Genomic DNA, 116852 nt, shown 5'->3' with positions numbered 1-116852 from the left:
GTATGACAGCAGAAAGTTGCTACAGCAGCACATAATAACTTCCATTACTAATGTATTGAACTGAAACATTTTTTCCCAAAAAGAACAATCACATCAGAATTTAAAGTCAAAGTATAAAAAAGAAAAGATCAACACTTAGATCTGGACATGGACAAATCAAATATATATTTAATCTCTTCATGACAGATTTCTTGTGTGACTTGTGGTCCAAAAAATACGGTACTTCTTCATCTTGTCTGCTGGTCACTGCTGAATCTACCTCGCAGAGAAGTGACCCATCGAAGGTTCCATGTGGTTTATTTACAGAGCACATCAAACAGTCCATACACAAATAAAGGCTTCACATGTAGCACGTCGTACAAACAGGAATGAGGATGTGAGAGATAAACATGAGGTACAGGTCATATCAAAAAGTGAGAATTAAAAACAAAACAAAAAAAAAACAGCTTTATGTCAGTCGTAGGTCCCTCCATAGATATAATTCAGACATAGAAATAAAAGTGTTCAAATGAATGATTTCCTTTTGTCATCATCTCGTATACAACAAACCGTGTGAAGGTCAAGTGTATGTCATTGACAGATGACTAGTCGAACAAATTGATTTGTGCAATTCCAACGATGAAGTCCTCTTTATTTCTACCCAGCATTTGTTCTTTATATAGCAGCCTTATTTAAAATGTTTTTTTTTCTTTTCTTAACTCCATAAAAGATTTGTAAAAAAAATGCCTTTGATAAAGTGGAAACCCAACCACTTGTCCGATGCGTCTTTAACCTGCTTGTGTCAGTATATATTAGGGTTTTCCTTAAAATATTTTCTATGATTTCACTCTTTTCAACACACGCACACACACACACACACACACACACACACACACACACACACACACACACACACACACACACACACACACACACACACACACACACACACCTTTTATCAAAAGTGGTCATACTGGATTACACCTTACAACAGAGATGATTGAAACGCGGTAAAACGGAGCCGCATGTACAGTTCAAACAACAATTACATTGCATAGATAAAATAATATAACAACGTGCAGTGTAGCCAGTCCCAAAGTTCAAATTATATATATATATATATATATATATATATATATATATATATACACCTTTGCTGCACTGTTTTTGCATGGATTTAACTCCACTCCAAAGCAGTGCATGCTGGGTAGCCACAGAACTTTACAAAGCATAAAAAAACAATTGTTTTGGTTAAATATTAGAGAAGAAAATAAAATCACATATAACATTGAAAAAAACAAAAACAAAAAAAACAACAACTTGATTTGTCCTTAAAATGCTATGCACTAGTAAGAAAAGCAGCCTTTGTATTACATACTCAAAATATATATTGGTAATTATTATATCTACCTGTATGAAAAGTTACAGTTTTAAACAACTAGAAAAAACACATTTATTATATATATATTTATTTTTTCATCTGCAGTTCATAATGTAAATAGAAATACAATAAAGAGGTTTATAGTAAATGTATGTGTGTGTGTGTGTGTGTGTGTGTGTAGCATCCAGTTTTGAGTCCAGATCTTCAGGCTCCGCCCTCTTTTCCGCCCCGATCTCCAGCCGCTCGTCACTTACTCTTCTGCGAGCCGATCATCACCCTGGACACGAAGTTGACGATGGCGCTGGCGGGCTGCTCGGGGTCATGCTCGGCGAACAGGTGACATATGTTGTCCGTGGAGGTGCCGGTTTTCCTGGCCACGAAGCCGAAGATCCTGCGGAGGAGTTAAGAGGCATTCGGTCAGGGTTACAAAAAAACAAAAAAAAACAAATAACCACTTTGGCGGCACCCAAATTGCAGCTGTTGGTGCAAGTAAATAATGCACCTACTTTGCTGATGGGCAGCCATCTTTTTTCCACCTGTGAGCAGAGAAGAGGAGACAATAATGTTTAGCGACACTTGTACTTAACACGCCGGACCCTTATTACCTAAAATTAGCAGTGACATTGTGAAGCGCTTTAAGGAGAGCGGTGAGATCTTAACCCGTGTTTATTCATTCTCAACGGCCATGCAAGACGACGTTCATACTCACTTTCTATCTTGAGGGTCCAGAGCACAAAATATGACTGTGTTGACGTTGTAATGCCGTCTGAAAAAGAGCCTTCATGGAGAAACAGAAAGTGGCATCAAAAGTGCTGCATCTTTCCAGTGACGATTAACTTGTTGACAAAATATTAAGGATAAACAATTGAGAGAATTATATGTTATACACTCATTTTTCAGTGCGTCTGGGCCAAACAATGTCAAGATAAAAATCAATCGTTTAGCCACACTTTTAAACAGTTGGCGGATTTCAAGTTTGGTAAAGCGCTGTAGTAACAACATGCCAATTCAGCAAAGTGAACTATACAGAAGATGATGTGCGAATTTCAGTTCGGCTGTGCCAACTGTCCGGGATGAAGTACGTCTGTGCCGCACTGCCGAAACTTTGGAGCTACCATGTGCTGCGCATGCGTGTTCCAGCTTGCTAATGACTATGGGTCATATTTTAGTCATATTTAACTTGTAACCTTGCGTATGTGCCCTGCAGCTCAATAAAATGTCGGCGGGCGGGCGTACATGATGCACCTGAACGCATCACTCAGCTCCTGCAGTTAAAACCGGACCAACATGGCGGCTCAGACACAAACTTTCCCATTTACCACTAACAGTTCAGAGAAATGTATTTCTGAAAACATTGGAAGTGAGAAATAAGCTGAAAGGTTATTTATTGAAAAGTTAAAACGCCGCCTCACAGACGTGTACCTGCCATGTGGGGGCGTGGCCTACGGGTTCGACTTTATATATACTATATCTACCCAAGTTATATCTATTAGTGCATCTGGATTTCCAAAAGCAATAGAAACCCATACATGTTCCAGGTGTTTCCTGACTGTGCGAACCCTGCAGTATAGCGTTCAATATAGGATTCAGTATAGCGTTCAGCATAGGGGTCATGATGAGGTACTGGGTATTGCAAGGAGAGTATAGTATGTTATAGGGTATGGCCTGATTTAATATAGTATGTTATCACATGCTAGGACTGTGTGAGGTACTTACTTCCTCTGGTTGTCAGTGAGGGTGATTCCTTGAGAAGACACTTTGAAATGGACCACGGTGGAGGTGGGTGGAGGGCTGGAGCTCAGAGTCACGCTGGTCGCTTTCTGCACAGCCTGGACGCCCGTCAGCGACTCCATCTCCACCGAGCCCAGGTACCACACGTTACAGGCTGCGACGGCAAAAAAAAAAAAACCCACACACACATTAACATGACACGCACTTGTGTGAGCGACTCAATAAGTGCAAGTGACACAATACATAATGAGAGGGGCGCGGAACAGAGCTCATTTCCAAAAGTGTCCCAGAATTACACGCCGTCAGTGTTTTTCCGCTGCGATCCCATCATGTGTTTGTCCGCGCGTCTATTCGCAGGCTGATTACCTGCGCCCTGCTTCAGCAGCTCGGCGGCGGAGTTTGTGACCGACTGTGAGGTATTCTCCACAACGTCTTCCAGAGGATCTGCGAGGAAGAAAACAGCAGTGAGATTATACAGTGAAAAAAAAAGGACAACTGCACAAAAGGAGCAGCCACAAAGCTGAGGTCACGATTATTTCAGCTCCATCAATTAGTGCGTGCATAAGTGTGTTTACCTCGGTCAGGTATAATGAGTTTGCAGGGCAGAGCCAACGGAGTGATCGAATGCTGGCAGACCAGTGCGGTTAAGCTTCCTGTAAAACACAGTGTGAAAATGAAATCATAGCTTTTATTTTTAAGCATAAATGACAGTAACGCTGCACTACAACACCTATTTAATTACAGCATGTAAACGTTTTGTTAACCATCACTTGTTAAATGCCCCAAAATACAACAATGACAACATTGCGTATCTTGCATTGTGCCTATTTTAGATTACTTTTCTAATATATTTTATATTTTACGTCTGTTTTATTCCATTTTATTCTTTACTCTTCATGCATTTGCCGTTGGCCAGGCCTTGGGGAAACGGATTTCATAAAAAGGTGTACTTGTATGACAATAAATATCCTCAAATACTGGATGTTCTCTAATACCACAAAAGTCAGACAAAAAATAAGAAACGGGTGCTGGACGCTAAATTACAATTGATATATCATGTACAAATCACCCTATATTGCCAATATATTATCAGATATTAAGTACTCTCTTTGGAATTCGATTTGGAAAAGGCACCTCTTACTTGCTATTGGTGTACAAAGTCTTTTGAAAATCTTGACAAAATAACAAAAAAATATGACGCCACATTCTATCAGAGTGACAAATTGGGGGCACGTATGGAATATCCATTCAGACATTGGGTGAATGCAGAGAGAGGTTGGTGGTGGTCAGAGGGGCATTATTATTACTATTTAAGCTGTGAATCACTAAATACAAATTAACTTGATTGATTTAACAGTTTTCTGGAAAAGAAATCTACTTTTTAACTTTTGTGACTTCTCTTTTGAAGTAATATCAATGCATACGCAATTAAATAGGCAGGAAAGGGGTTTTGCACTCTGCTTGTACAAGTCAGGACCGGCCACTAGAGAGCAGCGTTGTTCACAAAGTTGCCATTTGCTGCAGTGTCGCCAAATGGCCACAAGGTGTCACTGCTGGCAATGGGGGAAAAAAAAGGAGGCACTCACCGAAATAGGGCTCATTGGGGCAACCCTTGAGCCTCACACCCTTCTGTGTGCACTCAATCAGGAAGTGGCGAACCAGTTCATTGGAGAGGTCCCCTCCTGTGAGGAAAAACAGTGCAAGCACAAAGGAAAGGACACATTTCTGTCATTAATCACAGTTTCTCCCAAGACCCACTGTCACTCTGCGTTATTTTTCGCTGCCGTGAAGAGTTACATAAAACATATTAAATCTCTGCTTTCAGTCTGAGAGAAATGTGTTCACACAAAGGCTCAGCGGAAAAAAAAAAAAAAAACCCACTCCTTACGATGGGTTGGGTTTCACACTTGGAAGGAGTTGGACTGCCTGGAGCTCGCAGCGTGGATGGAGGTTGGACTGTGTCATGATGACACCACAGGACAGACAAAAGGGCAGGTGTGAGGGGTGGAGGGGGGAGCAAATCAAAGGGTGTAAGGAGCAACCCATGCCAATCTGTTGCACCTCTTTTATCTCATTTCAGTCTTCAAATACACCTTTTGAGGAATTAAACTCGCTTGAAATTGAGTGAGCTTCAAAACTGCTTGGTCCATTTCTCAATCTCAAATATCAAGCACCAGATTTTTGGTTTTCTCAATGAAATAATGGCTTTTATTAACATTATAAAATTATATTAAAATATTAATATATTAATATTTTATAGCAGTTTTTAATATTAATATTATTATATTATATTAAAAACTGCAGTCAGCTTCCTGCTCAAGTCCCGCCCATTTTATTTCCACAACCAATCACTGCAAAATTCAGCTGGAAGCATTTTCAGGAGTACCAGTGATGGACAGAGAGCAAATTGATTGACCGTGACAATTGACAGTATCACCTGTGGCGTTACTTGTTACCCACTTCTGCAATCCATCCATACAATTCAACAACCACGGGTTCATGATGGCAGTATGAAGAACCAAATCATCTTTTCGCAATGTGTCTTGACAACAAGTCACTTTCCAAAAAGAGATCTAATATCCCTGAGCGACTTCAAGACCCGTCGAGCAAGACAACGATCGCAGAACTGGTCACAATAAAGGTCACTAGACTAGAGGCTCGTTTATAACACCGATTGTTATCAACGTCTAATCTCAACACAATTTCAAATGCAGAGACTGAAAGTTTTCACAGTTGGTTCAGTAAAAACACAGATTAAAAACTATCTAAAGAAGAGCTTATCCTCTATATTAGCGCCACCACAGGGGGAAAAAACGTTTAAGCTCACGACAAAAATTAGTTGACCACGAACGATGAAATTAAAGTCAACAATCATCAGCCTTTACATCCGGAGCATGTTTGGCCTGGTTATTCTCTCTGCTTCACAAATATGTTCACAATGACACAGAAGAAGTTAAATAACTGAGAAAACAAGCAGCTTCACTGGGAAAGAACTTTTCTCTGTGAGGTTTGTGGGGCAGCTCTTCTGATAAATGCCCCGGGATCAGCTCAGGCTTATGGACCCCGGCACACCTTTTGTTCCCGGATGAAACATTAGCTGCACATCTAAGACTATCGGGCAATGCAGGGCTGCTCGGCTCGGCCGTGGCGACGATGCCCAGGAGAGAAACAGAAACACAAATGGCGAAACAGGACTCTCAGGTTCGTCCGTGACGCAGGGTCCGCGGCGGTAACCGAAGACGCCTTTGTGTTGTGGGACTGCGTTCTGCGTGATTTCCCAGGATGTCTGCACAAGCCCGCCAACCCTTTAACTCCCACCACGTCACCACTAACAGGATCATACTTTTTCTCACAATAACGTCTAGATCAGCAGTCCGCCACCCGCAGCTCAGGAGCCACGCGTGTCTCTTATTTTTATTTCAATTGCAGACTAATTTTGAAAAATACTCCTAAGTCTAAAACGATACAACATCCACAATGGCGAGATCAACAAAACAAGAACATTTCTTAAAATGGCGAATAAACTGTTTAAACTGAAGCAAAAATGCTAGAAAGTGAAAAAAAATTAAAACAACTAAAAAACAACAACAACAAAACACCTATTTTGCTTATAATGGCTAAAACGTCAGAGTTCAAATGGCTAAAGCAACTAAAACATCCCAAATTTATTTAAAAAAAAAAGAAAGAAAGAAAATCAGCTAACATCACTAAAACTGCTAAAAAGCTAAAAGAAGTAAAAGATCCAAAATTGATTACAAAAGAAAATCAGGTAGTATCACTAAAACTGCGAAGAAAGGTAAAATATCCATACAAAAACTGAAAATGGTTAAAATGCAAAACAGTTAGGATAGATTAAAAAAAACAACAAAAACAGTTGAAATAGCTTAAATGACTTTATGGACTGAAAATAGCTTCAAAAAAGCCAACAGACAAGCAGAAACGATTAAAAACGTTAAAAAAAACTTCTGCCATTCTGAATTATAGTTTTAAAACATCATAAATTCCCTTTCCAAGACTGTCAGCTATGTAATGGTAAACATACTAACACCAAAGAGGACGTTTTGTCACTAATACCTGGAGTGTGGTCATTTCTGACTAAACTTAAGCATTTTGTTATCGAATGACTACACAAAGACAATCCCGTTAATGATTGTCTGTTAACTCCATGATGGAATGTAACCGCCTGAAGGTGGTTGGGAGGTTTCCCGTCTCGTCTCGTCTGTATTTTCCGTACCTTTCTTGCTCTGTTGGAGGACCGACGGCGGCGGCGTCGCCACCTTCATAGCCAGACCGTACGCCCCCTTGAAGGAGTGGCTGTCCCGCACGATGAAGCAACCCGGCTCCTTGTCCTTCAAGACTGAAATAGCTGCAGAGGAGGAACATAACAACAATGGAGCAGCTGCAAGAAATGTTTCTTTTCTTTTATTAGTTTGACAAAAAAAAAAAAAAGTGGGGTGCTGCGAACCGACCTTGATCTCTGGAGATATCTGGCTTGTACCAGAATTTCGATGTGTCCTGCACAAATTTGACTGTGAGCTGCTTGCTGGCCAATACATCTGGAAGACATTCCGGAGAAGAGATTTCAATACAGCTGGGATTATAGAGCATTTTCCTCCCACGAGCTGATGTTAGGCTACCGTCGTCGGCGTCGTACGTCGGCGTACCTGGCAGAGGGGAGGCCGTGCCCGGTATCTGAGACGACAGGTCCGGCAGCACGTTGGGGAAGGGGATGCTCAGAGAGCTCCCGCTGTGCGGACTGGAGAAGCCGCTGAGCGCCGGAGAAGCCGTCCCCAGCGAATGCTCCCCGTCCGACGCCCTCTTCTTCTCGGGCAGGAGCGGCGGCTGAAGCAGCGGGGTCTGTGTCCGGTGCTGCCCCCCGTCCACGCCGGCTAACGGGTCCCTGTCCGCGGGGCAGTCCGTGCCGTAGCCCGGGCCGGAATCGTCCTGCTCGTGGAAGCTCTGGCCGGGGCTGCGGCTCAGAGCGTAGCGGGTCATGCGGCTCCGCTGGCTGCTCCGCGGGGAGCTGTGGGCGTTGGGGGCGGGGTGGATGTGGGGGTGGTGCAGGGGAGGGGAGTGGTGGCTGTAGTCCAGTGACACGTTGTGCGGCGGCGGCGGTCTCACAGAGGGGTAGTTGCTCAGGGACGAGTGGCGGGTCAGGACGGGGTGGTCTGCTGGCCACGGCTGGGTCATGGATGAGCTGGATGAGACACAACGCCAAAGAAAACGAGGGATTGTTTCAAAATTAACAGTCGGCAGGTAAAAAATATCCCTTGTGCCGGAAGCAGATTTCTACCTGTCTGTCTGTTGAAGCGTCCGGACGACGGAGGCGGACTGTGTGAGTGTGACGGGCCGGTGACTGCTGATGGGGTCCGTCGAACCCCCAACCTCAACATGACCCACATTCGGATACTCCTGAGTATCTGTGCGAGAAATGAAATACACACACATTGAGAGTAGATTCAATGAAAACATAAAAACAGACATGTATTTGTGTTTCATGAGGGCTTCTCCTCAGAATTACATTAAACAGCTCTTTAAGTTACATCAGTCAGTCAGTGGAAGACGCTCTATAATCTGGATGCTAGCCCTTTAAGGCATGTAGAGTTACAGTGACAGTTTATTTTTTAGTGCCACAATTAATTTAGCTTATATCTGCGATTCAACTTTTTTTTTTTTATCTACTTTTCACCAGCATCTTGTCTTTGTCATCTTAATATTTGGTTTATTCTCATTTTGACTTGTTAAAGATCTATGAATGGTTCAAATTCTTTTAGTTTTAATATCCATACTTTTTTTTCCTCATTCTTGTTTTATCATCTTATTGTCTGTCGATCATCTGTAAGGCATTTTCAAACATACCAATATGTACCCAAAGCCTTATACTGTTAATTTATTCTTTAAAAAATCCCAAATATTGTACAATCTGCATGACGGAGAACACAAGAACTGTAAATACACAATTTTCCCTTTTTTGTCAAATATTTCGAAACTGCACTCCATTTCACCTCCACAACTACCTTGACGAAACATTTTTATCTTTTAAAAAAAAGCACACTTTTAGTAAAAAAATAAACCCTCCTGTGCAGGCCATGACCACCGATGCATTCTTCTAAAACCCACCATGAAGGGCAGACAGGGGTTAGGAATCTCCCTGCTTGTGCACAGACTTCTTTGTTTTCTGCCTCTGTCTCAAGAAAAACCTCAAAAATTCCACCAATAACAAAGTCAATGTCATAAGGTAAAGTAAGAGGGACACAAAAGCTGCTGCCATGAAAGGCACAAAGAGTCCATACATGTAGGTTTTTTGTTTTTTTTAAGTGAAAAAAGACCTGAAATCAATTTTGTATTGGAAAACCACTGGAAAAAGTGAGAGACTGTCATGTTTATTTAGTTTTTTTTCAAACAGTGAATGGCATATATGTGTGTGAAGCATACACTGTAAAATTGATTTTCTGCATTAAATTCAGTTAAGATTTGAAAAAAAAAAAACGATTTTGGAATAACTTTGAAACCCACCGTGGTCGATTCTGAAGTGTCCGTACGACTGCACGCTGCTGGGAGCGGACCGCAGCGCAGTGAATTCCGACATGGTTTTCACTAAAAAATAACACATAAAGCACGTGAAAATTAGATCTTTATTAAAGCCAAATGTGATCACACGTGATTTACACATGATGAAATGCTCAAGAAGAATGGACAAAATAAGGTACGTCCTCTACGTAGAATTCAAAACAATAATATATAACATTTTAAGGCACTTCAGATCACCTTATGCCAAAGAATAATCTCAACATAAAATATACTTAAAGAATACAAAGTAGAAATTATGCAAAGTGGAAGTTTTGGGGGTTTTTGTGGCCTCCTGAGGTTCTCAAGGACATTGCTATATATAGCAAGTTTTAATCTGCACAATCAACAAAACATCCTGCAGATCTTCTTTAGTTTAGCTTGTTTTGAGGGCAATGTTGTCATAAGTTGAGTCTGTTGTGTCTACAGGGACACTATCGGCTTTTCATGGCCACCGTCGCTTCTCAGATTGGAAGATTTGTCATTTCCTCGGGTTGTGATCAGCGAATTCATCACAAAAACGCATCTCCTGCTTACCGTAAGGTGTCGGTGGAGAGATGGGGAAGGCGGGAGTGGGCGGAGTCATGTCACTGCCCGCCTCCACGCCGCTGTCCACGTCCGGACCCTGAGCTCTGTAGTCTGCACTGTCGCTCCTGAACAGGATGGAGTGCTGCGACGAGTAACACGCATGAGACACCAACACGCGCACAAACACATAAATGGCTGTACAGGTGCTTTACTCACCTGGGACTGGGGCAGAGATGGGGAATAGGTCCGCTGGCCCCGGTACTCTTCGGATTCCCCCCAACCTGAGTTACAGAAGCCCGGGTGATCCATGATGTCCCTCCCTTGGCAGCTTATACTTCGTGGGATCCCCACTCGGCCCTCAGTGGACTGGACAGCTGCAGAATACAATAGAATAGAATAGAAACACTTCATGAATCCCAGAGTTCACTCCTTTGAAGAGGAATAAAGTTGAAAAACAATGGGGGAAAAAAAACAGTTGTACAGACACTCAATACATTTTCAGTATGCAGATTTGTAGTAACGGAAAATCACCAAATACCCTAAAATAGACTGTCGAGGGACTGTAAAGAAATCAGTCTTGTAACAGTACTTTAAAACACTAGTCGATGGAACGGTGAATATCATAATGGAAGAACCAACTCGCAACAACACAGAAGCAGCAAATCACCAAGTATTTCACTAATTTTTTAGCTGTATACAGAGTTATTGGAAGGACATTTTTGACTATCTGACTCTAGATAGAGTTCCAGTTTGTTGTTCTTGCCCAACAAGCTTTTACTGAAAACAAAGTCACTTCACAGAGTATGTCCTCACTGTGTTTTCACAAACACATCGTGGTTCTCACTTTGCACCATGGACAAGAACACAAACGCACACCCTGACGTTTATTTCTTGAAATCAAATAGAAAACAGGTTCAGAGAGAACAGCAGGTTGAAACCTTCTTGGTGTGAAGCAGCAGCTCTAACCACTGATCCACTGTGCCTGACAGATTTACAACCTGACAGGAGGACTTATGAGTTTTAAATTTGGTGAAAAGACCACACTGCAAGTGAACAGGTCTATTTCTTTTTTTTTTTTTTTAAACTCTGGTAATGTTTTCAGAGGACAGCTGAGGAATGCTAAAGTTGTGTGTGTGTGTGTGTACGTGGGTGTGTGTGTGTGTGTGTGTGTGTGTGTGTGTGTGTGTGTGTGTGTGTGTGTGTGTGTGTGTGTGTGTGTGTCAGCCACTTGGCACCGGGGTGTTAATTTGAGCCCCCCCCCCCCCCCCCCCCCCACTGAGCAGTGGCCTCTCAGCCATGAAGAATTCTAATGGTACAGAAGTGCTAATGCTCAAGAGCATTATTCAAAAGAAGAGATGGAGACATAATAGCGCCACCTTTGGCCAGATTGAAGAGCCTCATCTATATAATTTCCACCATCTTTCCATGTAATATTTCTTGTTTTCTGAAATTCAAACATGTTTGAGAAACACCACAGTTATTTCATGGAGATAAACATGTCCTGCATGAGGTAATTATGACTTCCAATTGCTTTTTCTTACGCAGCAACTAGTAAAGTAACTCATTATTGTAATTTTTATTGAATAAGTTAAAAGAAAAAAGATTTTGATTTGCAGTAACTAGTAAAGTAGCCACGAAAATGGTTAACTAAATACCACTTTTTATTAAAATCTATTTACAATGTCCCTCTAATTTTTAAAGACCAAATTTTCTTTTGGATTCAGAAAACGATCTGGATACTCCGGCTGCCACAAATGATTATTTTGATAGTCGACTAATCACCGATTATTTTTTCGATTAGTAGACTGATCGGATCGTACGATACCAGCAAATATTAAATCACTTCATCCTTATCCAATTATCCGTCAATCTGCCTTTTCTCATGTTAATCGACCAACTGACCAACTAACCGATCAACAGGAATGAAAACATATGCCTCCTGGCAGTTATAAAGGAAATCTGGAGTATTGTAAGAAATTGAGATAGAATAAAATAGAATCGACGCAACTCTTCACATTTCTTCCTCCAATAGACTAAAGTGTAAAACAAATGTTGGATAACATTGATCTTTGTGATTTGAGAGCAGCTCCTTTAGCAAACGTCCCCTTTGCCCCATTTCTTCCACCTTCAAAACAGCGTTTCAGACGTGCAAACCAGCAGCTGTCCCAAAGTGCAAATACAAAACGACCCAATGCCAGAACAAGTCGAGTCGCACAGGCACAGTGAAAAAACAAATTCATGAAAAAATTATTCATAGAATCGTTTCCATATCCTACTTTAAATGTTAACTTCCTGCAGTTTATTTTGAATGGGCAGAATCATAGCCTTCGGTGTTTGTTTCTTGCAACCGGGCTGCAGGGTAGTGGATTTGTGCAGACAGGTATGCTTCTCGATGGAAGCAGAGGGAAAAAAAAAAAAAAAAAAAAAAAAAAAAATCATTGCCTGCGGGCTCACTTGTTCCCCTACTGGAAATTCCGCAGGCCTCTCCATCGTGTGCCCCCATGCAAACACATGCACACGCCGTGAGTCATGCGCCCGGGCTGCTTTTGACGGGGTTTAAGCACCTTTTAATCAAGTCATTTAAGCAGATGGCTTCAGCTCGCGTCGGAAACAAGGTAATGATCAACATTACTGCAATGAAAACTAAATTTATGACCTAAATGAAGCTGTGCAAGTTTCAGAATATGTTTTGTAGCCCTTGTGGAGCTGCAAGAGAGACAAAAAAAAAACTTTTTCAGATGCATTTTTTCAGATTATAGTTGCTGTATTTTAGGCCCACGAACTTTGTGACCGAATATCTTCATGGAATGCGTTTCAACATGAACCAGGAGGAAATAACCAGTGGAAATCTACTGTAGATACACGAGCCAATATTTCATACAACCTGTGTTTGCCAAGCAAAAGCTAACAACAACAAAGGAGGCATTCCACTCATGACACCGAAAACTTCATGTTGCACAACAACACGACAAAACTAAAGAAGCTCTATGAAAGGTGACTACTTCGACATTAAATAAGTGGTTAGAGAGAGATTAATGCTTAAATACACTGCGCTAAGAGGTTTGCCTGATTGTGGAAATAAATGTGCAGCTTCCACAATACAGACGTCTTAAAAGGACGGCGGCGTTCAGAGACTCCGATGACAGCTGCTCGCCCACTCTTCATGTACCCTACTGATGTTCTACTCAGATACCTCTGAAGACAAGTCTGGACGGCGCCCCTTTCCCCAGAAACATCTGAAAAGCTGGCAACAACCCTGCTATTTCTGCCACTAAAACACGCCAGGTGGGGGAGAGGGCGGGGGGGAGGAGAGACGTGGGCTTTCGGTAACACTGGAGAGAGAAGAGCAGGCAAAGCCAAAGCTGCTGGAGAAGAATTTCCAAGGATGAAATACCCTTAGCAAGTAATTTCAAGTTAATTTAGAAGAAATGGAGACTGCCTGATATTAGGAGAACATGCAATATGCAGTGCTAGTGACCGGTTTCGCAAAATAGAATATGATTTGTGATAAATACAAATGCTTTTGAAGGATGATGTTGATGTCTTCTATACTTTATCATAATCAAACTTGAATAAACATAAATCGCCACAGTCATTCTTCTCTGATAGGTTTACACTGCAACAGTACATTTGTGATATCTACTGCAACCTGACTGCATAGGAGTATGTGATTAGTCGCTTCTCTACACAGTTGTGGGATCAGCAACTGAAGATAAAAAGCAAGTACTTATATTCCCTTTGATGTTCTCACTCTGTGCGTTCCGTCTTAACAATGTGCTCATTGTAGCGTTAGCTTTAGCTGGGCTGTCAGCACGCTGTGATTCAGTCCAATGACTGAGTTAGTCATTGAGCTCGGCTGAGGTTACATCAGTTACTCAGTGCAGATTCCCAGCCGGCCTACAGATCATGTCTATACAGATGAACTCATCTGTTTACATGAGAACAGTCACTCCTTTTCATTCACACCTTCACACCACTTCACACCACTGCCTCCAACCATCCGGCTCGCTTACCTGTCTGCTGCTGTGTGCCTTTCGGGGGCGCTCTGTTAATATCGTCGAATCTACGGCCGATGCCGTTGGAGCACTTGACGACCGAGCCGTTGACGTGCGTCCCGCCGTTCCTCTTGATGGAGCTGCTGTGGTTCGACACAGACATGAAGGTGGGGTCCAGGTCCATGATCAGCTGATTGAGCTGGTCGATGGAGTTGTCGATGTCTTTCGTGAGCGACTTGAACTCCTCGTCTCGCTTGTTGTTGTTGTTATTGTTGATCATCGCCTGCTTTTCCAGAGGCGCAGCGTTTCTCACGCCGTCCGCTGCCGGGTCCTTGCTCGGGGCCTTTGGATCAGTGGACAGCCCCGCTTTGGTGGAACTGCTCCGCTGCTTGCTTCCAGGGTATCGTTCCGTATCGTTCCCATTTTCAGGCATGTAGATGAATTGCTGGGCAGCAACCATCTGCTGCTGGCGGACCCAGGACTGCGTGGAGTAGCTTCCCTGCCTGTAGACGTGCTGCTTGGGTGGTGGAGCACCGCCCGGGTTAGAGGTAGCCACAGTGTTACTCCTGGAGCTCAGAAAGCCCCTCCTGGCCTCAGCGTAGGATCGATCGTATTCCTCAGTCGGTGGAGGTGCGTTGTGGTGATGAAGGGGGTGCTGGTTCGTGCTCTGATGCTGAGGCTGCTCCTCTCCACCGGGACTCCCGAAGCCGTCGGACAGCAGAGAGTTCTGGCTGCTCTTGTGGCACGACGACGACAAGGTCCCTAAACTGTCCACGCTGTGCAGATCGTGACCGGTGATGACCTCGTCGTCGAGGATGTCCGTCTCCCTCTCCCGAGGCCGCGGATCACCGTTGATGTGCACCTGCGCCGGGACGATCTGCTGGACGCCCACACGAGCCGCTTGATGATCCATCTCCTCCAGGGAGGGATCCTCCAGACCAAACCCACTGAGGAGGCGCTTCAACTGGACCTTCTCCTGCTGGCTGGGCCCCTGGTTGGCCCTGACGGTGGCGGTGGCGGTGTTGTTGGTCGCGGTGGTGAGGGGTGTGGGTCTGTCCGCCCACAGAGAGGTGCTCGACAGGCCCGAGTCGCTGCTGACCGACAGGGCGTGGTCACTGTGGTCTGGGCTGGAGGTAGCGGAGGTGGTGCGGGCTCCTCGGCCCAACGTGGCCTCTCCTCCGCCTCCTCCTCCTCTTCCTCCGCTGTTGGGGCTCCTCTTGTTAGCCGCTTGATCCTGCGCTAGGCCTTGAGAGCGAGGTGCTGCAAAATAGAAGAAATGCAGCGCTTCATACAGTCAGCTGGTTTGGGAAAAGACACACAAACACAGCAAAGACTCACATAAAAAAGCACCAAAAAAAAAAAAATGCCACAGACAACACAAGACTCGGTGGGGACATGTACAGTCACGCCACAAACTCCCAACACTCACACTGTTTGATTGACAGAGTTCACGTGTAATCACAACCTCACCCAATAAAGACAACATTCCAGACGGTACAAACTACAAATAACAAACACGGACAGAGAAAAAAAAAAAAAAAAAACACATGAATCATGTTACTGAGATGTGTCAGAGAAAAATGTGCAGTCCAATTGACTCTAATAAGAGCTTACTTCAAGTAAATACACTCATCCTTCTCATATCTCCCCTCTGGGCAGCAGGTGAACTGTCAAAGAGCTTGTTTAGTAGTAGTAGTAATAGTAGTAGTAGTAGAGTTACAGATAATTCATGCACAGGTTATAGGAGAGATGTTACGTCTTGCTACAAGAGTCTGACCCTTGCATTCCTCACCCTGCTGTGATTAAGCCACCCTACTCCCTCCTGCTTGCCCCTTGACCTCGAGCATATGTCCAAACAGCCTCCTTAATCCTTCAAAAGTGGGAAAAAAAGAGTCATTTTGCAACGCAGAAAAAAAAAGAGTTTTTTTTTTTTTTTATCTGCCCTGAATTGAAAGAAGTACTCCGAGTGCAGCCGCGTTGCCAGGTCGGTGCAACTGCTGTTTGACTGTCAGCCTCAACAAAAGAAAGTTGGAACATGACTCCTTCGCTTGGCCCTCAACCTCCCGCCTCAAGTCCTTGCCTTTCAGTCAAGCCATGACCAGAGGATCTGAATACCAGACACGCATTATAAAAGCTTGCCCTCCTCCTACCTCCTTCTCCAAGAGCTCCTGTATGTATGGCCTCCCCCCCCCCCCCTCCTCCTCCATTGCCCTCCCCTTCCCTCCTCCTCCTCCTCCCTCTCAAACATGCTGGAGAAATATGCATCCAGTCTCTGGAGCAGCTCCGGCTCGGGGCTCCATGCAGGTCAGCTCCAGTCACCCTCAACCCCCCCCCCCCCCCCCAAAAAAAAGAAATCCCCTCTTGTGACATTCCTTCCAGCAAGGTGCAAGCAGGTTTTTAACCTCTTCACCCCGATGCCGGTCACCTCTCCCTGTCATCTCTGTCAGAGAAACTTCCTACCTTTTCTGACCCTGCCAGGGAAGCCTGGGAGACAATCCCGGAGGTGCCGCCGCGATGCAGCAGCGGGATGGCAGACATGGCTTCCAAACGGCAGGTAGGGGGGGTAAAAAAAAAAAAAATCAAGACAGTTCGAATAAGTCGGCCCGGTTTTCTTTCTCTCCAAGAAGGTGAGAGTGTTTGCACTCTACACAAGGAGGAAAGAAGGGGGGGGGGGGGGCTTGAGATCTCCAAATAAGGGCAGAGGAATGTAAACAAGCGGGGCGGGGCTACGGAGTGGAGGCGGGCCTGAGGAAGCTCGTAACCTGACCTCTTGCCCTGCATCAGGGGGACTACCCCACCGGGGGTAAAAGGGAGGGGGTGGGGGGGGGGGTATCAGAGAAGGAAGGCGAGAGATCAGAGAATGAAAACAACATTCCTGCAAGCTGGAGACGTTTTCACCGTGTAAAAAAAAAGAAAAAAAAGACACTTTTTAATTAAAGCGAGCCTCTGCACGCAGCTCCAGGCAATCTTCAAGTGTTTTTCTTTCACCCCTCTGTGTGTGACACAAAATTACATGCCTGCACTCCTCGTGCACAACACCGGTTAAGAAAACAGATGTGCCACCAAACCCAATGATGGGGTTTTAAAAAAAAACAAACAAAAAAAAACCCCAACAGTTTCACGTATTGGGAACACTCAAAAGTATTTCTCCCAGCCCGCGGAGAGAAATCAAACCGTTTCTATGCAGCATTCATCATGTCGGCTGTTGTGGTGCAGTCAGTCCCTAAATAATCCAACAATTACAGTGCACAGAGAGGCGAAACCACAACTGTTCCTCAAGCTGCTGTGGAATCGCAGGAGGAGGTCTGCTCACGTCTGGCTATGCAATTATCCCCGGCCTTTCCATTCCTGCCCAGTTACTAGTGTCCCGCACCCCCGGAATACCAGGGAAGTGAGTCAAAAAGCAGAGGGATTGTTCACGTCCTTGTTTTCGTACACATCCGACGTGCAGATAGCAACACGGGGGTGTTAAACCTCTAAAAGTCCTCCGTGCAGTTTGTACAAAACAAACCGTTCACACTGAAAACAGTGAAGGTAAAACTACTGCGAAATATGTTCGTACTCAACACTTTGGCGCAAATCCAGACTGAGTAAAACCTCCAAACACTGTACCTGAACTAAAAAGAATGACATGACGTAAATAAAATAATAATAAAAAAACATCATGTCAGCTGTTATGGACACGTCACATGTCAGTAACACTTTAAGTTTATTTACATTTTTTACCTGATGTAAATGAATCATTGCATTTTTATGCATTATAGTTCAAGAAATTTTAAAATCTAATCTCAATATTATACATTTAATGTAACTATTTAAAAAGGTTTTATTGCATCTTAACAATCTAATAAATGTATAATTGGCTTGTAATTTTTGGAGTCAAATTTTATTGTATTTAAAATAGCTTTTAACACAAAGTAAGAAAAACAACATCAGAGGGAAGCTGTTTATTGACAAACCAATGGAACATTTTGGAATATCTATGTACATGTCTGTCACTTAAACAGCCTCTAATTAAACCCAAATATAATTTAACAGATTTCTTTCACCCCCCCCCCCCCCCCCCCCCCCCCCCCCCCCCCGTCATGTATTCATGTAATCTTGCTCAACGTGTAATCCGCTTCCCTAATTTTATATGTGCACGTTCACATTTTAATGAGTATTCAAGCCTTTTGGTCTTTCTTGCAAATGAGTTGATTCTAATCACACACAAAAAAATTCTGCCTTGCAGTTGCTTTGAAATGAAAATATGCTCACTAAACCAACCCTCTAGTTGCTTGCAATTTAATACAGTTTAAGCAGTATAACAGTAGAAGTAGATGTGTATAAACTTAAAATGCACATCGGTTAGTCAATATACTGTAACAGTTCACAATTAATTCCTTTCTTAGTTCAAAACAGTGTTTCGGAGGTGAAAATATTAATGTTTTATTGCCCCAAAAGCAACAAAAAATGTGAAACTGTTCCTTGTCATATGAACAAAAAGTGGAGAATTGGTTTTTAAAATAAAGATTTTACTTTTCTGTAAGATTCCTACTTCATTCTGAATATTTTGAGTTTGTGAGATTAAAAGACAAAAAACTCTCCATAGATAAATCTATGTGTGACCTCTCATGGCTAGAAATGACCAGAAAATAACTTTTTTTCATGCATTCTGAGTGATTCCATTTTTATATACTGCGTTAAATAGATGAAAAGTCACTTGCGAGACCAAACAGAGTGACTTTTCCCGAAAGTCAACAACTTTCTGTGACAATAAACTGAAGAAAAGAGCCTTTCCCAGAAAAACAATCATTTAAAGTGCAACACTTGACTCACAAACAAAACCACACACACACACACACACACACACACACACACACACACACACACACACACACGCTCTAAAAGCTCCGAAAGTAAATTAGCTTTTCTTTCTGCAGCTTTCGCTGACAATCGTTCCTTGGGAGACAAACGGAGCCTGCGGAGGACGGCTGGTACGGAGATGTAGAATTCCAACAGAGCTCGCAGCCTTTCCTCTCACATGTAGTGTTTACATGAGAAAACAAGGCCGTAAATATCCCACATGAATGCTTCGGGGTCATGGCAAGTCTTTTGTTGACGTCTCGGCTTCGCTTTGATGCTTTCTCAAATTTGAGTTTCATTGCTATCCCAACAGTGTGTGTGTGTGTGTGTGTGTGTGTGTGTGTGTGTGTGTGTGTGTGTGTGTGTGTGTGTGTGTGTGTGTGTGTGTGTGTGTGTGTGTAAAACGATTTTACATAAGAATTTTTTCTTTTCTTTTTCTTTTTAAAGGAGCTCATTCTCATCAAGCCAAGCTTATAAAAACACACTGGGAGAAAAAAAAAAAGAGGGTGGATCTGCGTTTTAATGCCTCCACCACGCAGCTCTATTCTGGGAGGTTGTTGTGAATTCTGTGGTGGACTGGAGAGCAACAACCACTGGTGTGTGTGTGTGTGTGTGTGTGTGGGAGATGGTAAGCGCGCCTATTCATTTCAGGAAACAAGGAAACAGAAATGGCCTGAGAACCAACTGCTCTCCCTCTGAACCCAGCATTCCCCCCACATACAACACTCCTCCATATCACACACACACACACACACACACACACACACACACACACACACACACACACACACACACACACACACACACACACACACACACACACACACACACACACACGCGCACACAAAACTCTTTGTGTAATTAATCGTTTGAAGCAGAACACATTAATACAGAGACTGTAACATCATCTAAGTGTTTGTATTTATTGTAAGTCATATCGCTATCGCGTTACTCAATAATGTGTTACTAAGTCGACATGTGAACTTATTTGGCCAATCAGATGGAGCCCCACTTCTCTACATCCTGTATGATAAGTACATATATATAACTGTAGACTGTATATAATGTAAGCTGTAGACAGTGAAACCAAAATACTTTATAGGATGCGGGGACATATTAAGTAGTGACTTGGGAGAAAGTTGCTCTATAATGTAGATATTAGACTAAGTTACATCAGTTAGTGAGAGGAAGATGCTCTATAATCTGGATGTTAGTTGAGCGACAGACAGACATTTTTGTCACAAATTTCATAAAAGTTTAAATCAGTCCCGATCGCATTTGTACTAAAGACAAAAAGCTGCTGAAGCATGTGGAAGTAAATGCAATGGCACTACAGAAGCTCAATGACAGGGTCCGCAGTCACGCTATGAGAAGAAAACGGTGAGTTTGTGTTCATGTGAAGGAATTTACACGCAGGAGGTGTATATTTTCTTTCTTTTTTTTCTTTTTAATTACACCTCCCGGTGTGAAAACAGAGAGCACACTGAAAGGCAGTGAAGTAATAAGAAGAGAGAGGCAGGGAAAAATACGTTTAAAGTAAGCCACCCTTCACGCGCTTGCTTTCATTCATAAGACTGCCGGCGTTATGAGGGGGAAGCGCTGCGAGTCGCGCGGCGACAGTACCTTCCCCGTCGCAGATGTTCTGGTACGAGTCCCAGCGGGTCAGAGGGTCCGCCGTGTTGTAGTCCACAATAACGTCGGCTCCGTTTTGCCACCTGTCGGCACCTGGAGCCAAAAACAACACCGTTTGTGAGAAAAACTCGGCTCAGTAGACACACTCAATAGAAACAAGGTGACGAAAGTACATTTTTTTTAATAAAAGACCACGAGACGGAACTTCTTATTGACTGGGGATCAAATCGCTGTGAATAATTATGTCTCGTAATGTGGACGCCTGACGTTCAACTAAAAATAACTACCTGGTGTAAAAGTCTATGGGGGGAACAATGTGGTTTATTCCCACACTTTAAAAGTCCCTCAACTAATAAAAACAACTGAGTTTACTACCTCTATGCCAATTTTAGCTCTCTTATAGCACTTTAAATATTCACTGTTATGTATTTATTCAGGCTTTAGGTCTCATTCAAGTGAAAGCTCATAATCACAGGTAGCTTTGTTTGTTTTTTTTGTTTTTTACACAATATTAACAGGGTTTCAAAAGCTTTTTCAACAAAGGGGTCAATAATTTTTGAAATTACAACTAAAAAGGTTTCTCTCGACCACTCGAAGAGTTTCTATGCAGCTGCTCGGGCCATGTCGTTTCCCTCCTGTTGTGTTCCGGGGGCAGAAGACGCTGTGCTGCTTTACCTCTCTGTCAGCACACACTTCACACTACATTTCCCCTCTGCAGTATCACACATCCCCTCACACCAGGTGGGCCGAGGGGGGAGGACAGATGGGATGGGGGGAGGAGGGACCACAGCAACAGGTCAGCCCAGAGGAGACATGTGAGAAAAAGCCCCACATCGGCTTTTACAACTTCTACCAACATGAATTACTACGCGACGTAAGTACCTGGGATTCTTTCAGGTCCCTCGGAGAACACCAGCTCCACTTTTCCATAGTCTGGAAATCTGGTGTCTGAAATGTCAGAGCGCGCACACACACACAAACACACATACACACAAAAAGCCACTTATTAGGCACACCTTTTCAACCACTCGTTGCCACAAATGGCTAATAAACCGGCCACGTGTCAGCAGCTCAGTGTGTTTCTGCATGAGAGAGAAAGGTGATTTAAGTCACTTTCAACCTCTTAGGGTAGTTCTGAGTATTTCACAAACTGCTGATCTGCTGGGATTTTCACCCACAACTATCTCCAGGGTTTCCAGAGACAGTTTGGGAACAGGTACAACCAAGTTTTAGCGAATAAAGTGGCCAATGAGTTCACAAAACAGGAAGTCTCGAAAATCAGCACATGAATTCAAGTTAACTTAGTTTGACTGTCAATGTGTGACAAATGGCCTTGGTTTAGTCCAGTGTGTATGGTAAGCAACATTTAATCACCATGAAAGATCATAACATTTTATTATTCATTTTTTGTTTTAAATATTTTTTATTTGTGTCTGTATGGAAAACAGCAATGGATTTGTCTTGAAAGAAATTACAAAATATCTTTTTTATTTTTACTTCTTTTAAAAAAAAAACTTTTTTTAATATTAAGCCATCTCTTGACATTCTGAATGTGAATTAACAGCTTTTTATTTTTTTACCTGACTCCTGAATATAAACGTGCCGATAGAAAATGAGGACTACAGCCCTAAATGTAGATTCCCAGCAGGCCAGAGGCCTGGTGTTGTCGGTCTGCAGCCTGGATTCTCTCCGTACACGTAACATGTTTGGGAAAACAAGATTGTTGGTGTAAAAGTCTAAATTAAGTCCAGATTGAGGCCTGCAGATGACGTGTGGCGCGGGAGGAGTTGTTGTTAACCAGTGCTGGGGCGCGTCAAGACTCGCTCTGGAAGGGTTTTCTTCTCTACCTTTGTTGGCAGCCTCCATGTCCTCCTTTTCAAACATCAGGTTGTAACCCTGCACCGCTCCCGTGTGGAACTGGAGCCGGAAGATCACCTCGCGCTCCGAAGTCACATCACTTTTGTGGTAGCATTTAATCTGCGCAAAACAGAACAAAAGTGTGACTGAAGCCACATTTTCTCCCCAAACGTGTATTTTTTTTATTTATTTTTTTATCGCTGGTCTTACCATGATGTCTCCTTTCAGGAGCTGTGCAGGCTCCAGGGTGATGCACACACGATCTCTGTGGCTCGGACCGATGTGGCTGAAACAGAAACATCGTGAACGTCGACAAGTTTGGAGAAGCAATTACACAGATTTACAGAGAGACTCGAAATTAACATTAAGCTAATTTAATCAGCTGTAAAGTGCTCCGGAGTGCTTTGAAGTCAACATTAATGATGAAAGGGCTGCAGCACATGTGTGAGAAGGAAACTTACTACACTCCAGACGAGTACACGGCTTGCATCCCCTGGTAGACTTTGATGTAGGGACGGCACGCTAAAAAAACAAACAAAGGCTGAATGAATGATTGTAATAGTGATGTATGATACCACTGCCGATACCAGTTCTAATTCTGATACGGATACTGATAGATATCCGATACAGATTCACTCTCGACACCAATCTGATACGATACCAGTCAGATACCAATCTGAAACAGATGCTGATCCATTATCGATTTAATACAGATACTGATCTGATTACTGATTCAATAACAATTCAATACAGATACCGATAGGATTCCGACGCTGATAACAATCCGATACCAATTCAATATATGCACCAATCTGATGCGATACCATTTAGATGCCAATCCAATAACGAAAGTTATCCAATGTCCATTCAATAAAGATACTGATCAGATTCGGACACCGAATAACAATCCGAGACCGATACCAATACAATACAACACTGTTCAGATACTGATCCAATAACAAAACTGATTCTTTGGACTGTGTGACCGTAACCAGAAGCTTAAAGTTCTACGTCGAGGTCGTATGTGCAGCAAAGAAGTTCATCGCCATTAAGCTCAGGAGCTGTTGTCATGACATTTTAATTCCATGACGTAAAGGAAAACCTTTGTTGTCTCAGTAAAAGTAATGAAAACAGTCATTTACATGCAAATTGAGAATTCCCAGGGTTTAAGGGGAAAGTGGGAAGGTTTTTTTTCCCCCCCTTTCAGGTCTGTTTACGTACACAACCTCCTTTCTGCTTGAGCATGCATGCAAGCGCTGGACAAGAAAAAAGTAAAAGACATAAACTGCAGATAAGGCTCTATATTGTTTATGGATCCAGGTCTCATGTGGTAACTTGTGGCAGATTGCTTTCGTTACAGGGATTGAGTTTTCACGGGGACCGGCAGCTGTGTGTGGTGGTAAAATGTTACGAGCTTAACCTCTGGTGGCGTCAAAGTTTGGGATCCCATGAAGGGTGACGCAGTGCAGGAACAAGGGGGAGGCGTTGATCTTCATAGAGCCGCTCAGTAAACTGTTGAGGATCCAAACGTACCTGATAGGAAAGCACAGAAGACGATAACGTTACAGCACTATACAAGCGCGTCCACTCTCATATGGAGAAAAAAAATATTTGGCCTTGAGCCAAAATCTTGTCTCGGACGAAAATATGAGAAAATATTTGAAATAGCAGCATTTTTGAAGCAGGGTCACACTGATCTAGTACTTTGGATTATCTACAAATCGACTCTTTCTATTCATCATTCATACGATACTGGATCGTTCATTAGTTAGCGTTCGTTAGATTACTCACTAAACACAAAATTTGTTTGACTCAAAAAGCCCCTCGCTACACAACTTTCACTTCATATTTGCACGACGGTTGCTTCACCAGTCAGTGGCAACTCTCACTCGACATTACAAAACACTCGCATGGCATTCATACAACACTCGCTTGAAATTTGTGCGACTTCCGTTCGAAATTTGCACAGGTTTCGCATGTATTTCGCTGGAAATTCGCACAACCCATGCTCGATATTCACAACAGACATTCGCTCAAAACTGGCGCTGGATTGGATCTGACTCTGAAGGTTGCAAGTTCGAATCCCCATCTCTCTCCCCATCCCCATTCTTCCTACTTCTGTGAAGTCTTCGCTCCTTAAATTTCAGCCTGAGATGACCTCTCTAATATGGGACCTCTTTGTGAAATCACTATCATAGCGTGACCGCGACGTTTCGGAAAATTGAGTGAAACGAGATCCATGCTCCTCGAGTGTCTCTTTTACTGTACACATGAAGGTATTCTGATTCGCATGAGGTCCAGATGAATACAAAAGACCTCCGTATGGCTCTCCGGGGGAAAATCCACTTTCCAGCCCCTCTGAAGATCAGTGACTGCTGTCATTGTTGGAGAATTACATGCGATAAACAAGGAGATTCCAGTTTCACCCTGTCGCTGTGAGTGACGATAAACCGAAGAGATACACGGGGTTAGGATTACACCAGGTCACCGAGGGATCCCGTTTTCTTTAAAATGATGGAACAATGACTGGCTTACTGCTTAAAAATAGAAAGAAAAGACTGCCGATGTTTTGACACTCATCAGGGCAGCGTGGGATATGAGTGTTTCTTACGTCAAAACAAAACTGCCTCTCAAACAGCTCATAGCGAGATGCAGAGATCATGATAAAGTTGTATTTTACTGTAAATTGGGAGTAAATGAATAACCATCATGAAATAAGTATCAGAACGTTGATGTACATGAAAACGGTTGTAAATGCTGCATGGAACAAAGAGCTAACTTTAGCAAAAGCTGTTCTCCTAATGCTATTACTATTACACTAAACTCTTTCTTTAATGGAGGAATGTCTCATAATCCATAAGTAACTCAGTCTGACAAAATTATTATATAGGCTAATGCCTATATAAAAACACTAGTAAAATTAGCAATAGCAGTCCTATTGCATGTTATATTTCTTTTTCACTTAACTGCTGTTTAAAAAACAAGGAATGCCTAAATATTCCTGAATGCACGCATCTCTCCCGTATAGTGAAATCAAAGAGGATTAACAGTCGGTAACATTAGCATGAGCATGAGCTATTGTCCAAACAGTTTCTATTTCACTAGACTCTGGTTCGCTGGAAGATGAGTGCCTCACTATCAAACTAACTCCGTCTTCCTAATGGCAAAAATAAAAGAGGTGCAACTGCAAATACAATTACAATTCCTATTAGCATTAGCTGCTACCATCACAGTTTCTATTTCACTAAACTTCTGTTTACCGAAAAATTTGCGTCAATATTTTCGACTATATTTTATAAACACATTAGAATTGGCAACTTTCCTTCCGAAGAGCTGTGTACATCAAGAAGTGCTAACTCCCGGATTTTAGAGCATCTTCCTCCCACTAACCATTGTAACCAGTAACGGCATCCGGGTGCTCCTATGTCTTCGCACAACACACTGCGAGATGTATGTTACCCAACAGAAGGGCGTGCTTGTGTTTTGGGTCTTACCGCTTCTGCGAGGGTGTCATCAGAGCTGAGACCTTATCATCGTAGTATTTCCTCATGGCGAAGCGGTCCAGTGCCTGATCAGCACTTTAAAAAGGGAGAAACACACAGACACGCACACGTTAAACACTTTTGGGTAATTATGACTCAAGAGGCACAGATTACACTCTGCTCTGTAATTGAATAGCATTAACCCCGACTTCAATTAAGCGGGACGCAGACGTACGCGCACGTACTGAACACGGGAGGGAGAAAGTACGCGGCGGGACCGAAGGATTCCAGCAGAGAGGAAGAGAATGTCAGACTTAAGTAAACACAGAGGGGGTCAGAGGAGGATGGGGAGGCCGGAGTGTGTGCACAGCTTGGCTATTCAGGCTAAAACCAACAGGCGCCGGAGCCTTTTCACCACGGCTCTGTTTCCCCCGCGGGAGCGACTCCACCGTGTTGTCAGCATCTCTTCCTCTATACCTGTTTTCCGTTTGTTACTTTTACCACACTGAGCTCATCATCACACCGCCGCGACTGATGAAATGAATGTATTTAATAAACTCCTGTTTACTGGAGGAGAAGCGTCTCAGTAATCCTGAACTAAGTCCTGATTTTTTTTTTTTTTTTTTTTTTTTTTTAAAGCAATGTCCTACACACAGTGTATCTACAAAAAAAAGGTGGCCCAAATACAAGATATAAAAAAACTTTGACAAGAAAGTTAGTTAAAACTAGTGAAGGTCTATAGATTTGACTTGATAGATTCCAGATTAGACTGTAAAATGAAATACTAACAATAAATAAATAACTTTTAAATCAAGCCAAGTAATCCATAATGTCCAAAACAAAAAAAAAGAATTTCAAATCTTGACAAGTGCCAAATAATTCACAGTGTTTAGTTGTTATTCTATCAGTTACTGTTTCCCTAAAACTTTGCTTTAAAAATATCCAGTCCAATACAGATTATAGAGCATCTTCCTTCCTCCCACTAACTGATGTAACTTCAGCTGAACTGAGCTTGTGTTTCACCGCAACTCAACAATAATAGGACTATGTTAAGAGTTATTTCACCAAGTACATAGTTACATGTCATTTACTGTAATTTATGAAGTAGATAAACTTCAGACGTAACTGTTAGTTTTACGGAAAATGCTCAAAGAGTGGTCTCCATGATGAATTGCACTTCCTGAAACTGACACTGTGGCCAGGAGGCACCACACTAACCGACATGCTTCTCAGTTGATTCATGCAATTCAATACACGGTGATTCACGGCTTCAATCGTGTGGTTTTCCTTTTGAATGTAAAAGACTTGTCTTCGACTCACTCCAAATCATCTTCACCCCAAGTTACAAAGGAAGCAGATCAATCGGCCGCGGTTAAAACGTCTGTTCTGGTGAGTATCCGTGAACTTGTTGTGGTCTGTTTGCGATGCCGTTTTCTGCCAGCGCCGACCAAATCGGCTCACGCGATGGTCGATTCGCACGGAAAAACAGGCTTTAGAGGCCACGGCATGGTGACCGGGTGACACGTGGGAGCGGTTACCTGGCTGATACGTCAGTGAAATGCACAAAGGATGAAATGACGACTCCAACCCGACCTTTGCCACCCTAAAAAAAAAAAAAAAAAGGATGACAGGAGATGAATCATTTAACATGCAGCAATTGTGGTTTCACCCCGATTTAGCCCGTGTTTGCACTTGTGGTCTGAACCAAAGTAAAAATGAAATAAAACTGTGTTTTATTCTGCTTTGCTTCGCTTGACAGTTTTCAGAATGGGACCAGAGGACGTAAACAGAAACACTGAAAGCTGTTATGAAGCATCTTAGTCAGCAGAATTCCTCGTATTTGTCACATGAACGCTTTCTGTTGGATTCTACCGTGAGAACATGTTGAAGGCTCTACATTATCTGCCAACGGAGTCGTTCCCGAAAGTGAGGTTTGCATGTTCTCCCTGTGCAGAGGGCTTTTCTCAGTGAAACGACACAATACTGACATTATAAAAGACCCCTCCGATAAACAAATGATTAAATACATAAAGCTACTGCTAACATTTTGAATATTTAATTATGCAATGGGATTAACACAGATTTAGTTTTCACTTTACTTGGTTATTCGGAGTAAGAGTTGATCTGACACTTTTTCTGGTAACAACTTGTGACAATTCCATTCCATGAAATGTTGAATATGTTTTGTCATGTCATTTGTTTTTGGAATGAAACCACAAACACGTGAGAAGAGAACAACACGCTATAAATAATAAGGTATAATGATGGACAGAAGACCAAGTTGGATTGTTATTACGGTGACTCTCAACTCTAAAAGTCCCAGGAGAATATTGACTTTGAGTCATGACACTCTGGAGGTAAACAAAAGTTGCATTTTCCTCCATTTTCACGGAGAGGGACCTTTCGAAAATCCAAAATGCAATGAAAGTTATTTAAATCGGGCCTAAGACCTAATCTCTTACTCTGTAATAAATTATTTTTAAAAATATATATCATTTGAGCATTTTATTTTATGAATTTTTTTTAAATTCTACCAAAATCTGGAGTGGGAGCTAAATCGTGCCGCTAACCCAACTGGATGTGTGGACGCTCACCCGGCAGTGGATCACCACCACATGTAGAGGGTCAGCGTTGAGCCAGCTCTCCATGGCCTTACAGATGGTGCAGATCTTATCCAGAGGTGGAGCGTGCTGGTCTGGCCAGCCGGTGTCCAGAGTCTAAAAGACGTCACAATAACATGATGTGAGCAGGGAAAGCGTCTGTTCCCAATACAGGCATCATGCATTTCTAACTCAAATTAAAAGAAACAACAACCTGTAAACAAAATAGCTGTGATTAGCATTAAATAGTATACCCAACCAGCTAATCAGGTTTTCTTCACAGCAACTAGGAAAGTACCTTTATTGCTTTTTCTAGAAGCAAATCGCAACTGTAACAATTTCATAAATTTCGATAACTTGTGCAATGGTTGGTGTTATCTGACCCGACACAGCCGATCGATGAGGACTCAGATAAGTAGCACCACAGTCACGAGTTGACTTGTTTTGTTTTTTTTAGCCACAGTAAACTTACCTTCGGGTTCGTTCTGGTGAGATCATGTCTTTTTTCTGACAGGTTGATGATCTGGAGAAAAATAACAAACCACAAACCGGGCGCGTGACTTTAACGCTGACTCAGCGATTGTCATCGTGAGTGACAGATATTGACCAGTGTGTTTTTTTTTTTTGCCACGCGTCTTTCCAAAGCAAGGCGGCGGGACACTGACCAGGTAATTATCCGCATGCTTGGACTTGAGCATTCGCGTCACATCCTTCAGGTTGTGCGAGTAGACCTCCTCCGAGCAGCCCCGCGGGAAACACACCGCTATGATGCGCTCCGTGATGTAGGTGAGATCCAGCTCGTATCCTTCCTCCATGATGGACCTGGAGCCTTTCTGTGAGGAAGGAGGGAGTGGAGGGGGGGGGAATCAAAGCAGAGGCAGATGAGGATCGAGCCCTTTTTCCGTTTGCTGACAGTTGGTAAATATTTGACGGTCAAAGTCCCTCAGCTCGAGCCGCCGTGTTTCCGCAGATATCTTTGGAGGATGACACAACGCATGAGAGGATTTCTTGTTGACACACCAACGGTCAGCGGCATGTGTCACAAAAACAGAACAAGAAGTACCACAGGCTTTTTTTTTCTTCTTTTTTTTTTCATTCCTCGAGCACATGGCAGATTATTGTGAGTTATCCGTTCAGCACGGAGAGGCTACGGCACAGTCGCATCAGAAGGTTGGACTCCAACAAAAGGAAAGAAAAACTTTCAGGGGATACCGGCTGAAACCAGTCGTTGTAAATCCCGGGGAGATAGCGTGTTGTTGCTGTGACCTCATGTCCATGAACTTCCTGTTGCGGTGGTCTAGAGAAAGCCCATCAACACCCCCCCTCCACCCCCTCCCACCACACCCAGCAAACACATCACATTCTGATATCTGCTCATCTCCGACCGACAAAATCAAGGGAATGAGGTCATTTGATGAGCTACTTTAATTTTTTCTTTTAGCAAATTCTGTTCGTTTCGATCAGAATCACGATCATCAACAATATATCGCAAATCTGTCAAGGAGAGAATAAGCCAGTGGCAGTGTTTGAGGTTACTACAAGCATTTAAATAGACGACGTCGATATCTTTACGCTTCGACAACTGTGCTCCTTCTCTCGTCGTCAGCTTCCACTAAACTTCAACTGTTTTTTTTCACGTCATTATTTCATACATGATGAGAACGATCCATAAGCGTGAAGCACAAAAATCAAGGAGGGATACGGTTAATAACTCTAAAACAATGCAGAAGTAAAACAAGCGCAAAGCACAAAGAATTAACATATACGTAAGAGTTTATTTGTTTAAACCATGTTATAATCATGATTTTCAACAATCAACAACACATCGAATGTCTAATATTGTGCTGCTCTAATTTACAAGACCAGTTATCTTTCAACTTGTTTCAAAATTGATCAAGTCTAAAAAAATAACCTACATATTTCAATTGCATTACACTAAAGCCATAACATTAAAACCACTTGCAGGTGACGTACCATTGATTCTCTGTATTATGGTTCATGATACACAGTACAGAATGTCCTTCACGATATAAGATTGGTGGTAATGTTATAATAAGCATTTTTTTTTTTTTAATAAAAGAGATCAGACTTTTTGTGCTTATTAAGGAAGATAACCATCACACAGAAGAGAAATGTCTTGTTGCAGAACATGCAGTTTTCCAGAATTAGGACCTCTTGTCAAACGTGACCCAACTGTGGACTTTTATGTTTTTTACTGTTTATTTATTATCTGTACTGCTTTATCCAACTCTGCAATTGTTTATCGTATGTTTAACTAAACTCATACAGCCCAAGTCATCACTTAGTTGTAGGCCACGATAGCACGACAACGTTTGTAATGAAAGTGCATTGTTTTTGCATTTTTCATTTCCATAAAGTTTCACGCTTATACAGTGACATTTAAAAAAAAATGTTATAACAAGGAAATGTTATAATAAGGAAATTATGTAAGTTTTCCTGAGGCCTGTACTACAATGCTGGATTTACTCTTATGGAGAGACTCCTAAATTCAAGGATTAACCCTTGGTTTTCCGTACTATGACGCTCGCTCACATCTCACCGGGATAAATCGCCGTGGTAACTTATGCTGATTGTCTAACCTGCTACGGAGGAGGTTACGCTCTTATTAAGATCAGAATGAGTGTAAAGCTACGTCTACTGGCCAATCAGATCTCGTGGAAAATGACCCGCCCAATCTTAAATGATGGAGACTGGTGTGCGGGTTCAGCCCTGAGCTGCAGCAGAAATGAGAAATTAATTTGGAGTGACCTTTTTGACATAATTAAACAAATCCTGGTCACTGAATCTTTGAAGGATGTTTTTGTTCTTGACTTGTTCCACGTCTGTTTTTCTCCATGAGGGTTGATCTGTAATGAGGTTTATGATCACACCTGTCAGAACTGCGGAAACATCAATTTGTGGAACGCACATCTTCTCATGACGTCACGGTGGTGAATTAATATTCCAACACAAAACACTCACACAGGGGAAACGCAGCCACAAAACAACTGGATGGTTATTTTAAACTAAAAGAAGAGCAGTGAGAAAGTTCAGCTTGACACCTTTCTGCTGTGATAAAGTGAAACATTGATCACAGTGTCTGTTTATATTGTCTGATCATCAAATCACACACACATGCATGCAGAGAACAATACGCCATAACCATTAACAATAGTGAGTTAAATTTTTCAGTGACTCAGAGTACCGTTATTGTATAAACGGACATCAAAATTCAACAGACGTTTCCCTTTCATCAAGTGAAAACGACGTGGAAATGCAGCTCGAGTTATAAATACTGACACGTTACGGGATTCTAAACCTTCCAAATGAACAATATACCTAATTTACCAAACTGCAACTGTAACTCACTTTGTATATTGTGAATTCTGACGCGACGGCGATGATAACTATGCTCCACGTCGTGCTCGAAGCCTCCCGCCAATATAACTGGATACAGTTTGTATTTCACACCAACCGATGACCGACACATTCCTGAAGCCAGCAGAGACACAGTCGCCCTCCTTCCACCGGCCCGATTGTTTGTTGTGATTAAATGATCCCCGAGTCAAGAATGTGTTCGTCAATTAACTCCGCAGAGGACTGCAGGCCATGGCCCACCACTTTGAAGGGGGGGGGGGCACAGGCGGGAAGCCATAAAGCTGGGACGGTGTAGCCGGGGCTTAAAGCGAGCCTCGGAGCGGAATGGCAGAGGCCATGTGAAGAGGTCATCACTCGGGGAGACTGTTTTTTTTTTTTTCTCCCCCAATGTGTGTGTGTGTGTGTGTTGGTGGCGGTGCTGGAAGCGCCGGGCGGGGGGGATCCTCAGGGATTGTCGGGACTAATGGCAGGGTTAGTCTATTTCCCCTGGGACTCCGAGGAAAAACTGTTGACTAATGGGAAATTAATGAACACATCGGCCGGTACTTGGCGCTCCGTCCAGCCACAACTGATCCTAAGTGGATCAGATCACGTCAACATGAAAGTAACTCCCAAATGTTTCCCTTTGGTTTTGGGTAAAGATACATTTAAATTTAAAACAAATCAAAACACTTCCCCCCCAAAAATATATGTAATTTCAAGTTAATTCTATCACTAATGATGCATCTTCATACAAAACACATTTAAATGTCCAAAAACTTGCTTTTTCTCCTTTTGAATGTGTTGTATTCTTGGATTTACTTGTTAAAATTTGCGTTGAGTTGAATTGAGGTTTTTTTTCAACAGGCTGTTAGCTAAAATCCTCAGGAAACACCAGCCCTCGACTGGCATGTTGTCACACACTCGATCGTCCAGCTTGAATCAGCGTAGTATCCATATCATTTACTTTTATAATAAGAAGCGAAATTCATGTTTTCTTCATCCCGTAGTTGAAACCCAAAGGTTGAACTGGTTCATCCCCCTCGGCCAAATGATTGACACCGGAGGTTTAAACTCTATCAATGAAAAAAACTGTGAAAAGCTAACACTGACTTAGGCCTCGTTTCCGTGATGATTTCACGTGAAAGCGGAAAACTTTTCTTTTGTTTTGGGTGTTTGTTTCCATGACAAAGTGCACAGAGCCACTGAAAACACAACTTTAAAAAAAAACAAAAAAAATGCTCTGAATTGGTCTCCGTGGAAACGAGGGGGGAAAACGCAACTTTTCTTAAATATCTGCTCCTGTACATGCAGTGGAAGTAAATAGTTCTTCTGCACATGCTCAGTAGATGGACAATTATGACAACGTTTGCTTCCAGAGTGTCATGGCTCCCAGTCCATGTTCTCCTGGGACTTGGTAGTTTTGTAGTTGACAGTCGCTGTAATGACGATCCATTGTTAATGTTTATGGCTCATTGTTTGTTCTCTGCTCGCATGTGTGTATGCGGTTTCATCACAAAAACAACCAACAGCACAAACTCTCTGGAATGACGACTGCATCGTTTTCAACGTTTCTGTCGTTTCCATGTGAACAGACATCGTCTTCAAACTGCAAAAACGATGCATTTTCCCAGTAAGGCCACTGAGAAAGAAAACCCCTCAAGTTTGTGTGTAAAAGTTCGGAGCCTAACATTAGAAATCCCTAAAAATGACATCTGTTACATAATTCATCACACAACTGCTGAGCAGGCAACCGCACAAAGTTTTAACCGATTGGAATAAAACCATAAACAAGTGGCGAGTAGCAACATCACACAAGGCGCAAAGCCGTTTAAATATGACTTTAATGTGAGTTGATCGTACATGAATCATTCATGAGCGGCGCTGCAGTTGATCGACATCGCCTTCCTCCTACAAACCTCTGGGGGCTCCCCCCCCCCCGCTCGCCGTTTTAAGACGAACACGAGCGACTTGCCCGAGCACGCACGCAGGATAATTGGTCTTTAATTTGCACCGACTGCTTTTGTTCCTGGTTTGAGGCGCAGCATTAGCTCACAAAGCCAGAATAAGCAGTGCCAAGGAACTCAAATCCAGAGGCCACCCATGGCACTGTGAGAGCCGGGCTGGCAGAGAGGGAGCGAGGAGCGAGGGTGGGCAGAGCCACGGGTGTGTGTATATGTGTGTGTGTGTGTGTGCGAGGGGGGGGGGGTGATGGGTTGCCAGGTCTGCGGCGAGCAAGCCGCGGCAGGTTTGCTAAGGTCAGGATGTTGGGGGATTAGGTGTGTCTGGTCCCCCCCCCCCCCCCTCACCCTCACCCCCCCCCCAAATAAAGCTCCAGCTCGCTGCAGGTAAGCGTGGCGCCGGCGGCCACGTTTGCACACACATGACCGCCGCTCAGGAACTGTCTCCCAATTACCCACCGAAGCAAAAATTAATTAATCAAGTATTCCATTCACGGAGTTATATAAAAAAAAAACCCAAAAAAACAAACAGGAGACGCCACGCTCCTCTTCCAGGTACCGGCACGCCCTTCACCTTGTGCGTAATCTTCCATCTTGTATGAGCAGGTGAACCGTCGGGGTGGCGGGGGGGTTGGGGGGGGGGGGGGGGGGGGGGGGTTGGGGAAGGGAAGCGAGGCGGCATCGCTGTGACCTCACGCTTGTTTTCATTTTTCAGTCTGCGGCGGTGTCAACAGTTGGCAGAGACTTTGCATGCTTTTCCGTCACGAATGATTCCGGCTCTTCGCGGCCGCGCCAACCAGATCCATTTTTCAATATGTGTGTGTGTGTGTGAGCGGGCCGGTCGCTACATGCCTCCACACCCAATCCCGACTCTGTTTTCCATCGGTGATTTCGTTGTGGTCATCAGATTGTTTCTGTGTGTCTGGAGTGGAGTGCAGAGAAGAAGAAAAACACAACCTCATGTGCATGGATAAACTCAGGGTTGTTATTGCGCTTGGAATTGAGAGTTTGACCTTTAGCACCTTGAGGACCTCCCACCTGACATTTCATCATGGTCCCACCTACGATTCCTCGTTCGTTAAGATTTGCTTTTCATGCTGTTTTCCATCCCATCTTCTTCAAAGTTCCCAAAACAACTTGGAATTCCATGTAGATCTGGAAAATGCTGTGACTACATGGATATGGTAGTGTCGTAGTCATCACGGCGTTTTTTTCGCAGGACTTTTCCAGAGGCGGCAAAAATGTTTTCTGACTTTAATCAATCAACTGGGACAAAAACACAGTTTTTCCAAGTTAATGACGTCAGAATTCCCAGTTCCGAGCTCAAAGGGCCAACGTAATGTAACTGCAGAGTTTAAGTGTTATTTTCATAATAGTTTTATTGAATCATGCAATATTCAACAGTACTGTAGTAAATCTTAAAAAACATCATTTAAGTATATGATGTTGAGGTCTTTGTGCTTTGTATGTTGAAATAACTCATTTTGAACTCTAAAGTAATTGAGATTTCAAGGGTGATTTGTTGGTATAAATTAAGAGTTTTTTCTTTTGTAGCAGCGACCATATTGTTTTCCCAGATTTTAATAATCCAGCCACTTTTCTTCGTGGAGGTTCTTCCACATGGTTTAAAAGAGATGGACACTTATTAAAAAGGGGATATTTACAAGCATGAACACAATGACAATCTGTTTATCTTTTATTCAAAGGGGATTGGAACATCTGATCAAATCCCCATCCTCACTTTTATATTATATTGTATTATATTGTGAACACATGGCGATTGCAGATATTAAGTCAATTTAGACAGCGAACTGAACGGCTGCAAATTCAGGCCCCATTTACATGAAAACATTTTGAAAATCCCTCAATGAATTTTATTCTACAGCTACTAGTTTTACCTTTTTCATAGTATTTTTCCAACATTCCCTGTAATCATATTGGAGGAGAAAAAAACCAATGCCTGTTTACACAGACATGTCAAAAAACACTTAAAACGATGTACTTAGTATGCCAGACCCAGAGTTGATTCTGTTGTATGTTTTTGTAATGAAACCAAACACACACGCTATAAACAATAACAATGGCGATTACATTAGTATAGTCGTATGGACAGACGACAAATCAGTTGCATGTCTGGTTCAACTATATCCTGTTACAATGAGTGCAAAACCAAAAATATTCCAAACTGATTCAGCTTCGGCTTTACGATTGACGTGTTGATGCAGCAGCCTCCATTTTTCTGAGAGTTGGATGTTTTTTTTTTTTTTTTTTGGTGGATCCATTCAATTTAAATAATGCATGTGAAATCGAATAATAATCAAATAGATAAATGTTAGCAGTGATTATGCGTCATCCGGTTGAGGTCGACGTGCAAGAGTCAGTCGTTAGTTGCAGAAACTGCTTTTGTCTCCAAGCTATGGAAAAGGAAAAAAAAAACAAAAAACGTCTCGTGTCTCTTTAGGAAGCTGCGGACAGATTAATGATCTCCTAAACTGTTTGTCTGCAAACCCGACTAACACCTTAAAGTGTCATAAACGCTTCAGGAAGTCTGCCTGCCTGCGGGCACTCGACTTAAAGCCTTTCACACTCTTCGCTTGTTTTTCGAATGTTCACAAAGAGCCACTCATGTTTATCATTCCATCCGAGGGCAGAAGTTGCACTTGGTATTCAGCATTCGCATCTAATAGCCGTCTAATAACCTCGATAGCATCGGTTTCCACCGGACCGGGCCTTTGTGTTCACACTTGGCACGGGAGGCGTGCCGCGCACTGCCGTTGGTATCGCGCCGCCACTCGAGCGGCTGCGTTTAAGCGCCCGGAGAAGCACAAGGCCACGGTTTGTTCTGGCCTTTTCCTGTCAGGCACGCTGTATGTTTATGCTGAGGCTTTGACACCCATTCACTGCTGGAAACCTGAAATAAACACACCCTGAGAACTATTGGGGGGGGAAAGAAAAAAGAAAGAAAAAAAAGAAAGCGGGTGTGGGGGTATTTTTAGCCCGATTTTTTTTCTGCAGCGTGTATTTGTCTCGCCGTTCTCACAAAGATATAAATGACGGCCCCGGCTTGGGAGTAAATCCGTGCACCCTAAAGGCTCCTAAAGTAGTCCCTAATTACCATTTTCTATCCCGAGGTCGTAGTGGAATGCGTTCCAAACTGGATTACGTTCCCACTCTCTCTCTCTCTCTCTCTCTCTCTCTCTCTCTCTCTTTCATTCCCCTTCCTTCTCCAGGTCTCTCCTTCCTTTTAATGACTTACACATGTCAGGCGAGCGGCGGCGGCACCGCTATGACACGGTGAAATGTCCCGGGTCGGGATCACAGCGTTCTGCTTACAGTACACAACCCTTCGGCCAATCCACCTGTCCAAACTACACTATCACACCCCCCCCTCCCCTTCATCTGCTCCTCTACAATGCCTCCTGTTATCAGTCAGGGATGGGAGGGGGGGGTAGAGAAAAAGAAACATTTCTTTTTTGCCCTGGAGGGGCAGATATTATTCAGAGGACTCTGACCTGAAAATAGAACCAGGAACAAAAGCTGTAATTGCCCGTTCGAGGAGGTTTCTCCTGTCTTGCCGGCTCTGTAATTAAAGCCAATCTTGAAAAGTTTAGCTAGCAAAATGCTCCCGACGGCCTGCACAGGTTTGGGTTTGTTTTTTTGTTGGTTTTTTTTGTTCTATGTTGAGAGGAAGGTGTCCAGGTGCGGATGAGGTGCCCGAGGTTCAAAGAGAAACACGAAGGGGGCTTAAAGCCTTAGGCCAGGGCTGTCAAACATAAAGCCCATGGGGAAAAAAAACCCGGCCCACCAGGGGGTCCAAGCCGGTCCACCGGGACCACCTCCATTGTGAGATGAAACTTGGCCTTCAGAGAAAGTGCAGAACTCCGTTTTAGAAAGAGGATCAGACGGGAAACGACACTAAGATCTAGAAGTAAACAGCAGATGATGGCAACCTCCTTAGCCACCGTTAGCATTAAAGCCAAGTGAAACAAGTTCGATATAAAAATGCAGAAATTGTGCGCCAAATGACACCACGATAAAATTCCACCAACTTTGATTTTTTAGAAATGCACTCGATCAGAATGTGGTTATACTTCTTCACGCAACAATAAAATGAAAAAAGAGTTGTCAATATTCAGAGAAGCACTGAATACAATTTAAATCATGCTATTTATATTTATTTTTTAACATTTGAAAGCCAGTGACACAAAAGCTACTCGACCTCGCTTTCAGAGTTTTTGTCGGGACGAGAATTAAAAGAGACGATGTGAAACATTTGATCCACATTGAAACTTGAAATTAATCATTTCTCTTGGGAACGCTGTAGGATTTTGTGGGAAATGTGTCGTTACTGTCTCTTTTACACGTCTGTGCTGCAGTCAGTTGTTCTCGATAAGCGATCGATCCAGACAGGAAGTCCCACGCAAAAGATTCATGCCAATAATGAATTTCACCGTTGTGAACTACTGGTCTACCTGTATGAAAAGAAAAACTGTACAACCTTGAAAATCTGCGTGTAACAATCAAAACATGTAGAAGACACCACTGTGGACTATATTTTCTGGACTATAAGTCACGCTTGTCAAGAAATTAATCATGAAGATTAAAAAAAGGAGGAACTGTAGCAGCTTTCTCTAGTCATACAGTGACATCTAGTGGTCCCAGGGAGGATGCACCATATATTTTGATACGTAAGTCACTTCATACCTTAAGTCGCAAGAGCAGGCAATCACCTATAACAACGTGTGACTTGTTGCCGGGGTAATACGGCAGTCAGTGGCTACATTCATTGCCTTCTTAACTATTTATTCAAGTTTCTCCTTGAGTGACTCAGTACACAACCTAGTGGTGCAAGCTTGTATTGCAAATCAGAGTTTTGAGACCAGAGCATCCCAAGACCAAGTCAAGACCAAGACCTTGAAAATGTGGTCCACTCAACGCTACCGACGTAGTACCCTTGAATTCTGCAGCACCTTGGATCCAGTTATACTTCTTGACCTTCAGATTGGATAAACCAGGTGGAGATCCCAGCTGACGACAGTATAAGTTGTAATTACCTCCATTGGCGACACCTTTAAAAAGTAGCAGGTAGATAAAGACATATTCTACCCCTGAAGGTTACTATGCAATCATTTTACTTTACCGGCCCACTTTTCTTTTGGCTCCTTTTATTGGCCGCTGGACAAAAATGACTTTGACACTTTTGTGCTGGAGCTCCTGTGATGCAAGGACACTTGTACATATCATCAACAATGGCCGCCTGAGAAGCACAGAGGACGCCCGAGGCTACAAATACCGCGCAGCAGCTGTAGCTCAAAGATCTCTCTCTCTCTCTCTCTCTCAGTCTGTTTGTCTCCATCATTTCTCCACTGGCAGAAGCGTCCAAACAGACATCAAAGCCAGCTCTGTTTATTTTGGATGGCTGTATACTGGGGGACTACTACCGGGTACCTAGTCGTCAAGCAGAATGGCCCCATATGCTACACATTAAAAAAAAAAGAAGAAAAAAAAGAGAGCATAACAGAACCCACAATAGCAAATTATAGCACAATTCACAGAGGAAGACTTTATAAAAGAAAAGCTGCAGAGGTCAGACCAAGCTTCATTCAAAGGCCTTCAGTAACTCATTCACATTGACATGGAGGGGAAGAAAAAAAAAAGAAAAGAAAGAAAGCCACAAGATCAGTTTTTGCTGAGTATGAATGACTCCCTTCTCTGTCCACACACACACACACACACACACACACACACACACACACACACACACACACACACACACACACACACACACACACACACACACACACACACACACACACACACACACACACACACACACACACACACACACACACACACACCTGGTTTCAGCCAAAGTAAATACAGACAGCAGTGTCCTGTTTTTTTTTGTTTTTTTCTGTTCGAGTAAATGAGCAAACTCAGTGAGATGTAAATGAGTGGAGGAGAGGCTGCAGAGAGAAAGAAAGACGGATTTGTGAGTGTGGAAGTTTGGTTTTTTTTCCTCTTTAAAAAAAAAAAAATTCTGCTGGAAAGTGGAGCTCAGAGCAGAACTGAACCAACTTGTTAAAAAAAAAAAAGCACACACAAAAAAAGTTGAGACGCAAGTGCCTTACCTTTCAAAGTGAGCACACTTTCCTCGTGTTGTGCCACCTCTTTGTCAGCGGGAGCAGCCGGGAGAGGCAGGCTGGGGTAAAGTCCTGGGTGAGGGAGCGCTCAGCCCGTCACACAGGCTCATTTCCCTGCGCTGGAATGCGCTCTCAGGCGGATCCAAACGCGCTCCTGCGCAGCGTACTCCACTTTCCCCTCCGTAGCCTCTTTTCTCTTTACTTTCTGTCCGATCGCACGAGTGAAAAAGAAAAAAAAAAGAAAGATTGAATTTACTTTCTAGTTCCTGCACTGCTGCTCCGGTTCTTTCTGCAGCTCCAGAACAAAACAAAACAAAACAAAACAAAAAAACTTTCTTCCTCCGGTCCCGAGCTGCGCCGCTGCAGCCGCCACAAGTCCTGGCTGGCACGGATCAGCTCAGTCCTCCTCTTCCCTCCCACTGTGCGCCCTCCCCTCTCCCAGGCCTCCTCCTCCTCCTCCTCTTCCCCTCCGCCTCCCTCCATTTGTTCTCACCCTCAGTCCTCACCTCCTGCCCCGATCCCCACAATACCCCCCCTTTAACATGGAGGCTCCATCGCGAAATGCACAGTATAGCATATAAATGTAATTATAAGGAACACCTTTACGCATTACGCATTCATAAGTCATCTGGTAAATCTATTCATATGGCGTTTGAATGCACAGTGCGTAATATTTCAAGCTTGGAGCTCTTAATGAACCCAAATATAAATTTTATTATGACGTTTTTGGGGGGGTACATTTGTAGTAATTGTGAATTTAGAGCTAAACTTATTTCAAATCATCCTTTAAATGTCCATTATGTCATTTGTTTTAGCTTAAATCGTTTAACAACACCTTAATTACAGACAGAAAACAAGATACAAATCGAATTTAAAGCATTTAAAAATGCATTTGTAACAATTTTGTAATATGTCCAGCTTAAACTATCATGATCAAATAAGATGTGAATTTTCTTTTAAGGTATTCAAATGTATAATATGGGATTATTTTAGATGAAAGCATTTAAATGTACCCAAAAGACACCTTTAAATCAGATAGTAATTAATTATAAAGCATTTCACTGTGTATTTTGTAAGATCATTAGTTTAAAACTTTTAAAAATCATTCTAATTGCATAATCAAACCAGGTATAACTCTAATTATAAAGCATTTAAATGTACATTGGTGACATTTTTGTAATATTAGTGCAAGGCAATCAAAGCTGCATTTTCAAGTAATGTTCATAATGAGATATGTGAAATTACAAGCAAATATATTTTATTCAACAGTTGCCTTTCATAACTCGTTGGACATAATAATAATAATAATAATAATAATAATAATAATAATAACAACAATAATAACAATAATACATTTCAAAAATGTAAAATGTCTTAAGTTAATTAATTGTATTTTGATTCATTCTTAGCTTCAGCATACTTTTGTGAAAACCAGAAATTACAAATACATTACTACAAGTATGTGATTTTACTGATATTTATGTACAATTAACATTGTTCCAATATTTCGGTTTGATTTTTGATTTAATTTCACCAATGACCTAAGATTACATACATTTTTTTTAACTTTGAGTCTGTATTCTATGTGATCAAATTGATAAAGAAATCTACTTATGTTGTCTCATGCAAGCGTTTGTATTATTGATGGTAATTTGTAGTTATGGTTGATTCATTCTTGAATTCATCAAGCAATATGCAGAGTGTACATTATTTGAGTATAACTCACAAAATTTGAGCATAACTCAAATTTACAGAAAAAAGAAAGGTTCCAGACATGAAGTGCTTGATTTGTGATTATATTTGTACTTACATCTATAATGTCAGAATTAGTTATTTTAAAGTAGTAAATGTCCTGCAAATATCAAACTACTGTAAATGTGCCTTTTAAACTGCCATGGTAAAATGTGCTGTCATAGTAATTCTATTCATTCTAAAGTGTGAATAAGCAAACAGATGCATGACGTTTATTACAATTTTATTTGAAATCACTCAAGCGTAACAGTTTATTGGCAAAGAAATTGAATATTAAAGCTACACCTCAGCAACCATAATTAAAAATATGTAAAAAAAACAAAAAAACAACAACACAAGATTCAAGCTGAAAAAGATAGGACAAAAAATAGCTCAACTACTTTTGACTTTTGAGACCATTTCCAAATTCAACATGCACTCAAACGGTGATATTATCCAATAAAAATAATTCAGACAGAGTAAGTATAAATGCTGAAATGATCCAGATATACATTTCCACCTCTTTCAGTTAAACTTGTATTATTTTACAGATTTTGACATTGAACAATGACAAATATAATCATATCTCTGTTGCATCATGAAAAGTATTCAATTACATTTTGTTAACTGCATTTAGATTGAGTTAAAAACAACAAAAAAAGAAACCCTCCCAAATCTTCTAATAAGCATTAAACAAAAACAGAATGTTAAAAAAAAGAAGTCAAAAAGCACAGGAACTAAGAGTAATAGTGTGATTCTATGCTGTGCATTAGCAGTGGGTTACTAACTATAAGTGGTACTGCTGGAGGAGATGTTGTAGTTGTAGGTGGAGGTGTAATCCACGCTGCCCCTACGAGATCCGCTCCTGGATCCGGCCCTGGATCCGGAGCGAGAGCCTGGGTTGGAGACGTTGTAAGGGCTGCTGATTCCTTTGGAGGAAATGGAGGAGGCCTGCAGCATCTTCATGCCGTTGCTCTCCTCCACCATGCAGCTGTCCATGGCCTCTTTGTAGGAGATCTTCAGTTTGGTCTTGGGGCAGGTCAGGTTCTTCTGGTGGTTGCGGGCGTCCTGAAGCTTCTGGGCCGCTCTCCCGTCCACCCAGCCTCTGCGGATTGCCTCTTCGATGGTGATGCGGCGGCCATTGTCGGGGTTCACCAGGCCTCCTGTGACGTACTGGAATTCTAAAAATCTCTGGCCGGCCTCGTAGGGCAGCCACATCTCCTTCACTGCCTCGGCGGAAGACATCTTCCTCTTCGTCTTCACATCCTCAAAACCAACAAAAGCTTTCTGGGCGGGTTTCAGCTTGCTGGCTAAGCTGTCATCGATGATGCTCTGGTGGACAGCGTCCTGCAGTGACAACCTCTCACCGGTGGCTGGGTTGATGATGCCGCCTGTGCATGCCTGGGCCTCCAGCAGCCTCTGCGCTGTGATCGTGTCCACAATGCCTCTTCTGAGCCCTTCATTAATGGTTATCTTCTCCAGGGTCTCCGTATCAAAGATGGCCCCAACGGGGCCCTGGTCATCAAACATCTCGGGGGGAGAGACTGTGATGGAGATACTGCTGAAGCGTTTACGGACAGTGGGAGAAGACGGTGTTGCCTGCGTGGGGCTGCTGCACCTCACCATGTCATCAACGTTGCTGGCTGCGATGTTCAGCTCGCTGCTGGTGTGGCTGGTGATCTGGTCAGCGAACTGGGTCAGGGAAATTGTTCCAGCCCGATACTGATCGAAGGAGTTTTTCTTAATTATCCCGCGATCCATGCAGTCCTGAATGTCATACTGAGTTCCGGTTTTCCTATCGACAATCACCAAGCGCGCTGAGCCGTCAGGCCCCGTGATTGTGATCTCCTCCCACTCACACTCTTGCTCCGACAAGTCAAGGAACGTGTCGTAGTCGATGAGCTCTCGGTGATAAGCCTCCCGCACGGACATCTCCAGTCCAGTGTCTGGGTCGACAATCACCACCCGCCTCTTACGGAGAACGTTGGTACGGCTCTCTGATGATTGTTGGGGCTTCTTTTTGTCTCTGAGCGGAAGGAGTATCAGGCCTGTCTTGCTGTCTGTCATGCACCTCTCCTTAAGCTGGAGATATGTCAGGTTCTCCTTTGTATTGGGGTCAAAGAACCCTTTGGTGTCATCTCCTTCATAGGTTAAGATCTCATTCATTTCCTCATCAAAATATCCCCTTTTATAAGCGACAGCGACATCAATACGGTGGCTCTCCTTGGGGTCAATAATGCCTCCACTGGCGATCTGGGCTTCGAGCAGCCGGATCCCATGACCTTTCTCAATAAGATCTTTCTCAATGGCCTGGAAGAGGGAGATTATCTTTCCTGTGGAGGGATCAGTGTATCCTGTTACTGCCTTCTCTGCAGACATCAACTTAGCCTTAAACTCCTTTCCTATCAGGCCTCTGTGTGCAGCTTCTTCCACTGTCAAGAAGACATTGTTGACTGGGTCAACAATGAAGCCAGAGGCAGCTTGGGCTTCCAGAAGCTCCAGGGTGGTCCCTCTCATGAGCAGACCATTCTTCATTGCCTGATATAAAGGCAATATTCTATCGTTGGCCTCGTCGTAGATTCCTGCAATGCAGGTGGAGCCATAGAGGTAGGACTTCAGCTTGTCTTCAATTTCTTTGCTGGTGAGATTCTCCAGGTCAGCTTTGTTCAAAAGTTCAGAATCAATGAGTTGGTCGACAGTGACCTCCCCACGCAGACCCTTAAATGTCATGGGCTTTCCTGGACCGCGGAGCAGAAGCAAGCCAGACACAGGCTCTGCCACACACTGCTTGCGAAGGTCCTGATAACTTATCTTCTCTCCTGATACTGGTTCCAGATAGCAGGCAGGTTTTTTGTTCAGGGCCCAGTAAAGATCCTCATCGATGAGCTTGCGATCCAAGGCCAGGTCTTTGGGAAGGAACACGCTCAGAGCCGGATCCAAAATGCCTCCAACGGACTCCTGGGCTTGCAGCAAACGGAGAGCCACGTCTTTGTTCACGCGGCCGAGTTTGCAAGCCTGACCCACGGAAAGCACTTTACCGCTGTATGGATCTTTGAAGCCTATGCTAGCGGCCTCAGCTGTCACCAGTGTATCCCTATCTTCCGTGTCTACAATTCCTCTGGAGGAGGCTGTGTCCACTGACATCTTCTCATAGTATGTGGGGTCAATTATGTGACCTGTTGCTGCTTGAGCCTCGAGGAGCATAAGGGCACTCTCCGGGCTGATGAGGTTCCTGTTCTTTGCTTCGGTGAAGGGCATTTTGCCTTGGCCGGCCGATGTCATTCCAGCAACGACTCCGGTACCCTTCAGATGGAGCTGGATGTCCTGTGAGACTTCACTCACGGTCTTTCTCCCCTTGAGAAGATCTTCCAGCGTAGATTTACTGATGATGCCGCAGTCACAGAGCTGGTGGGCCGTCACTTTGTGGCGTACCCCATCGAATAGGAGCTTGGACGGGTCGATTGTGGGGACTTTCTCCTCTGTTTGAGTTTGCCTATTTAGGGTGCTGGGTCTCTGCTTCAGTCTCTGTATCTCCCGCTCCAGCGAATCTCTAATGTGAGCCATCTCCAACGCCTCCTTCTCGGCCAGGGTCAGACGGCTCTTGTACCTTTCGTCGATGGTCTTGACTTCCCTTGTGAGCCTCTCGATCTCGGTCTTCAAGGAGAGCCTCTCCCGGTCGATCCTGTCCCTGTCCGATTCGCACTGCCTAACCTGGACATCTTTAATGTCATACTGGCTCTTGATGAGGTTGAACTCTTTGAGGACTGAATTTTTTTCATCGAGCAGGCGCTGTTTGTTGCGGAGCTCGGCCTCCAGTGTCATCTTGATGCGACTGAGCTCCTCCTCCAGCCGCTGGTATCGGCTCTTCTCCTGCTCGAACAGTTTGAGCTTGGATAGCAAGCTATCCCTTTCCATCACCACCTCGGTGTATTGGCTTTGGGACTCATGCACCATCATGGATGTCTGTGGCGGGGAAAAAAAGAGGAATCATTAGATGCAAAACATTTAAAATATAGATACAGTATGAATAAATACAGTGTGTATGAAATAACACAACATATGATAAGGAAATACAATATCATGTTGTTTTATTTGTGAGAACGACACGATATTGTATGTATACACAAAACTGTGTGTATACACTTTCCCAGCTTGTTAGTGCTCAGTTAAGTGATGATTGTTAATGTGGTGTGATTGAAGTTCAGTGGGACACACTCGGTGTCCCGCTGAATTTCGGACGATGATTGATAAGCACGACTAAGCAGAGAAAGCATTTGTGAGTCACTGAAAGTCATGCAGACCTCCAAACCCAAAGCTACAACAAGTCATCTGGAGTGATGTCAGGATAGAGCACGGCTACTTGGGAATCAGAGGTCGGTCTGAGTTCGCATGCAGCAACTCATGCAAGCAGAAGCAGCAGTGTGAATTAGCCGTGTCATGAGGTGATGATCCTTCAATGTTGTCAGAAGTACCTCAATCGACTGCTTTTGGAATTTGTCTATTTCCAACTTAAGCTTTTCTCTCTCTTTGGTCAGGTCATTGATGAGAGCCTGCAGCTCCATCATCCTCTTGTTGCTCGTCTGGAGCTGGACGTGCAAGGCCGCCATCTGAGTGGCGCTCTCTCCATCCATGGTGTCTCTGCTCAGCCTCAGGTCATCCCGTTCCTGTCGGACTCCCCTCAGCTCCTCCTCCAGCTTCAGCCTCTCCTTCGTCAGTTTCTGGGTGAGGCTCTGCAGCTTCTCGGTCTCTGTGGTGTACTCGTTCAGCTGGCGGCTCTTCTCTTCGATGGTCTTGTACAGGCTATCGTTGCGTTGGTTGAGCTCCTGAATTTGTCCCTCCTTCTGCTGCAGTTTTTGCTTGAGCGCCTTCAGCTCCGCCATCACCGCCGCCAGCTCATCTTTTGTCGCTTTGTGATCTCTCACACTTTTGTCCAGAGCCTCCTGGAGAGCCATGAGGTCCATCTCGTACCTCCTCCCGGAGTTGCTGGCCTCCAGCTGGACGGATTTCATAGTAGTGATTGTTGTAGTGTGTTCCCTGCAAGTGATGGTCAGCTTCTCCAGCTCGGCCTCCAGACGCTTCCTACGAGTGAAGTCCTCCTGCGCCGCCTTCTTCTGCTTGTCCAGCTCGGCCCCAGCACGATCCAGAGAGCTCTCCAGTTCCCGGATGCGGCTCTGCATCCTGGCGGAACTCTGCTCAGCCTTGCTCTTCTCACTGGTCTGCTTCTCCAGCTCCACCCGGGTGATGCGAATCTCCTGCTCTGACACTTTGAGCCTATTGATCGTTTCCAGATAGGAGGCGTTCTTTGTCGTCAGGTCTGCTTCGGCCTGTTTCAGATGATTGATTTCCAGTTCAAGGGCTCTCCTCTTCTTCCCTTCTTCCTCCAGGTTGAATGTGAGGACGCTGATCTGCCGGGCTTTCTCTTGGTTGCTTTTGTTGACCTCTTTCAGGCTGAGATCATTCTCGTCTCTCTGCTGCATAAGCGATCGGAGCTGCACCTCCAGCTCGGTGCGCACCCTGGTCTCCTTCACCACCGAGACCCTCTGCTGGTTGACCTCCTCCTCTGCCCGGCTCTTCTGGTCCTCCATGTGACTGACGGCCAGCCTCAGCCTCCTCAGCTCTTCCTCCAGGTCCTTCTTCTCGGCGGTGAGTCTGTCGAGCTGCAGCCTCAGCTCGGACACGTCGCCTTCCCGCTGCTGCGACGCTTTCAGGATGGTGGTCTTGGTGACGTGGACCGCTGTCTCGTGTGTCTGCTTAAGCTGATTAATCTCCTGGGTGCACTGTGCTCTTACCTTTGAGATATCAGTCTCTGCATTTCTTCGACGTCCCGCCTCCTCCTCTAGCAGTAACTTCAGCCTCTCCAGCTCACGTTCCTTGTCCTTCACGGCCTTCTCTAAATCAATCTTCATCCAGTTGAGCTCCTCCAGTTCTTTCTGCCTGCGGCGAACCGCCGCCTCATACTCTTCCTGCTGGCTGGTGTAACGCTCTTCGGCCAGCCTTCTCTTCCTCTTTTCCTCCTCCAGCTGGTATTTGATGCGGGTCAGTTGGTCATTCAGGTCTTGAAGCTGCCCGTGTGTGTTTTCCAGGCTCTCCTTGGCAGCGGTGGCTTGTATTGCTGTGGTCCTCTTCACTTCCTCAAATGAAATGAGTTGCTCTTTGGACTGAGAGAGGTCCATCCTGTAACGCGCCAGTTCATCCTCAAGGGACCTATATTTGTGACCACGATCCTGCAGCTCCTCCTTCAGACGCCTCAGTTCCTCTTCCAGCATCTCGATCTTTGTGTTCCTCATCTACGGAGAACAACAAGAACAAAAGGTTATCTCTTTTCCATACTTTCAGACACAGTTTTATGAATGACGAGTACTAACCTGCAACTGATTGCTGATAGTGATTACTAATACAAGTACTTAATTTATATTTGATAGGCGAAACAATATGAGAAGGATAAGCGTCGCCACCTCCACTACAGTATGCATAGTGCAGTAGATAGATGCTATGCGTATATCGTAGATTTCAGACGGAGGGACCAAGCTAACTGTTAATGAGTGATCACTCATACTTTAATCACGTAGTTTGTAGCATGTAGCATCGTTGGTGTGCGAGCCCATCGAAACTCTTTAGCATATAGCACGGCTCGGCCCTTCTGGACTCACTGAGCAGTTAAACTAATGAGCGACATCGGGCTAACTCAGCTGGTGATTAAATTGCTGGTGTTGCACGAACTATCTTTCACCTCCTCCATATTTTGGCAGAATATAATTAATAATTTTTTATTTTTTCGTCATTTTCATTCATATTGAAGAAACAGACGACGTCACATGTAATACTTGTTGGGTTGTATTCGGGACCTTTTGCGCGTACGAGTACTCCACACTGCAGACCTCATGTGGCCCGTTAGCTTCACTTGATTGGCCCTCAGGGAAATCCTCAATATTAAAATATTGGTTGCATCTAGGACTTTGGCTATTAGAGCTAGCTGTTGTTACCTCTCAATAGGAGTTGCACAGTGGCAAAGGAAACATGGTTAATGAAAAAAAATATATCGTTTTTATTTATTTACTTACTGGACTCAAAATTTTGAAAAATGGAATCATGAAAAAAGTGACGCAGCGCAATAGTAGCTTGTAAAAAATTGTGCTTAAAAGACACTCAATCAAGAGATATTTCTTTTTGACCAAAACTCAATAGTAGTCCTAATTATTCATGTGGTCCATTAGGAAAATTAGTTGCCCACCACTTCCATACAATAACGGACCCAATACTAGTACCGGTGCATCCCCACTTTTAGACAAAAAAAACTGCTCATTTCATGTTAAATACACCGTTTATATTTGCTAATGCTTTCATTAAAATAATATTAACGAGCCCATGAATTGAAAAAGAACATTTCCGAGTTTTTTCTTTTGTCTGTGGAAGAACTGTTCTTTTACCTTGTGAACCTATGTGAAATTATTGAGAAAATAATCAAATATTTTGTAATTATAAGCCGTCCTTTTCTCTTCCTGTAAGACAGTGTGAAATCTCTGATGACTCATCGTGCACTTTGAGTGTGCAGCCAATAGAAATGTTTTATATTTTAAGCCCCGCCCCCTTCCAGTGCAACTTGTTGACCGGTGATTTGTAAAAATGTTAAGTAGATAAACAACAAACCTCAATACGACATTTTCATAAATTCTGCAAATCTATTGTTTACCTTCAGCTCTTCCATGTTCTTCAGCAACTCCCCCAGAAACTTGTAGTAGTCACTGGAGCGGGTAAGAAGCTCAATGTAGCGGGTCTGCAGCTCAGTAGACTGATGGGGAGAACACATATGTCAATGTTGACGGCACAAGCTTTAAATTAATCTTGATATTGCAAGTGATTTAAATGATATAGCAAGATGCCATAATAACGAATGTATACCCATGAAATGTACGGTTGCCTGAACTATTAAACCAGTGGACCTACCTCTTGTCTGACTACAGAAGCAGGGGACTGCAGCATTGTTCTCTTGATGGGGATATTTAGCAGCGTCTCCAGGCCTGAACTGTAGGAGGCCAGCTGCATCTCGTAGTCCTGAAGTTCACACAGAACACAGATTGTGCGTCAGCACAGGCAACGTGCACTTTAAACCGTGTATCTGTCTGCTACAGCGAATCCAAACAGTCCACCAACCTTTATGGAGCCGGCACAAGTGTCTGCATTTTTCTGCACATCCTCCACTTTCTCCTTCTTTCCTTTGATTTCAGTGTGAAGAACCTGTGCAAGACAAAAGGGTTGATTAAAAAAAAAAGAGAGATTTAACCTGATAAAAGTCTATCTGGTCAACAATTACTCTTAGTATTATATCAACGGTGCATATAGTCATATTTTTCATCAAAAATAGTAATAAACAACCTGAAAAAAGCTACCAAAGTTGAGATGTCAAGTAGCAATCTTTGCAATACCACTTGAGGAATCTCAGTTGAAACTCTGGGCGACTCACTACTGCCCCCCGGTGTACAAAAGTGACATTACTTAATGTACGACTACTACGACTGTAATGCTTTAAAAAAATGCCTCAGTGGTGAATTTAACAGAACATCGCAACATATAAAACTGACATTTTTGTAACCCACATTTTCTGCTGTATAATTATATCAGATCCACAACTTCACTAACTGCTCAATGCTCTGCATTTCAGGCTAGTGGCCACTTGTTTATCTGTTGAGATTTGTGATTAATATTTAGAAGCTAAAACACCTTCAGAATCATCGAAAAACTTCCTTCAGAGCATATTTCTACAAATTCTCCCCACTATATAGTTCTAATACTCAAGCTAATAACAATAAGGTATCCCATTGTTCTGCACGTCAGTGCTGCAATGTGTCTCCCCTCTAGTGGACGGATTAGGAACATCAGTTATTTTATGACCCCAAAAAAACCCAATGTCATTTTAACTTCATGCAAAATCCTCCTGCAGCCGGATTGGCGGATATAATTTGTGGTAGAAGAAAGATTTTCATGCCTTCTGCTGGTTGAGGTGGTCCATGAGAGTCTGGATGTCACCGAGCTTCGCCGCCTGAAGCGTGTCCTGGCGCTTCCTGGCATTGTCTATCCACTGATCCAGGGAAACGCTGCCTTTCTGATAGTGCTGCAGCTGCTTTTCCTGCTTCTCCATGTCCCACACTCTGCAGGGGAAAAGAATGAGAGGAAGGGGAAAGGGATGAAAGGATGTTTTCGTTTTGTTTTGTTTTTTTAGAGCTGTTTATCACCAGCGACGAATGTAGGACGTGGAGGAATATTGATTAAAGGTCTCCTCGGGTGAGAGGAAGCATTGAGCACAGACGTACCTGCTGTCGATCTGAGTTTGGATGCGACGCCAGCGGTCAGACAACTGGTTCACCAGGTCTGAGTACTTGTTCAGATCGATGTCGCACTTGTGGAAAGAGTCCGAGATCTGTCCGTTCCAGTGTACGGCTTTGGACAACTCTGATTCCATGTTTGTCAGCAGGTCTCTTTTCTGCTCCAGCTCGCTTTTCATTTGCTTTAATTTGGAAACACACAGAAATAAGAGCGTCTTCAACATGCTGCACAGGGTGTTTGGAATGTTTCCTCTCAGAAAGCCACCCCCCCCCCCCCCCCCCCCCCCCAAACTCTTACACGTACGCAGGCTTTATTCCACGCTAAGTCGTACTTCTTTCTTGAAATATAATACTGTAAAGCTTTTAGCAGATTTCTCTAGAAGACTTCTCTAGAAGATTGTATTACATATCATTTAACCCAAACATGATTTATTAACATTTAGATGAATGTTGAATGAACTTTATGAGTTTGGAGGAAACAGAAAGTTGCCAAATATAGCCTAATAAAGAGTAGAAGCACCGTAAATGTCACTGTTGTTTACTGTTACTTTTGGACCTGACTTGCAACAGAAACAGTTCTGCTTTATTGAAACTAGCTGGTGGATGAAAATGCTGGCATGTAACAGCTGATTTGTATCTGATTTGTTAGAGCCCGATAGGTAACAACCCCAACTGTTATCAAATACAATGTAATTAAACTGGTTAATAATGTAACAAAAGTGCTGAGCCCAAACTGTAAATACGAACATTTAATAAAACCCAAAATGTAATAACTGGTCAATAATGTGACATGATGCTGAGCCCAAAATGTAAATATTTTCCCCTAATACTGTAGTAATTTGATTACATCATAAAGTGAGTCAAGGATTTCATGGTTTGGACTTGAGTTTGAACTGCTTCAATCTGAATAACATTGAAAGAATGAGTTCTAAACGTTAGGACTGTTTTTGTTTATACACATATCAATATAAAGTTTATTGCCTTTATGTATGATTACTGCTGCCCAAGTCATTTATAGTCTTCCATTCTCTATAATCTATATAATCTATTTTTTCCGATCATCTGTCATCATTAACCACATTAAGATCACATATCATTTCTTGTTAAATGTTTTTACATTGTTCACCAGTTATTACATTTTAGGCTGTATTACATTATATTTCATAACAATTTGGGTCGATAATCTGGAGAACAAGAGAATGACAAGAAGGCAAATGAGATAACGGTATTAAATAGAATTATGTGTCTCAAACCTTGAGCACGCTGCGGTAGTTTTCCACTTCTCGCACGTCCAGTGAGCTGGTCTCTTTCTCGGTCAGCCGGGCCTCGTGGACCTTCACGATGTCCTCGACCTGCATGAGGCTCTGCAGGAGGCCCTTCAGTGCCGACAGCCTGCGGGCGGACACATCGTCATGGCAACGAACACACAGCAGCCAAAAAAGAACATTTCCAATCGCCAACGTGACGGTATGAACCTCTGGATGTAGGCCGCGTAGAGACCCTGCAGACCGCCCAGCTTCAGGTTGATGATCTCCAGCTCCGAGCGGAGGAACCTGGCTTGCTCGGAGTCCGGAGGAATCCCCTCCAGCTGCTTGATGATCTTCTCCCGCAGGCGCAGGTACTCGTCGTGAATGGAGTCCAGGTCATGGTGCACATCCTGGAAAACAGCACGACGCCAAAAAAGTGGTTTGATTGGAGTTTTTTTTTTTTTTTTTTTTTTTGCCAAATTCATTCAGATTTCAGTTGTACATTAAAGGATTTAGTAAATGTAGAAGTTATAGAGTTCAAAGAGAACTTGTCCACTTTTGAATTTTCCTCTTTGATAAGGCTTTTAGGACCATTTTCTTCGATGTGCTGCTCTACGTTTAGACTCCTGGGAGACTTTATTAAACACATTCAATATTCACACCTTGGTCCACTTACCCAGTAATACTGCTGCAGCTTAAGACTGAGACCTACTAATGGTTGTCATTTCCGTCATACTTCAAACCAGATTTCATTAACTTCTTGTCACTCTCATTCCTGTTTTCCCACTTTTTTTTTCTTCCCCTCTTCAGCCTATCAAAACCCAAAGCAAGGATTCGTTCCTACCTGCAGATTCTGGATGTGCACAGAGCACTCGTGAATGCTGTTCTCCCCCAGGGGGAGGTGGAGGTGTCTGGTGAGGCCGGACTCGGCCAGCTCCAGCCTGCGTCGGAGCTCCTGCAGGCTGCTGAGCAGAGTGAGGCTGAGGGTGGAGGCCGGCGGTGGAGCAGTGACTTTGACTGTGGTGGTCTTGGGGACCTTGGTGGGCTTGACGGTGGTGGTGTCCGTCTTCACCACCGTTTCTTCCACTTGCTTGGTTGCTGAGCAAATTGATAGAATACACGTGAATAATTGAAAACTGCGATCGTGAGGGGGTTCAGTGTCTTGCCTAATAAATCTCTGCAGTTTCCTGGTGAAATGATTCCACAATGTGGCGTAGTGGTTCGCACTTCAGCACACACAGTAGAGTTTGCATGTGAAGCTGCAGAATTTCTCTACAAACGTAAGTCTCATGGCATGCATGCGCAGACTTTTGGTTGTTAAAAAGGGACTAAAAACATTTCTGTTTTGCAGCTCGTATTGATTTTCATTGCTATGTTTTTTTTTTTAAGTGTTCTTACCGATTTCACTGCCGTTTCTTAAATGTTTTAAATTGCTGCTTTTGGTTTATATTATTGTTTTTAGCACTTTCAGATTCACAAATGTAAAGTGCAATACAAATCAAATGCATTATTATTATCACTATTATTATTATTTCTATTATTAATGCATCTCAGGCTCTGTTTACATGACCTTTCAAGTGACGACACAACCATTTTGAGTTTTCAAGATATTTTTGAAAATTGGTAAGTTGAAAACAATTTATGCTGTTTGTTTTTGTAACGAAACGACATGACAGACGACCAAGTTAGTATCTATTACGGAGGACTCTGAAGTACAAAATTACAAAGTACCAAGGGAACTTGGGACTGCGAGTCATCTCACGTCCCCTCGTGCAAAAGAACGATTTACTTTGGCTGCGGCCATTTTCAAAAGGGTTTCTTTTTCAATGACCCCACCGTTGTCGTTTTAAATGGCTAAAACGCAAAGAAAGTTTTGTGTTTATACATGAACACGTCGAGCAAACGGGGCTTTAATGTGGACTCGTCTCACACCAATACTGCAGTAATCCAGAAAAGAACTCTAAACAGAAGCGACCTGACCTAAATGAGACGTTGGTCACTCACTGTAGGACGGTAACTGGACGATCAGCGTGTCGTAGTGGGTCTGGGCCTGGTCGACGTGGCCCTGAATGGTTCTCTTGTCGTCGTCCCCGAACAGTTCGGAGCCCTGACTGGTGCGCAGGAACTCCTGGTAGTGAGTGTCCAGCCTCTTCAAGATGCTGCGGTACTCTTCAGGACGCATCTTGGACAGCTGGAGAAGGGGAGAGGAGTTTAGCTGAAGACGAACTCAAAGGGGTTTTTAACGCGTTTCCTCGTTAACGTCTCACCATGCTCAGGGTGAGAGAGTTGACGTAGGTGATGTCTTTGACGCAGTACTGCCAGGAGATGAGACTCTTGATGTTGATGTAGAGCTGATTCCAGATGGCCATGATGGCGTCGTAATACTGCTCATTCCTGCACGGAGCCGAGGCGAGGCCGTGAGTCAAATCGCCCATAAATCCAACTTAAACGAACCACGTTTGATATTTTTTTTCACTCACTTGTTGGCGAGGCCGATGCTGAGCGGGTTGGGAGGCGGGATGAGCAGACACACCGAGGGGATCATCATGTCCAGACCGCCGGGTCCCGTCACCAGCCACTTGCTGCGCTGAGAGTTGTCCTTCAGGATTCCCTCGTTCCCTTTGAATATGCCTTTCTGTAAACGGCAACAAAATTCAATGGACTGTGTGTATGGATCACTGAAGACTAGAGTATTTTATTTCTCATCAGCGCACAAGAAATTAAATGGTTACCACCTCTGCCATGAATGCACCATGAGTATTAGCGCGAGTGAATATTTTTTTCGTTCTTTTTTTTTTTTTAACCTTTATTTATGAAATAACAAACAATACTAGTGCTAGTGAACTGTAGCCTGCAAGTGAGAGTGGTGCATTCAGGGACAGGGTTTGTTTTTGTTTAATTTAACCTTTATTTAACAGAAAAAAAAACTGTTGAGATCGACATCTTTTTTTTTTTTTACAGGATTGTCCTGCAGCACACGTCACATTATCAGATTTCTAAGATAAAATCAGATTTTTAAAGTTTTTTTGGAGCCTGATGCTTTAAAAAACGAAGAAGAAAAAATACTTGAGGCATAAAAATATGCTTAACTGAAGATTCAAGTTGTTTAAAAAAAAAAAAGTGTATATTGGAGACATTAAAACCCAGTGTGTATAAACGGATTTGTAAGTGTAAATTGGTGTAGAAGTGAGAGGCGGAGGTCCTCCAGTTCATCCCACCTGGTCCTGTTTGAAGTCACACAACGCCTGGACGATGACCGGGCTGGAGCTCTTCTCCTCGGGGTTCCGGGGCTTCAGCCTGACGATGGACTTCGACTTGCTGACCAGACTTTGCACCTGCCTCTTGTTCTCCATGATGCGAGCTTTCTCTTTCTGCAAAGAGAAAAGGTATAAGAGTCTCTGGGGGGGGTAGATTATTGGCAACAAGGCGCAGAAGGTTGCACGCAAGCAGTCTGAAGAGCGTCTCTTTCTGAACAGGCGGAGTGCGATCGTACCTCCAGATGCTTCAGCAGCTCGCTCAGGTTCTCCAGCGGAGTGTTTTTGTCGCAGGTGAATTTGTTGCGGATGGTCTCGTGCTGCTTCTGCAGCTTCGCGTACGTCTCGTTGGCGTCCTTGAAGAACTGAAGACAGGAGCAGAGACTTTTGTTTTTGACACGCAGTGCTGATTTTATTCTATTTTTATTTGTTTTCAGGAGAGTAAAGGTGAGACTTACCTGGCTGTAGGCGGAATTCTCCTTTAGATGCACGTGGATGCATTTCGTGATCTGGAGGAGCCAGCTCCACTGAGTCTGCAACGTGTCCATGTAGGCCTGCGAACACAAAGACAGTCAGACTTTAAAAAAAAAAAAAATAATTTAATCACATTTTAGGAGTTTTAATGCCACTAGAACCAAAAAGAAATCATTAATTGTGGAGCAAAACAGCAAGAATTCCAATTGAATCCTTAAAGGAATAATAATAATTGTTATTCTAATTATAATAAAATGAGAATAACAAGAAAAGCCAACAGAATAGAATAGCATAATATAGAATAGAATAGAAAAAAGAATGATCATAACAAATAGAAAAAGGAATCAATGTTTAAATGTATTATAATAATGACAATTCTTTCTTCCTCTGTTGAGACTAAGCATGAATATTTTAGGCATTCATGTATGGAGGATAATAAAAACCGTATGTAAAATAAAATAATTTACTAATTTTTCACATTAATTGCTTGGTGAATCGAACATATATTCATAGATTTCTTTATTTTGGATCCATTTATTCACAAATGCATCTATTTAATCAGATTTAAACAAACAAGCAAACAAAAATATTAGAATAAGTTGGTGACATGACTATCAAATGACATTAAAATAAATTAATGCATAACCTTTTCTATACCTGAGTACTTATTTTCTCCTTTCATTTATTCATTTGGCTTTAATTATTTCATCCAACCTTCACACCGATGTTGGATTACACGTTTTGTTTCTCTCAAAATGCTTTGGTTTTATATTTCAAATGGAAGCCGCCTGTTGGTGATGCTGCATGTTTTACTGTCACATAAACGACCCCTTGTAGAAAACTAATAATCTATACTCTCTAATGCCTCAGCAGCAACAGCCGTGAACAAATTCATTAATATACTTGTCAAATTTTCAAACAAAATCTTGTGAAAGCTTATAAACTGACTTATCTGTGAGCTTATTCGGTTGTAAAAGTTGCAGATTACTGCCTTGTTTTGACGTGACACACCAACATTTAATATGTTCAGGCAACATATTAAATGAGTTACTTCTGGTGACAAGGAGCTTTCAGGAACTCACCTCGATCTTATCGGAGGCGGGGTGGTTGTTGCTCAGGAGGCCGTCGGCCTTCACCTTCAGCTTGTTCAGGTCTTTCTCCTTCTCCTCCAGGTCTCTCATCAGCCTCTGTTCAGGAGGAAAACGCCGCACCACAGTCAGGAAAAATCCACACCTTTCAGTCACTCCACGTCAGCACAACGGGGGAAGGCGAGCTCCTCACAGAATAGGCCTCTTGCTTGCGGGGGATGTACTGGTCGATGTTTTTGTCCCCCCAGTCGAACACCAGCTCCTCCTCCTCCTTCTCGTTCACCCACATGATGGCCCGGGAGATCTCCTCGATGATGGCCTGGAGGTCCCTCAGCTGGTCCGTGCGCTGGTGCGATATTTTCTGCAACACAGTGGAAGGGAAATTTACGATATATTAAAAAAAAACAAAAACAAGAAGTCTAATTAAAGATTTGAGTGTGAAGATGGTTCCTACCTGCAGGCCGTCCCACTCCTGCTCCAGGATGGACAGGTTGTACTTGTCGCCCCGTCCGGTCTAAAACAGGAGGTACGTTTTTAATCAGTTTATCACAGAATATCACAATAAAATGCACCTATATAGCGAGGGGAACGTGCGGACGACGGGGAAGAAGAGACGTTACCAGCTCGTCCCTGGCCCGGTCCACCTCCGTGCTCCTGGAGATGGAGCTCTTGTATTTGTTGTGGCTGAAGATCTGCTTCTCGATGGTTTCACCGTCGTCGCCCCACGGAGCCGTCTCGATCATGCGCTGCAACAAACAGCTCAGAGTTATTACGTCGGTTATTACGTTATTACAGCCATGGAGAAATAGGGACAATTAAAAAAAATATATATATAATTCGATTTTTTTCTCAAATAAGTAAAACAATTTATTTTGAAAAATAGATCATTAGTTAAAAAGACCAAATAAATTAAATTTAAAAAATTGTTGGGGAAAAAAGTATCTCAGACTGAAAAATTAAAAACAGATAGAGTTTGAGATCATTAAAACCAGACTTAAAATTATTTAAACTAATATGAAAAAAACAATTATCTAATTGCATAAAGAATTTGAAAAAAAATCTGAATTATATAATTAGATTAAATTAAAAAAAAAAATTATTAAGTAAACATTTAATTGTACAGACATAATTAAAAACTATATGTATTAAACTCATTGGTAATTATCTAATTAGATTTTTTTTAATTAAACAAATAATTGGATAATTATCTATTTTCAAAAAGGATTAAAAAAAGTATTTCAATTGAAGCATCTAAGTTAATTTAAAACCTTTTTTATTTTTTAGACAAGACATCAAAACCATAATTGATCATGATTCATTTTCTCAATCATCATCTTGAGGCTGCCTGAATCGATAATACTACAAACTGCACTTTAAAACCAATTTCTACTTTTTTAAATGAAAACATCATCTTACAGAACATTTTGCTGATTTCCTGCATGATGCATTTTAAACTGACTGTGACGTATTTCTGCACATTATTCTTTCGTACAACTTCACTTTATAAGTAATTTTGCTTTTAATTTTCAAAAATAAACAACTTTCTGATTTAGTCCCTGCTGGTGTCCGATGTCCCGGGCGTGTCCTCCAGGTGTCAGCATACCATCACTGAGCTTTTTAGCCTCTCAGGAAAACTATTCCAAGTATTCTCCCTCCTCTTGTTTTGCCTTGATAGGAGCTCTGCCAGCAGCTCTAACCTGACCCCGCCCCTCCGCCTCTCTCCCTTCTCTTCCTTCCCCAAGCTTTTGTTCTCTCTCTTTTTTTTCTTCCTTTTCCCCTCTACGAAGCTACGGAAAAGCCCCCCCCCCCCCCCCCCCAAGCCAAATTCGAGGTCAATGGAGGTGGCGAGGCACGTCAGAGGCATGTTGGGAGTTTGTGAGCAAAAAAAAGAAAAAACAAACAAAAAGTGTGGAAAGGTGTTTGTGTGTACTAATGAGTGAAATGAGGGCGAGGCCGAGAGCGGCGACAGGGCGACAGGGTGTGTTCCCACCGCCGCGCTGGGCCCCGAGCGGCCGGTAACCCGCTGAGTCAGCGTCAGATGTCACACGGCTTCACTTCTTCTGGTTTCTTCTTGTCTGCGCTCTGTTTCTTCTTTTGTTTCAGTCCTTCTGCACCCCTCTTCTCTCCCTCTCTCCCACTCCAGGATCAGGTTTTAGAAGCACGTACAGATGGTTTCAGTTACTCGGCGGTGTGTGTGTGTGTGTGTAGGGGGTGGGTTCAGACCGAGTGATAACACAAGTGGATCTTTCTCTGCTTAAAAAAAAAAAAAGAAAAACCTTTGTGCACCACTGCACCCGCATCAACGTGCACGCACACGCAGGTTTAATTCTGCAGCCTGGGAAAACCAGTCTGAGGGCGAAAGATTCACCCTCGGAGTCAGTGAACGCAACACAACGGAAACCTGAAGCTGGTTTGAATAAGTGACTTGGATTAAAGCACCAAACGCAAACCGCCTTTATAATTTCTTTTTTTTACCATTAGAGATGATTTTTCATTTAAATGTTTTCACCGATTGTCAAATTTCTCATAAAACTAAACGAAGCAGACACATTGACTTTAAGTGTGGGGGGGGGGGAATACCCATTTTTGTCTTATTTAACTTGATTATGATATCACATCTTCAAAAATTAAACATATATTGGACTAGTACCATTATTTAATACCTGATACATTCTCATTACCAGAATACATTCATTTAAAATATATAAATAAAAATAAAGAGGAAAATTTTTTTACTTTTTACAATTGAATTAGCTTGTTTTTTTTATCACTTTAATGCAGAAAAAACAAGCCACACACGTTTCCCCGACTTAAAAAACTCATTCATTCAATTCAAGGGGTATAATCACCTAAATTTGATCAGATTAACAAGGACAATATTTAAAAAAAAATACTACCTCACATTTGTGCAGGTTTAAATATTAAGAATGGGAAAATGGCTTGTATACAGTTGAAATTGAACACATCAGATGAGAATATCTTTGTTTATTTTAATAAGTAACATTCTAAATACAGCGTAGTATAGGGTCATAAAAGTACAATTTTCTTATACATTATCGATTAGATTAATAGAACAAATTTTTATCTGTTAATGTTAATAACTAAATTCCTTTCCTTAACAGGGAAAACTACACATTTTATCTAAATTTAATGATGATAAACTTACGAAAAACGTCCTATTTTACATACTACTTGCACTCAATGTATCACCTGAATTATAGCACCGTCACTTTAAGAAAAAAGTACTTTACTAAAACTAATACCGTAATGATCTCAGTAATTTAAAGGAGTGATTCAGATTTTACAGATAAATGATCTCAGACATGAAACGCATTCAATGAAGACGGGATAAAAACAACAAAAAACTAACGCTGGTGTACCTTGATGTACACGCCAATACATGAATACACATGCAGGTTTGATTATTCCGCTTAAAATGACTCAGCAAAGGATCAAAGTTTCCATTGAACTCAGTGTGTGATGGCGTCAGCTAATGCATCCGATGGGAAAGTAGAGAAACTGGATTTAATTGTGATCAGACCTGGTTAATTACCCACTGGCACCCAGTAGACTCCTGTTTTTCAGTTATTCGTCTCTCGAGCCTGCAAAGTGTCTCGTTCTGGTTTTATCTCAGGCGACCTCGTTGGGGGGTCTCAGACACAGTCTTTGGTTGGGAAAACCACACTTTATGTCATATTTACCTTTTTGTATGCATTTCTTTTTAACCTATTCTTTTGTTTTACCCATTTTCTAACCTTTATTACACTTTTACCTACTAGCATCCTTTTTTTTTGCATTATTTCAAAAAATAACAACCCATTATAACATCACTTAAGTGAATCATCTTTTTTTTTAATTAAATTTGGTGTCATTTCTGCTGTTAGAAATCCCCCAAATGGGAAAACATTACTGTAAAATGACGATTTAGTTTAATTTTTAGCAAGATGAATTAAACTGTAAACAGAAAAACTTATCTTGTTAAAGTTCCTCCATCACACTTTCTATTTGTTGTCGTTTTTTTTGTTTGTTTGTTTTTTCCTGGTCTCACCTTCTGCTGGGATATCCATCCCATGGCGTCAGTGAAGACCCTCCCTCCATCCAGCGAGCCCACGCTGCTCCTCTTGCGTCTCAGGGTCACGGTGCCCATGAGTTGCTGTTGGAGACCGGCGTGCATGTGCTGCAGCTGCTCGACGCTATGGAGACGCAGGAGAAGGACGGGAAACACTCAGTTCTCCAACAAAGGAAGCAGACGGCGTTAAAAAAAAACCCACAAAAACTATACACAAGTGGATGTAAACACACACAGAGGACCACCGACTCCTCAAAGCTACTGGAAGTAGGATTATGTGTTTTGGACATATTCTAGTAGATGATGAAACAAGATTGTTCTTTGTTTAAATTATGTGTGGTTTTTTTTAACATGAAAAGTAAAATCCAAGTAAAGTGATCTTCGATCCTTAGATCCTCTGTATAAACTGGAGTGAGTGTTTGATTGGTTACATGCAGTCTTAGCTTCCAGTTCTATCTGGTGCTTGGGAACACTGATGGATTATGGGTATTGTAGTATTTGGTGTTTTGAAATCCTGAATGAAACACAATAAAGATAACAAGTGATTTATTTATTTTTTGTCGTATGTTTGAATTTAAGAAGATTCTCTCACATTATTTGAATTATTCATGTTCCGGGGAATTTAAAAAAAATCATTTTTACTTCAATACGACGTACATTTGTGTAAAGATACTAAATTGAATTGGAATTCTTGATTTCACAGTTTAAATTAAGTTGATTTGACTCCTCAATTATTTTTCTCTGGTTCTGCCGCCTGCACTCAACATACAGTTGAAATATGAAATGTTTAAAAAAACAAATTTAAAACCCGACTTCTTCTTACTTTCTGAAAACGTCGTTGGGCACGCGCAGCTGCTGCAGCTCTCGGCCGCAGGTCTTCAGCTGCTCGATGGTCTCGGCGCTCATCATCAGCATCCGCTCAGCTTCTCCGGCCGGGCCGCCCTGGAACGCAGCACAAACACAAAACCACCTTGTCACTTCCTGCCGAGGCCGGGACCCCGCTCTGAGGTCGCCAGATTACAGTTACATGTGCCAAATATACGTGGAACAGATCGTGGACACGGCCTAACGCTTCTGTAAGATCATGTGTTCGGGCGTGTCCTCGCGTGTTTGTCTTCATTGGGATGTTTTAGCAAAATTATGGGGGAAAAAAATAAATTTTTACATGTGTGTGTCTAAATAGATACTGTTTTAATTACACATCCACAGGTAGGTACTGGAATACATGAATGAACGAGTTGGACAGTTTAATAGCATTATGCTATTATTGATTGTCTAATAAAATCTGTAGGTTTTCATTCACTATAAAAATAAAGCTGCTATTTGTTTTCACTCTGCCAAGTACTTTCCAAAGATCTAAAACCAACAAAGCATGGCAGTCATCTTGTTGTTGTTGTGTGAGTGTGTGTGTGTGTGTGTGTGTTCGTACAGGAGTGAAAGTGTGTTCAGCTGTACTCACGCTCTGAGAAATCATTTTGGCCCTCTGCAGAAAATCCTGACACTGGTTTGTGAGGACTACACTTTTCTGCTGGATGGCCATGACACTGCAGAGGAAAACGAGCAAGAAAGAGGAATTTATTAACCAGAAAACGTCCAATTTAAAGACGAAATGACGAAGACGATGATGTAAGGAAACAACAACTCTGCAAAGAAAATATACTGGAAAAACTTGAGTGAATGTAATGAAACTAGAAGTAAATGTCGAGAATCTTGGAGGTTTTTAATTTCAGTGAAGTAAAAATTCAATGTATGATTTACCGTAAAAGTTGTCATGTCCATAAATAAATCACATCAAAACTATTTTCCTTTAAGTTATGTACAAATATTACATATCAGTCAGTTTTATGTCCATTTCTGAGAGCTAATAGCAGTGAATTAAACTGAATTAACTGTGTATCATTTTCTAAATACGAGGTTATTCGGACTTCTTCCACCTGGAAATAAGCAAAATGTGAAAGTCAGACACTGTACGTGGAGTCAATGCGTCACTAAACCGGTATAAATACTTGTCAATGATTGCTGAGTCTCACTCGAGTGAAAAGTGAAAATGTCTGCTCAATGCTTCTTGCAACAAATTCCCAGTCAAGCGAGAAAGTTAAGGATCAACCATTTAACAAGTTATTTTAACACAAAGTCATTCAGCGTGTAACTTCAGTTTGTGGGTCAACAAAAGGTCACCAGCTTGTAAAAGATTAACCCCCCCTGACTTCTGCTGTAAACTCCCCCAACGTATTATCATATTCCGGATTACATTTCAACTTTTCAGCAAAAAAAAAAACAACAAGTCAGAGGCTGACATCACACCGAATCAAGGGCGTACGTGTTTTGTGAGTAAGGGAATTGTGTAACAAATCAGTGAAACTGCTTGAATACACATGGAGAGAGAGAAATGAGGGGGGAGGGAAAGAAAAAAGAAAAACTCTCTGGGATTCATTGGAAGTGACGAAAGGTCGGTTTCACAAAGTCGTGTAGGCCCGCGGCGCAATTACAACAACACTCCCAGTCTGACGTGTGCCTGTGCTGAGCGTGCAGCGGCATTTACTGGAACCTGCTCCGAAGCGTTTTTGTGCGTAATTTACGAAGACGCGCGTAATTATCCAAAACACACGCAGAGCGCGTTCCAATCTTCCTATCGGGATCAACCCTGCTTTTCACCTATGTTCACGTGGAATCATACACATTTACTTCCGATCAGACTCATCCAGAAGCAACAGGTGTCTTTTTATTCCTTTCTCCTGTGCGCGCTCACCTCATTCCGCCACCGCCGCCACCGCCGCCTCCTCCTCCGGCGCCGATCACACTGTGCGCCCTTTGGGGAAGCATCCCCCCGCCCTGCATCGAGGTCTTGGAGAAGCTGCTGTAGCTGTATCCACCTCCGTCCCCCATCGCGTACTCCCCGGAGAAGCCGTTCCCACCGACGAACACGTCGCCGCTGCTCCGGTAACTCGACAGATCCGGCCGGGAGTTGCTCCTCTGACCCATGGTGGCCAGCTTCGACGAGGACCCGTACATACTCATTTTGGCTGAGCCGCTTAATACCCCCGATGACAGGTTTTCCGTTCGCTCTTTTCTTTTACGCTGGTGTAGTTTCTACCCCCCCCAAAGTCTCTCCGTGCTGAGCTGTGCTGTCTGGACAGCGGACAGACCGTGCGTCTCTCCCCGCCCCGTCTCCTGTTGCGCAGATAATGGGCTCTGCTGTGAATAGACGGAAGTTGGCCGCTTTTGGAGAGAAACCACACCTTGTTGTGTTTACGAAACACTCATACTGCTTTGCAGGGGAGGTTACTGTCATTTTGTTCTGACTGTCCAGGCAGTCTGGGAGGTGCTGTTGCAAGCAGGTGGGAAGAAAGCCTGACCCCCCCCCCCCCCCCGCCCCCCCAAAAAAACAAAAAACTGCTAGAGTGCGTCAATTCTACTCATTGTCAAGTGACTGCAGTGTTGCTGAACAAAGTTTTCAAAGTATTTATTCAAAGCTACTTTTAAAAACACGTTTAGATAAGATAAGATACCAACGTTTCTCAGACAAACAAAGTGTGTTTACAGTTTTCCTTTTTCACCTAAACAACCAATCATTTGGAGTCCACGTTGCTTTTTCTACTGTGGAATAATCCACTCTTGTGTTCGGACAGCAATTTAAATCATCAATTAAGACCATAATGACCAACTACAATAAATAAAATCTGTCTCTGCAGGAGAGGGAAGAATACCAAGATGTTTATAGAAACTGCTCAATGTAAACATAACTGTAATGAAACCTAAAACAAACAATGTTTTGATCTCACTGCAATAATATAACGCTTTTAAAAAGTGTCTTCTTGTTTAATCACTATGCCTTTTAACATTTTTAAACTTTTTATTTCTGTAGTGCTTTTACACTGTAACAAATACACTTGTATGTGTTTGATGCCAAAGGAAGCAGCGCCTGCATTTTCATTATGTAACTTCTATAATGACAAATAAAGTATTCTATTCTATTATGAAGGAACAACAAGCAGAGAGTTAATATAAACGATCATATTAAACATATCAACTCAGTAGTATGCTAACTGGACAGGAGATCATTTAGCCTTAAAGAGGGCCAAAGGGCTCACAGTAATCTCATAGCAATCTCCAGTTCAGCCTTCTTGAGGTGGAAAGGGACTCAGTTTGCCTGGATGTCTGAGCTGAAGCACCTTTTCTGTATTTCTTTCAACAGTCAGCAGTTCTCCTGTTTGCTTGCAGACAGCAGCAGTGGGAGTGTCCCAGCTTTGAAAAGTGAAAGGGGAGTGGGAATGACCAGGAGACAGAGCAGGGAGTGTCACTCACACCCCTACCACTGGAAGTAAAAATGCAAAAGACTACAAGCGAACTGTTGGTGAAGTAAGTGTGTGTGTGTGTGGGTGGGTGGGTGGGTGGGTGGGTGTGTGTGTGTGTGGGTGGGTGGGTTTATGTGTGTGTTTAAGTAGAGGAGCATGATCAGTCTGAAATGTCAGGAAGATCTCAGTGGAGGTAAAAAAAAAAAAAATAGAAACCCAGATAAAGCCAAGGCGAACTCCTTAGAAGGCCTGAAATGCCTCCATGTGTGAGTAATGAGGTCAAAGAGAGACTGACTGACGGACACGTTGTTGCCCTCTGGTGTTTTTTATCATCAGTACCTCTCAAGGCAGTGTGAGGCAGAGAGAAGAGGAGCCAGAGGTTTTTTTGGACGGGTGTAAAAAAAAATGGGTGTAAAAAAAAAAAAACCCAACCGGTGACTTGAACAAACCAACGCCCTGACCTGGAATCTCAAAGCCATCAAGCACCTTTCTTTTAAAAAGATGTGTGTGTGTGTGTGTGTGTGTGTGTGTGTGTGTGTGTGTGTGTGTGTGTGTGTGTGTGTGTGTGTGTGTGTGTGTGTGTGTGTGTGTGTGTGTGTGTGTGTGTGTGTGTGTGTGTGTGTAACACTGGCGAGTCTCCACAGCAATTCTCACAATTTGTAATAATGACAGTCAAAGGTAAGACACACCCTGCATTTTTGTTTTCCATATGCCTGCTCAGGTGGGTTTGCTTTACCAGTCCACACCCCCCCCCCCCCCCCACCCCTTTTCTACTCTGTAATCCACCCTAAACACTGCATGACCGAACAAGCAAGCGGCTTCGCATCCAAAAGAGCCGGACGAACGTTGAACTTCAACCCCGAGCTGCAACCAGGGGAAAAAGTCAAAGAAGCACACGTTCAGTTCTAAACAGTCTCCAGAAGGGGGAATCTGGCCTCATTATGTGAAAACGCCAACATCTAGCATATAAAATAACATTAGCATTAGCCTGAAATGAGCACTCTTAATCCAGATTATAGAGCATCTTCCTCCCACTATAGTGTTGTAGCTTCACATGACACATTGAGCCTATCGGGAAGCAAAACGAGACGAACCTCCCCCAGTAATTAGTTGCTTTTTCATTCGCAGTTTCCAAAAGGCGTTAACTGTTATTTATAAAGTGCTTTAGGAGTATTCCTCAGCACGACAGAAATCACTCCTGGGTGTTGCTTTATCTCATCAGTTGCATTTAGGTGTGGCGACTTTCTGCAAGTATGCAGATTTGGCAACACTCCTCTGTCACCAGGCAGCAGGGCGGACACTCGTTTTGTCTCTGAGTCTGAGAGAAACTGTGCAAGCCCGGGACACTCGGTGAATATTTAACTCCGTGTTTGCTTTCTCCGGGCTGGATATAAAGAGGAGATTTCGACTCGCGTATGACAGAACAAGTTAACATCTGGATTTGAAAATGTTTGTGGTGGTGGGGTGACAGCAGGTGAAGAGGAGGCCTCTGGGATGACGTGTCGTGATTCACATGTCATTTCCAGACAGCGAGCTGACATCACACTATGAGTTAAAAAAAACCCACAAAAAAACCAAACTGACAGCTGCTTATTACAATGCACACGGTTCACATGCTCCTGGTTATTAATGTTTAGTAGAAACAGAAGCTTCATCGAGGCGAAGGAGTATGAAGTCATGCTTCTTGATACTCCCGTTATTGGAAGAGATTTCGCAGCTTAGCTGAGAAATGAAAGTTTCAGAGTGAATTAAACCTGCGGGGGGTGGGAAATGGGTTGAGGGATCTGTAAAAATGATGCTTCGGCAGCCTGTTGATATAAAGTCACTTTGTTTGTTTTCCCACAGGAGTCCGGCTCTGCGCCGGGGAATTTCCTTCTAACTCGGGGGTGTGAAGGAGGCTTCTTCCAGTTAAAAACCCTCCCGAATTCCTCAGCGCTGCACCAGAGGACACGACCGTGCAAGTCACTCTGGGTTGTCTTATCTGCAGGAAGATGGATTATTAGCAGATGTCTCTTTAGTTTGTCCCACGGGGGAAAAGATGAAACAGTGTGAGGAGGATGTGTGTTGACGAAGGCTGATCAAATCAGTGATTGCATCAGAATCAGAGTCCTGTTATTGTCAAGACTTGAAAGTGCTAAATAAGCAGCATTATATATGTAAATGTTTAAAATCTGTTTACACCAGACATCATGAGAGCACGAAGAGGAATCCCTGAAAACACAGAGCTTTTCACATTTATTTATTTATTTGATATTGATTTTTTTTTTTTGTAATGTGTAAAACTCAACAAAATTTCACATGTTTTCCCATTTTTAGCTTTAGGGACACATTTCCAATTGAAAAAGGTCGCCTTCACACTATTGGACAGTACTATCTTACATTCTGATGTGTTATTTGATCACAAATTGAAGATAGATATGCCTTAAAGAGATCAAATAAGAGGCACGGTGAACAGAGGAGATAGTTTTCTTACTAATTTCAAACAGTATCGAGAGAAACCATCAATCAGGAGCACTGACCCGGAGTAAAAACACTTCAATGGGTTGATAGAAGTGTGTTATTAGAGTCCTGCAAAGTCCACATGTCCAACCCCCCCTCTTGGATTTATTGATATCCTCCCTCACAGTATCTACAGTGATAGCACCTCAGACACCATAAAGCACATTTTACCGCCAACTGGACTTTGAATCCACACTGCACTGAATCTACTCACTGATTACATTGTTTCTCAGTGGCAGGAGAAGATTTCTTTTTTCCTTTTTCGTTTTTTTTTTAATTCAAACAATCACTACAGTATCATTTTAATCCTCCAAGCAGAGGCAGAGGTGCATCAGTTTTCCTTTTTCTCACAAAGAAGACAGTGAGTGAAAGCTCAGACACGCCTCGGGTTTGTATGCTTCACACCTCGTCTGTAACCAGCCGGTTTATCTTTCTCTCTCTCACACACACGTACACACACACAGACACACACACACACACACACTCAGACACACACTCAACTGGCCTGAGTCATAGCGTAGTGAGGTGTGTCCTTGACACACCTGCATTTGGTTGCCAGGCGAGGATAATAAGTGAGTTTGAATGATAACAAACAGTACCTTATGATAGTGTGACAGTGCAACGGTCAACTGGTTTCTGTTGGCGCGCAGCCAAGAAACGACACACTGATGAAAGGCTCTGTCTGGGTGATGGATGTGCAGCTGATGCTGGGCAAATAAATCAAGGTATTAATGATTTTATCGAGAAAGGAGCAGCAGTTATATGAGGAACAGGTTAGATCTAGTAGAAAAACTAAAAAAAACATGGAGTGCAGAGCAAAATTATATATATATATATATATATATATATATATATTTATATTTCAACATTATATTGCATGTACTGTACTTGCATGACAAAAACAAACAAAACAACGTACTTAATTGTGTTTAAAGATATTGACATTGACTGTCAAAAATATATATATATCCCGAACTAAATGCTTAAAAAATAAGTATAATATATGCAGCCCTTGAAAAAACCCAGCATGCAGCTGCTCTAGTCTGCCACGAGGGGGCATCAGTGTGTCACTCAAGGTTATTGTTGTTTCATGAACTCGTTGTGATAATAACAGGGTTATTGTTGAAAGACATGTTCAAATGTCGCTCAAATATTTGAAACTGTGTTAAAAAAAGAAAGGAAATAAAGCTAAAACAGCTAAGTCAAGGACAATGAGTACAATAAAATAAAAATAAAATAGAATGTAATTCAATTAAAATGATAATCATAATCAAGATAATACATAAGTTTGTAAACAAATCTAAAAAAAAAAAAAAAAAAAGCTTTATGAGTTGTGTTACTTTAATTTCGTTCTAAATAGTAAAAAAAAAAATCCAGACAAAAACTATGTTTATAGAGAATAGTTTCCCCCCTGCAATCTTTCTGCCTTTTTTCTGGTTTAAGTTTGAATTGGCCAAAATAAATTCTTTATCTTGGATGAAGTCTCGTGGACAAAGAAAGAGAAATGTGCACTGCCAGGTTGCAGCCAGGAGGGTGGAGCATTGAGCAACATGCAGAGGAACTCTGCAGTCACATCCTGAGATGAACAGAAATATAAATCCAACTTGACCAATCCTGAACTCACTGTTGTATGTCATACCAATAAAATCTTGCTGACTCAATTACCGAACTCAGCACATCAGAAAACATTTATTATTCAAGACTACTGTGGGAAAATGAAAGCTGAGCGCTCCTTCAAACAGCATGCTTTAAATACATCATTGACAGCAGATCACATAGGTTTTCTGAAGCCTATGAAATGAGTGGTATCATTCTCTTGAATTCATTTATCAAATTTAATAAATTTTTTATTCGTCTGACTTGAACGAGTTGCTTCAAACATGGAGGATTTGATCTGAAATTAATAAAAGCATCTTTAAGCAGCATCCAATTTCAAAAGAAGCTTCATTAAAATGCGAGGATGGTGGAAATCCCGTCCACGGGTCAAATATAGTCAGATTAAACCAACTAGACTCAAGTAGAACATGCAAACCTTTTGCCTCGAAATTCAAAACACTGGAGAAACTTACTTTAGATATCCTTTTTTGTGTGACTTTTCAAAGGCAATCTTAATAGAATAGAATAGAATACTCAGAGGGAAATTATTTTACAGCATTACTCCACGCAGAATATAACTCCATAAATCCAACAGAGATTTAAAATTCAAATAAGACAGGAAACGAATTTGAAAATGAATATATTGGACATTAAAATGTACAAGGCTTTAATGGCTAATACATGCATGGAAAGAAAGGAATTGACAGAGAAACACAACAGACATGATTTACAAAGAAGAGCAAAAAATATATATGGGCGAAATAGTAACATGCAATCGGATAAGATTGTACATATTTCACAATTTATGAACTTGTGATTGTTTTAAATGATTAAGACAAAGCTCAGACAAAGACAAACATCATGTTTGACGAGTTGATGGAGGATCCAAAGAAAACTGGACTCCAAGCTGATGCTGCTGATGTCCGTCATTGTGGACGTGAAGGTGTGGACTGTGACGTTTCCACTGGGAGGAAGATGAAACCTCCAACTTCACTTTGAATGCCCTGCTTTTAACGCACACAAGCTGGTGGAGTCCTGCAAGAAGCTGCAGGAGAACAAATTCTCTCGTAACGATGAGGTGATGGAGATTTTCCTGTATGTAAACTAGTCCACGACGCCAACTCCCACAAGAGGAGTTGGTGTGGCAGTCACATACAAGAACGTCAGGGGGACACAATAAATGTGGATTTTGACGTAATGACAAATCCTGGGCTTTATTTTGTTAATCTAATCGTTTTATAGTCCTGCACAATGATACAGAAACTCACATCTCAGGCCTCCGGTCCTGCAGAGTGGTAGTTTTTATTTTCTTAATGTCGGGGCCGCTGCAGAGTTGGTGAACCCAGTGCATGTTTATTTGACTTTACAAGTAAAAGTGTGGACAAAGATCACAAATGTAAATGATAAGTATTCATTCAAAATGCTGCAGTGCACAATTTCACCTCCATGTTTTGCATGGTGGAAAAAAAACTGTTGAGCAAACCACTGGAGTTTCTATTCTTCCTTTGTTGACATCTCCAACAAGTGTTTATTTTTATACTTTGCACACAAATGGAAATCTCATATGCGCAGATTAAATTTTTTTTATATGATACTTAAATGGCTCACGTGCAGGACCGGGTTTATTGGGTGTAAATTTGGTTTTGACTCCAGATTTTTTTTTTTTTTTAAATCAGATATGTGTATATTATGTTAACATAAGTTCTAAAGTGAACACTGATTAAACAGGGTGTTTCGTGGTAGTAATGCTACTGGTAATAGCGTCGGTGGTTGAATAATAATTGACAATACGCAAAATATTATATATTAAATGACTTCCAATGCTGTCGTGTACAATTGCACCTGCAGTGTTTTACATGCTGGAAACAAGGCGGGGACAGCTCTTTAGTTCCTCCTCTTCCTCCTTCCCCCCTGTTGACATGACATATGTACTTTGTGTTTTGTGTTTTTTAATGTTTGCATGAATACAAACGAGAAAAACAAAACAAAACAATGCACTTTCATGTTGGACAAGTGCAATGCGCAAGACTCGTGCGTAAATTCTGTTTCAATGTGTCGATTGTTTTGCAAAATGGGTGTTTGAAGAGAGAAAGGTGTTGAAAATGATGAATAAATAAAATAATGAAATATGAATAATTATGTTTCATGATTATTGGCCTGTCAGAGCGCAGTGGGGGTGTGTGTGTGTGTGCGCGCGCGCGTGTGTGTTTTCGGGGGTGGGTAGTTAGTTCCCGGTGCCCCTGCCTACAGGTGGCCATGTTAGGGTAGCGTCAGTTCCTCGCAGGCGTTTATGGGCAGGTGTGTTACCTGTGGCTCGCCTCGCGCAGGAAGCAGCACATCAAGCCGCTCTGCGCCGCCGCGTGGCGACTCTTCTCGGGGCGACAATGAGCCGCGCGCCTCGACGCGTCACCGCACTGACTTGTTGTTTTTCTCGTCGCCGGTCGTCTTTTTTTTTTTTTCCCCTCTAGTCTCCAGGGGGAAAGCGCGTTCTCGCAATAACAATTTGAATAATATTAATAATAAGGAGGTGCGTCTCGTTTGCTCGCCACTGATTTGACTGCGCACGGCTTCCACCGCCGAAGCTGGGGGCATTGACGCATTGTGGAGTCGACAGGGGGCGGCGGCGGCGGTGGTGGTGGTGGTGGAGGAGGAGGAGGAGGGTGGTGGAGGTGGAGGAGGAGGAGGGGGGGGAGGAGGAGGAGGAGGAGGGTGGAGGGGGGATAAGCAGCACTGCAACCCCGGCGTCGCTTCACATCGCAGGCATCTATCGTGAAAAGCCCGCGATGGCCGTGGTGCAGCTCGAGAGCGGGGAGCACCAGCCGGAGAACGGCTTCGTGTCCCCCGAAAGCACCGCGCCGGGGCTGCTGACGCGCATCGACGGCTCCGTGCTGCCGTTTCTCGGGGGGTTCGGGAGGTACCAGAAACAGCTGATCGTGCTGACATGGATCCCGGCGCTGTTCATCGGCTTCAGCCAGTACTCGGACAATTTCCTCCTCGCGCAGCCGAACAACACATGCGTGCAGCCGCCGGCGAACCTGAGTAATCAGAGTACCGGCTACTCGTCGCTGCTGGACGCGCCGAGGAACGCCAGCGCGCGACCGGCGTCTATTTACGCCAATGGAAGTTACAGCGGCGGCCACCGCGGCGGCGTCGTCGGTGGATTCGGCGGCGGGTTCGTCGGCCACAATGACACCGCCAACACGCAGTGTCAGTGCAGCGAGTGGACGTTCGAGCTGCACACCGGGCTCGTGCAGAACGTGGTCACGAAGGTAAGAAGGGAATCCTTTCTATTGTGTGAATGCATCAGTGATGGAACCCATCCACATGGGCGGGTATGTTCTGGGGCGGGGAAGAAGAAGAGGAGGAGGAGGAGGAGGGGGGGGGGGGGGTACTACTGGGCCAGGATCCCCCCCTCCCTCCCTCCCATCACCACTCTAATCACCCCCCCCCACACCCAAAAGATAGACTTCATGGACCCCCTGTTAACAATATTGTGAATGTAGAAATTGTGGCATAGCCTTCATCCGTCATGCACCTTTCCACCAGATCTGTTCTGCACACTGGGGTACCCCCACCCCGCCCCCAACCCATCCACAATAATAAAAGTGGCAGCAGGACCGTCTTCTGTGTCACACATGCAAGTCATCCAGTAACCCCCCCCCCCCCCACACACACACACACACACACACACACACAAACACACAACACCAATGGCAATGGAATCTGCTATTTGTCTTCATTCACAGAAAACACATGCCCTTCTGATTATTTTTTTTTGGATTTGGAGCAAAGGTCATTAGTGCACTCTCTCTAGGATAATGCAATCCCATCCCTGACCAAACATCACCCGCCCGGCCGCGGCCCTAACCAAACAACCGGGGGCAGATAGTCTTGTACTTGTGACTGTGGACACTTGATTGTGTGTGATGCCTTCACAGTCCGATCATTAAAACCTTCCAGGCCCGGCTGGAGAGAGAGAGAGAGACAGTATGTCCCCGGAGCCAACCGGTTGGATGAAGGTTTTTTTTTTTCTTTTTTTCTTTTAATATCTTGTTACACCAATCAGCTCTTCTCCTGTTCTGGATGCTGCCTCCCTCCATCACTCAGGATCCGTCCAACTTGACCTCCCTATTTAATAAAATGAATCCAAATGCTTGGATTGAAGCTGAAATGTTCAACACGGACAGATACTCGGATTACTTGACGCCCACTCGCGGAGGGGCGGCGAAACCGCGTCCTAATATGAAGCGGCTTCACTTCTGAAGAATTTGGCACGCGCGTCATAATGAAAAGGCGTCTGAGGAAGAGTTTGATTCGGAGCTGGAGAGCGGCCGAGGGTTGGCTCGCGCAGAGATTTCACCCACTGTCGCACGCCAAGCAGTCCACCTGCTTATCAGTGATGATGTCCCCATTTTACATTTCACCACTGAAATGCCCGGACGTGCTTTTTTTTTTTTTTTTTTTGAATTTCATTTTCGTTTCAGTGTCCACCGGATGATTTTGAGGGGTGGGGTTGTACAAGAGTGGCCACGCTGTCCTGATCTGTAGCTGCGCATGAAGTCATATGTGAGGGGAGATTTACTGGGCGGGTTGAGAATCTGAACATTTTAGTTCTCTCATGGGTGGAAGAGAAGAAAAAAAAAAGAAAGAAAATTGCAAACTCCTCTTTGGCCTTCTCTTGTCATGCCGGCATTGTGGCTTGTAGGTACCAACATTTGTGTTGCCTTTGCACACACACCCAGAATGTCATGTTGATACTACCACCACTGCAGGTCAGTGGCGGGTTCTGGCACTCCCCTGTCCTCCCTGACCCCCGTCTACATTCTGACAAGGTCGCCGGCAGGAGAATCCGATGCACACCGACTGTCTGCGCGCGTCATTTGGCCTTGTCCCCTCCAACAACCTGTTCCTCCCCACCCCCCCACCGCAGAGAAGCCGAGATGTGACGCCGCTACGCAGCAGCAGGATGTGATGACTGGGCATTTTTTCTCCTCCGTGTTTGGATTGCGTAGGCATATACTGCACATGACTGGTCTCTGCTCTCCGTGACACTCTATCCCTAAAAAGCAGAGCGGAGTGCCAACACTGACGAAGGCCCCGGCAACGTCCCTGTCAAAATGCAGCAACAGATCTGGGCCTCAAACCCCCGCTCTGCTCATGCAGGACGCACAAACGTTCTCTACAAGTAACTGTAGTGGGATTACTTCGCGGCATACTGACTCAAGTTCTATAATCTGGATGTCGGTGAGAGGCAGTCGCTCTATAATCTGGACGTTAGCAGGAGGAAGATGCTCTGTAATCTGGAGGTTAGTCGAAGTTGCATCAGTCGGTGGGAGGAAGATGCTCTAATCTGCACGACATCTTTTCTTGAAAGAAACTGATTCATAAACGAATGACGAGAATAAACTGCAAACAAAACTTCTGAAATAAACGACCAACGGCTCTGAGAAATCGAAGCTCATCTCATCGATATTGGAAGCATGTTGCCAATGCTGATGTTGCTCAATTGTGCATCTTCCATGTTGCTTTGTACGTGGTGTTCCTACATGGTAAGGGTACATTAGTACTCATGTTTATAATTGGATCCTATGGTTTAATTAATCTTCAAATCTTGCTAAAGCGGGTCTGACCAGATCTCGTAAAAGGAAAACCGATCCTCTCACAACGACGAGAGAAGCGATGTGTTTAATAATGAACGGCACTGGTTTCACTCTGAGCCACACAGGAATCTGTACGACAGGATGAAAAACATCCCATATCTTATCTCGGGTTGACACAGAAAAGAGAGTTTTCATGGAGGCGGCGGCGGCGGCGAAGGATCCAGAGTGGTTAATGTGGAGAGTCCCATCCTAATTGAGTCAAAGCTCTCCTCAGGGGTCCGTCTTAATTGAGCTGAGCCTTTTGAAATGAGACTGTATCATCACTCAGAGGCCGGCTCTCTTTGCACCCTGCCCCGATCGCCTCCTCCTGTTCTGACGGGCAGCAGCTGCACACGGAAACACGCCCCCAGAACCTTCCTCAGGGATCAGATTAACGTCGCCACAAAAGCAAACTTTCACCAAATTGAATCATCTTTTGACATTGCCACTTTTGAGCTTCTTGTTTATTTTTGTCCCAAACCTTCTCAGCCTGTATAGGAAAATGAGACGTTTAAAGATGTTTAGTTGTTATTAGATATTGTGGTGCATTTTTCACAAGATAATGAATCGGCTCTTCTGCTAATCCCACAAATGCGTGGTCCATATAAATGAAGCATCATTTGACAACTTATTTCCTCACTTTGGGTGCTGTATTTTTCTATTTTATCATCATTATTTTCTGAGATTGATGCCTCAATTTCTGTCTTTGTGCAGGACGTTGCCAAAATTTAAGGCGTGCCTGACAGAAGTGATCATGTCCCGACAAGAAAACACCCAATTGATCCCAGGTTTCATGTTTTATCTCGGGATATATAAAAGGACTCCCGAGCCCAGCATTATTCAGATTTATTGGGTTTATATGATTTAATTTGGAAAGTTTACCCCCTAATAAATTGATGCCGTTTTATTAAGTCCTCTCCTGTAAATTAATTTTTCATTAAGTTAAGTGACAAAAACAAATTCTCACGAACAGACATACTGACCCCTTTGGCCTCTGCTTTTATTGTAATATAAATTATCTCTAATCCTGCAGTTGGCCTCAAATCAAGTGTTAAAAGTATGGTTCTCGTCTTTTGCAAATATTGGTAATTGTTTCAAACAGCTTACACATAAGTGATAAATGGCTTCCGGTGTAATTAAAGGCTTTTTTTTCCCCCCAAGTTTTGATGTAACTTGAAGATTTATCATGCGCCGTCAGCTTAACTATGACTCCTCCAAACCGTGAGGATTTTGAGTTTTGTGCTTTATCCATTAGATCATTGTACTGGAAGGATGTTTTCCCACTTTTTTTTTAACCCATTAATACCTGGATTTGTCAACCAACCATAATACTGCATGTCAATGCAAACTTGTATCACTTTGTGTGTGTGCGCGCGTGTGTGTGTGCGCGTGTGCGGTGTGTGTGTGTGCGTGTGATAAGGGAGACAAGTTGTATAAGTGCTTTGGCGGGTACACCCAGAGCTCAATATCGCCGCGCTGGAGGTCGCACACCCATAGATCTGAAAGATGATACCCGCGCGGGGCCTCGGCGCGCCCCGTGTCCCTTTTCGCGCCGTTGTTTACCCAGCTGGCCCGCTCCTTCCACTGAGCGCCCGTCGGTGAGGGACACTCTGAAATGCGCTCAGCTGTCGAAAGGCGAAGGCCTGGACGCAGATAGGCCCTGCCGTGGCACAATGACCGCCTCTCACTGCGTCAGCTGGGAAGGAAAGACACTTGTGTGACCAGGAGATAAAACTCTGCTGTGTGTGTGTGTGTGTGTGTGTGTGTGTGTGTGTGTGTGTGTGTGTGTGTGTGTGTGTGTGTGTGTGTGTGTGTGTGTGTGTGTGTGTGTGTGTGTGTGTGTGTGTGTGTGTGTGTGTGTGTGTGTGTGTGTGTGTGTGTGTGCGCTGTTTCTGATAAGTGCTGGTTAGTCGGAGGGACGAGCGTGGGGCTGGGGGGGGGGGACGTGACCCGTGGCCGTGGTCTAAGTTTGTTTTCAGGACCGTGCGATGGAATTCAGTGACACAGATGTGTAGTTCCAGCGAACGGGACTCCGATGAATAATAGATTGACGGACAAAGGTTTGTTGTTTTTGCCTCCCGTCACTGCTGATTGCAGGAAAAACAGAAACGCCAGCGGCCCACTCGTCAAATGTTCATGTGACGTTCGGTGTGATCTGGATACTGCGGGGAGTGAAGTCCCTCGGGCTGCAGCCGCACCGTCACATGTGTAGGCTTCCCCTTTTTCGTCTCCTCGCTTTACCATGTGGTGACCGCCTGCGCCGATTCAGCCGTAACATTATGACCCCCTGCCAAATATTTTTTAGATGCACAAAATTGGGCCCCTGAAGATACGTTGTGGTATCTCGCGATGAGTAGGAAGCCCTTTAAGGCCTGGATGTTGTGAGGTGAGACGTCTAAGGATTAGTCTTTAAAGTGCTCCATTGAATTCACAGCCACCGTAATTTAGTTGGCCAAAATCTTGTCTAAAACTAGTTTACATAAGGTCCTGAACTGGTCTCAAACCAGTCTCAAGCTCGCCTGCATTATATCCAAAACTCGTCTCATATTTATGTGGAATCTCGTCTCCAATATGTCAAAAGTGTAGTTTTCCTGCTTTGTGGTGATTATCCAGCTAAAATAGACAGTCGGTGAAGATTGGCCTCCAACAATATTGAGGTAAAAATCTTTCATTTGCCATATAGAAGGCAGCACCCACAATTTTCCGTCTGCTCCACCAGCTCATCTTCTGCCCATAACACAACCTGATGCCGTTCATTTCTCATGGGAGCCCCTCACCCGATCATCCACGTCAAAGAAAACCTGATTGTAGTACACCTCCGCTTTCCATTGCTTGCATTCTTCTTTTTTAGGGAAACTGATATTTCCTTCGCCAGTCAGTAGTCCTATTGTGTGTGTTGTGTGTATATTTACAGAATCTGTTTGCTCTCGCTCGCCCCGTTTTCACAGTAGTTTGCTTTTCTCTCTTGCCCTCACCTACGCTACCGCCACATTATAGGATTTCAACCCAGCGGCTCTAAAACTTGCACTTGGAAGCAGACGGGAGTCGGATAACCTCAGTGATGGTCTGTTGCTAGGCAGTAACTATGCAGCAAGTCTCCCCATGCGTTTTCTGCCTTCTCCCTCCTCTCCAGCATCCCTTCCCATTCCGCCCGTTATCTGCTCCATGCCTCACTGTCTGCTTTATCCCTTTGCAATTGTCAACATGTCTGTAAACGTCCTTTTGTTGCATCATATACTCCTTTATCGCCCCCCCCCCCCCTCTCTCTCTCTCTTCGACTCTCATGTGCTTGTTCTTCCCCTCCCTTCTGGCCTGCTCCGTTTCCTTTGAAACCCCCGCCCACCGCTCTGTAGTTCACCGAGTGCAGAAATGTGCAGCTGTGGCTGATGAGAGTGCCGTCTGGGCCTCGCCGGTGTGCACCGATCGTCGGCGCTCAGTCGTCGGAGGGAGGTCAAGAGACTCCCAGCGGACTCTTCCTCATCCATTACATTGTTTTACATTTTCTGTCGGCGAACAGTCGTGCACGTCCACCCGCTGTTCATTATTCCCAATTTAAGAAGACAATAGCGAGCGACGAGATCGGTTCTCGCTGAGATAAGCAGTGTTTTGAGGAATAGTTTGTTGCAGAGTAACCGATCGTCTACTTTATTTACAGCGCGCCTTGTTAAAAACTCCGTTTTAGATGGTGCTTTGACGCAAACCGAATTACTTTTATATGGGGGGGGGGGGGTTAACGGCAAGGGTTGATGGAACTTTACAGGGAGGTTTTTAAAAGTATCATTTGAAAATAAGTCTGTGAAAGAGCTTTTTGAAGGAAGGTACAGTTTCTTGTGGGTTTATCTCCACGGGAAGGTTGTTTCAAAGCCTTGAGGGAACAAGGCACGGCCACCTTTTGATCCTCGACTTTAGAACGACCATAAAGGCCTTGCCCAGGGATCATATTTGATCAGTCATGTAGTTGTGGGTAAGTACCTGTATAGAAATTGTGATTAAAATGTAAAAATAACAAAGCTGCAGTAGTACCCGTGAGGCAGGCAAAACCAAAGTAATGCAAGGCTACTTGCTACAACACTGACTACGACTTCAACATTCTATCTCGCTAATCATAACAGACTGAGACATTCGACGGTTGCTTTGGGATAAAATATCTTCCTGTTTTGACTTGTAAAATCTGTCCTACTCTCTCTGTGTGCAGGCACATTTAAAAATAACAAAACCTAACCCAAAACAAATCCTGCAAGTTTAATAATGGGGATTTTCATTCTTGCCGCACATAATGGGTGCTTTCTGAAAATAAAACCAGGTTTGATGTGCCTCAAATAGTATTTGTATTGCGAACAAGATGTTGACCGAAAACGTGCACAAATCACAAATATTTTCATGTTTGGATTTTGCACTGGAAACTTTAATTGAAAATCCCTTTATTTTGGCATAATGGGTTTTGGTGTAGTTCACCACATTTCTTAGTAAACATATTATCTGATCCCTGACACCCACAAAAGAGAAACTATTTTCACTACTTGCGTTGAAGATGAAGTGACAAAATTGACCTCTTGTGCAAGATATGCATGCATGTGCCTTAGACCAATATAAATTGAATTTTATTGTGAATAAAACACAATCCATCTATTGCAACTTTTAAAAAAATGTGTGCGTTTTGTGGGCACAGCGTGGGCAAGCGAAGGTCACACTTGTTTGGCTTTATTCTCTTTGAAACACAAAATATTTTATAAGATGTATCATAAAGATGTAATCTGATTGACTTTGTGAAATTTTTCAAGTTTACAACTGAGCTAACATTCGTCAAATTTGCACACGCAGATCTGTCGCATTCAAATTCCTGTATCTCCTTAAGTGATGAGAGATTTTGCATTTTTGCCGTGACTCTGATGGCAGTGAACTATAACTCTGATCTTGAGGCCTGTCCCTAACGCTTGTTGAGATGTCGCTATCAACCTGTGACTTGGCTGACGCTGATGTCTGTGTTTACAGCGTCGGCCACCGGTTCGACCCAGTCACCAAACTTAAGCTCACAGTTGCGCTTCCTCCGACAGAAAGCTTCAAATCAGTGATGCGTTGCTTAATCCCAGTCTCGAGGAGATGGCAGCTTCTGTTTTCCTTTTAAATAACCTTGGTTGATCTGCAATTGTGCAATGGGAACTTGTTTCCCTTCCTCTTGTCTTTTTTTTTTTTTCCCTCCTTCTTTCCTGTGCTGACATCGATACTGAAACCATGAATGAGTGGCATGCCTGCATCATGTGATGGCTGGGTGGCTCTGGGTAATCCTGGAGCGTTCCATTCTGCACAGGTCACTATGGCAGAGGTTATGAGAGGTTTGTGTCCTTCTGAAGAGGAACACAAGAACAAGCCACATGTTGTGTTGCGCCACAGAGTACAATTACTGTACAAATATAAATGCACCTTTCTCAGCCGTCCAACAGCTGTTTATGTTCATAGGGGAGGTTTGCTTAGCAGATAAGACTTGGTTAAGGTTTGAGCTGATCAGCCTTTGCATGTGTTGTGTACCTGCACACAGACCTGGAACACATGAGATGCTCCCTTGAGAAGAAAAGTAATAGCTTTAACTAAAATGTATTTAAGAGTCTTTCGAATCGGTTGTTCCAAAGTCTGGGACCACCTTGGCATGTTTGAGGCTCATTTTATGGTAGAGAAGTTGGAGCTTCTGGTCAACTGTGTCTGTTAACCCACATTCCTCAGATAAAGATTATTTTGTTACTCCCCAGATGTGATCACGTGCTTTCAAGGATTTCAAACGTTAATGATGTATGAATGAATCTTTATTTCAAACTTAGAAGCAGAAAAGGGAAAGAAAGAATATGATGCCGGTGATGTCTTTTCTGGTCATTTGTTGTTAAAAATAAATAAATTGCACGCTTCAGTCAAGGCAAAATTGGGTAGGGAGAACGTGTGACTTAATCAAATAAAATTCAGAATATGAATTTATTTCAATTTCCTTGAAGTTAGGAAACTTAAGATTGGTATTTATTCATTCATTATTATTATTCTTTGTCTTGAGAGCTCTGGATCTCATTTTCGAGTTGTATAAAAATAAAGTTAGTCATTCACACATCTGTCTGTTGTGGTATTAAACATTACTTATGTGAAATGATCTTTTGGACACAATTAAAATTTCAGTCTTGCAAGTTATGTCGCTCAATAAGTGACATTTAAAATAAAGTGTGTCATATTATAGATATAGCCCATATAATGGCATTCAGTGAATTTAAATAGAGCTCATCTCCTTTCATTTGTTTATTAGTAAATGTGAACAAACTCATTTTAAATGGGGCCGTTTTTGTTTTTTTAACAGTGGGAAAGCTCTCGTGTTTCTATTGTGCTCTGTTGTTATCGCGCCGCTTGACGATTATTACTTGTGCTGTACTCGAAGGATGTTTGTCACAACTTGTAGCTACTGGTGAAGGAGAGAAGGGGGGGGGGGGGGGGGAGAAAAGCAAAGGGAGTGCTTGGTGCATGCGAAGGCAGGTACACACAGCATTGTTTGCGCTGTCGGACCGACTCTGCTTGTGGAGGGAAAAACGAGGCGAGGCTTAGTCACCGGGAATCGCTTGACAGCCTCTGACAAATACCCACAGTCATAAGTGTTTGTTCATGAAGATTTGACCCCGATAATTCACCATACACGAATATAGATCATGGTGTTTATTTCCAAAGGGGTAAAAAAAATTACAAATCGGGGGGGGGGGTCGAGGGGGAAATTCTCCAACCTCAAATGTAATACGTGTTCTGAGATTTGCATCTACGTCCGCTTGTGGAGGAGCAACATGCTGAGTCAATATTTCCCCAAACCACATCTTGAACTGCAATTATGCAATTTAAAACAAAAAAAAGAAGTGTCATGTATTTTGCACAGAAATGGCCAACAAACGGAACACTATTTCCTCATACCATAGGCATATGAGAAAGGATGACCTGAAGTAGCCTATATATCATGGAGATTTTCACCAGTTCCTCTTCAGTTTCTTGTTTCTTGTTCGATTCATCGCCAACCCGTCATGTGAGCCGATAATCGTTTGTTACTTTCCTGGGCATTAAAGGATCACACACAAACGTCACAGTCGTTGTCTATTAATGTGCCAAGAGTTAAAGGAGCACAGTGTAATTTGGCCGTCGGGTTAATCAAGAGGATGAGGAGCCACCATTCTTCTATAGATGTTACAGCTAGCGGGGGTTGTTATCTCTAAAACATTCACTGTTTCACCAACCGTGCAAACCTTATAGTCACGTTACATCTTCCACAGACCGAGCATCACCCCGTGCTGCTCTGAGGGAAATGGAACCTGAGATCGAGGTTCAGTCGGTCCATGAGGAGGATTTTATTAGTTGATTTGTCCTAATGGAGACGTACTCTCTTTTGGATTTATCTCCATGATTATTATTCTCTGTTCCAGCAATGATTCAATTAGAACTGTTTCTGACATCTTGTGGTAGATGTAGAGATTAGTGGTGTGCGATACCGCAAGATTTGGGTATCGATCCGATACCAAGTAAATGCAGGGTCAGTATCGTCAATACCAATCCAACATCGATAGTTTTTGATATTCAATGTTAAAGCAAAATCCGGATGAATTTTCATGACAAGTGTTTTTATGATTTTTTTTTTTCGTTCCTTTTGGTTTGTTTGTTGAAACTAGATTAGAGCCTGGGAAAAGTTTGTAGATAAACAGAAAATACTTTTTTCTCCCTATAAAAATTTTTGCTCAAACAACTGTAAAAAAAACAACCCGAAAAAAACAATTTTCTCCCATAACGTTGTAATGTTTGGATTTTTTTCTTAAATAAGCAAACGGAAGAAATTAGAAGAAAACATTATTCCAGGTAGAGCTCATGATGAAGCAGCATACATACATACATGAGAGCAACTTAAACTAAGTATCGATCTCATTGCACTGGTATCATTCAATGTCGATACCAATACAAGTATCGATATTTTGGATCCATCTGCCCACCACTTCTAGAGATACCCACGAAGCACAAAGCCCTCAGACCAGTTGTAGTAATCGTCGGTGCTACTTTGGATTACACCTGCAATTGAATTCGTGCAAAATGACTAATGTGTGCCACTCCTCCAATTTGAAGGACTGCTGCTGACCGACTGGACATTGTAGGTCCGTCTCCAGCAGGAGTGTTACATCCTGGTCTTGCATGTTTTATATGTTTACCTGCTGCAACACACCTTGTGCAATGCGACTTCCTTATTGTGCTTCCTTAGGGCCTTGCAGGACAGGCTCTTTCAACCACCAGAGTTGACCATTGTAACCTTGGGTGACTTAACCTCCACCACACCCTGAACACTTGCATCAAAAGTTAAAGGAGCCTTTGTTCTGTTCTGAAACGACGACGTCCTTTTCTCCCAAGGATGAACTCTCTGGGTTTACACAACATCTCTGGGTTTTTGGTGAACTGGTGCCGCTTCAGTTTCAAACTTTCATTTGCCAAATTTAAACGCAAAAGATGAAATCAGCTGTATTTTATTTTTCCACTGCTTCACTGAAGCTGTGTTTTTCTCCCGCTGCTGGCTTTGTGAGTTTACTTTTGTGTATATTGCGGACACTTTTAAGAATTTTCCCTTAAAACGCCTTTAAATAAGACATACACTTAAACTTAGTTGTTTTGTGACAAAAATGAATTAAATGCTGACTCACTTATTTTTTTACAGCTAAAAATGTTATCTCCAGTCCTTCAGAGTCAGCTGTAGCGTCAAGACATTAATCGGCAGCAATAACTGAGATTCAGATCAGATGCTTCTGTCCGACCATGATGAAAAGGATTCGGTCAATTATTGGTGCTAACAGGGTTACTTCTCTTGGCCTGTTGCAGCCAGACGGATGAACGTGCAGCGTTCCTCTCTTTCCTGGAACCGTTCAGTGGAGCTGATTCTTATCGTTACTTATGATAACGAGGATCGTACTCACGGCTAAGTCAATGAAGAAGTCTGGTTTCCACACCGTGTGGCTCAAGTCTGATGCATTAATAGGCAAGAATGCTGCTTCATTTATTTAAAGAGGTCATATTATGCAAAACGTATTTCTTAATGGGTTTCCAACACTAATATGCAACCCCAGAAGTGAAGAAAGTGTGTCCTCTCTCTCCCTGGCTTGTTCCAGTTTTTAAAAAGTGTGTTGCTCCAATCAGCCAATCAGAAATCAAATCCTATATAATGTCATTGGGGGTTTAGCCAATTTCAATCAAGGTAGATACCCCCCCTTTGACTCCTCCCACAATCAGACAGCTCTGTTCTGGCACTTGGCACAACAAGAGGAAGTACTTCCTCCTCTTCCCAAGATGGGCATGTGTGGGCGGAGCCAGCCCAGCTCACACAGACGCAGCAGATTCTGAATGCAGCTCCTATGATCTGATATTCAAATGGAGGAAAATCAAGGAAAAGTTGTATTTGGGGCAATAAAATGTTTCTGGACCAACAAGATCAACGTGAAAGTGTTGACAAGCTGTATAATATGACCTGTTGAAAAAAATATCTCCACAAAACAAAAGTGGGAATGTTTCAATCACATGATGAAAAGTGCCATAGGTATCCAAACCGATCCGTTTTTAAATTGAAACATACTGTAATTTACCGACATTTTATTGATACCATCTGCTTTATGTCGCTCAGATGACCCTGATTTGGGGGAAACGACGACAGTTGGTTGTGATCTGGCCTCAAATTCATTCAGTCAAGAGCACCCAAAACAAAATCTAAATCGTAACGCCCTCTACGTCTTTGCCTCTGCAGTGGAGTCTGGTGTGCGACTCGGCGTGGAAAGTGCACATCGCCAAGTTTTCCCTCCTGGTGGGCTCCATCTTTGGATATCTGGTGTTTGGAATACTCGCTGACTGGTAAGTTCTTCCCACCACCGCACTCTTAAATAGAAACCAAGCAGAGTTTTCCTGAGTGTCCCGCCGTTTGTTTGTTTGTTTGTTCCCCCCCCCGCAGGTTCGGCCGACACCCCGTGCTCATCATATCGGTGCTGTTCATGCTGGTGTTCGGACTGACTGTAGCTTTTTCCGTCAACGTGCCCATGTTCAGCACACTGCGCTTCTTTGAGGGCTTCTGCCTGGCGGGCATCACCCTATCGCTCTACGTCCTCAGTGAGTAAACTTTTATTCATTTGTGCAAATCGTCCAGGTGCGTGTAGTTTGAATTCTGGACGGAGAAAGAGGCGGGGCTCACAAATTCAATCCAGCATGTCTATTGGCTGCAGCGTTGGGGAGCAATATGAGCCGTCATAGGTAACGCTAATAAGGTTGGTTGAGTGGGTTATTTCTCACACGGAAGGTTGCAGCTTCGATTTCCCATCTCCACGTGTTAAAGTGTCCTTGAGCAAAGCACGACACCCCACACTGCCCGTGTTGGATGGATCGAGAGCCTTGCATATGAAAGCCACATCCATTGATTGGGGCAGTGGTGGCCTAAAGGCGAGAAAAGCAGAAAGTTGATGTGAAAAAAAGAGTATTTACAGTACAAGATGATGTATTGCGTAACTTCTACAGCTACAAAATAATGGAGGTTGTTGTTCCCAACTGCTTCCATATACTTTTAATGTGTATTTCTTCACTTTGGGTCTGGGTCCTCCTTGCTTGGTGCCACAGATCACCTCAAAGTTGTTCTGCCCTGGAGATCTTAAAGTCATATTTTCCACTAACTGGGTTCTAGTGCACCTGGGAAAATAGATTTTAAGGCTCCTGCTTTTGTATGTCGGTGGGAGTGGGCATGCCCACCAGGATTTGGCTTTACTGTGATGTTTTGGCCAAGGGGTTCACAGCCATACTGAGGAAAAAAATGATTGAAGGTAACATATACATGCGTACGAGCTGGATGTTTGTAAACATCAGATCGAATTATTCTCGCTGGCTTCAAAAGAGTTTAGATTCAAGACAATTTAATTGAAATCTAAATGAACCGAAGGTATTGAAAGCTTTGTGTGCATGTATCGGTCATCTCTCTGCACTTTGGCTCCGTATTCATCCCCGTTTCATGTGTACATTGAATATTTGTGCTTCTGTTACTTTAAAATGAACTGGAAAAAAATGGTAATTTTTTGTTGTGTTTTGTTTCGCATTTGTCGGAGCGTCTCTATTTTGGATATTTGTATAAAATAGATTTGGGAGCAGGAGAGCTGGAGAAAATAGTGCAGGAAGCAGAACGTTCGCCCACGGGGTGCTTCAGGATGAAATATTAGCACCTGGCGGTCAGACTGGTTTGTTCAGCTTTGTGTGTATGAAGCAGGAGTGGCTGTGGTTGCAGGAACAGCTTCAAGTTCCTCTTTTCAATTCCAAATGTGTAAGTTTGTTTACACTAACTTGAAGAAATTTTTTTTTTTTTTTTAATTGCAAATTAATTTGTTTTATACAAATGTTCTCACATGACATTTAATCAACAAAAAATAAAATAATAAAAAGTAAATAGTTTTTTCTCACGGTTGAGAAGGAGTAAGAATATATTTAATCTTAAATAAAAATAATGTTAGGCAATTGTTCCTATTTTTGATTCAAATTAATAATTATATATATATATATATATATATATATATATATATATATATATATATATATATATATATATATAAACCAAAATAATATTAAACTGTTATATTGTATTGTATGCTATTCAGAATTCATTAGATTGGTAAATATATGAATAAAACAAAGAAATTTAAAACAAAACGTACAAATGTGTATTTCTTATTAGATTTTTCAAATACATTTTTTTTCTTCATTTTTAACCTTTTATTATGGTATTTTCCAACATCAAAAAGGCTTTCAACTTCAACTTGTATATATTTTCAATATATGGCTAGTTGCTCTTTATAAAGCATCTCTGCATCTTTATATGAACCAACAACTGTTAGAAATCTTATTTTACAACTAAAACTACAACTAATTTTAACTTCTTGAATCCTCATTTATTGCGATTCAGCCACTTTTTCACAATGTGTTTATTTGCACATGTTATACCTCTTCATATTTATTCAACCAAACCCACTTGCATTAGAGTCTCTTTCCAGAGAACCCACAGTTTATCAAATTAACAGAAAACAAGGCGCTGAATTTGGTGATCGAGTGTGAGTTTTCCACCCCCAGAGAGCCTGATCGATAATCTAAAGACCCTAATCCCGCTTCAAACCTCCTGCCTCCAGATTGGTGGCAGTTTTTAAAGAACCTTCTGGCCTCTCTGTCGGCTCTTTAAAAGCCTCTGCGGTGGCGGTAATTGAGCGGTGAGGAGAGAGGTTGTGGAACGAGCAGGCGGAGGAGGACCAAACGATGAAGGAAGAGGCCCTCCGTGTCCTTGTCACTCTAAATTTACTCCACACTGTACACCTTGAACGGCTTTACTGCTCGCCCACAATAGACGGACTGTGCAGTCGGGACAAAGGAGCCGGCGAGGGGGGCGGAGCCACATAGGGATGGTACGGCGTCGTATCGTATTTAAACAAACTTGCCATCTGCGGCCATTGTTTTCACCACTTTATGGCCGAGTGAATCCTCCGCCTGCTGCCCGGGGGGAAACCGGACGGGACGGCGTTGCTCAACAGTTTTGACGGAGTCGAACATTCCTGCGACGCAAACTCCAAACGACGTGTTCTTTTTTTTTAATTGGTTTACTTTTCTGCCATTTCCTCTTTTGTTTGGTCATCTTTTTCGCCTTCAAAGACAAAAGATTAGTTTACCGAGGAAACTGAATCACCTTGTTAAAATGTGTCGCATGCAGCACAAGAAGCATGTGTCATAGAGGGAAGAGGCTGTACTCTTCACCACGAAACCACGAGGGTATAACATGAGTACTGACGGGTGGAGATTCTCTTGATAGTGCTTTGGACTACACAAGGCAACAAGTTAATATTTTCTCCTCGAGCTGGATGTTCAGATCCTTATAGTCACTCATTTTTCTGCTGTATAAATAAGGAACTGGTTGAAGAACTGGCTCGCACGCTCACAACTCACGCCTACTGTGTTCACATGTGTATAGAGCTTAAACATAAGCAGCCATTGCAGTCAGCAGGTGTTGCACAGTGTTGGTTGTTGCATAGTCCATGTAAACATTGCAGAGTTCAGTCTGTCGATTTGCTTCTGGGTAGAAACTGCTGGCACGTCGTGTGTTTTGTGTTTGTTTTTTTTTTCAACTTTCATAGACTCTTTGACGGGAGATCAAACCATTTGCGTTCTGGGTGGTAACTAGTTTTCGAAATATTTTCAACTAGTATTGGCTTGTCGAAAACTCCAAATGATTCGGGAATGGTTCAGAGGAACGTGTAGGTTCCATGGCGCACACGTTCAGAGGTCTACTGGAGTCGGAAAGTGCACGGCCTTAATGTTATGAAATGGTGCTGGAGGATTTCCCCTGTCAAACTACAGTGCGCTGAGCATTGCCGTTTTTAAAACCGCACCGGGACTGTAGATTCTCTTTCAAATCGCAGAAAACACAGTTCCTTCCATCGGATGCTGATTATACTTCCATCTAATTCGGCAATCTAAAATAAACAGTCTGGTACAAATTGTTCCCCCTCTTTTTGCGGTTTTTAGCATAATTTCCTTTCTGCACTTTTATAGGAGGATGATTTCAATTGATTTCCTTATTAGAGCTCCTTCTTAGAGGAAAACGACGGAGCGTAAAGTGTCATCGACTCCTCTTGCACAGAACGTGCTTGATGCAGGTTTGAACTTTGCATAGTGTTGCCACACCGCCCACCTTTATGTCTAATCACGTGTGGCCTCTGTCACATGATATTTGCCCCCTGCAGCTCCTCGGTATTGACAAAACTCGGCAAGAGCGGCCCCCGGAGTGGGAACAGAGTCGTTCAATAACACATTACTGGGCACGGTCAATACTTTTATTCCAAGGCATTCTGCCGTTAGAATTTATCGCGTTGGCACGGCAGTGGGGGGGGGGGACATGCTAACGTCAGTCATGTGACATGCCAGGGAAAACCACATGACCTTGTGTGGTTGGTTCGCTTTGTTTGACTCGGATTACAAAGGGAAAGCCGGAGCCAAATCCCAGCTTCAGCTGTGTTTGCACTGGAGACATTACGCTAATCCCATTCTCCTTCCTCATCACTTCAGTGCAATCAAGTCTTGTTTCAATGCAAACCTGAGCCTCCGCTCGATTCTTCCCGATCTGAACCAAAAAGGGCCGCGTGCACTGTATCCACCCTTGTAAATCACAGATGCACCAAACACACCGTTCGTACCCCTCGTATGTGACTTCACTGGCTCCAGTCGGGGGGCATCTATCTCACTTTGGAGGCTATGCGAGAGCCCCCCCACCCCCACCCCCATGGGCAGCGGGGCAATTTGCACGCGGCTGCTCCTCGTTCCGGCAGGATCGGCCTGCAGAGATGGAGCCGGCTGATGTGATGTGACACCTACGCTGCGTCTGACTCGCAGAGGAGTGGAAGGAAAAGAGAAGTGACAGCCGCACGGTTTCAGACTCCGAGCATCTAGTTTAAGGAGACCGAGGTGGAACGTAAAGACAGAGGAATGTGCAGATTACACCGGGGAGAGAAAGTGAGATTCTTTTCATGTCTGAGGAGGTGAAACAGTGACGCCATCCACTGCAGTCAAACTCTTCCTGTTTATACTGAAACTATGTCACTTGTTGCCGAAAGGCTTGTGTACCTAATTACTTATTACACATTGAGGTAAACATGAGGTAATGATATGATTCATACAAATGCAAACGCTGACATCCAGATTATAGGGCGTCTTCCTCCCGCTAACTAATGTAACTTCTTCTGAGCTAAAGTTTTGCAACAAAAGATACAAGTAAGAGAAGCATAAGTGAGCGAGATAGTGTGAAGTAATTTAATGAGGGTTACTTTCCAATCCACTTGGTTACTTTTTTATTTTTAGTAACTCATAAAGTAATGCAACTCCTTTCTACAAAGCCGCTAGTAGATCTTATGTACTAACCTTCAGTAGTAACTCAGTGTAATCTTGCACGGCGCCGATAACTTTTCATTTACACTAACTGTCAAAAGTTAATCCACCGCTTTCAAGAAGTCGAGTCAAACTTTGAGGAATGTGCAACGTCTGGGGAAAAATGTCATTCACTGTAATGTATGACCAAGTATCTTTCAATGAAGTACTATTTTTCCACTAAGTGGCACAACATCGGTAACTTCCTGTACTTTTCTGGAAGAAGTACTACTCCGACGGTAACTCGCATGAGGCTAGTTAGCATTTAGCTGCGTGGTGTGTAAGCGGAGCCGCTGATCTATACGTCGGCCCTGAGCTGCAGGCTAGCCTAGCCGCCGGCTACAGGGTCATCTGATGCTGCGCGGCTATTTATACCACAGAGCTCCATCAGCGTGAGCTCGCCTTTCCAGCATCGCAGCACACGGCTCCTAGTGCCTGAAGCTCAGCATCACGGCGCTGCTCACTAATGCAGTTAATTACAGTAAACACACACACTGAACGTTGGGTGTGTGCGTGTGGATTGTGGATTGACGGCTTCAGAAAGTCCAGAACCCGACGACACGTCGAAGTTGCTCCACACATGCTCAGTTTATTTCACTGATTTTAAAAGCCAGCAAACGTCTCCTGACACGTCTCGAGTGGAGCGATTGCTCATTTTGTCTGTCTGACTGGGAAGTGGCATGCCTGTGTGTGTGTGTGTGTGTGTGTGTGTGTGTGTGTGTGTGTGTGTGTGTGTGTGTGTGTGTGTGTGTGTGTGTGTGTGTGTGTGTGTGTGTGTGTGTGTGTGTGTGTGTGTGTGTGTGTGTGTGTGTGTGTGTGTGTGAATATGACACACACATCACATGACCGCTTCATAGTCGTGCATTGTAAAGAGCTCGATGACGTGTCTGTCTGTCTGTAACCCCTGACATGAATTTTTCAGGACGACACAAAAGTTGGTTTCACCGCCGGCCGCGCTGATGCTTCATGCAAATACCTCGCTGACCATTCTCCTCCTGTATTAGAGAGAGAGAGAGACTATACGCTGTGTGATCTCTGGAGAGGTATGCAATCATGTTTCCACCTTAAATATGAGAAAAGGTACTTGGGGTGTACATGGTTGTAGCTGTCTGGGAACATTAATGTTTAATGTTCATAATGTCATTTATTTCGAATTATTTTGAGTTTTAAATGATTTAGAGACATAAGGGCTGCTTTCTATCAGGGAAATATGAAATAAAATGATGAGACTATGAGAAAATTATTTTAAATATTTAAAGAATTATTTGGCAACATTTTCCAGATTTTTTTTTTCCCCAAATGTTTTTTTTTTATTCTTTTTTTTTCATATGTAGATCAGGTAGATTTGAAGCAGTCAAAAGTAAAAAGCGTCGAGGTGCAAAAAGAAAAAAGAAAATCTTGAATCAATCTATTAAAGAACTTTATTCCCATCTAAAGATTCCAGGTGTTTGAGGACAGACTTAAGATCTGTGGCTTTCCTAAGGTTCAATAAGCCCAAGTTATACCTTAAAGCATCAAGGTCTAGCTCCAACAGTCTTTACTTTAAAGAATGCGAGTTATAGTTCAAGAAAAAATAAAGAGTCGTGGTGAGTTTTGAAAAAAACTGAATCAGAATGAATCTGTCTTTATCTATTAAAGAAGAATCCATTCCTGTTTAAAGATTCCAGGTGGTTGGAAGGAGGGAAATAAAGTTCAAAGTCTATTCTGAGGAGTCCAGTTGAGTTTTTAGGTTGAAATGTAATGTTTTTGTCGAGTATCTTGGCTGAATATTGCGATAACGATACGATTTGTGCTAAATACAACACACAGATGATGTTAGTGTCTTTGTGCTTTCGGATTCTTCTATAAACAAGGGATATATGTTGTTGCGCTATCGACGCCTCCTAACGGTGAAGTACCGCTTCCCACGGCGGTGCTCAGCTATGCTTTCTCGGGCCTTCACTGTCCCCGACTGTTGGCTGTAATGAGGTGCGCTCTCTCGGCGGTGCCCTCAGCTTACCACAGGCATTAATCTCTTTGCACACGGACGAGGCTCAAGGGGCCACGAGCACAGAAAAAAAAAATCGGAGCTGTGTGTGTGTGTGTGTGTGTGTGTGTGTGTGTAAATGGCTTCCTTTGTGTCGGCGGTGGATTCTTGTTTGTTGGTGCAGCCAGACAGACAGCATTCTTTGTTGGCTCCTCTCCGTACCTGTCTCGCTCTTGGTGCTCGGACAGTTTTTATGTGCACGCCGCTGACTGATGGCGCTCAATCTAAACTCATCGGAATTGTGTATGTGTGTGTGTGTGCCAAGTCTGGACTTTGAAGGCAGATTTTTATTTTCCACCATATGGTGAAAGACGCAGGCGAAGCAGCCCGGGTCTGAGTCACTGCAGTGATTTTATCAGGAAAGCCACAAAATAGCTCTTTTGTGATTCTGTGACAATGTTAGTTAATGACAAGCGACCACACTATAGAGCATCTTCCTTCCCACTGACATCTAGATTATAGAGCATCTTCCTCCTACTAACATCTAGATTATATGAGCATCTTCTCCTACTAACACCTAGATTAAGGAGCATCTTCCTCCTACTAACATCTAGATTATAGAGCAGCTTCCTCCTACTAACACCTAGATTAAGGAGCATCTTCCTCCTACTAACATTTAGATTATAGAGCAGCTTCCTCCTACTAACATCTAGATTATAGAGCAGCTTCCTCCTACTAACATCTAGATTAAGGAGCATCTTCCTCCTACTAACATCTAGATTATAGAGCAGCTTCCTCCTACTAACACCTAGATTAAGGAGCATCTTCCTCCTACTAACATCTAGATTAAGGAGCATCTTCCTTCTACTAACATCAAGATTATAGAGCATCTCCCCCCACTAATGTCTAGATCATAGGCATCTTCCTCCCACTAATATCTAGATTAGAGCATATTCCTCCTATTAACATCCATATTATAGAGCGTCTTCCTCCTACTATCTTCTTCCTACTAATTATCTAGATTATAGAGCATCTTCCTCCCACTAACATCTAGATTATAGAGCGTCTTCCTCCAATGAACATCGAGATTATAGAACATCTTCTTCATTGACTGATCAGAATCAGAAGTACTTTATTGAACTTTTTCTGAGTTTACTGAGTGAATCATTAGTCATTCGACTGACGCACACAGAACTGACAGCTCAGCTGATGATGATGATGCTAAAACTACAATGACACAGCTATTTGCACCTTATTAACCAGGAAACACTAAAGGGAGGACATTACCAAATATCGACTAACTTCCATATTAATAAATAAAGTAACTTTGTGGGACTTTTCACTAACTTGCACAACTCTATTGGCGGCTTGAATTGATGATCGAGATGGTGAAACTTGTACAGAATCTGAGTGGGACGTTGACTGTGTGCAAATGCTTTTCATCTGGAACAATTTGAACCACGGTCATTCTTCCCCCACAATCCGCTCAACTGTCTCCTTATAAATGGGTTAAGGTGCAGCAGTCTCTCTCTCTCTCTCTCTCCCCCCCCCCCCCCCCCCCCCCCCCCCCCCCCCGGGTTAAAGTTCCTTTTTTTGTGCATAGCGTGTACTTTTGTTTGCTCAGCAAGCAACATAGAGCTGCACATGTTAGAAGAAAAAGAAAAAAAAAAAAAAACAATATCGCAGCACTATACATGTTTCACACAGAGGCTCCTTTTTTTTTGGGGGGGGGGGGGGGGTTGTCTGTTTAAAAAGCAGTGTTTTTTTCGATTTGTGGTCACGCCGGTGGTTTAACCCTTGTTTGTCCACCATGCCACATGGCATAATCTCATATTATCTCGTGCCGTAAATTCCCCGAGTGAAGTCCAGGTCGACTGCCGAATCAGCAGCCTTTTGCTTTTCCAAAGCCAACTCAGGATTTTTATCTTACAACCGTAAGCCGACCGTCAGTCACTCGATTCCTCTCACGGTATCTTCCAGAGACAGCTTGTTTTTCTGCTGATTATTCAAAAGTGCGCCGGGGGGGGGGGGGGGGGGGGGGGGGGGTAGTGTGGTCGAGACACACGAGAACTCTCAGTAACGCCAACATTAGCAGAAGAAAAGGCTCTCCTGGTGTCGAGGATTTCCTCACACGGATCAAACGGGAACGCCGGGCTTGTTGGTGTTCAGCGCAGCTCTAGATAAGAGACTAATCAATGAGTATGACCTTGATCTTTGCCAATAGCCCTTCTTCAGTCTGTGTGCTGACACAGTTATTTTCGAAATCTGAAAAGGAAGTTGTGGGGAAAATTCTCCCTTCAAGTAATCGTAAATAAGCTGCAGTTTGCTCTCCGCCATCGCTGAAAGAAATTCTAAATGAGCAGAGAGATTATTCCACGGTGTCTTTAATTGACCCGGCGAAAGGCCGTTGACCTCGTCAGCGCAAAGTGTCTCCGCGCTCCGTCAGCGTATCGACTTCCTGCCACGACTTCTCCGATTTATTTCGAGGAGGGTATCGTCAGAAAAAAAGTGCCTTCCTCTGGACCGAGGGGCTACGCACCCAATGCCCCGACCTGGTTCACTTTTTCTCTTCCATGTCGTCAGTGTGTTGTTTTTCTTTCAGAGAACTTCCACGTTTAATATACGGCAATGTTTTGAAAACAATGTAGTTTTCACGTTGGGCCACTAGTGGATGCTCTCGATTGTTTTGCAATGAAGCCCACACACATTTGTGCAGAGAACAATATGCAATAAACATGAACAAAAATGTGTTGTTTTTCATGACTCTGAATATTGTTGTGTAAAGGGAAGAAGAACAGCCAAAGTTGCCCGAACCTTCATCCCTTTGCGGCTCATTGGTGAGATGTTGTCGTCCAACACTTCTCGGTTTGTAAAGAACCTTGTTGATCCACCTGAATTCCATCATTCAGCCAAACGATGTGGAGATTTTGCACAGATTCTGGAAAGATCTCCAGTTCACTGTGGAACCATCCAAAGAGGATTTATTTTTAAGAAATAGTCTTATTTATGGATTATTATAGAATTATCTGCAGTGATTACATGTGCTTGTTTATTACTTTTTTAGGCTTTTGCATAGTTATGCATTGAGTTATGCTCTCATATTTTCTCTTACATTTGTCCCTTGTGTATTTGTGGCAATACAAATGCTACTTCGTGGACATAACTTCTTACATCATTGGTAAAATTGAATTTTCCCTTGAATAAATGATGGTGAATCACCTGTAAGTTGATTTTTCTGTTTTTGTTTATATCAGTGGTTTTCAACCTTTTTTTTTTTCTTACTTGGGAGTTTCCCCACTTTGGCTCCAGATCCTCTCACGTATCACTTTATGGCTTTATTTATTTATGTGCAAATCTAATTTTGAAAACCTTGAAGCAGACAAAGTCATGGCGGCCCGTCACGCAAACGACTTCTGTCAGTGAGGGCATTCTGGAAGCTTTCATGTTTGTTCTTTCAGCAGAGCTTCAGAGACGCTGCACATTTCCCAGAAGATCAGAATTCGGCTCAGAGTGACACACTTTCTGATCGCTTGCATGTTTGTTAGTGTCGTCTGCTGCAAACAATCAGTATCGTTCATGTAAACAATGATTCAATCTGCTTCTGTTGTGCATCTCGTTAGCTTGTAGTCCTACCTCCCTGGCTTTAATTGCATGTTTACGATGGTGAAACCACCTTTTAATAGGCAGATACTAAACCTGTCTTAATTGCAGAGTGAATCGGAGAAGATGGAAGTGATTGGAGGATTCTAATACGGTTTTGTAACTGTATTTCATTTTAATTCCACTATTGCGAGTCAAATTAAGGAAAATGGTTGTTCGAGTGCTTAGACTTCGCAATCAGCCGTTTTTATTTTCTTCATGTGAAATGGTGCATTTTTCACCGAAACTCAATGTTTTCTTAATATCGGACTGGTTTTTCATATGTTTTAAATATATGCGTTATAATGATCCTCTTCTTTGCAAGAAGAATCGTCTTCTATGTAAAAAAACAGCTTCAGGCCCAGAATAGTCAAAAGTTCAAAAAGGAATCTCCTCTATTTATGGTATTTTTATCTTCAAATCTTGTTGCAATTACCACAAATGAGTTTAATTTGTTTTTTTGTTTTTTTCCATCTCTAAAACTGTAAAATAACCAAAAATCATCAGGCTGCGTGTGTTACTCATGCACCCTCAGTGCGCTAATGCTAATTCCTGAGCTAATGGCTGCTACACACTGGTTTTTGACTGTCATTTTATTTTTGCTGAATGCAGAGAAGAAGAAACTGAACGCTTCCAGCTTTTAACCTGCGATATCATCATGCTTCAGATCCCTCTTACTACAACCCCCCCCCCCCCCCCCCCCCCCCCCCCCCAAAAAAAAAAAAAAAACCCAAAATCGTTATCCTGAAATAAAAATCAATGTCAGGGAACCTTATCTTATCATAACTATTCTACTTAACGGATCAAGTGGCCGGGATCAGGTGGAGAGATGGGATGTATGGTTCTCTGGTGACCGGTATAAAGTGGAGGCATTAGCCTGTGGTTGCAGGGAGTGGCGGCACTGAGTGCCTTTAGTGGTCGGGAAACCTTTCTCTGCTGCACTGGGTAACCTGAAAGACGTCTGGTGAGCTCCTGCAGCCTTTGCACCAGACAGCGTGGCTCACACCCACATATTGCCAAAGTCAGCAAACTTGCCAAAGCTCCTTTGGGGATTATCATTATTATTAATTGCCCGTTGTCCTGATCATGTCACATCCCAATGCTATCCCTTTTGTTTTCTTTATTTTCATTAAATTGTATGTTTCTAGAGAGCTCTGGGTGTGGGCGACTTTCCCAATCCGCTGATGTCGGAGTAGATGTTGGTAGATTTATGTCACTGGGTCCGAGGCTGCAGCAGAGCATTGTGGGAATGCTGACTCGTGGGTTGTGGAGGATTAGGGTCAGCAGGAGTAAGGCGCTCAGGGCTCTTTTCATGCACTGAAGTCCTTCACACACGTGGACATTACTAATGTGTTGCTAGATCTCGTCGTCGGTGTTGTGCAAGTTACCGAAAATACGAACTTTTGTAGTGTTGCATAAGTAGGTTGTAAGGAGCTCAGTAGTTCAGTAACTGTGGCCCGTTTTCAAGTGAAAGTGCAAAACTGGCTTTCGCTTCGGGGGGGTCCGTTTAACATGATTGGTTGGAGCCACTGAAAATGCAACTTTTTGAAAAACACCCGGCTACATCTCTTTGCAGACGGTGGAAACGCCGCTACTGCACGATGGACAACAACAATGGCGGCCTCCAGAGCGTCATGAGTCCCACTTCATATTCTCTTTGGTAGTTTTATAGTCGAGTGTGTACTCACCATTGTTAATGTTTAAACGGCACTCACTAGTGGCCCAACGTGAAAATGACATCATTTTCAGTGTTCCTGGGATTTCCGTGTAAAACAACGTCATTCAAACATTGCCTTGTAAATGCGATCGGAATCAATTACATCTCCCAGAAGTATTTGTTTTTACAACAATATGTCACAGTTGATACATTAATTTTGGCTGAAGCCAAGGCTAACAGTCAACACAACAGGGACAGCAGCTCTACAACGTAGAGCAACGAGAAAACTCACACGATAAAACACCTGTAACCGAGTTCAGGAATAGTCATTTATAAGCGTTACGTCTTAATGTCTCCGGGCACTTTGCTCCGGCGGGCCGCAGCGTGTTCTCCCTCCGTCACAATGCAGCGGCCTGTGTTCGGAGCACATGATTCCAGATACATAACCGGAGAATTCAAATCTCATGCGGTCCGTGAGCAGTGAGCCGGCGGCGCACGTTGGGGGGAGAGAACGGGAGTCTGGAGGTTAGTTGGTTCAAACCCAGCAGGTCTTGCACCCATCGCCCTGCTCGGCACTCATTGGCTTTGTCATTCCAGCTGCGATAGTGTCTGTGAACAGAGAGCATTATTCATGTCCTCAGAGGGGGGCAAGTCCTAATTGAAATTCCAGTCTTTTCCGCTGGAATGGAGAAGGGGGCCTGCCGACACCCACTGTATTATCCCGGCCCTGTCACCTTGAATGGCCCATGTGGGGGGTGGGGGGGGGGGGGGGGGGTTGCTCACATTCCTGGGTGGCAAACTTTGGAGGGAAAAAAAAATCTGCGATTTGTGAACAGAGCGGCGCGTTACAGTAGCGTCGGGGATTTGAAGCGCTACTTTCGTTCCTGCGGTAACTAAAGGGCCAGTGCCGTCTGTGGTCGCCGGCCGCCATTGTGGTGTGCATGCTAATGACTGAGTGAATGAATCGCTGCCATTATGATGAAGAAGAAACGGAACACAAGGAGGCCCTTTCTAGTCGGTTCACCCTCACAGTGGCCTACTGGCTTTGTCCCTGTCCCGTCTCCGAACAACAGTCCCACAGAAGGTGGTTGTGTTTGTTTTGTTGTTTTTTTTGTCTTTTGATCAGTTAATCATTTTGTCAGTTAATCAGAAAGCATCAGGATGAAGAGAAAAAAAGTAATTGTTAAAAAAAAAAAAGCAGGAAATTCTGAAATTGTAAATCCCTAATATCAAGTGATTGAAGACTAATCAGTATTTTGAAAGACAAAAAATCGAGTTGGGTACTAAATTTTGACTCGTCACACCAATATTGAGTAAAATATATGAATATTCTAAATATATGTACCTTATAAAATCTTTTTTCAATATTTCACAGAAATTGTTGTCATTTGCATTTATGCAAAACAAACAAAAAAAAACGTGTTAAAAATGGAAATGCAATTTGCTGTGACTAAATATATGCACATTTTTTCTCCCATTATTTTAAGTAAAAAGAAAAAAAAATCTAAATGAATGCCAGGGTACCAGCTTCAAATGAGGTGATATGAGTGTTTTGGTTATCCCAGCCCTGACGTATTTAGACTTCTTCACTTTTATTCACTGTGGTAGCAGCTGTCTCTTAGTCAAACTGAAAATACGGCTGTAGTCGTCTGGTTACGAAGTTGCATGTCATCGGAGAGGCGTAACGCTCTCTGGGATGCTTGCCGGGACCCGTCCGCCCGGCCTCGTCACAAATGTTCGCTGCTCTGTCTGGTGATTCATCAAACTTTTTTGCTTTGTTATTGTCGGTATGGTGAAGAATCCCAGTTACATATACATGACTGTCAAAGAGCTGCAACCAAGCAGTTAATTACATAAATGGGAAAAGATGGAAAAAAAACAAAACTTCACACAAAGACCATTTCAAAGCTAAATCTTATATTGGTTTAATGTGGGCTTTTCTTCTTTCTTTCTTTTTTTTAGTCTGTATAATAAATGCTGGATTAGCTGTGTATGCATGGCAACGGCTGCTGTTTATTTTCTATTGCTTATCTTGTAAAAGCTGCACCTTTCAATTGTGCAAAATGGTGCAACACGATGAGTCAGTGGTTAGTGGCGTCGCTGCACAGTGAGAAAGTCGCTGGTTCCAACCTGCTAACTAGTTTTGTCGTCGATGCCAGCTAATCTGAGATGGAGTCAACATTTTAAGGGTCCGAGACAAAGTAAAGACTAAGACCTTGAAAAATTGTCTTTTAGACTAAGACCCTGAAAATGTACTTTAATATTTAACCAATCAACAAATAAATTCGTCATTCAATCAAATGTAATAATAATAATGTTTCTATGATTACATGGTACAGTATTTCTTCCTCCTCCTTCGCCAGGGATTGAGGTGTGCCTGCCAGGATGGAGGTTTTCCATGACCATGGTGGCCAATTTCGTGGTTCTGGGCGGGCAGCTGCTGATGCCTGGCGTCGCGTACCTCTGCCGCGACTGGCAGGTCCTCCAAGCTGTCATCATCTGTCCCCTGCTGCTCATGCTGTCCTACATTTGGTAAGGAAAACCTGCCCGACGTCGTTCCTCAAAATGTCTTTTCAGTACTTCAGGAGATGGAAATATGTGGGGCAGTCTGCAGTGGGATTAAACATTATTGTACAGATTTCCACATTTCAGAGGACAGAAAAAAAAAGGGAAATGTTATTTCTGAAGGCTCTTTCAAGCAGTGACTGCTGTCCCTGATCAAATTCCTCTCGTTTACCTGCTTTGCTGTGACTGCAGTCGTTTTTGCGTACGCCCAGTCACCAAGCGTGTGTGTGTGTGTTTTCAGCATTTATTCCACCGTGAGGCCCACAGTACTGCTGATATGTACAAAGCCAGAGGGGGCAAATCCAACTGTATAGATCTTTATAGTGCATCAAAAGACCTTGATTTTTCCTTCAATGTGAATCAGAAGAACAAAGGAAGGAATCCCTTTGAGAAACGTACTAAAATGTGATCAAACATCCATGTCGGTAATGTTATTTGTGATGCTAAAATACACTCAACAACATTTTGATATCACTGTTCAAAATCTCCACCTAATGTTTTTGAATATTACGCCCTGAAAATGGAACAACCCCACTTTGTTTTCACACCATTTAAACCAATCTCATCACATGAATTTGATATTGCTCCTTTGAGTGACTCAAAACACCATCTTGTGGTATAAACCGGTACTGCAGCACTAAACGGGTGCAGATTTAAGTCCAGCAGATGATGCAAGTCTGCTGATTTGTGTTGAAAAGGGCTGCAATGTACAAAATGACAAAACAGGCACTTTGGCTGGGGTAGAAATCTGCTGCATGGAAACGCACGCAGTCGCCACTCGCTGCCGTTGTTTCGCTGACTGTGTTCATATCAACATGCACTCAATCTGCAAGTAGATACCTGGCAGCCCGGATGAGTGTTTGCCACATAATACCAATAGCAGATAATAGAGCGTGCTAAACCATAACATGCACAGAGGTGACCGTGGCTGTGAGGCAACGCCGCGTGCCAGATTGTGTGTCTTTATGTGACACTGCAGCCAAGGACAGAAATCCCATTTCATAGATGAGTGGGAACTATAAACTGTATGCTTTTTTTCTTCCTGATTTCTAGGCACCGCCCCACCGTTGTGACGCACATGCTGCTTTGCAGACTGTCTGCTTTATGGGCTGCTAAAAGAAATCAAGCCAGCCAATCAATTTTGGAGCACTTCCACTCTACTTTTGAGCATTTGTACTGCAGAGAAGTTGAAGGAATTATCCCTCCGACAATGATTCCATGTAGCGTTTGACAGAGATGGTAATTTACAGGAATATTGTCATCATTGTCTTTTGCTTTATGTCGGTGTGTGGTGATAATTGTTGGACTAAAATGTCCAAAGCTATTCTCACTTTAAAGTCGAGCCCAAAATGAGCATGAAACCAATCAAAACTCTGCCTAGAAATAACCCAAAGCTGCCTAAAATTAAACAAAATCCAGCACGAAAAGAATCTTGGACTAAAAGAAATCAAAACTCCCACCAACTCTGGTCTGAAACTATCCTGACACCAGTCAAAAGCTGTCCTCAATTCTAAAATCAGCACCAAATGGGCCTAAAAACCAGTCCACACCTTGTCCAAAACCAGTCTAAAGGGAGCCTAATGCTTGAATCAAGCCTGTAATGTGCCTGAAACAAGTCTAAATCCAGTGTGGAACCGATCTCAGACTATAATGAAACCAATCCAGCACTCATCCAAAGCCTGCCGAACTCTAAAATTGTGTTTCTTATATTGCTTTCACCTCGGCTGTATTTTGTGTCGAATTAGTTGAGCTTTTGTTCCTGAATATGGCGAGGCTGTGCCAGGGTAAAGAGGAGTTCGGTTAAAATGCGGGGTGACAGCAATCTGTTGAAAATGAATTGAATATCTAAATTGAGTTGCTTGTACTGATCCACAGCCAGGCTATTATCTTTAAAAAAAAGTTATAAAACACATGGTTTGGTATGTTTGTTTTATTTCAAAGTCAAGCTTCAAATATTATAATAGATTTATTTTATATATATAGAGAGAGATATTGTTATTTTCATTGTTTAAAATACTGCTGATACTCGATATTTCCCCGTCACTGCTGTGCTCAGTATCGTACTCGAAATGTGTTGAAATGATTCACTGGTTCACACAAACGAGATTTAATCCCGCTCTCCCTAACCGAGTTACGTCTCAATCGGGCCTTTTAAGCGCGGAGGGCTCATTTTTCACGTGACATTAACAAGGACGTGTGTCCCCCCCCCCCCCCCCCCCCCGCCCTCCTCCTCGCAGGATCTTCCCTGAGTCACTGCGCTGGCTGCTGGCCACTCAGCAGTACTGCCGCTCCAAGTGGATCATGGGACACATCGCCAAGAAGAATCGAGCCAACATGGAGCTGGACGCGGACAACATCCTCACAGGTAACCACGCCGAGCAGTCGACTTAAACGACTAAAAGACGTCCCGATCGTGATATTGTGCAAAAAGGTGTAACTCGTTTTTTTTTTTTCACTTTTCACCCAAAATAACGAGGTTATGCCCATTTCCTGTTGCGTTACTATGGTAACGTGCACCACCGTGGCAGTGCTGGATGTTAAACGTCACATCACGGCACTCCGAGACGTTGAATAATTGAATTGGAGCCTGCGGTGAGCTGCAGATGTCCGACTCTCTCTGACCTCAGCAGCCAAACGGACAATCAATCCTCATCCAGGCCAAAATTTAATCTGTATCCAGCTTCAGCAAACACTTTTCAACACTTTCTTCTTCTGGTTTTTTTTTTTTTCTCACTGGTTCAAGCTCCGGCTTATGAATCCTTACAGTTTGTGAGTTTGCATGTTTTCTCTGTGTGTCCGCACGGGTTTCCTTCCACAGTGCAAAAAGAGGCTAAAATTGTTGTTGTAATTCTTTATTTCATTCAAAAATAAAATAAACAGTCGTCGAATCAAAACTTCCAGTTCACATTTTCAATGAAAAGAAGCAGAAAAGAAGATTTACTCTCATTATGTCTGCCCCTTAGTTGCCTCTCAATAGCTTCACAATGTCCAACTTTTAAAATATATACATATTTACAGATGTCTTTTAAGCATTCTAAGGACAGTGTCTACCGCATATTAAAAAAATACACAAAAAAGAAAGATGATATAATTTTCATGTTTGCCCAAATCAAATATCTAATGTTTTATATTATCTCATATCATATATTATTATTATTATTACTTATATTCAGATCTATTTTTCAATTTTATTTTTTTTTAACATTGCTGATTTTATGAGTTTCTTGAATGTCAGGAGAGTTCCTCTTCCAAAAACTGATTGATCGTTTTTTTGTGATTCTGAAGCCACACTGGGAAGATGCAGGTGGCTTGAAACGAGGATGTCAATGAGATTAAAACACAATTTCCAAAGAAAACTAGATTAAGAATCTTTCTAAAATCTACATCAGAAATTATCCGGCTTCGCTCTTTGGCAGATCAGCGATCAGACCGGTGGTCCGGAGCCTTTTCTTTCAGGCAACTTCTCTGAAAACCACTGATTTGTACTGTGTAAATACCCTACTTCATATAATTACAGGCCCTTTTTCTGGACTATTTGTGCAGGGGTGGTCTACATGTGGTACAAATTGACTTGACAAAGTGGCATTGACCGTGTAATTGAAAATTCAGATCGGAGTCAAACCTTGACTTGCAAAGCAAGTCCAATATCAAAAATCCTCCTGCTGATTAGGCCCGACTTTCATCCAGATTACCATTTAAATATCAAACTGCCTCCATCTCTCGACTGCTTCGGCGGTTATAACAGATCTGTCTCCCTCTCCAACGCCTACAAGACTTTGGCCAGACGGCGTGTGGGAAAAACCCGGGACACCTCAAGTCTTGTGCTGACGGACTATCCAGATTTCAATTCATGTTTTTGTTCTCGCGCTCGGTACACGCGTCGTATTGTTGATTTTTTATTTGCCGCTTCATTGAGTTTGTGTGTTTCCAGAACTGCAGCGAGCTCTTCAGAAGAAGCCCAAGAAGACGTGCATCGTGAAGATGGTCGGCACGAGGAACCTGTGGAAGAACATCGTCGTCCTCTGTGTCAACTCGTAAGTCTCATGAGACGGTGAATGGAAACTGTATTTCGGGGTCTGAAAACTGCTTCTCCGGATGTGAGTGGGGGGTTGAAAGGAGTAAATTTCAGACAAAGGCGCAGCCAGGATGCCACTATTAACCTGCATCCTGGATATCGCCAGCCTTCACTCCTTTTGTCCTTCCATATTAGCGCTGCAGTTCCCCCCTCCCCCCCTCCCTCCCTCCCTCTCGCCTCTTCTCCGTCTGGGATCTCATCTCTACCCGGGCGGAGGTTTACCGCTGCCTCAGTGCATGGTGTCCCTCACTCCCCGAGTCGGCATAAATTTTACATGAGCTTTGTCCTTATGAAACATTAGACAACCAGCAGGGAGGATGCGAGTGTTTGCTTGTATTTTTCTGTGTTTGTCGGGGTGTGTGCCTTTGTGTCTATGAGCGCGTGTTTACACGCGTGCCGCAGCATTTTTGGGAATGAGCGGATGGGAGGAAGGCGGCATTAATATATGATGAACGGTTTGTCATTCTCATTCTGCTTGGCGTGCGCGGCGTCATCCCGGTGTTTGTCCTCTCTCCTCGTGAAAACCCTTCGGGGTTTGTCCTTCAGTCCCAAGGTTGGAGATAGGCTTGATCCCAGTTTACACCTGTCAATGTGCCAACGTGTCCTTGGGCAAGGCAGTTAACCTTAAATTGCTCCCGTTCAAGGGCGAGCGCCTTGCATGGCTGCTCATGCGCTATTAGTATGAATGTCAGTCTTTGTTTTTGTGTTTTACACACTGAGCACGGTTCCTGTTCGTTGACGGGATACACCATGTGAAGAATCAGTCCTCAGAGTTGATCTTGAAATTTGAGTGCAAGGATTCAACCGAGACTGTGTGAGAGCATCTCCAAACGTCTTTCTTTTTCCATTGTTTCTGCTCTGTGGTTCAAAGAAGGCGCAAAATGCGGGCTGGGTCACGTTCAGCTAAGCCCTAAAATGTCAAGTTGACAGACTTGGAGCATGTCGTGCTGCTGATATTATGGCGCCACAGAACAAAATCAGACCTCTGATAAGAGTCCGTGCATCCATGGTTTGGAAAGTTGGACCTTAAGAGGGTAGTATTATCCAGCGTTTCAACATTTTCACATGGGTCTTGGTGGTCCAAGAACATTGTATTTAAAGTTTATTGCCCCAAATCCTGCTTTTCCAGTCATTTGAATATTGGATCGTAGGAGCTGAATTCAGAATCTGCTGCGTCTGTGTGAGCTGGACTGGCTCCGCCCACACGTGTCCATCTTGGGAAGAGGAGGAAGTAGTTCCTCTAGTGGTGCCATGTGCCAGACCAGAGCTGTGGGAGGAGTTAAAGGGAGGGCCTACCTTGATTGGGATTGGCTGAACCCTTGATGAAACTAAATAGGGTTTGCTTTCTTGTTGGAGCAACACACTTTTTAAAAACTGAAACAAGCCTGGGAGAGAGAGGACAGACTTCCGTCACTTCTGGGGCATCATTCATCGGTATGGGGATGATTATTACCGCTGGAAAACCATTAGAAAGTGCATAATATGATCCCTTTAACAATATTAAGCAGGTGGTTGTAATATTATGGCTGAAGTCCAGACTTCTTTGGCCTGCTTTGTATTTGATGCTTCCTTCTGGTTTCCTTTATATTGCTTTTAGCCAACATTGTGAAAAGTGGCAGCAGTAATAGATGTGGTGTTTCTAGTTTTTTTTCCACAGGCCACCTCTGAATCTAAATGCACAGTAATTCTCTGTCATGTACCTGTAGTAAATCTTAACTGAGTTTAAAAAAAAAAAAAAGAGAAATTTTCTCCCCAACAGTTCAACCTTGCGAGTTGGGTAATGTGATGAAAGACTATAAGATATCATTAGCCTGAAGCTATAGAAAAACAGGTTAATGTGCGGTATGTCATAGTAAATGTAGTAATGCAGTTACTTAGCATTGAGTTTCCTCCATGATTCAGTTAAGTTTTCTGGTGGCTGCCAGGTGACTTCACAGGGAATGGGAAAATATATTTTAGATTTCATCTTAACACAATTCTAAAGTGTAATGCGGGTGTCTTCTTTTGTACATAGGCTGACAATGTGGGGAAAAATAGCGATTTATTACTTTTTTGTGGGGGGGGGGATAACCAAGAAAAAGCTTTTGCCAACTTCAGCATGGTCCAATCAAAGGATCGCACCATAGTTATAATAGCGTGTACAAGCATTCCCATATCATTATTGGATGGTAAAATCCAACAAAGTACCAAACGTATACACAACAAACCAAACCACAAGTCAACAGTTCTGCTTAACACTGAAGTGACAGACGGCAGATTGTTTTACCAACTTAAATCATAAGAAACAGACTCATGGTAGGACTCTTTAAAGATGTTTTTGATGACGTATGAAGGTACCATATCTCATAAAATACTATCAATACAACATGCGTGTGAAACCGTCCCATTTCGGATACCGGAGTGCAATCCAGCGACGCACACAGCAGACGTCATCTTTCCACACGTTTTTAGGCTCACAGCGTTTCCTCTCCCTTTTTGCTCTCTGCCTCAGGCTGACGGGATACGGGATCCACCACTGCTTCGCCCGCAGCATGATGGACCACGACGTGCAGGAAACCACCATGTTTCACAACTTCTATGCCGACTACTACACCATGGCGGGCATCGCGGTGGCGTCGTGCATCGCGCTGTGCCCGGCGGTCGGGGTGATGGGTCGGCGCGGCGGCCTTCTCATGTTCATGATCATCACCGCTCTGGCGTCGCTGCTGCAGCTGGGTCTGCTCAACTGTGAGTCGACACGCATTCTCACGCTTTCTACACTTTCCTTTGAGGCGACGCCATAGTAGTTTGAGGGTTGGGGTTTTTTTTTTTTTGCGTCACATTAAGACCAATCGACAATCAACATTAGGACGACTTTCCCCTGTGGAGAACAAGTAGTTGTCTTGTTTGGATCAGCAATCAGCCATAACATTATGACCACTGACTGTGGAAAGAGGCAACAACCTCAAAGTTGACGTTACGAGCAGAAAAAAGAATCAATTGTACTGACTTGAGTCAAGTAACACCAAACCTGCAGCTCATGTGAGATGTTTCCACTTTGTACTCGTTTAGAATCTGTGTTTCAGATAAGATGATCCTTCATTTGCCCCACAATGGCAACATTTCCATTGTTTACCACCGCTAATCTCGTTGAATTGAGTACTTACAATCATTTACAAAAGGTAAGAGGTAATTTACAAGAACACTGAATAAAGAGATCAGACTCATGTGCTGGTCTATGATGTGATTCAATCATTGACTCAATCCCATGATGTCAGGTTGGCTTGTTTGTGATGTGCACACAGCGTTACCTACAAGTTGTGAAAATGGATTTATTGGTCCAATAAAAAATTTCCGAATGCAACAGTTGGGAAACGGCACAGATGATCACTGAGGAGCAACTTCTTTTTCAAAATGACATTTCTTTTCAAATAGACGATATGGTATCAGAAGCTTTTTGTAAAATTGATAAAACACAATGTCAAGTTGTAATAATGCACAATGGCTGTATGGAAAAAATACTGCTGAGTCATCCTCTTAAATGACTATGCCCCGCCCCCATCCACACCATGTGACCTCACCCTGTTGAGAATGTCAATCAAACATTGAAATCTTCAGAGTCCTCTAAGATTTGAGTCACGAAGCCTGAATACTCATAAATGCCGAAACTGTATTTTATGATGCGAAATAAAATGTCTAGTTGTATATTAAACTTTTATTTAATTCCATGCAATAAAAAAAAGGCAGAAATGCCAACCCCAGGCGACTCTGTAGTCACAGTGGAAGCCTCATTATATTCTGTAGATGGAATATGATTACTGCAGCGCAGGTGTGCAACAACAATAGTAACGCTGATGACGGCTGGATTCCATTTAGCTTTGTCTGGTTTTTTTTTTTTGATGGGCACTCGGGAAGAGCCGCGTCATGGTGGCTCATACCAGCAGGGCTTCTTAAACATCTGCAGACGTTCCGCTTTGGTGATAACCAGTGAGCTGCAGCGACCCTAAAGTGGAAACATATCTTGTATGTGAAGGTTTTTTTTTTTTTAACACAGGTTTTTAGTCAATGTGTAGCAGATGATCACCGCAGTACAAGCCAGTTCAGTTGGTCACAAATGAGCTCCACTTAATGTTTAACCACACGGCAAACACACCGAGGTTATATGGTCTTCTTCCCTTTGATGGTGTCGCTCTGTGCCAGCGGCGCTAGGCATGTACCCAGCGGCCAAAAACCACATTACACCGTATAGCTGATTTGTTCGCTGTCGGTTGCTTTGATAAGTTCTATGTTTGGATCTTGAAACAAAGCGAAAGTCAATCTTTACATCCCTGTATTAGTCATTACATTGGACCCCAGTGTGAACTTTCGATCAGTCAAGTATAAAAGTCAACATTTTCGACAACTTGAGGGGAAATTATTATTTATTAATTTATTTTCTCATCATTCATATGTTGCCTTGCTTTAATTTGACCATTTCAACCCAACTCGCATTGAAGGGAAATGAATGTGGGCTGAACTCAAACGATTGTCCAGTCACATGCACTCATTTTTATATTACTATTTATCTCGTGTTTGTGAGTGATTCTCACTGTGTGCATCTCTTTATTTCCAGTGCTGGGGAAGTACAGTGACCAGCTGAATATAGGTAAGAGCTTAATTTATTCCTCTATTGACTGGAAAAAGTTTGTTGGTCTCTCAGCAGTGATTCGATCTGCAGGACGGAATAGATCGGGACGACTATATTTTCGCTGTTCCGGCCGAGATGAAAAGGATCACACACGGTTCCTTCTTGCTTTTTCTCCTGCTCTTCTCATCAGTATCTTGATGAGGTTTCAGAAACTGTGTGTAAAAAGCCCTGCGGAGACCTGTAATGAAGTCCTGGATGTAATTACATCAAGCTTCTCACTTATTTATCTCCTCTGTGTTGAACAGGGCGAGGCTCTTTGTTACTGAGCTGCGAACCCTCCACTTCCCTCCCTCTCTCTCTCCCCCTCTCTGTTTGTCAGTCTTCTTTCTTTCTACTCCCGGCTCTCTAATCACCCAGTGGGAAGCCCACGCTCATCTCCGATCCTCTCGATGCCATCTTCAACATGTCTTATTCATTTAAAAAAAAAAAAAAAAACATCAGCAGACTAAATGGGCTTTTTGTTTGAAAGCCTCTTTCCATCTACCTCATCAAAAAAAACATTGAAGACCAGGAGCCAGAACGTTTTTGACCCACTTTATTTGCACTCTTAGCATGAGGTTTTCACATTGAGAAAGCCATTCCGATAATCCCGCAAACGACCTCAGACGACCCACAGCTGCCAATAAGTTTCAATAACAACAGACACAATTACTGTGCTGATGCGATTTCACTCTGAAATTAATCTGTCTGGTTTCATGTGGTCAATGAGGTTCATTTCCACACTGCAGTTTCTGCAAAAATACACAAACGATTTCTTTTCTTTTCTTTTTTTTTAATTCCTCGTGCTTTAAATCAGTGGTTTTCTCCCTGGAGACCCCACAGATTAGCTCTAAAAGACTGCAGACCCCCTCTGTGGTCTGGGATGAAGCCAAACATGGGTGGTCACGCCCACTTTCCCCAAGAGTTTGGGTTTTATGCATCTGCTGGATGATATTCACAGAACCAGCTTTTACCCTCTCAGCAGGGATCTTAAACATCTACTTTTGACCCAATGTCAATAATCTAAAATATAATATAGTTTGATTGCTTTATCTACATTTACTTTTCTCCCATGTCTCTCGTCTCATCTGCAGATAGCTCAGACACACTGAAAAAGAACTTCTCTATCGCCTTCTCCATCATCGGTATGTTCTCCTCCCACGCGGTCAGCAACCTGAGCATCTTCTTCTGCGCGGAGATCACGCCCACTGTCATCAGGTAATAATAATAATTTTTAAAAAGCAGACTGAGTGCCACCATGGTGAGGTAATGTATAAAGAATCGTATGCGTTTTTTTCCCCGCCTGTGTGCATTTATTGGCCTGCTGGAAACAGTCAGTCTGGTGTCAGACGCAATCCACGTCTTGTGAAAATCAGCCGCCCCCGTTCGACAGCCTATGACACAGCGCTTGATGCTCATCCTGTGGGGTTATTGAAAGGGCGCTGCTATGCGGGATGATGTTTAAAGGGCTCCATCTGGTGGCTGGGGAGGGTGAAGTGCATGTCGAGGAGGCTGTGCATCTATGAGTATGTGTGTGTGTGTGTGGCACTGCAGCTCTCTGCTGTTTCCGAACAAAGAGACAGAAATGACAGAGGGTCTCTGAGATCTAAATGAGGATTATTCAGTGTAAAATGGAAAAAAATAGGAAATGTTTCAGGTCCTACAGGGTAATTCTATGCTGTGTGCCCACAGGGGGGGCGGTTTGGGCCTGGTCCTGGCCAGCGCTGGTTTCGGCATGCTGACCGCGCCCATCATGGAGCTCCACAATCAGAAGGGCTACTTCCTCCACCACGTCATCTTCGCCTGCTGCACGCTCATTTGCATCATCTGCATCCTCCTGCTGCCGGAGACGCGCTACCAGCCGCTCCCCGAGACGCTGGCCGACGGGGAGAGCTACACCCGGCAGCCCCTGCTCCCCCCGAGGAAACCCGGAGAGCAGCGCCTCCTGCTGCCGCAGTCAGAGAGCAGCAGGGACTACACCAGGGTGCACGACACGCCGCTCCACGAGGCAGCGGCCACCGCCGTGTCCACCATGGACTCCACCGCCTCCTCGGCCGTGGATCTGACCGCGCCGTCGGTCGGAGACGTGTCGGGCCTGACTTTCATGGAGATGCAGGCAAGCAAGCTGGAGTCCAAAGACCCCAACGGCCGCTCGGCCGGGTCTCCGTCCGCGCTGCCGCCGCCGCCGGACAGAGACGGCGTCATACATGCCAGCAAAGAGCATCTCCTGTCTTCAACTCCCCTGCACAAAGCGCCGACCGCCATGGACCCGCTGCTGGCCGATGCAGAGGGGCCACCGGCCATCGTCCTGGAGTCCATCCAACCACTGGCGGCCTCCAACCTCCCTGAGCTGAACCAGGCCACTGCCTCTCCTGCAAGAGACGCCAGTGCGCCTTCCCCTCCCCCCGCCCCTCAGACTATACCCGCCTCGTTATTAATCTGCACCACGCCCATCATCGAGCCCCCGCCCACTTCCACGTTGGAGTCTCCGAACCCGCTGGGCGAAGACGTCGATCCTCCCGGTCCGTTGCACGACTCTCCTACTCCATCTGAGCATGGGAGCCCCCCTCCGTCCCCCGCGCCCTCTCCTCTTCCCGTGACGGACTCGGACCCCCCCACCCAGCCTCCCCCTTCTCCTGTTCCCGTGACGGACTCGGACCTCCCCAACCAGCCTCCCCCTTCTCCTGTTCCCGTGACGGACTCGGACCCCCCCACTAAGCCTCCCCCTTCTCCTGTTCCCATTATGGACTCGGACCCCCCCACCCAGCCTCCCCCTTCCCCTGTTCCCGTGACGGACTCGGACCCCCCCACCCAGCCTCCCCCTTCTCCTGTTCCCATGACAGACTCTGAACCCCACACCCAGCCTCCCCCTTCACCTGTTCCCATTATGGACTCGGACCCCCCAACCCAGCCTCCCCCTTCTCCCGTTCCCGTGACGGACTTGAACCCCCCCACCCAGCCCCCTCCTCCCCCTCCTCCTCCTCCTTCTCCTCCCCCACACTCTGACATTCATATTCAGTTAGAAAACCTAGATGAACCCTCATCTACTCCCATCACAGACTCCCAACAGCCTCGGTTGGATCTGAACGGCGCGTCCTCAGATCCCTGTGGCCCCCCTGGCCCCACCCCCATTTCACCTTCACCAACACCACCTCCACCAATGGAGGACTCCTCTACTGCCCCACCCTCTACTATTGTCCCCATCACAGACATTGCTCATAGCTCCACCCCGGAAACAACCACCCTGACTGTCACGGACGTTTTACCAGATCCGGCGGCCCCCCTGGCACCAACGCCCTGCGCCGATTCTGGCTCCGCAGAGGCGACTCCATCCCCTCTGCTGGACTGCACCACCGTGTCCTCCCCCATAGACTCCGGCGTCCTCCCATTCGAGGACGACAGAGACAGCGCCAGCACAGAAAGCGGCGCGGCGGCGCCGTCATGATCCGGCGCCGCCACCCCGAGAAAGAAGCTTTAAGTGTTGCACCCAGACGCAGACCCACCCGGCACGAGCGAGGCCGGAGATGGAACCGGTGGGGGGGGGGGGGTGCAAGGAGAGTTATACTTGGACTTCAGGAGCTTAAAGAAGGCTGATCCAACCTGGAGTCAAGTGGATGTGTGTTACAGAGCTGCTGAATGTTTCTCAATAACCCCCCCTCCCCCACCCCCGCCCCCACTCCATGACCCTCCTTGTGCATTCAGCCAATAAAAATGAGACCACAGGCTGGTTTGTTGACAATGTGACAGGAACTTCTGCTCTTTCGTGAATGCCACTGGAAATCACCAGCGTATAAACTTACTCTGACGTAAATGAACGGGAGGAAAACCACTGTTTCTGAAGAGACTCCACATGTTATCCACAACCACTGAGATGTGTCATCAGCACTGGTGGAAAAGATGCGAGTATGAAGAAGAAGAAAAAACAAAGACTAGGAAAATGACTAGTACTTTCGCTCCAGTTTAATGTCAATATAATGAATTTGTGTGTCGGATTACTTTGTGCGAACACGAAATCTGAAAGAAGCCATCCAAATTTGAGTTATTCCTCTAAATAAAATGCCAAAATTCTACCCTGACCAAAATTTAATGTATTCATAGTGCCAAAAAAGAAAAAAAGAAGCAGAACTAGCAGTGCAGTGTTGCGGGAATACTGCTCAGTGCTGCCCCCTGCCATAAGCCTGTATGCCGATTGAATCGGATAATTTTCCAAATTTGGGGAAAATCTGACTGAAAGTAAAAAATGAATCGCTTTTGTCAACACGTGGTTGCGAGCAGTGATGTATTCATGAAAAACAATGACCCGCATTTTGTCGGTCTGACGAGAAACCTTTATTTTTCCAGTTGTTTCAGCCAATGAAATTGATGGTAAGCGAACGCTTTCTTCTGTTTTGTGAATGTGATGATGTAAGTAAATGGATAATTAGATGTTGAGCTTGATTCTTTTTCTTTTTCTTTTTTTTTTTTTTAAACCTAATTTTTAAAAATCAAAGTATTATTTTGGAATATTCTCCCATGGCGTGCCCTTAATTGTACAGAGCTAGACTTAATTCTTACAGTATTCGTGTCACCTCGGTGTGGTGCCACTTTTTTTTCTCGCCGTGGGGATGAAGCATGACGTTTATTGTGAACGTGACAACAGAAACAAACAAAACGAGTAAAATAAAAACAAAACCGTCTGATGTGATCGCCAACGTCGCAACATCGCTAATATTTTTTCCCCCCAAATTGTTATACCGCTACATCTACATTCATTTAAAAAAAATAAAAAAAATAAAAAATAATAATGACAATACTTGATACAACAAACAGGTCACATTTCTAGATAAAGAAGTGGCTTTCAAAGTGTGCAGTGGGCCGCCTCTAAGGGGCGACGCAGATCTTCAGGGGGTTCCGGGGGGGGACGCCTTTTCCTAGCATGACTTTTGGGACAATGTAACGGGTCTCCAGTTAGGTTCGGGGGCTTTTGTTAGGGTTAGCTTTAGAGTTTGGGATTAGGTTAAGGTTTAGGTTTAATCTTTGAGGTCTGGGTTGGAGTTGTGCTTCGGGGCGCAAAGGTTAGGCATTGGGTTTAGGGTTTGGCTTAGGGGTTACGAGGCATGGACGTGTTGGATGGAATTCCCCTCGTTGAGGCAAGGTTCGTCCTGTCACACTTTGAAGCCCTCTGATTTGGAGGAACCTTAAATAATACAACTAGTTAAAAGGGTCATATTGTACAAAATTCACTTTCTAATGGTTTTCCAACTTTAATATTCGTCCCTATGCCTGGACTGACCTGAAGTGAAGAAAATCTGTCGTCTCTCTCCCTGGCTTGTTTCATTAAAAAAAAAAGAAAAGTGTTGCTCAAATCAGAAATCAAACCCTATATAGTGTCATTGGGGGTTTAGCCAATCCCAATCAAGGTAGGCTCCCTTTGACTCCTCCCACAATCAGACAGCTCTGCTCTGGCACATGGCACCACGAGAGGAAGTACTTCCTCCTCTTCCTATAGATGGGCATGTGGGGGCGGAGCCAGTCCAGCTCACACAGACACAGCAGATTCTGAATGCAGCTCCAATGATCCAATATTCAAATGGAGGGAAATCAAGGAAAAGCTGGATTTGGGGAAATAAACTTAGAATTTCGGACCAATAAGACCGTTGTGAAAGTATTGGAAAAGCTGCATAATACGACCCCTTTAAAAGGTTTTCTTCTAAAGCTGGGGTTCCTCTGTGAAGACTCTTATACTTGAAAGTGAGTAACTTGACTTCAATGCTTCGAAGGAGGCGTATAAAAAAAATGTGATTTGGGATATTCCGCTGTTTACAACAATCCTACTGATGATAATAATCCTACTTATGAATAATAATTACACTGTACTGTAGAACGGAGTGAGGGGTGTCTAGTGGTTTCAGATGTGACAAAGTTTGCACAGTTTATCAGATTTTGGGGGTTTCGATTTATTGTGACCCTCACAGGTACTTCAATCTACAAACTTCCTCAAACTCGGCTGTGTGCGCTGATTACTGGCTGCACATCTGTTGGATTTAAATGATTGAATAATCCCAGCTGGGGCAGTTCACTTCTGCATGCAGCTCTAATGTAAAACTATTTTTCATTTACTTTTTAATCTATTCTTTTCTTAATTGGATCCTGTTTAAAAAAAAATTTATGATCCTCTTTTCTTATTTGTTTTATAATTTAATAATTAACTATGTTCTCTTAGTTTTTCTTTAAATGGACTCTTTTTCAAATGTCTTTTTCAAATGTTTTATCAATATAATTTTTTAATTTTGGGGGATTATTTACCCATTTTTTAATTCACTTTTTTCAAAATGATCAAATTTATTAATTTTCCTCCATTGCTTTAACTACGTTCAATAATTTTTCTACTTTTTTGGCTTTTCATCTATTTCTGTTTCATAAGTTTGTACTCGTCTTCAGTTGCTTGTTTTTCCTCCGACTTCTTGAAAGTATTTCTTCAATCATCTAAAGTCCAACATATGTGCGGCTGCGCTGCTACGCCTCAAAGCACAATGGTTTGCAATCACGAGTTTGGTATTCTGACAGTTTCAGGCCGCGAAAAGGGAAAATAGTGTGGGTCATAAATAATACCGAAAACAGTTACATTTAACATTTCCAATTGATTCACGTTTCGTCTACTTTTTGGAAAATGGTGATTCTGAGATGATGTTGGCAGGTGGAGTCGAGGGCAAGTCGACTGCAGTGGTCAGAGTGTGTGTTGTTTGTCTCCATCTGTGCATATGTGTGTGTGTCCTGCAGAAATCAAATCAACAAAACATCGTCGTCCCACGCAACACCAGTGAACAGTCAACAAAACAGCACAAAACAAAGAGTGTCTTCTCTGAGATCAGTGGCTTCCATTCTCTCCCAGGCAGCTGGTCGGCGGCGACGATGGGAAGTGAACACATCCTGTTTAAGTTGGGTTTGACTTTGTGAAAGCCATCCAAAGCAATGGCCAGCACCATCGACGGGGCAGGCGGACACACGTTTGAGTGCAGGATGCGTTTTGCCTTTCTTTTTTCTTTTTTTTCTTTTTTTGTAAATAATAAAAAATGTGTGAAAACGCCCCCCGTTTCAATAAGATGAAGGATCGGAGATCGGCCGAGGGCGGACGGGCTTCGAACACATGAAGTCCCCAGTTATACATTTCAGGTTTTGCTTCTATCAGTTGTGCGACTTAAAAATCTCTCCGAAGGGAGATTTGAATGAATGTAAAGAAAAAGGAAAAAAAAAAAAAAACATGGATTGTACCATTTATAAGTTCCAAGTGTTTCATTTTGTTTTAACAGACGTAATGCACTTGTACATAAGCCATACCTGTTGTTAAAATAAACCACTATTTATTGATCAACCCAGTTCATGACTGTGTGGTTAATCTTTATTGATCCCTTGAGACATTTATCCTATTAAATTCTACATATTGTCCCTGCTGCTGGTTTCCCCGGACATCCACAGATTGCTGCTCAGGAAAGGTGCAGCTGCAACCCCTCCACCCCCACCCCTTGGAACAATGACTCAGGAAGTGGCTCCTGTTTGTTGGAATATTTGAATGTGGATCAGAGTTAGACAATGAGCTTGGTAAATCCCCTTTTAAGTTGTCATATGAAACCAGAAATCCATAGTTGCATCATTTTGGGTGTCTATTTACACAACAATGTTTCTCAGGGACACTCAAAATGCAACTTAAAAAAAAAAAAAGGCTTCTTAGGTGGAACATTTCGAAAACACTCCCAACGCCGTCTCCATGGAAACAGTGGAAAAAGCATCTTCTCTGAAGTGCTGCGACTGTGCATGTGTACCTCAGCCCTCGTAAATAGTTTTTTCTGTAAACGCGTGTGTGGAATAATGACAATGGCGGCCTCTAGAGTGTCTGGACTTCCAGTCCATATTCTCCTGGAACTTTGTAGTTTTATAGCTGAAAAAGTCATGCAATTCACGTCTATATTTTTTTGCAAAAAGGTGGTTACATACATATATAAATACACACGGACAAAAACATAACCTTGGTTCCACCTTTAGTTGGCGACGGTAACCCGGTGACTCGACATGCTAAATATATTGTTTTGAAAACGTTGCA

At 43.2% G+C, this 116852-nt stretch overlaps 3 protein-coding genes across 4 annotated transcripts; 1 reads left to right on the top strand and 2 right to left on the bottom strand.

Annotated features, from left to right (window-relative positions):
• Positions 1-280: 280 nt before the first annotated feature.
• On the bottom strand, positions 281-40433 carry tns3 (tensin 3). Its single transcript, XM_080503757.1, has 27 exons — positions 40047-40433; positions 29263-29430; positions 29070-29120; positions 28592-28714; positions 27536-27600; positions 26010-26093; positions 23936-24048; positions 22977-23037; positions 22726-22801; positions 22506-22635; positions 21541-21606; positions 20650-20751; positions 14200-15441; positions 10403-10560; positions 10196-10328; positions 9608-9688; positions 8385-8511; positions 7756-8288; positions 7561-7647; positions 7326-7457; positions 4678-4773; positions 3667-3744; positions 3458-3535; positions 3077-3245; positions 2070-2138; positions 1867-1896; positions 281-1751 (listed from the first exon to the last, which is right to left on the bottom strand). Exons 2-27 carry the CDS (start codon positions 29410-29412, stop codon positions 1607-1609), a joined length of 4179 nt encoding a protein of 1392 aa, XP_080359883.1. The 5' UTR covers positions 29413-29430; positions 40047-40433; the 3' UTR covers positions 281-1606.
• Positions 40434-42016: 1583 nt separating this feature from the next.
• Positions 42017-64416, bottom strand: dspa (desmoplakin a). 2 transcript variants are annotated; one of them, XM_080503894.1, is made up of 24 exons: positions 63991-64416; positions 62701-62785; positions 62065-62183; positions 61221-61365; positions 57793-57918; positions 57627-57686; positions 57366-57533; positions 57167-57271; positions 56069-56164; positions 55850-55975; positions 55575-55727; positions 54837-54991; positions 54624-54750; positions 54361-54547; positions 53201-53454; positions 52585-52766; positions 52363-52501; positions 51098-51291; positions 50773-50935; positions 49941-50024; positions 49734-49841; positions 49480-49578; positions 46262-48076; positions 42017-45752 (listed from the first exon to the last, which is right to left on the bottom strand). In XM_080503894.1, exons 1-24 carry the CDS (start codon positions 64257-64259, stop codon positions 42573-42575), a joined length of 8139 nt encoding a protein of 2712 aa, XP_080360020.1. In that variant the 5' UTR covers positions 64260-64416; the 3' UTR covers positions 42017-42572. The 2 variants fall into 2 exon arrangements, with proteins under 2 accessions (XP_080360020.1, XP_080360021.1); XM_080503895.1 differs by having other exon boundaries at positions 47579-48076.
• Positions 64417-72348: 7932 nt separating this feature from the next.
• On the top strand, positions 72349-112220 carry LOC308135093 (solute carrier family 22 member 23-like; the record flags this gene model as incomplete). The annotated part of the gene is made up of 11 exons (XM_080502966.1): positions 72349-72900; positions 85046-85149; positions 85247-85401; positions 99854-100022; positions 102293-102420; positions 103987-104089; positions 106622-106857; positions 108722-108754; positions 109870-109993; positions 110468-111707; positions 111795-112220. Exons 1-11 carry the CDS (start codon positions 72415-72417, stop codon positions 112218-112220), a joined length of 3204 nt encoding a protein of 1067 aa, XP_080359092.1. The 5' UTR covers positions 72349-72414.
• Between the last annotated feature and the right edge of the window lie 4632 nt (positions 112221-116852).

The sequence above is a fragment of the Blennius ocellaris genome (assembly GCF_963422515.1).
Source record: "Blennius ocellaris genome assembly, chromosome: 10".
Taxonomy (NCBI): Eukaryota; Metazoa; Chordata; class Actinopteri; order Blenniiformes; family Blenniidae; genus Blennius; species Blennius ocellaris.
The sequence above is the reverse complement of the archived record's forward strand: the minus strand, read 5'-3'. Positions and strand labels throughout refer to the sequence as shown.

Bases quoted from the DNA above. Each gene is read 5' to 3' on its own strand.
- tns3 (XM_080503757.1), bottom strand. From the start codon at position 29,412: ATGGAGGAAGGATACGAGCTGGATCTCACCTACATCACGGAGCGCATC. The intron at 21,607-22,505 runs GTAGAGAAGAAA...CTGACATTTCAG, and splicing joins CATGGAGGCTGCCAACAAAG to ACACCAGATTTCCAGACTAT. The intron at 20,752-21,540 runs GTACTTACGTCG...TTTTGGCTCCAG, and splicing joins GGGACCTGAAAGAATCCCAG to GTGCCGACAGGTGGCAAAAC.
- dspa (XM_080503894.1), bottom strand. From the start codon at position 64,259: ATGAGTATGTACGGGTCCTCGTCGAAGCTGGCCACCATGGGTCAGAGG. The intron at 57,534-57,626 runs GTAGGAACCATC...ACTGTGTTGCAG, and splicing joins AGGAGTGGGACGGCCTGCAG to AAAATATCGCACCAGCGCAC. The intron at 54,548-54,623 runs GTGAGACGTTAA...CCCCTTCTCCAG, and splicing joins ACTCTCTCACCCTGAGCATG to CTGTCCAAGATGCGTCCTGA.